Raw genomic sequence first — 144,179 nt, 5'->3', positions numbered from 1 at the left:
CCTAGTATTATTGTGTTATGGTCTATTTGGTTTCTGAAATTGAGAAGGATTTGTTTGACATACATGGATGAGCCATTGTTTGGGGCATAGATGTTTATGATTGTTATATCTTGCTGATTTATGCTTCCCTTAAGCAGTACGAAATGTCCTTCTTTATGCCTTCTGATTAACTTTGGCTTGAATTCCACATTATCTGAAATGAGGATGGATACTCCAGCTTTTTTGCTGAGTCAATGTGCATGGTTTGTTTTTCCCCATCCTTTCACCTTTAGTCTATGGGTGTCTTTTTCTATGAGGTGAGTCTCTTGCAGGCAACATATTGTTGGATCTTTCTTTTAATCCATTCTGTCAGTCTATGTCTTTTGATTGATGAATTCAGGCCATTAACATTCAGGGTTATTATTGAAATACCTTTTGTATTCCTGGTCATTTGGCTCATTTTTAAAATTTTATTTATTTATTTGACATGACTTGTTTCCTCCTTTATTTGACCATTCCTTTAGGATAATTCCTCCCTTTGCTGATTTGCTTCTTTGTTTTTCGTCTCTTTCTCATCTCTTGCTGAGAATGTTCTGTAATGCTGGCTTTCTTTTTGTAAATTCTTTTAGCTTTTGTTTATCATGGAAGGATTTTATTTCATCGTCAAATTTGAAGGTAAGTTTTGCTGGGTATAAGATTCTTGGTTGGCATCCATTTTCTTTCAGAGCTTGAAGAATGTTGTTTTAGGCCCTTCTAGCTTTTAGGGTGTGGATTGAAAAATCTGCTGATATGTGTATTGGTTTCCCCCTGAATGTAATTTGGTTCTTTTCTCTCACAGCCTTTAAAATTCTGTCTTTATTTTGTATGTTAGGTATTTTCATTATTATGTGCCTTGGTGTGGGTCTGTTGTAATTTTGTGTATTTCGAGTCCTATAAACCTCTTGATCTTGATTTCCATTTCATTCTTCAGATTTGGGAAATTTTCTGATATTATTTCATTGAATAGATTGTTCATTCCTTTGGTTTGTTTCTCTTAGCCTTCCTCAATCCCAATAATTCTTAAATTTCGCCTTTTCATGATATCCCATAGTTCTTGTAGCTTCTGTTCATGATTTCTTACCATTTTCTCTGTTTGTTCAACTTTGTTTTCAAGGTTAAATATTTTTTCTTCAATATCTGAGGTTCTGTCTTCCAGGTGTTCTATCCCTTTGGATATACTTTCTATGGAGTTCTTAATTTAGTTTATTGTTTCCTTCATTTCAAGGATTTCTGTTTGTTTTTTTTCAATATCTCTAACTCTTTATTGAAATGATCTCTTGCTTCCTGTATTTACTCTTTTAACTGTCGATGGTGTGATTATTCAATGCCTGCATTTACTTTTTCATCTCATCATTCATTACCTGCATTTGCTCTTTCATCTCATCATTTGCTTCCCTGATCATTTTAATTATGTACATTCTGAACTCCCTTTCTGTCATTTCTTCTGCCATGCTGTCATTGGATTTTATTGATGTAACATCTAGATTTGTTTGGGGCATTTTCTTCCCTTGTTTTCTCATATTGTTCAGGTATCAGTGGACCGCTGAGATATTGCAGATTTCCTCTATTGACTTATAATGTCCCTGAAGATTTCTAGTATATCCCCTCTTAGCCTTCAGTAGCCTGAAGTCTTGGAGGAAGTTGATAATGCGGTGCTCCACAAGGAAGCTGCCTCTCTAGGGGTGGTGGCCTTCAGTTGGGGTATATTCCCTGCTAGTGGGCAGAGGTGCCTCCACTTGTTGACCAATGGTCATCCAAAGGGGAACTAGACTGCAGGCTGAGGCAAGGCCTGTTTGGGCCTGTGTATCTGGTTTTACCATCCTTGTGGGAAAACCTCACCCGGCAGGGAAGACTCACCTGGTGGGGAGGTCTCGCTGGTCAGTTCCCCTCCTAGAGGTTCCCCTCAATCTACAGCTACTGCCTGGTCTGGGCTGCCTTCCTCTGTAACGTTCCCAGGGGCCTGGACCTACCTCCTGGGCCTGGAAACCTCGCCCTTCACAGACAAGTCTCCTTAGGCTGCCTCTCCTCAGAGTATCTGCCCGCAGTCCTGGAAACTTCGCTCCGCCCCTCAGCATGTCTCTGTGGGGCTCTTCCACCAAGAAGCCTCCTAGGTCCTGGGACCTTCCTCTGCACCTAATCAACTCGCTATGAGGCCCCTTCTCTGAGTAGCCAAGTGGAGCCCTGTACAATCGCTCTGAGTTCCAGTGACCCGCCGCACGCCTCTTCCTCCGGACAGCTGCCCGGTGTTCTGGTGCGGTCACCAGGAGTCCAAGCAACTCACTGCGTGCCTCCTCCTCCTGCCAACCGCCAGTAGCCCTGGGCAGTCACTCCGAGTCCATGTGACCCGCTCCATTCCTCCTCCTCCTCTGGGTAGCCCACCGGGTGTTCAGGAGCGGTTGCTGTGATTCTAAATGACCTGCTGCTCGCCTCCTCCACGTAGCCTCTTGGAGCTCTGGTGCGGCCACTCCAAGACCAAGCAACCCACCGCGCTCCTCCTCCGGGCAGCCCCCTGGCGTTCAGGAGCAGTCGCTTTGAGTCCAAACAACTCACCACTCACCTCCTCCTCTGAGCAGCCGCCTGGAGCCCTGATGCAGTCACTCCGAGTACAAGCGACCCGCCTGCTCCTCCTCCTCCTCGGGAACCCCCCCCCCCCGTGTTCAGAAGCAGTCTCTCTGAGTCCAAACAGTTCTCCATGCAGCTCCTCCTCTGGGCAGTCGCCTAGAGCCCCAGTGGTTGCTCCGAGTCCAAGCACTGTGCTGAGCGGCCTCCTCTACGATGCTCCTGGTTGTCTGTGTTCACTGCTCCAGTGGGGGGAGGGGTGTCTCGCCGGGCTGCTCTACTTCACAAAGTTCCCTGCATTCCATCCGTGAAGCCTCCCCAACAGGAGAGACTCACCCGGCGGCTTTGAGTTGGTCCAAAGTCTCTCAATATCTCCTCTTTGAATCCTGAGTCCTGGAGCAACATGAAATGCAGCCACCCTCTAGTCCACCATCTTGAAAACCTCCATTCCATTCTTTTCTATTGTCCACATTTCTTTTATTGATTTATCTGTTGATGAACATTTAAGTTGTTTACATTTCTTGCTATTGTAAATAGTGCTACACTAAAGAAGAGAGTCCAGATGTCTTTTTGATAGACATTTCCTTTAGAAATTTCCTTTAGAAATACCCAGTGATGAGATTGCTGGATCATATAGCAGTTCTATTTTAAGTTTTTTGAGGAACCCCTATGCTGTCTTCCACAATGGCTCTTCTGATTTATCTTCCCAACAAAACTGTGCAAGTAATTCCTTTTCTTCAAATCCTTGCCAGCACTTGTTATTTTTGGTCACTTTCATAATCATTTTATAAATTCATTGTTATTACAAAGTGAGGTGACAGCTCATTGTGGTTTTGATTTGTATTCCCTGATGACTAGATATGTTGAATAGTTTTTCCTTTTCTTGTCCATTTGAATGTTTTCCTTAAAGAAATGTCTATTTTGCTGAGTGTGGTTGCATGTGCCTGTGACCCCAGGAGGTAGGATGATCGAGAGTTCAAAGCCAGCCTCAGCAATTTAGAGAGGTCTAAGTGAATCAGCAAGAACTTGTCTCTAAATAATGTATTTTAAAAAGTGTTTGGCATGTGGCCTCAGTGGTTAATACCTTTGGGTTAAATTCTCAGCACCAAAAAAAAAAAAAAAAAAAAAAAAAGAAAAAAGAAAAAAAAAAAAAAAAAAAAGTCTATTTAGATTTTTAGATTCACTGCCTATAATGATTGGATAATTTATTTTACAATTGACTTTATGGAGTTCTTTATGTATTCTGGATATTAATTCCTTGTCATATATATAATTTGAAAACACTTTCTTCCATTCTGTCAGTTGTCTCTTCTCTAGGTTGATTGCTTCCTCTGCTGTGAAGAAGCTTCTTTTGATGAAATTCAATTTGTTTATTCTATTTCTTGTGTTTTTGGGGTCTTGTCCATAAAATCCTTGCCCATTCTAGTGGCTTGAAGAGTTTCTCCTAAGTTTTGGTGTAATCAACCCATATTATCAGGTCTCATATTTAGGTCTTTTATCCATTTCGAGTTGATTGTAACTGGAAAGAGAAGGGGTTCTAGTTTCATTGTTCTTTCTGTGCATATCCAATTTTCTCACCCTCCTTTATTGGAAAGACTATCTCTTCTCCAATTTGTGTCCTTAGCATCTTTGTCAAAGGTCAACTGGCTGTAGGTGAATGGATTTGCTCCTAGGCTGTCTATTCTATTCTACTGGACTAGGTGTATATTTTTATGTCAATGCCATGCTGTTTTAATTACTATAGTTTTATAGTATTCATAAAATTAAGTTTGTCTCTTTTATTAGATTGTCCACAGGTTGAAAATAAGCATCATGGCTCATTATTTTTTGTATTGTTCATACATTTCTAGCATCATGTCATGCACCTTAATTAATTAATTTTGCTTTTGCTAAGTGACACATGTGAAGATACAACACTTGGTACCACTCAAAGGAAAACCATGTTAGGATTTGGGACTGGGGATAGAAGTAGGTACAGTGGCTACTTACTACCTGCCAATCCCATAAAACAGCCTGCTCTGCGTGCATGTGCTCTTCTGCAGAGTCCAGATGGGGATGCTAGGAGTAGTTCTTACTCTTTGTGCCCTCATTTGTCAAGAACCTACCTATCCTTCATGACCCAGGCCAAATATCCCTACTTCTAAAAGCTGACCCAAATGTCTTGATTGAAATTAATTTTCTCCTCTCTATTTTGGGAGTAGAGTTTTTGAACCTTGGCACTGTTGATATTTTGCACCATATAATTCTTTCTGGGGGAAGAGTCCTGCACCTTGTATGATGTTCAGCAGCATTTCTTGCCTCTATGTGCTGGATGCTAGCAGTATCTCCACAGGTGTGACATCTGAAAATGTCCCCATAGATTGCCCAATGTCCTCTGGGAGTCAAAATATTCCTAGTTAAAAATCACCGTGCTATAGCAGTGTTATAATCTGAATGTTTATGACTGTTCAAGTTTCACAGGTTGAATTCTTATCCCTATGTTAATGCTATTAGGAGGTTTTGGGAAGTAATCAGGTCAGCAGGGGAGAGCCCACCTGAATGATATCCGTGCCCTTATAACAGGCTCAAGAAGGATCTCACTCTTCTACCACATGAAGTTAGAATGACAAGGTGGCTGTCTACGAACGAGCAAGTGGGTCCTCACCAGATATCAAAGGTGCTGGCTGTTGACCTTGAACTTCAGGTCAGCAGTGCCATATAATGGGACAGACTCACAGGAAAAAGATCTTTCCACGTCTGCAAGCTCCAGAGATGATATTTGTTATGTACGTAATTGTGGTCTCTTGGGAGAGCAGGACAGGTCTCCCAAGCAGGTCTAAAATGGCTTGAGAGAGCAGGGGAAGGAGACTGGCCCAGGGCTCTTATTACAGTTAGGCAGAGGCCACTGTGCGAATTCCTGTGCAGGAGAAGGAACCTGTGAGGCTTCAGTCTTCCCCAGGCCAACTGGTCTTTCTTTGTCCTAGACTGTTTGAGCTGTTATGTAACAAAATACAGTACATGGCGTGGCTTATGAACAACAGAAATACTTTTCATGGTTCTGAAGGGTGGAAATTTGAGATCAGGGTACCAGCCTGGTCAGATCTGTTGAGGGCTCTCTTTGGGTGCAGACAACTGACTTCTAGTTCTATTTTTACATGGTTGAGGAGACAGCTACTAAGTTCTTTGACCCCTTTTTATAAGGGCACTAATTCCACTTATGAGTGCTGTACCCTTCTCGTCTAATTATCCCCCGGAGACAATGATCTCACCTCAAATGCCATACCATAGAAATTGGGGTTCAACACATAGCTTTTTATTGGATTAACATTCAGTTCATTTTACCAGATGTGGACAGAAGTGGGTGAGGGAGGAGTTACGCTTAAAAGCTGTCAGTCAAACATCATTAAAACGGAGTCAGAACCCCATAACATAACTGGTCATTTATAAGGTGCTGAGTAGAGATTTTTTTTTTCAGATCTTTAAAAGAAAAATCAATTAAATGTCTTTTTAGAAACAAATCCCCTTCACTTTTTTCTCAGCAACATTTTTTTCAGTAACAATAAACTATTACTCCAGTTATCAATCCTTTATTGATGAGGTTTTTCTTTTTGTTCTCAGTTCTTACAGTGGAGAATGCCATGCTCTCCTTAGAAGATGGTAGAAGATGTCTGTCAACAGTCAGTATCCATGGTCACAACATGGTCACTGCATCCAAGAATGAGATTCCCAGAGCTCCCCTTTTATAACTGATTTCCTATGGTGACACCAACTTTCTGCTTTTATTGTGGGTAATGGGAACAGGGTTCCTAGAATAACTAATATAAAATATTATAAGTAGCAACTATGCACTGTTTTTCAATTTTTATTTAATTTTGTGGATGAAATGAATCCATTTTTCATCAGATAAAGAAAGGATTATCACATGGAAGAGGAATCCAAACAAAGGCACCAAACTCTACCAGTCTACAGGTCAGGATTTCCAAGAATGTCTTGGCACAAGTATGAATAGTAGAATCAAAATTAAGACTAGTCTTAAAAACCGGAATGATGGATAAAGCCAACAAGAAGGCGGTGTGCTATTGGGAAACCAAATGGACCCATGGAATGATTAGATGTCCTGATGGAAATTGAGGCAATTAATCTTATAATAACTATTTCTGTACAAGATGTGATACCCTTCCACTGAACATTTCTATACAGCTACCCTGAAGAAAGATAGATAACTCACAATGGTGCCATGCTTGAAGTTCCTTTCATTTTTGAATTGGGATTCTGCAGGTTAGCTTCACTGAATTAAGTGCAAGCAATGGGGATTATTAGCCTTAAGATTGAGTGTGTAATGTGGGGCTTGTACGCATGCGCGCACATGTGTGCATGTGTGGTTTTTGGTCAATGGACTTGCACCTGAATTCACAGGTGAACTACCTTAAAGTGAGATGAAATGCTAGAGCTTCCTTGATACACTAGAGTGCATTGGTCCTTAACTTTTTTCGCTGCCATGCCATTGCTAAAAAACTAGTTTCACTTAAGAATATCCTTGATAAAACAGTAAAGAAAATTTAACTTGTTCGAATTTCAACCTTGAACATATGACTTTTGGTATCAGACATATGTAAAAGAGAATTATAGACATTAATTCCCATAATTGTGGAAAGTCAAATCCTTATAATTAATCTATTATTCTGTATTTCATTGCTAGTGGTTCAGTTTCTTTGATAGAACCTTGAGAGATACTAGTCTGGGGGAGGAGGAGTTTGAGAGTGACCTTCAAATATTTGCATGAATATTAAGTGACCAAAGAAGAAGTTTTATTCTGTATTGATTTAAAGAGTAGATTGAAGTCTCCGTGGTAAAGGTAAGAGGCAGGATGGAATTTGAATTCTGGAGTCAGAGTAGTTTGGTTTATAACTGCAGCTCTGCCATTTGCTTGGGCTTTGGTTTTCACATCTGTAAAATGGGGATAGTAATGGTACTTATTTCATATGATTAGTATAGGAATTACATGGGTTCGTACTGGGAAAATGCACTGTTTATTTTTAAATTTAAAAAACTTACACACAGAGAGATATTTTTTCTTCTTTGAGAATTTTAAAATCATTGCATTATCCAATAAAATAGTAGATTGTTTTGCAAAGAGCAGAACCTACCATGACTCTGGACGGGGAGGCAGCAGGGAAAAAAATACAGATTTGTAGTCCAAAGACTTAATATGAGTCTTGCCTCTGTCATTTGTTAGCTCTGTCATGATAGCAAGTCATTTAATCTCTCAAAATCTCCATGTCATCATCTACAATATATTTTAGGTGAGACAATATGATTGAAGGTGCTTTGTTATCTGCAAAGTGCCCTATAAATGTCAGTCCTCCTTATTTCCTTGAAAGCTTTGAAGCAGCGTCTGGTTGAGTTTCTCTTTGTAAATGACACCAGAAAAAGGATTCTTATATTGAAGAGAAGTTAGGGGTAGATAATCCTTATGGCTCTTTTCTGTCTCTGAGTCTATGAGCTGTTTCTCAAAGTAACCTGCCTGTCAAGATTTGTGATCATATTAAAGGAATTAATAAGGGATTTTTTTTGACAGTGTGAATGCAATGGAGCTGTACTAAATAAGGAAATTAAATGAAACCATTGGTGGGGAAGGTTAGCTCTTTCTGCATATAATTGTCATGATTTTCGTTGTGGTTGTTACTCCTTACTGCAGAGGACCTCCTTTATTTGAATTACAGCCAGTTCCACTTCAAAGTAGGCAATTCCATCTTCAATACTAACGTTTGGGATCATTTGACTTTCTTGTTTTCCCTCTTAGAACTTCAGATTGTTATGGTTAAAAATAAAGTATTTATCTTCGGTTTAGAAATCTAATAAAACTTTGACAGGAGTGTGAAATGGTGTAACGCATCTCTTCAACAGATCCATCTCAATAACACTTCCTGACAATCAAAAACCTTCGGGGCTGCCCCTTAATGACTTCTGGAGTTTTAAAGGATTTGTACTAAGGATGTGAGAATGACTGGAAATGGGTTTTAAAGTAGTACTAACTCGTTTGTTTTAAAATCCACTTTCTGATTTGGGTTTTGGAGAGGGTTTGAGAATATGCCTCCATTAAATGCAGGAGTAATCCCGATAATATGAGAGCACTTTCCTCTGGTTTGGAATTATTCGGGAACTGCTCTGAGGTAAAACTTTTGTCATGGGGAAACTGATTCTAGGAAGCATAGGATCAGTCCCCAGAGGAAAGAGGGCAGCTCACTATCTAACCCATAGAAACTGGGTGATTGTCAAAGATGGGAAGGCCTTGGACAGGGAGACCTAAGGCAGAACTCAACAATTTTGGGCAAGTGCAAAAGATGCTGGACTTTTTTCTGGGCACAGTATCAGGATTAACTGGGGGAGGTTTTTTAAGACCACAAATTCTCGAACTTCAGTTCAGAGATTCTGATTCAACAGATCCAAAATATGGACTAGGAGTTATAGAATTTATATAAGCATAAATTGCCAGATGAGTTTGATGGTTAGCAATGTTTAGAAACCACTGGAATAACATGCTTCTCAGGAGCTGAAGTTTATGTACACATGAATAGGATTTTTTTTTTTTTTTTGGTAATGGAGATTGAACTCAGAGGCGCTCAATCACTGAACCACATCTCCAGCCCTATTTTGTATTTTATATAAAGTCAGGGTCTCACTGAGTTACTTAGTGCCTTGCAGTTGCTGAGGCTGGCTTTGTACTTGAAATCCTCCTGCCTCAGCCTTCCGAGTTGCTGGGATTACAGGTCTATGCTACCGCACCTGGTATGATTGGGATTTTCAGAGTGAAATTTTAAGAACCGAGTTGTGTGGGTAATATTGAGGACCTTGAATCTTGATTGATAGTCCAGAAGGTTTTAGGAAGTAAGAACTGGTTTTCAACTCTGAGAGTTCCCTCTGGTAAACAACAGGCAGTTTCTATGACTTAGTTGTACTGTTCTGAGGCTCTGTGACTGTAGGAAATGGTATATTTGACAGACAAAACTAAATACAATTTACACATGTTTTTCCATATTTGCTGAGGTCAGAGAACACTATCCAGAAAAGGATATAGGCCCAGATTTTTGACCCAAGATTATTTAATGGAATCTCAATCTTCATCATTCATCGCTATATTGAATACAAAAAGGCTTGGCCTTTAAGTTCTGGATTTGGGATAAAACAAAACACAGTAAGTATTCAATACATATTTGTTGAATGAATAAATTAAGTATAACTTGTATTTAAAGACAATATACCATAGATTAATTCTGCATTATCAAACCTATGATCCTAATTTATCATAAATAGTTTTTATAAATACAATGTTGGGAAATTATTGTTCTGAGAACTTACTGTTGAGTTACTTGGAAGTAAATTTTTCCTAAAGGGAAGCAGTTTTATGGAACAGAAATGACATTTCCTAAAGTATCTGTAAGACAATAAATACATTTTAAATATTGCTTTTTTCCCCTTAAAAGTTAAAGGATACATACCTGTATTTTAGAAATTTAAATACATCGCTTCAGGTAGCTTCAGCCTAGGGCAGTAGAAGAGGCTGCAATTCCCAATAGGTCAGGGTGGTTTAGAGTGAAGAATGGAAAACAATGCTTGCAAGGTCACTGAGAGGAGAGTCTGTTACTGTGCTTATAAAGCCATCTATCTGATGGTGGGATTCAGTCTCAAGTTTGCTAGCTTTTTTTTTTTTTTCCTGCAGTGCTGGGGATCAAACCCAGAGCCTTATGCTTGCAAGGCAAGCACTCTACCAACTGAGATATATCCCCAGCCCCTGCTAGCTTTCTTGAATAGAAGCTGTAGTGCTTACCAATATGTGCCTTGTCCTTTTCTACCTGTCCTCACAGATGGAGCCCTTTCCTGCCCTACCCTACACAAGACATGGTCATATGACTGAGTTCTGGTCAATAGAATGTGAGTGAAGTGATGTGCATCACTCTTTGGCTTGATCTGTTATACCTTGTCATGGACCTCATTTCCCCACTTAGTCTGCAGGACTGATGCAGAGGATTAATCGAGGGACCTCAAGACCACTTCCATGTGGTGGTTTTGCCATCTCCTAGAATCTCAGACATTTAATAAGAGATAAGACTCTTCTGTGAAAACCACTAAAACATTGCTGCTATTTGTTGCAATAGTTATCTTAATCTGGCTTACACAGTTTCCAAACACATGGACAGAAATAATAAAGTTGGTGTTAGGAGAGTGTTTTAACACATGCATGAGTTTTGCAAACAAAGAATTCACTAAATTTTGGTATGGTCACTGTTATGTAGCTGTACAGCTCTTAGTCAGTTACTTAACTTTCTCAGGGCTCAGTTTTTCTACTCTAAAGTGGAGATAATCATAGTGCTCATCTGGGTTAGTCAGCTTCTTGTCATTGACCAATATACCTGATAAGAACAACTTAGGGGAGGAAAAGTTAATTTTGGATCATAGTTGCAGAGTCCATGGTCAGTCAACTCTGTAGCTCTGGGCCTAAGGTGAGGCAGAACATCATAGCAGAAAGCTATGGAGGAGGAAAGTTACTTAGTTCATGTGCTAGGAAACAGGGAGAATTAGAGTGCAAGAAGTCAGGAATAATACAGCCCCCAATGGCACACCCAGTGACCTACTTCCTCCAACCCTGGCCTATTTGCCTACAGTTATCACCCATTAACCCAGTCAAATCATTAATCCTCTGATTAGGTTACAGCTCTAGTAATCTAATCATCTCACCTCTGAACATTCCTGCATTGTTTCACAGATGAACTTTCAAGAGACACCATATATCTGAACTATAATATCACCTCAAAGAATTGTTATGAGAACTGAATGAAATCAAAGATAGCTATTATTATTCGAAGTGACCGTGGATCCATTCTAATTTATTCAAGCACATATTCTAAGTGCTTCATATGTCAGAGCAAGGAGTTAGGGAAGAATATAATGATTAGCAGGACCCATTTTTGTCTTCAAAGAGCCCCTAGCTTAGGCAGATGATTGGAGGAAAAACCAATAATTACAGTATGTGAATGAGTTTGTGAATCTGTCAGTTTTAAAATTTGATGACTACAATATATTAAATATTCCTATGCTAAAAGTATGCATCAGTAGATAGAGATAGAAAAGGTCTTCTTGGAACATACACGTACACACAAACATGTATGTGTATTTTTTAATTTTGAAATTTTAAAAAGTTCTTATTTTTATTTATTTATTTGTTATGTGTGTGAACTGACAGATAAGCTTACAAATCAGGCTACTTTGCTAGAAGTCAATTGGCCCTTGCACAGATGAGTGCTAAAGTGGAGGTTTTATCATGTAAGGGCAATATTTGGAGTCTTGTAAACAGCTTCAGATGATTAATTTTCTCTAACATAACAGTGTATAAGAGAGCTGTGCTTCAGTGTATCCTCAAGGCTAACTTTTTAGTGGTAATTTTACTCAGTCAATTACCTCTTTTTCTTTTTGTCAATTTCATCTCCACCAAGTCATCACAGTTTGCAGAGGAAAACGCAGATAGGTGATAAAATGGAGGATCTGGGCATTTACCCATGCCTCCTGGGCATCTGAGAATTTTATTATGAAAAGGGTACGGCACAATGAAACACTAATTAGACTTCCATTTAACCATTTTTGAGCTTGTATGAGCTTGGAAATCAAAGAGATGTTCCCAAGGATAATCTGTATCTAAGAGGCTAGTAGACATTTTTTTCCAGTGTGTAAACAAATATTTTTTTGAGCTATTAGTTGCCAGATGCTGTGGTAGGAGCTATGGGTTCAAAGATGACTACAAAGGATTCAAAGTTTTATGGAAACTTCAATTATAGAATGCAATTTTATAACAGCCATAATAGATAAATATTCTGTTGCCATATTACCCCTGACATCTTGATTCTTGGCTGCAACTTTGTGTCAGGTGAGATTCTCCAAGATGAGATGGCTAGCTTCTGTGTTGAGGGAGCATGAGCGTTCCCAGGTGGAGAATAGGGTTGCAGTCTTTGCATGCAGTGAAGACACAAAGCGATGGTAAAAGTATGTTTTTATTGTCACAACTTCTTGGGGTTCTGGGGCATCTTAAAAGAGATCAGGAATCTTTCCCCAAAAAAATCCCAAATGAAACAAACAAACAAAAAACTGGGAGATTTTATTAATCATAAGACACCCATTAGAACAAGGGGCTTGGATAGAGCTGCTAAGCCAACTGAGAAAAGAAAACCTTTGCAAATATTTCCCAAAGCTTCCTGAGATTATCTTCTCCATCAGGCCTCCTCCCATTACTATAATAATTCTTCTAATGAAAGGAGCAGGAGGAGAAGTTTCTGACATTTTCTCGCCCAGAGGTCTTGTCTTTTTTGCTACTTTATGATTTATAATCGTTCATCAAAGTGCTCTGAATAACCCAAGTTACCTAAAATTAACATCAGTTAATTGGATTTGATACTATTAGAGGGATGGGGAAATATTCTAAAGCAATTGGTTGGATTCAAGGACATAAAAAGAAAGGCATTATGCAAATATTTGGTTATTAAGATATACTGCCTGGAGGGGATAATGTCAGATAATGGGAAATGAATGAGAATCAAGTTTCCTGTATGTTTTAATACTAAATTTCCTAAGGAGTAATATTTGACTTCTTTAGCATCATGTAGTTGTCATCCCAAAGGGTCAGGGGCATGAAATAGTTCTGGGTATGCTGGGGTGATGTATGGATATAGAGTCAGGGGAGCGTAAGTGAGGTGGGGGTGAGAAGGTAGAATGGAACAACTGAGTCCAATGAAATAGACGGATTGGATTGCAGAGTGCTTTGCATATGATAGGGGAATTTTTTCCCCCTATGGGCAATAATTTGTGCCTGAAAACCTATTGAGACTGATAACTTTGTTTATGTGCCTTTCAGTGTGCAAGGCATTTTTCCATTCATTATCTCACAGGACCATCAGTGTGCTTCTAGGTGAAGTAGTGACTGCTCTTGGTCACACAGTAAGAGACTGAGATGGATCTTTCCGGAAGACATTTTCTCTCATTTACTTGCTGAAAACAATTGGGATGACAGACCATGAATAACGTGTTTTCTTTGGGCATTGGGATTATAATTGATAATCTGGTTGGTAAGGAGACTTTTGAACTTGATGAAATGTAACTGTGGGTTTATTACATCTGATTTGAAGAATTCAGGCCACCAAATTCTGTGGGAATATTTTTCTGCTTGTCTGGGGCTTTGGTGATTCATTGCCTGGTCATTATATTCTCTAGCACCTCTGATATTAATTGGGAGAACCCAAGGACTCTGGCTCTGCAGGGTGTTTTTGAGAAGCTCCATCCCTAAGCATTGAGTGAATGGGCAGTGATAGGGATTCGACGGACTCAATTATTCCCATTATTCTCCAGAGTACAGCAGGCCATAGCTAAGTCCCTAAAGGGAAGAAACCTCCTTCAGACTCATTGCAAGGGAGGTCTCCGCATTTTTTTTTCCTTTATCCTTTTCTGTATGGGTTTATAAATTTCCAGTCTGTGACCTTAAAGTCAGAGAACTGAGCTGGCAAAGGCGGCTTAGGTCTGGTTTGCCTTTTTTAGCACTAAGATAAGCTTTTGTTTTATAATGTCTTTATTTTCTAAGTCTTATCCTTCCAGCAGGATTGTAAGTTACAAGAAGGCAAGGACCTTTCTTCTAGTTCATTTGTTTTTCACATACCATGTTTTGCCCCTCCAGACTTTATATCTTGACTTTTAGAAGGGCATGAATAAAACCTTGCATTGCAGGGAAACCCATGAATGGAGTGGGTGCGAATCTGATTCTAGAGAAAGATGGCCTCTAGAATTGCTTACCATCTGCATAACCTTGGCAAAGCTATTTTAATACTTGAAGCCCATTTCTGTTTCCTCAGCTGTAAAATAGGGATAATACTTGAAACGATCTAATATGGTGGTTGTGGAATTAAAGTAGAAAATGCACTTAAAGTACTTGGCAGAGGGCCTGGCAAATGATAATCAATAAGTATTGGTGGATTATTGTAATCATTTTTTTTTTTTTTTTTTTTTGGTTCTGGGGATTGAACCCAGGGGCTCTTAAACTCTGAGCTACATCCCCAGCTCCTTTTTTGTATTTCATTTAGAGACAGGGTCTCCCTGAATTACTTAGGGCCTCTCTAAGTTGCTGAAGCTGGCTTTGAACTTGAGATCCTCCTGCCTCAACCTCCCAAGCCACTGGGATTATAGGCATGCACCACTGCACCCTGTATAATCAGTTTTACCTTCATCATTTTATTATTTTCAGCGTTCTCATCCTTGGGGATGTTCAATCATGCGTGTAGGTGTATCTGTAACTTATTAATTATTCTGATTATTTTCCGCTGGGAAAGAAGTTCTCAATGTTGTGTCATAGGGCTCTGTTCTTGGCTTTATCCTGTTTAGATAGAAGGCATCATTAGCCAGTTGAGAATGACATAGAGTGTAGGAGGATCACAATATTTAGAGCAGATAGAATTAAAGTTTGAAATGATGGGCTAAAACTACATGGCTGCATTTTTGCAGAGTCAAGTGTATAGCACTGTATTCAAATTAAAGGTCCATCAGACAAAAATGAAATTGTACCACCAGTGCACTGGAGATACCCAGCTGTATAGAAGTGGTAAGAAAAGGCTTTGAAGATTTTGTTGACAGAGGCTGTCTGAAATGCTGGCATGAGGCTTCACTAAGCAACCTTAGGCCACTTTAATCAGAGCATAGTGTTAAATAAAGGAAAGTAGCAGTCCTACGTATGGTCTGTTCCCAGTATGAACTGGGAATATTATGTTTAGGTTCAGATACCTTTATCATTTTATTATAGGTTTGAACATCATTTTTAGCTATGGATGCAAGAAATTGAAAGGATGGAAAATCTGTTAAATCATTCAATCCAGGTCATCATTTTATAGTTGATGACTGATGATAAATTTCAGTTGAGGAGGAACATCTTTATTTTTTTCTCAGAAGAGATCTTACTTTGGCTCCCTCCTTCCTTCTCTTTCCACTCCTCCACCTCTCAATACTGCCTAAGCTCTTTGGTGCTTCCTCTTGTTATATGTCCCCACTGTGCTTCCTGCTTTAGCCCATAAGTTGATGACTTTGGGATCCCCATCTTCTCTACCCCATCTACTTGGGGTTTCTTTTATACTGAAGCTAGTTAGATAGCCACTTCATCTTAGATTTTCATAGCTTTGTATGACTTGTGTAATACCCAGAATACCTCTCAAGAATGCGCCTGTTCAACATATAGACCAATGGTACAGAATGGAAGACCTAGAGACAAACCCACACATCTGCAGTCTGATCCTTGACAAAAGTACAAAAACACACTATGAGAAAAGACAGTCTTTTTTAACAAATGGTGCTAGGAAAACTGGTTATCCTTATGTAGAATGAGACTAGATTTTTATCTCTCACCCTGCACAAAAATCAACTTGAAATGGATGAAAGACCTTGGAATAGACCAGAAAACATGCAACCCCTAGAAGAAAACATAGGATTGACACTCCAACTTTTAGGCACAGGCAACGACTTTTCCAATAGGACCCCTAACACTCAGGAAATAGTGCCAAGAGTTAATAAATGGGACAGCATCAAATTAAAAAGCTTCTGTATAGCAGAGGAAACAATTAGGAATGGGAAAGGAGAACCTACAGAATGGGAGAAAATCTTTGCTAGCTACTCTTCTGACAGAAGATTAATATCTAGCATATAGAAACAACTAAAAAAATTGAACACCAGTCAGGTGTGGTGATGTAAGCATGCCTATAATGCCAGCTGCCCAGGACGCTGAGACAGGAGGATCACAAGTTCAAAGCCAGCCTCAGCAAAAGTGAGGCCCTAAGTACCTCAGTGAGACCCTGTCTTTAAATAAAATAGAAAATGGGGCTGGGGATGTGGCTCAGTGGTCAAGTGCTCCTGAGTTCAATTCCTGGTACCCCCAAAAAACTGAACACCAAAACCCAAATGGCCCAATTAATAAATGGGAAAATGAGTTAAACAGACACTTCTCAAAAGAAGAAATACAAATGGTCAACAAATACATGAAAATATGTTTAACATTATTAGCAATTAGGGAAATGAAAATCAAAACTTCCCTGAGATTTCCTTTCACACCAGTCAGAATGGTAGTCATCACAAATACAAACAATAATAAATGCTGGATAGGATGTGGAGAAAGGGGAACACTTTTACACCGTTGGTGGGATTGTAAATTGGTACGACCACTACGGAAATCAGTATGGAGATTCCTCAAAAGATTAGGCATGGAACCACCACATAACCCAGCTATACCACTTCTCAGTATTTGTCCTGAGGAAGTAAAGTCCTCATACTATAGGTATATATGCATACCCATGTTTATAGTAGCACAATTCATAATAGCCAAACTATGGAAACAGCCTAGGTGTCTATTAACAGATGAATGGATAAAGAAAATGTGGCATATATACACAATGGAGTTTTATTCAGCCATAAAGAAAAATGAAATTATGCCATTTGCAGGAAATGAATGAAACTTGAAACCATTATGTTAAGGGAAATAAGCCAAATTCAGAAGGTCAAGGGTTCTATGTGTCAAGGGTTCTCTCATATGTGGAAGTTAGGGAGGAAGAAGGAAAAGAAATGTGGTGGTGGTGGGGATCTCATGAAAGTCAAAGGGAGGTCAGTAGAGGAAAGGAACCAGTGGGTGAAAGGTGAGCAGGGAGGGGGAAGTGCTGGGGAGTGATATTGTCCAAATTATTTTGTTATTTTTTATGCATGTGTGAATATGTAACAACAAATTCCATCATTATGTACAAGTATAATGCACCAGTAAAAAGTATGGAAAGAGAAAAATGCATCTGTTCTAAATATAGTGGCATTCAGTGGTCTGGCCCAAAGGAGCATGATGGTAAAAATTTTGGAACTGATGCAGTGAAAGCTGCCTTTCATCGGGTGCTCCATCATTAGGGGAGCCTGGGGATTGTGGTGGATGAGATAGACTGGTATTTTAGAACTCAAGAGGTTCTTTTTTGGTAGGGGTGAAGGCTGGGCCAGAGATATTAGAAATTCATTGAGTGCAGTGGGGCTAGGACAGAAAATTCAGGTTGTTAAGGTTATTTGACTCTGCTTTTATTCTCAGACTGGAAAGGTCTGCTGACATTTGGATTTGATCTCATTTCACTGGGGGTCTTCTGGAGGCAATAATTGAACCTTATTTCCCAGTTCACTGATGGTGACTATTTTAGGCTGCGCTGGACAAAAGAAGGAAGAGTATCAGCAAATGGAACTTCAGAGAGCAATTAAACCAGGCAGTTTAAGCTGCAACTTAAATGAGTTGGAGAGCACTTGCTATTCTGTGCATTTCCACACCTTAACTGATGAACAGAGGTCTCACTTCATAGCTATATAAGTATCACCATCTTCTATGGCGAGAGGATCTGGATACCGATTTCACCATCCATTTTTTTTACTCCAGAGCTTGTACATTTCTCTTGGAGCTCTCCTGTGATTTTTTTTTTGTCAGAAATTATGTCAGTTATGTTGTGGGGAGTGATTCATATAAAAGATGTTAATGACTTAAATGGAAGAAATTTTAATAGTGATACCAGCCCAGTTGTAATCTCTTTAGTCACTACAGATGAAAATGTGGCATGCTGATGTCTTGAAGTATTAATCAGTGTATTTTCACTGTTGCACATCTTCCTTACATTTTAGGGAAGGGAAGCCACAGAAAGAACAATTAGAGGAAAAAGTAAAAGAAAACTCATTTTTGTCTCTTGAGTCTCAAAATACAGTTTTGGAATGCAGAGAAGAAGCAATAGAGAGAAAGAGCATTACAAATATTTGTCTTGCCCTTGAGAGGGGCATAGGAGAGCTTTGGGAAAGCCAGTAGACCTAGAAGTCTTCAAGGGTGAGAAAAGGGAGAAGGAGTGGAATTCAGCAAGGGAAATGTGACCAGGGATTTGGTGGAAACACAGATGTCAGCCTCAGTGGATGTAGCCTGGAAGGATGTGTCCTGGACTCAGGCCATGAGTGACAGGTAGGGGATGCCTGTGTGCATGGATCACACTCCAAACCCACACATCTTAAGAACCCGAACACTCTGTAATTTCCTCCACCCCTACCCTGAACTGTATGCAACTGAGTAAAGAAGGAAATCTTGAATTGACTTAAGTTTTCTTAGGATTGCCTAAGATGAACATCTTTATCTCTGACAAAGGAAGGATCCAAGCTACATTCAGGTTAGGAAAAGTAAAGTTGTATTTTTGCATGCCTGAGTTTGTTCTTCCCACTGATAATGCTTTAGGAAAAGGCTCTAATAGTCAATAATTGATTGGGCTGTTTCCCATTTGGAAAAAGAACACTGCAAGTTGGGAGTCTTGGCTTTCTTATAATTTGACCTTGGGCATGCATTTTTTTTCCTCTGAACTTCTCTGTCTTCATCTGTGGAACTGGCTTGGATAGGCCTTTCCTAACCTGGTAGTCGAAGTCCCTTGGATAGATTGAGGAATTTTTCTAAGGCATCTTGAATCTGTATATGAACCAGTCATTTCTGTGGGTATAATAAATGTCTTTGTACAAGTAATACAAGTTTAAAAAATGTTTATAGATGTTATTGTGTCCAATAAGATATGATTAGTTCATTTAAAAGCACTGCTAATTTTGTATTTTATTTTATAATTAATTATGTTCTCAACTGAGCAATGCAAAAATCGTTCCTACTATTTAGACATTATAAAAGAGTCCATTTTCGCTTAAATTTTAGTCTGAAAAGTGATTTCCATGAGATTAGAGGATCCCCAAAGATACATTCCAATTCCCCTTGGCTATAATAGGTCAATTAGGAACCAAAATTACAGAATTATTCTAAGAAATGATTAATTCTTATACTCTGACAGTGGTGCTAATTGACTTATCTCAGAAACATAAAGAGTCAACAGTACAGGAGATGATTTTTAACACCACATCCAAATAATCTCTGTTCTCTGATACTGAAAACCACCTCTATCTTTCTGTAGGAGGGTGCAATGATAAAGGCCCACGTTTAAATATTTCTCCCTCTGCTTATTAGCTGCATATGCCTAGGTGAATTAGTTAAACTTTCTGAGCTGGATTACACCTTTTAAAAATGAAGATAAAAGTATCCATTTTAAAGGGATGTTAGGTTGTCTGACAGAAAGAAAATACTCAAAAATATTTGTTTTCCCTTTATTCCTTCTAGAAAGCTTACTTAATGTAAAGGTGTAAAAAAGGTAAAATAAATTAAAACTGACTTAAATATAAATTAGCAGCAATGAGCGTCACCTGTTCCCTCACTGTCTCTTCCAGGTCTGGGTTGAATTGCCATTCACTCCAAGTAATGAGCAGCACAGTCTGACCACCTGGAAGGCACTTCTGCACAGGGTCCTGTCTCTCTCTCTCCCTTTCTCTCTCTCTCCCCAAATCTCAGAAGAGCTTTCACCTGTTTTTGCCCCAAGTCTTCCTTTCTTTCTGAACAAGTTTTGAGAGTATTGTTCAGCAGCCCCCATTCAGATGCTGAGAGGATCTAGAATCCTGGAGGTGCCTCTATTGTGAGGTTTTGAAGTAGAACTTGAGTGGAGAGAATGTGCTTCAATATAATTTATTTTGAATGCATTCTCACTTCGTGAGGAGAGGAGGCACAGATGGCTGAATCAGGACATGTGCCAGTTCTTTACTCACCAGGCTTCCAGTGAATCCAGGCTGTGGGAAAATGAGCTTCAGGGGAAGGGAAGGCTAAGGGAACCCAGAAAGTGATTGCATGATGTGGTCTCCAGTCCACCATTAAAAGCAGCTGTTTGGGGTAATCAAAGGACTTTATTTAGAGTGTGTTCTGGCTTCCTAAATATTTACTGCATTGCAGACCCCAAATAATTGATCTCTGTTAGTTCCTTCAGGAACTGTTCTTTTGGAGAGATTGGCTTGGATGGGAACAACTGGTGGCTGGGAGACCCAAACCCTAACCCAAAGCTGCCAGGATGCAGGTTTCCCAGCACCACCTGCTATTCTCCTCTGCTCTGCCAAGCAGCTGAGCTGCTGGCTGGATGCCACACCCTGAAGCTGTTAGGAAAGTTGTTTCAAATTTCCTGATCCTCTGATTTGAGGATCCCAAAGCAGCAGTTTCTTTGCTTCCAACTGCTTCATTGACTCATTCCTAAACATTGCTGAACTCCCACTGAGTTAGCTAAGTTCTTTCAGGTTCCAGGGAACAGATTAGCTCAGGTTACCTAAGGTGATGGGGTTATTGTGGGGATACAGGGAAAAAGAGAAGACAGAAAGCCCCAGTAGCCACACGGCCTCAGGGGAGAGTGGATGTGTCATTCAACAGTATCTCTAGGCATCTGGACTGATTTACTAGGATCACCCTAACCAAGCACCATAAATAGGGTGGGGGTGGGTTAAGCAACAAAATTTAGTGTCTCACAGTTTTGCAGGCTAGAAGATTGAGATTAAGGTGTTGGCAGGGACTTTTCCTCTTGGGCCTATAAGAGTCCAGAATAGCTTCTGGCTGTTTGCTGCTGTCTTTGGTGTTCCTCAGCTTTTAGAGGTATCACCCTGATCGCTGCCTCCATCTCAGTGGATATTCTCTGTGTGCATATCTGCCTCTAAATTCCCCCTTTTTATATGGTCCCAGTCACCTAGGTGGATTAGTGCCATCCTAAAGACCTCATTTTAACTTGATTATATCTCTGTAAAATTCCATTGTACTAGGGTTAGGACTTAAACATGAAGTTTTGGGTGATATGTTGCAACCATAACCATGTCCAGTAGTGCTCTTATTCTGCTTCCCTCAGACTCAGCCATGCTCCTGAGTTTCTTCCTCAGTTTCTATAGAGATTTTAGTTATGGAGTAAGTCTTATGGAGTGTCTTCTTTTTCTATTCTCTGACTTCTGGTTTCTGCTGTTTATAGTCTCTGCTTACTGACTTCTCTCTGTGTACATTGGCGTCCATGTTGATGTCTTGCTTTCTGACTCTTTTGGAAGTTTTGAAACTCCCTGAGACTCTCATTGCTTTAGTTACTTACTATCTAGCCTAGAGCCTCTCTACTGGCAAGGTTCTTCTGTCAGGCTGCTCTACAGTCCTGTTGGCCTTGGCAAGTGACTTGACTAGGCACTAACCTCTTGACCAACCAGACTGGTCATGATAGTGGGTCTCTTGGGGCACAGCAAGGACCCCTAGACAGAAATCTTCTCCCATGACTGCTTTTCACAGAAGGAGCTGTGGACAATTGAACATGTTCCACCTTAAGAATTGGCCTCAAGATCCTAGAATTCTTCCTCAACTTGTCATTTTGTGCTGGCCACCATCCTTTTAGTAATGCCCACCATTGATCCTTCCTGCTGCTCCAGCAGCATCACCTAAGTGGTAGGTGCCCTAGACGAAGTAAATGGAAGTAAATGGTTTACTTCCATAATTTACTTCTCAGTGTTTTCAATACCATATTCTCATCTCTGTTTGGGGGGCAAGATGATGAATGAGAAGTTCGCAGAAAAATGGTTTCTTGAGATCCAGGTGATCCTTGGCAACAAGGATAGGGTTTCACTGACTAGTTACTCTAGCATTAAAAAGAAAACTGGTAAGAAAGACTGACTTGAGAGAGGGTTTAGTTACCTGGTACTGACTGCTCAAATAAAACCAGGAATGAAGTTGTTTTGTTTTTGGAACACTGGAATTCACCCAGATGCTCATGGTTGAAGACAGGACTTTTTCTTTTTTTTTTTTTTCCTTCATTCTTTGTTCTTTTCCTATTTGTTCTTGAAACAATCACCTTTCCATATGAGAGGAAATTAGAAGGTAAAAGAACATTTCCTTTGCCTCTCTTCTGCCGTCTTTGAGTTTTTGAAGGATTGGATCCTATTCCCCCTTTTTAAAGTGACTTGTCATTTATTTATTTTAAATTTGTTCTTTTTAGATATACATAACAGTAGAGTGTATTTTGATATATTATACATACGTGGAGTACAATGTATTCTAATTAGGATCCCCATTTCTATAGTTGAACATGATGTAGAGTTCTTGGGACATAAAAGATAAAAAAGAAAATTAGAAATCATTTTCTTTGAGTTTCAGTTTCTTCCTTACCAGAGATTCCTATTTCTACTTGGACTCTAAAAACTTTCAAAAACTTTATGAAAAATTCATCAGAAGAATTAACCAAAAACATGCAGAGTTTCCTATTTAACTTGCTAGTAAGATGAAGAATATCTCAACATTAAGAAACTATATGTTCTAATTGGCCTGTAAGATTTGGTGACAAATAAATTTGAGAGCTTTATTAACTACTCAAAATAGAGAAAATATCAAAGAACACTAGGTCTTCAGAGTTCCTAGTGCTATGAACAAATGGTATAGATATTCAAGCATTGAGATCTCAAAAATATTAAATAATGTTATAAAAAGTCATATGTTTGTCTTCTTTTCAAAACCAAGAAGAGTGATGTCATCCACATGTAGTAATTATAAGCCTGGGAGCATTTCAGTTGTGGGGAAGCCCAAGATTTGTATGATTTACATTGAGCTGTCATTTTAGTTTCAATGTATGTGTTCATATTTTACCTTGGTATGATTTCTCAGCAACAGAGAAGGGGCACAGAAAACAGCAGGCATGAGATGCTCACAGCCCAGAGAAACAGATGCAAAGTAAGAGTAAGAAAACCCAAAGAATCACTCAGGTGTCTTCTCAGTCTCGTCCCTCTAGGGGTTCATGGCCTCATGACTCTACTTCTCTTGGGCTTCTGCTCTATCCTTTTCTTTCCTTGCTTTTAGTGCTCAGGGGAAATGTGGCTGCCCCTCAGGTCAGGTGGTCCGCAGAGATCCACCAGAAACTCCTACTGCATTCCCAGGAGAGGAAATCTGATTGTTTTGGGGGGGGGTCAGGTGGCTGTGGATGTTCCTGTGGAGTCTCAGAGAAGTGGGATTTGGGACTGGTCTGTCACTTTCAAGGTTTCTCAGTCATGGTTTTAGAGCTCTACAGGAAGTAGAGTGTTTTCTCTTTCCCCCAACATTAATTTCATTTTCACCACATGCCTAAGAATAGATATCACTAGTGCCTTCATTATACATAGGAGAGAGCTGAGGTTCAGAGGGATTACACAGTGTAGTAGTTTGGGAGGGGCTGTGTAACAAAGTGTCCCAAAGTGGGAGGCTTAAAACAACAAATTATCTCACAATTCTGGAGGCTAGAAGTCTGGAATCAGAATGTCAGTAGGGTTGATTTCTTCTAAGGGCTCTGAGAGGCAATGTGTCTTTCCCCTAGCTTCTGGTGATAGCTGGCAGTCCTGATATTCCTTGGCTTGCAGCTGTATCCCTTTATCCTCTGCCTCCATCTTCACATGGCTCACATTGTTCCTTGGTATATCTGTATTGAAATTTCTCTCTTCTTATAGGGTCATCAGTCATATTGTATTAAGGGCCCTTCCTACTCCAGTAAGACCTCACAACTTAGATACCAATGTCCTATTTCCAAATAAGATCACAATCTGAGGAATTGGGAGTTAGGACTTCCAAATTTCCCTAAGGGGCACAATCCAACCCATAATAAATAGCATGGCCTCAAGTTTGAACTCAAGCTCCAAACTTCTGACTTGTCCATAGACATCATTCCTTCACTGGTTGTTTTGGCAATATTAAAGTAGAAAGCTATTGTGGATCATTTCCTCTCTTTTATTTGTCATTAAATCAAGCAATTATTCAATGGAATGTACAAAGTCACTGGCTACTTTGTCATTTATCATGTTTAATCATGCAAGATGTGAGGGTAGGAGTTTGGAAAGGGAAAAATGGTGGTCAATCAATTGTTATTTTGTCTCTTGTAAGAAAAATACAAGTATAAAAGAGTAAAAGTGAATATTTTCAGGAAGATTGACATGGTAAATATGCCAAATGCTGTTGCAGAATGGTTTCTTTCGAATACCTTGATAATTTACCTTGAGTTAATTCCAGTGTTCCCAGCCCATCCACAGGCTCAACCAGAGTAAGCACTCAAGACACTGCAGGCTTAAAAGGAAATAAATCCTCTAATCATGAGCATGGGCAGAAAAGTTTTAGAAATCAAATAAATAATAAATAAATAAATAAATAAATAAGAAAGAAGGAGAAGACACTAGTTGCTAAGTTCTTTATTCTCCCACCACTGGTCCTGAAATAGGAAACTATTCATTTTATTCTAGGATTAAAAGGAATCTCTGGAGTGAAAAAGGTGCTAAAAATCATAAATATGTATTTAAAAAAATTTACTGACATTAAAATTATTTTATTTGTGGATCTATAGATCTATTAAAAAGCTACTTAGAAATCAATTTAAACATTGGAATAGCATAATAAAATAAAAATATCTTCTTTAAGTGAAATATCTGAATGTTTAAAACAGCATAAGCAATCTAATTATTAGTGGTTATATTAACATATCTTGGATAAGTTTCTTAGCTCTATCTGCCTCTAGTGCTGTGTTACTGCAATTGTTCTGACCAATGTGTTTTTTTAAAATATGGTATTATTATTTATCATTTTTCTGTAAATTGCCAGTAGTCTTCTTCAAATTGCATTTTATGATTAATAACTTGAAATTGTTACCAACTTTCAATTGATCTTTTTGGCATACTGTATATTTCATTCATATAAATAAAATAATTTCTCTTCAGATACTGAACTTGATAAAAGAATAGAAAATTGATGGCAAGTGGTAAATATTTTACTTTTTAATTTTGGGTATTGAAATGTGTAAGAAGCTCAGCCTGAATGATTTTTAATTTTTATTGAATATTTTTTCTAATTTTCTCAACAAATATTTTTACAAAGCAAAAATCTTATCAATAAGATTTATTTCAATAATCCTTTTGATTGTTCTACTGAATTTGAAGGTGACAGAACTGTATGCCTTATCAATTTCTCTCTAATATATTAAAATAAAAATTTTCCCAATTAGAATTAAAATATCTATTCTTCCCACAAGATGGGATATTCCAGGGTGGTGTCAGCAAGATGGCAGAGAGGGAATACAGGACTCCTTCCCATAAAAAAGAAAAATAGACAGCTATCCATGAATGAAAATAGCCTCGGGAGAACTCAGATTTGCATTTAGAACAGCATACAGTGGGGCAAAGCAATACCACCACCAAACCAAACCAAAATAAAACACATCCAAAAGAGGGGAATAACTGCACAGAAAGGACTGCTGGGGAAATTGGCATTCCTGATGTCAGAAGATGGCTGGCAACAGAGAAAAAGGGTGGGGGCCCTTAGTTTTAGCCCCAGCGCAGGTGGCCTCATGGTGTCCAGTGGCCTCCTCTACTGAGGACACCAGCATATTTCACCACTGAGAAAACCAGCAGCCACCCTTACTGCGGGCCCTTCATAAAGAAAGATGCACTAGTACTGCTCTGGGACCTGCCAACTTCATGCTTGCTCCTGATCCGGGAGTCACTGCTTTTCCCTATGTGCCCACGTTCTAGATCCTAGCTCCAGTGTTGCATTGTGTGCATCTTGCCTCAACTACCAAAGCTACGATTGCTAGCAACTAGTCTTGGAATGCATCTGTCACTCTGTGCACTCATACTATGCACTCTTGCAATGTGAGTGCTCACACCTCAGACAGCAGAACCACCATCACAGCAAATTAGTCCCACACTCTGGACTTTGGAGCCACGGTAGCTTCTCTGGGCTTTTGTTCCGGACCTGGTTTTGTATGCAACTGCTGCTATAGGTTGATGCACATCCGGCCTCTGAAGCCACAGTCCTTTTATTCAGCTGTACTTAGGAAATAAGAACTGCAGCAGCTCTGCACATACTCATGCTCTGGACTTTAGTTATCCATGGCTGCACAAGCACTTATGTCTTACACACCATTACCGTGTGGCAGTGGGAACAACTATTCCTCAGGCACTGGTGCCACTGCTGCCCTGGATCTCAGAGCCTTGGTCCCTCCATGTGTGCCCATGCTTCAGAACCTGACTCTGTGGTTGCTGCACAGTGCCAAGCATCAGACAGTGGGTACTACGGCCATTGATAGCATGTTTGAAAACCAGACCTGGCACTAAGAGGGAGACCCTTGGCCATGACTTCCTAGCGGGAGAAAGAGAGATCAGAACTCCAACAACCCTTGTTACTCCAAGAGACCTCAAACAGCTACCATGAAAATGTAGCAACTCAACATTTTTTTTTTTTTTTGGCACCAGGGATTGAACCCAGGGATGCTTACTACTAAGCCACATCCCCAGCCCTTTTTTATGTTTTATTTTGAGGCAGGGTCTTGCTAAGTTGTTTAGGGCCTCATTAAGTTACTGAGTTTGACTTCAAACTTGCAGTCCTCCTGCTTCAGCTTCTCAAGCTGCTGGGATTATAGGCATACACCATCATGGTCCAGCTATAGCCAGCTAACTTTTCAGCGCCTAAATATACAAAACAAATATTAGCAGAACTGAAGAGAAACACAAATACAATAATAGGGAACTTTAAATTCCACTTTCAACATTAGATAGATCATCTAGACAGAAATCTAAAAAGGAAATAATGGATTTGAATAAAACTATAGGCCAAATGGACCTAAAGGACATATTCAGAACATTCTACCCATCAATAGAATATTTTTTTTTTCTCAAGAATGCACAGAATAATTTCCAGGATAGATTATATATTATGCCACAAAACAAATATTATTAAGATTGAAATAATACAAAGTATCTTTTCTGATGACAATGGTATGAAACTAGAAATCAGTATCAGGAAGAAAATTGAAAATTCACAAATGTATGGAAATTAAACAACAGGGCTGGGGAGATAGCTCATTTGGTAGAGTGCTTGCCTCACAAACACAAGGCCCTGGGTTCACTCCCCAGCACTGAAACAAAAACAAAAACAAAAACAAAAACAAAACAAAAAACAAAACAAAACAGAATCCTGAACAATCAATGGGTGGAAGAAGAAATCAAAAGGGAAATAAAACAGTATCTTGAGACAAATAAACATGAAAACACAGTACTAAAACTAAATGAATCTAGAAAAGGGAAGTTTATAGCAATAAACACATTTATTAAGAAAGAAAAAAAAAAAGATCTGAGCAATCTAATGTTATGCCTCAAGGAAGTAGAAGAAAACCAAATAAGCCCAATGTTAGTAGAAATATTAATGGTCAGAGCAGAAATAAATTAAATAGAAACTAGAAAAGAAAAGATCACTGAAACTGATGTGGTCTTTGAACAAATAAACAAAATTAACAAATCTTTAGGTAAATTAAGAAAAAGAGAAGACTCAAAATCATAAATAAAAGAGGAGACATAAGATGACAACAGATACCACAGAAGTATAAAGCATAAGAGACTACTAATGAACACATGCCAATAAATTGGATAACTAGAAGAAATGGATAATTTCTTAGAAACATATAACCTGCCAATACTGAATAATGAAGAAACAGAAAATCTAAATAGCCTTATAATGCATAAGACTGAATCAGTAATAAAAAATACCTTTCATCAAAGAAAAGAATTTATGACTTCATGGATACTTTCTACAAAATAGAATTTTAAAAACTAATATCAATTTCCCCCCAACTCTTCCAACATTTGAAGAGGTGAGAACACTTCCAAAATCATTTTATAAGGCTAATATTATACTGTTAGAAAGGAAATTATGGCTCAATATCTCTTATGAACATAAAAGCAAAAACTCCAAACAAAATACTAGTAACCTAATTCAACAGGGAATTAGAAGGATAAAACACCATGATCAAGTGGGTTTTACACCTGGGATGTGAAAATGGTTGACATGAATCAATAAATGTGCTATGTCACATAAAAAGAATGAAGGGACAAAAAAAAAAAAATACAAACCCTATGATCATCTCAATAGAGCAGAAAGAGTATTTGACAAAATTCAACATGTTTATATACTAAAACTCTAAAAATTTGATATAGAAAGAATGTATCTCAACATAATAATGGCCATATATGATAAACCTACAGTTAACATAAGATGAGAGATTGAAATCTTTTCCTCTAAGATTAGGAACAATACAAGAGTTCCCACTCTTGTTACTTCTTCTCAACATAGTACTGAAAGTCCTAGCCATGGTAATTAAGCAAGAAAAAAACCTAAAAGATATTCAAGTTAGAAAGGAAGAAGTTAAATAGTCCTATTCCCAGATGACATGGTTTCAAATATAAAAAATCAAAAGACTCACCAAACAAACAAACAAAAACCTTTTAGAATTAATTCAAAATTCAGTACATTTGAATGGTAAGAAAATCAACATACAAAAATCAGGAGCATTTCTATACACTAACAATGAGCTATCTGAAAAAAAATTCCATTTAAAAAAGCATAAAAATTAGAAATAAATTTAACCTAAGTGGTAAAAGACCTACACGCTGCCAAACTATAAAAGAAATAAAAGAAGTCATAAAGAAATGGAAAGATAGACCACGTTCATGTTTGAAGAAGATTGGATAGAATATTGTTGAAATGTTCATGCTACTCACAGTAATCTCAAATTCAATGAAATCCCTTTCAAAATCTCTGTGAATTTTTTCACAAAAATAGAGAAAAAAAATCCTAAAATTTATATGGGATGACAAAAGATTCTATAGTAATCTTGAGCAAAAAGCATAAACCCAGTATCTCAAATTATATTACAAAGCTATTTTAATCAAAAACACATGGTCTGTAGACTAATGGAAAAGTATAGACATCCCAGAAACTAATCCACAAATTTTATAGTAAGTAATCTTCAACAAAGATGCCATCAGTCCACAATGAGGGAAGGGCAGTTTTTCTATAAATGGTACTGGAATAACTGGACATTCACATGTAGAAGAATGAATTGGACTCTTATCTCACAAAGTGAATTTTAAAATAGATTAAAGACTTAATTCTTAAAGTTGTAAAATGACTAGAAGAAAAATATAGGGTGAAATTTTCATGACATTGGTCTAGGTAGTGATTTTATTTTTATATGACCACCAAACTTACAGGCAACAAAAGTAAAAGTAGACAGAAGGATCACGTTAAACTAATAGCTTCTGTGTAGCAAAGGAAATAGGAAGAGACAACTTGTGGAATGAAAGAAAAATATTTTAAAACCAAACATTTGGATAAGTGATCTATGTTTAAATATATAAGGAACTCAATAAGAACAAACAACTTGGTTTAAAAAATGGGCAAAGAATCTTGTGTTAGTTCACATTATTATAATGAAATACCTAAACTGGCCCACGGTTTTGGAGATTTGAATCAGTGATCAATTGGTCTTCTTGCTTTGGGCCTGTGGTGAGGCAGGAAGGAAATCATGGAGGTAATGCATCATGAGGCAAAACTACCAGGAAGAAACAGCAAGGAGAGGTCCTGGGGTCCACAATCCCCTTCAAGGGCACACCCCCAGTGACCTAAAGGACCTCCCACTAGGCTCTTACTGTTATGTGTTGACCACCTTCCAATTTATGACAAAGACTTCAACAGGTTCCACCTGTTGGGAAATGTTCAACATTGAAATTATAGCAATCTGAGTAGAATTTCCCAAAAGAAGACACACGAATGGACAACAGATACATGAAAATGTGCTCAGATATTGCATCAGGACAGTGCAAATTAAAACCCCAATAACAAATTACCTCACACTTGTAAGAATGGCTGCTGTCTGAAAGACACGAGACAATAGTGTTGATAAGGGGCTTGTTACATTGTTGGTGGAAGTGCAAATCAGCATAGTCATTATGAAAAACAGTATAGACCTTTCAAAAACATCTGAAAAGCAGAACTACCTCATGATCCACCAATCCAACTTCTGGTTATATAAGTCAAACGAAATGAAAATCATTATTTCATTCATTGTAGCATTATTCACAAAAGCCAGATAAGGAAATCAACCTACCATCCATGCTAGATGAATGGATAATGAAAATGTGCATGATCCACTCATATACAGAATCTAAAAAGTTGATAGAAACAGGTGGATGGCAAATGCACAGCAAAGGAGGTGGAAATGGGAAAATGGTCAAAAGGCACAAAGTCTCACTTTTGAGGGAAAATTTTTGGAAATCTATTGTACATATGGTAACTAATTAATACAACTGTATTACAACCTTGTAATTTCTAAGAGCGTAGATATTAAATAGCTTCACAACAATAGTGATAAGTATGGTGATGTTATGTATAGTTTAATTGTAAATATATGAAATATTCAAAACATCCTTTTGTACATCAGAAATATCAAACTTGGGGCAATTAGATCTTATTAAAGCTAAACAATGGTATATTCCAGATAGACAACTATAGAATTTTCAAATTAAATCATTGATTCCATTTGGACTCTCCTAATTTACATCCTTATCTTTCAGGGGAAGAAATTTAGTGTCTTTGTGTTTGCATAACTCTGATTTTAATGATCACAACTGTAAGTCTTCAAAGGTTGAAGAATTTGCGTCTTCTATTTGTTAAAGATTTTTGATTAAAAGAATTTTAAACTGATTTTTGCAAAATACAGAGGCTTTATTACCAAACGGTCAGTAAAATTGTAGTTTTTTACATCATAAGAGGTTGCATTATAAGAAGTTTGACAAATCTCAAAGCTTCTAAAGTCCAATTGTATACTTTCATGCTGAAGTTTGTTTTTGTTTCATTCAATAGTATTTTAATAACAAAATTTTGTAGCTCAGTTATTTTGTATATAAGAGAAGCACATGGCTTCTATTTCGATGGATAGAATCAGGTTATTTGGAGGCAGTTATGAATTATGTGTGCCAGAGAAGCAATTCCAAGAACATTTCTGCTCCACAGTTTTCTTAATTTAGTAATAGCATTGTGTTTGCCATGCTATGTTGCCACCAAAATAATGTGTTCATGCTATCTGTGCAAAAGTATAAAAGTATAATTTTTTTCTTAAATGATCTTTTTAGCTGAATTTACAATATTTGCAAGATGTCAGATGTTTAAGCTTCAACAGAAGGAATTTCCCAGGTTTTGCTTTGAGTCTATGAATTGAATGAAAAAAAAAGTGAATCATTAATGATTACGTTGATTTTCTATTTTAAACATCTGATATGGTTAGCATTATCTGTGTGCAAAACTTTTCTTCTGCTAAAAGAGCCAGCACATTGATAGTCATTACATTTTTTATATATGCACAAGAAAATAGAAAATGGAAAAACTTAATTTAAATGACGTTTGACTTTAGAAAGGCATGCCTTACATAGTGATATGTAAATGCACTTTCTGCAGCTGCATTGTTAAATTGACTTTGGGTACAGTCCTCTTAAGAGCACTACTAATCTGTGAAAAGGCTTTATAATATTCTGCAGCAGGACTGCTTAAGCTCAATTTTTCATATACATATTTCTCATATATCTAAGCTATAATTTCCCATATTTGCCATTGAGGTCCTCCATCTCAAGGTCTGGCAGTTTTGTGTAGCTTGCAGACTTCAGCATAGGTCATGGAACTTATCCACCTACTGGCTGACAGGTGCCAGCAGCAGCATTGGATTGCTCTTCCCCCACACTTGTGGCTGAATGAGGTACCAGTTCCTGGTTACTAGCAACAGATCATACTTGTTGTTATCTGTAGGTCCTCTCTTGTGCTCTGAAGATGGTCTTTCTGCAAAGGGTCAGACAATGAGGTAAATTATCCCTGATCATTTTTTCAGATTTAACTGAATCTGAAAGTGGTTATAAAGTTTGGTTTTACCTGTACTTTAAATCATTATTGAGATTTTCACATGCATTAGCATGAGAACTCTGCTCACTGCACGTGTGTCCCACAGAGCACACCAGAATGTGATGGAACCTGGAATACAAAGTGGAAATTTATGGGACTCATTTTACCTTTCCAAAAAAAAAAAAAAAATGCAACTAGGACTGGGGATATAGCTCAGTTGGTAGGGTGCTTGCCTTGCAATCACAGGGCTTTGGATTCAACACCCAACACTGCAAAAAAAAAAAAAAAAAAAAGAAAAAAAAAAGGCGACTGTTAAGAATAATCATCTTCTTATAAGATAATAACTCTGAGACAAAGGCTAAACCAGACTAGAAACAGACTTAAACTGGGAAGTGCCTCAGGAAAATAGGTGTAAGATGACCCCTAGATAGAACAGACAAAATGTCAGGGACTCCTACTACAGCTGTGCAAGTTCCTTAGTATGGACCTGGAACCTGGTGGTAGAGTTCTGCTCGGCACATCCTATGAAGAAATTAACTGCAAATTCTACACGGAAGCCCCATCCTGGGACCTGGGATGAGATGATTCATAGTCATCTCCAACCGGAGCATGTTGGAAAATGTCTACTAACTGGTGGGGTGAGGAGGAGTAGAGGGAAGACCTGAGTTATGCATTTACAGATTTCTATGGTGTAAATATTCTGGTCAAGTCTGCTTTCACGATCTCAACGTGATGATTACCAAACTTGGAGTTGGAAAGAGGTGTGCACAATGAACCAGTGTACCTCTACCCAACTTCTCCCCAAATTCCCTTCCTACAAAGCTGAATACCTTTCTTGTTGGTCTCGCTCTTTCCCAGAACAGTCACATCAGAAGTAGGGATTTCTCTGCCCTCACATTGATTTACCTCCCAGGACACACAGTCAAGGACCTATGTGGGTTTAGCTCTTTTTAGTTCAACTTTATCTTAGGAAGAAAGTTTAATGAATTAAAATATTCTTAGGTTCTTTTTTTCTGACCATTACTCACCACTTACATTCACATTATAAACTGAGCCAAAATGAACTATCTAAACCTTAAGCAGTTCATAACTCTGGTACCTGTGATCCACCCTCACCCCTCAACACCTAGGGGAGAGAAGCCACTCACAGATGAACATTCCTTTAGTGTTTCCTTTTGAATGTCCTATCTCTCAAAATTACATAATGAAAAAGAAACTTTAAGGAATATTCTATACAAATTTAAAGACCTAAATTATTTAAAATATGGAACACTTAATTAAGTTTGTTATATTCTGAATTCCATAGGGAAGGTTTCAGGGACTGAGGAACCTCAAGTAATAAACTCTTGATATATGTGAATCTGTTCTTGCGTATGAAAATAGAAAACTTATATTTTATGCATCAGTTATAGATATTGTTCTGCAACATTTCCTCATAAAACAGGATGTGCCTTATGCTAATTTGCCATGAATATTTCAATATCATTTGGCAAAAGGAACAGAAATATGACCCATGTCAAAAAAACACCTCAACCTTGGGGTTGCCACATTCTCCAGCGGTTTCTTTAATTACAGATTTATGAAGTGAGACCATCCAAAGCAGAACAGAAATTGAATATACCAATCAGGAAGCAGACACTCATAGCAACCATGAAACACTGGAAATAAATAGATAAAAAGCTACCAGCCCCCAAACGAAAAGAGCTTCATGGTTCCATTGTATGGAGCTGTGGCAAGTTGGTGTTCTATCTGAAAAACTGATGGGGACTAGAATCAGCAAAAGTGAACTGGTTGTAAAATGTCCATGGACATTTATCGATGGGTGTTACTAGGGCACAGTCAGTCAGGAAAAGAGTGGAAATGCATCAAAGTCCTACTCCAGGAATTTTTCCTGACCTTTGCTATTTAGGAATTGCCCAACCTCTGTTGTAGGTGTTCATTTATCTTTCCCATTCTCAGGTCAGTTTTACAGCAGTCCTTTTTGGTATGTAATGTAGTACCCTTTATGTGTATAAGGGAGGCTCTGACAGCTTCATATATATGAGAGATTCTTCCATGGAGAAATGATTTATTGTAATGGTTTTTATGTTGTTGGAGCTATATTGAGACTATGCTTTTGATCTACTTTGTAGCTCCATCCAGTAAAGAGAATTCTTTCTTCAAATGTCAGAAATCTTTGCTGTCAGCAGGAAATGCCCCTCCCCAGATTTATTTTTCTTTCATTATAGTCCATGAAAAAAAAAAAAAAAAAAAAGAAGAGAAAAAAGGACCATTTTAAATGCCCCTTTCACCTCCCCTTGTGAAATGGTCATAATTTCTTAACATGGGGTGGTCAGGAAAGGGTCAAGTCTTTGTAATACCCCTTTCCCTGGGAGCACAACCACTTTTAGGGAATTATTAGCAATTTTAATGGGGGGGGGAGCTCATCTCTTCTAAATCTGTAGAGCCTGCATGGCCATTTTAGAGGCAATGTAACAGGCGATTACCAACTCAGAGGTACTATTTTCCTGTTTCTGGAAGGTCACTTTTGCAATACAACAGCATCAAAATGCTTAAAGGGAAGTTAAGAGAAGTGTTGAATATGTAACAGATGGGATTCAGAAACTTCGATGAGCTTCATCTGAAGTACAAAGATTTATAAACTCTGGTTTCCTGACTCTTCCGAATGACTGCTGCACAGGAACTGTGGAGCAGGGGCTACAGTGGAAGAAGGACCAAGATTTAGATGAATTTACATAGAAGCAGAGCTTGATTTCTGAATGTGGTTGGTTTCTTGCAGCTGGATTCACTAACTCCAGGTCTTTTCAAGTTGACAGAGAGAGCCCATTGCATGAAGTTTCAAAGATGTCTTTCTTCTACAGCAGGAAGTCCTAAAGGCAGTTCAACTCATTTGCCTTTCTCTGAAAGGACACAGAACCAAGTGATTATTCATTGGTCCTGGGAAGAAGTATTTGTTTCATCTGAAGTTTCCATTTCAGCATTAAAAACCTAGGTTTGATGGTCCTCCTTCTTTCTCCCATGACTGAATTAGAGGGCATTATTAGGTGGTCATTAGATGATCCTGAAGGCAGATAGCAACAGTTATAGAATCTACGATTCATTTTTAAGTTTGCCAGTTCTCTTTAGCTTTCTGCCTAAATTCCAGTCTTTCTGTGATGAGGTAGCCTGAAACTCTGGAATATCAGATATCCAAATTCATGACTTAAAACATTTAAGCATCCCCGCTCCATCAGATAATCTATGGTATAAGCAGCTAACCAACCTCTTATCTTTGTTATTCCATATCAACTACATTGGGATATGCTTTATCCCAGTTGCCTTACTAAATCCTTTGAACAGACTTGCCAGGTAAGGCATTCCATTTTACAAGTGAGGAGTCTGAAAGACAGCCAGGTAAGCAATGGAGCCAACATTTGGAAGCCTATTCTCGACATCAGCAATGAATGTGAACAAGTTAAAGTCATGGATCCTGTGAAACTAAGATAAAATCAGGCTTGCTGACCCATGTGCCCACAAGGGGCTTCCATGAAGGATCCCCGTGTCTAATGGAGACGTAAACTGACCATTCATTCTCACCTTGACTACTCAACTTACTCTGCAATTGGGGGCTACGACTATTCTTACAGGTGGGTGAGAGTTAGTAAAATGTGTGCTTGTAATTGGACCCCATATATTTTCTTCCCAAAGATCTCTTTCCCCTTGTACTATTCTACATGTGTTCTATGTCTCTTCCTCCCTAAGCTGGGGAAGCCTTTTGGGATTATACATATTCTTTTTAGAGGAGAACATACCCTGATCCACAAACCCTGGATGTTACTTGATTATTTCTAATTTCAGCAAATATCTTTTAACTTCCATGGAACATTGGAAACAAGAATAATACCTTCTAAGAAAGTTCTGAATAACTTAATAAAACTAAAAAAAAAATACATATTCAACATGTAAAAATAAAGACTTAGAGTTACATCATAGTTTGGGGTTTAGGTGCGGGATTCACCTTTGGTTATTCAGCTTTCTTTGTAATTCTGAAGTCACAACTACCCTTTGAGGGCAGGTAAGAGCTAATAAAATGTGAATTTATAAATTGGACCCTATATTTTATTCCATCACTTGAAAGTAACAGAATATCCTAGACTTTTATCCATAAATTCCTTTTAGTCCATCTTATTCCCTCTTGGTTTTTCTGATTTGGGGATTTACAGCCACTGCATATCAATTGCCAATTGTAGATGTGGCAGATGTGATTATAATGTACTCTGTGAATTAGTTCCAATTGCTTTGTTTAAAAAGCCAATTGTGATTCTGGAAACTGACTGGAGAGGAGAAAAATAAAAGATTCATGACAAATTATGGCATACCCCCTTTTGGGAAAAGGTGTCTGGTGGTTAGCCACAGGGGATGGGTTTAGTTAACATTTCCATTAATAATCAGGGAGAGAAAGAAAACAGCATGTAAATAAAGCAGGCAGATGCACCTAAGTGGGCTGATTTAATTGAAAGAGGAAGCAGTGGAAATGAACTTATGCAGCTTTTAAATCAAGGCAAACGAGAAACATGTCCAAGGGTTAGGTCCAAATGAAATGGGTGGAGACGCTGGAAAAAATGGCTAGGACATAGGAGGTAATATTTAATGTGTTTCTACTATTTGATGATTTATGTCCTTAGCATCAAGGAAAATGCTAACTCTATCCCAATATTATACCAATTTTCTCTTCCCAGAACAACTGTCCAATTTTGTCACTGATGTCTCATCACACACACACACACACACACACACACACACACACACACAGTGTCTTTGTTTTTTCCTTTTCTTATTCCCTTATCATGTAACACAAGAGACAATGACTTATCTGATATTTAGGTATTGCTAATTTTACACCAAAATATTTAAGTTACAGGATATCGTGAAGAGTAATGTCACTCAAGGACTTTATCTTTCTTCTAGGAAAGGAATAGGTGCATTTTTTAGTTGTTTTAGGACCCTTGTTTCATGTTAGGTAGGATTATGATGTTGGTATTCTTTATTTAGAAATTCAATGTGGTTTAAGGAGTTGTGTCTAACCATACCTGCCATTACATGCACACATAGGATACATCTGATATCTTTTTGTCCTAAATCCAATAAAGATATCTTCTCCACCTTTTTTCTTTTTTGTTTTTTTTGGTACTGAGGATTGAACCCAAGGTCTTGTGTTTTCTAGGCAAGCACTCTTCCTGTGGGCTTGCTCAGTCCGTTAAAAAAAGTTCTGTTTTGAGACAGGATCTCTCTCTAAGTTGCCTAGGCTGACTTGAACCTGTGATTTTCCTGCCTCAGCCTCTGGAATACCTGGGGTTATAGGCATATGCCACCATGTTGGGTTTTCTTTCCTACTTTCTGGAACCATTTACCTTTCCTGCCTATCATTTTCTTTATAGATTTCTATTTGTAACTTTTTACATTTCCATGAATTTGAAAACAATAAGAAACTCCTCTTCCCTATAACAATAATTGTAGAGCTTCATATGTAACTTAATAGATCAAGATAACAGGAATATGCAAAGTTTCATAAAATTAAGTGTCCACTGTGTGGAAAATTGGAGCCCTAGAAAGAATTTATGATAGGCTTTTCTTTTATGTCTCCAGGTAAGAATGAGACTCTGGGGATTAGGTGGTCCAGGACAGGGGTCTGAGCAGCCTCTAGGATCTGGAGGACAGCTTGTAGATACAGTTGAGAAATGCCTAGAGTCAACAGCCTCCCTGCACATGATGACAACACCCCTTTGGCCTTACTTCTTACCAGCCACTGTAAACATAAGAAGTTTAAGTCTAGAGTTACCAGGGAAGAGAGGAAAAGAGGGAACACTTTTATGTGTGCAAAGAAAGTAGATAATTAGAAGAAGGTATAATTTATGACATTGAGAGTAAAATCAGAGAAAAAAATGAATATAGAAGAAACAGAAGTTAAAAAATAAGAGAATTAAACTCCAAATAAAGGTTAATGATTAAACATTAAAAAATAATGAAATATAAAATGGATGAGATTTAAAATAAATGAGAAAATGCTAGAGGCCAATGAGATAAAAGGTTAAAGCCATGAAAGTGGAAGAGAAGAAATATGAAGATACATGGGATAGGACGAAAAAAAAAAGTATGAAAGTAGGTGAGATTAAAAATTAAGCACGGGAAATAACTAGCATGCTAAAAGTGAAAAGGTAAAGATGAAAAGGATTTGGGAAAAGTAACTCAAAATCAAAATTAAAACATGAGTACTGGACAACCGGGTGAGCTAAAAGGAGCCAGTTTTGCAAAGGCAGAGAAGGGCCAAGAATTTGGCCTCCTGCAGTGGAGAGTCCAGAGGCAGCTCTGACTTGGGACTAAGAGCAGTGTGGCTACTTTATCCCCTCCGCAGTCACCGTCTCTCAAGCCATTGTCCCTAGTGTAGGAGTTTTTGGACCAAGGCAATCGAGCATCCATGGGGGGTCAAGATAGTCAGCATTTCCTATGGGGGATGACACAGGTGAGTCCTCTGATGCACCTGAACACATCCATGTCTTTCTGCTTAAAATTTTTTTTTTGAATTACTTTTTAAAAATTGTAAACAAATGGGATACATGTTGTTTCTCTGTTTGTACATGGAGTCAAGGCATACCATTTTTGTAATCATAAATTTACATAGGGCAATGTTGTTTGATTCATTCTGTTATTTTTTCCCTCCCCCCACCCCTCCCACCCCTCTTTTCCCTCTATACAGTCCTTCCTTCCTCCATTCTTGCCACCCTCCTTAACCCTAACCCTAACCAGAACCCTAAAGCTAACACCTCCCATCCCCCATTATATGTCATCATTGCTTATCAGCGAGATCATTTGTCCTTCAGTTTTTTGAGATTGGCTTATCTCACTTAGCATGATATTCTCCAATTTCATCCATTTGCCTGCTAATGCCATAATTTTATCATTCTTTATGGCTGAGTAAATTCCATTGTATATATATACCACAGTTTCTTTATCCATTCATCAACTGAAGGACATCTAGGTTGATTCCACAATCTGGCTATTGTGAATTGAGCAGCTATGAAATTTATGTGACTGTATCACTGTAGTATGCTGATTTTAAGTCCTTTGGGTATAGTCCAAGGAGTGGGATAGCTGGCTCAAATAGGTGGTTACATTCCAAGTTTTCTAAGGAATCTCCACACTGCTTTCCAGAGTGGCTGACTAATTTGCAACCCCACCAGCAATGTATGAGTGTACCTTTTTCCCCACATCCTCGCCAACACCTATTGTTGCTGTTCTTGATAATCGCCGTTCTAATTGGGGTGAGATGGAATCTTAGGGTAGTTTTGATTTGCATTTCTCTTATTACTAGAGATGTTGAACATTTTTTCATATATCTGTTGATTGCTTGTACATCTTCTTCTGTGAAGTGTCTGTTCATTTCCTTAGCCCATTTGTTGATTGGATTATTTGTATTCTTGGTGTAGTTTTTTGAGTTCTTTATAGATTCTAGAAATTAGCACTCTATCTGAAGTATGAGTGCAAAGATATTCTCCCACTCTGTAGGCTCTCTCTTCACATTACTGATAGTTTCCTTTGCTGAGAGAAAGCTTTTTAGTTTGAATCTATTCCAGTTGTTGATTCTTGCTTTTATTTCTTGTGCTATGGGAGTCCTGTTAAGGAAGTCTGATCCTAAGCCAAAAACTCAATATCATAATCATGTCATCAGTGAACAGGGATAGTTTGAGTTCTTCTTTTCCTATTTGCATCCCTTTAATTTCTTTGGTCTGTCCATTTGCTCTGGCTAGATTTCAAGGACAATATTGAATAGAAGTGGTGAAAGAGGGCATCCCTGTCTTGGTCCAGTTTTTAGGGGGAATGCTTTCAGTTTTTCAGCATTTAGAATGATTAGCCATGGGCTTAGCATAGATGGCCTTTACAATGTTAAGGAATGTTCCCACTATCCCTATTTATTCTAGGGTTTGAGCATGAAGGGGTGCTGTATTTTATCAAATGCTTTTCCTGCATCTATTGAAATAATCATGTGATTCTTGACTTTAAGTCTATTGATATGGTGAATTACATTTATTGATTTCCTGATGTTGAACCAACCTTGCATCCCTGGGATGAAACCCACTTGATCATGGTGCACTATCTTTTTAATATGTTTTTGTATGCGATTTGCTAAAATTTTGTTGAGAATTTTTGTGTCGATGTTCATTAAGGATATTGGTCTGAAATTTCTTCCTTGATGTGTCTCTGTCTGGTTTAGGTATCAGGGTGATATTGGCTTCATAGAATGAATTTGGGAGGGTTCCCTCCTCTTCTATTTTATGGAATACTTTGAGAAGTATTGGAATGAGCTCTCTTTAAAGGTTTTGTAGAACTCTGCTGAGAACCCATCTGGTCCCGGACTTTTCTTTGTTGGTAGGCTTTTGATGACTTCTTCTATTTCATTACTTGAAATTGGTCTATTTAAATTGTGTATGTCCTTTTCATTCAGTTTAGGCAATTCATATGTCTCTAGAAACCTGTTGATGTCCTCGAAATTTTCTATTTTGTTGGAGTATAGATTTTCAAATAGCTTCTAATTATGCTTTGTATTTCAATGGTGTCTGTTGTGATATTTCCTTGTTAATTCCGAATTTTAGTGATTTGGGTTTTCTCTCATCTTCTCTTTGTTAGTGTGGCTAAAGGTTTATCAATTTTGTTTATTTTTTCAAAAAACCAACTATTTATTTTTTCAATTTTTTGTATTGTTTTTTTGTTTCAATTTCGTTTATTTCAGCTCTGAATTTAACTATTTCCTGTCTTCTACTACTTTTGGTGCTGGTCTGTTCTTCCTTTTCTAGGACTTTGAGCTGTAGTGTTAGGTCGTTTATTTGTTGAGTTTTACTTCTTTTATTAAATGTGCTCCATGAAATAAATTTTCCTTTAAGTACTGCTTTCATAGTGTCCCAGAGATTTGATATGATGTTTCTTTGTTCTCATTTACCTCTAGGAATTTTTTAATTTCCTTCCTAATATCTTCTGTTATCCATTCATCATATAATGGCATATTGTTTAATCTCCAGGTGTTGGAGTAGTTTCTGTTCTTACTCTTTCATTTATTTCTAACTTTAATCCATTATGATCTGATAGAAAACAAGGTAGTGTCTCTATCATCTTGTATTTGCTAACAGTAGATTTGTGGCATAATATATGGTCTATTTTAGAGAAGGATCCATGTGCTGCTGAGAAGAAAGTGTATTCGCTCTTGGTTGGATGGTGTATTCTATAAATGTCTGTTAAGTCTAAATTATTGATTGTGTTATTGAGATCTACGGTTTCTTTGTTCAATATTTGTTTGGAAGATCTGTCGAGTGGTGAGAGAGGCGTGTTAAAATCACCTAGTATTATTGTGTTATGGTCTATTTGGTTTCTGAAATTGAGAAGGATTTGTTTGACATACATGGATGAGCCATTGTTTGGGGCATAGATGTTTATGATTGTTATATCTTGCTGATTTATGCTTCCCTTAAGCAGTACGAAATGTCCTTCTTTATGCCTTCTGATTAACTTTGGCTTGAATTCCACATTATCTGAAATGAGGATGGATACTCCAGCTTTTTTGCTGAGTCAATGTGCATGGTTTGTTTTTCCCCATCCTTTCACCTTTAGTCTATGGGTGTCTTTTTCTATGAGGTGAGTCTCTTGCAGGCAACATATTGTTGGATCTTTCTTTTAATCCATTCTGTCAGTCTATGTCTTTTGATTGATGAATTCAGGCCATTAACATTCAGGGTTATTATTGAAATACCTTTTGTATTCCTGGTCATTTGGCTCATTTTTAAAATTTTATTTATTTATTTGACATGACTTGTTTCCTCCTTTATTTGACCATTCCTTTAGGATAATTCCTCCCTTTGCTGATTTGCTTCTTTGTTTTCGTCTCTTTCTCATCTCTTGCTGAGAATGTTCTGTAATGCTGGCTTTCTTTTTGTAAATTCTTTTAGCTTTTGTTTATCATGGAAGGATTTTATTTCATCGTCAAATTTGAAGGTAAGTTTTGCTGGGTATAAGATTCTTGGTTGGCATCCATTTTCTTTCAGAGCTTGAAAATGTTGTTTTAGGCCCTTCTAGCTTTTAGGGTGTGGATTGAAAAATCTGCTGATATGTGTATTGGTTTCCCCCTGAATGTAATTTGGTTCTTTTCTCTCACAGCCTTTAAAATTCTGTCTTTATTTGTATGTTAGGTATTTTCATTATTATGTGCCTTGGTGTGGGTCTGTTGTAATTTTGTGTATTTCGAGTCCTATAAACCTCTTGATCTTGATTTCCATTTCATTCTTCAGATTTGGGAAATTTTCTGATATTATTTCATTGAATAGATTGTTCATTCCTTTGGTTTGTTTCTCTTAGCCTTCCTCAATCCCAATAATTCTTAAATTTCGCCTTTTCATGATATCCCATAGTTCTTGTAGCTTCTGTTCATGATTTCTTACCATTTTCTCTGTTTGTTCAACTTTGTTTTCAAGGTTAAATATTTTTTCTTCAATATCTGAGGTTCTGTCTTCCAGGTGTTCTATCCCTTTGGATATACTTCTATGGAGTTCTTAATTTAGTTTATTGTTTCCTTCATTTCAAGGATTTCTGTTGTTTTTTTTCAATATATCTAACTCTTTATTGAAATGATCTCTTGCTTCCTGTATTACTCTTTTTAACTGTTGATGGTGTGATTATTCAATGCCTGCATTACTTTTTCATCTCATCATTCATTACCTGCATTTGCTCTTTCATCTCATCATTTGCTTCCCTGATCATTTTAATTATGTACATTCTGACTCCCTTTCTGTCATTTCTTCTGCCATGCTGTCATTGGATTTGATTGATGTAACATCTAGATTTGTTTGGGCATTTCTTCCCTGGTTTTCTCATATGTTCAGGTATCAGTGGACCGCTGAGATATTGCAGGATTTCCTCTATGACTATAATGTCCCTGAAGATTTCTAGTATATCCCCTCTTAGCCTTCAGTAGCCTGAAGTCTTGGAGGAAGTTGATAATGCGGTGCCCACAAGGAAGCTGCCTCTCTAGGGTGGTGGCCTTCAGTTGGGGTATATTCCCTGCTAGTGGGCAGAGGTGCCTCCACTTGTTGACCAATGGTCATCCAAAGGGGGAACTAGACTGCAGGCGAGGCAAGGCTGTTTGGGCCGTGTACTTGGGTTTTACCATCCTTGTGGAAAACCTCACCCGGCAGGGAAGACTCACCTGGTGGGGAGGTCTCGCTGGTCAGTTCCCTCCTAGAGGTCCCCTCAATCTACAGCTACTGCCTGGTCGTGGCGTGCCTTCCTCTGTAACGTTCCCAGGGGCCTGGACCTACCTCCTGGGCCTGGAAAACCTCGCCCTTCACAGACAAGTCTCCTTAGGCTGCCTCTCCTCAGAGTATCTGCCCGCAGTCCTGGAAACTTCGCTCCGCCCCTCAGCATGTCTCTGTGGGGCTCTCCACCAAGAAGCCTCCTAGGTCCTGGGACCTTCCTCTGCCACCTAATCAACTCGCTATGAGGGCCCCTTCTCTGAGTAGCCAAGTGGAGCCCTGTACAATCGCTCTGAGTTCCAGTGACCCGCCGCACGCCTCTTCCTCCGGACAGCTGCCCGGTGTTCTGGTGCGGTCACCAGGAGTCCAAGCAACTCACTGCGTGCCTCCTCCTCTGCCAACCGCCAGTAGCCCTGGGCAGTCACTCCGAGTCCATGTGACCCGCTCCATTCCTCCTCCTCCTCTGGGTAGCCCACCGGGTGTTCAGGAGCGGTTGCTGTGATTCTAAATGACCTGCTGCTCGCCTCCTCCACGTAGCCTCTTGGAGCTCTGGTGCGGGCCACTCCAAGGACCAAGCAAACCCACCGCGCTCCTCCTCCGGGCAGCCCCCTGGCGTTCAGGAGCAGTCGCTTTGAGTCCAAACAACTCACCACTCACCTCCTCCTCTGAGCAGCCGCCTGGAGCCCTGATGCAGTCACTCCGAGTACAAGCGACCCGCCTGCTCCTCCTCCTCCTCGGGAACCCCCCCCCCCCGTGTTCAGAAGCAGTCTCTCTGAGTCCAAACAGTTCTCCATGCAGCTCCTCCTCTGGGCAGTCGCCTAGAGCCCCAGTGGTTGCTCCGAGTCCAAGCACTGTGCTGAGCGGCCTCCTCTACGGATGCTCCTGGTTGTCTGTGTTCACTGCTCCAGTGGGGGGAGGGGTGTCTCGCCGGGCTGCTCTACTTCACAAAGTTCCCTGCATTCCATCCGTGAAGCTCCCCAACAGGAGAGACTCACCCGGCGGCTTTGAGTTGGTCCAAAGTCTCTCAATATCTCCTCTTTGAATCCTGAGTCCTGGAGCAACATGAAATGCAGCCACCCTCTAGTCCACCATCTTGAAAACCTCCATCCATTCTTTTCTATTGTCCACATTTCTTTTATTGATTTATCTGTTGATGAACATTTAAGTTGTTTACATTTCTTGCTATTGTAAATAGTGCTACACTAAAGAAGAGAGTCCAGATGTCTTTTTGGATAGACATTTCCTTTAGAAATTTCCTTTAGAAATACCCAGTGATGAGATTGCTGGATCATATAGCAGTTCTATTTTAAGTTTTTTGAGGAACCCCTATGCTGTCTTCCACAATGGCTCTTCCTGATTTATCTTCCCAACAAAACTGTGCACGTAATTCCTTTTCTTCAAATCCTTGCCAGCACTTGTTATTTTTGGTCACTTTCATAATCATTTTATAAATTCATTGTTATTACAAAGTGAGGTGACAGCTCATTGTGGTTTTGATTTGTATTCCCTGATGACTAGATATGTTGAATAGTTTTTCCTTTTCCTTGTCCATTTGAATGTTTTCCTTAAAGAAATGTCCTATTTTGCTGAGTGTGGTTGCATGTGCCTGTGACCCCAGGAGGTAGGATGATCGAGAGTTCAAGCCAGCCTCAGCAATTTAGAGAGGTCTAAGTGAATCAGCAAGAACTTGTCTCTAAATAATGTATTTTAAAAGTGTTTGGCATGTGGCCTCAGTGGTTAATACCTTTGGGTTAAATTCTCAGCACCAAAAAAAAAAAAAAAAAAAAAAAAAAAGAAAAAAGAAAAAAAAAAGAAAGAAATGTCTATTTAGATTTTTAGATTCACTGCCTATAATGATTGGATAATTTATTTTACAATTGACTTTATGGAGTTCTTTATGTATTCTGGATATTAATTCCTTGTCATATATAATTTGAAAACACTTTCTTCCATTCTGTCAGTTGTCTCTTCTCTAGGTTGATTGCTTCCTCTGCTGTGAAGAAGCTTCTTTTGATGAAATTCAATTTGTTTATTCTATTTCTTGTGTTTTTTTGGGGTCTTGTCCATAAAATCCTTGCCCATTCTAGTGGCTTGAAGAGTTTCTCCTAAGTTTGGTGTAATCAACCCCTATTATCAGGTCTCATATTTAGGTCTTTTATCCATTTCGAGTTGATTGTAACTGGAAAGAGAAGGGGTTCTAGTTTCATTGTTCTTTCTGTGCATATCCAATTTTCTCACCCTCCTTTATTGGAAAGACTATCTCTTCTCCAATTTGTGTCCTTAGCATCTTTGTCAAAGGTCAACTGGCTGTAGGTGAATGGATTTGCTCCTAGGCTGTCTATTCTATTCTACTGGACTAGGTGTATATTTTTATGTCAATGCCATGCTGTTTTAATTACTATAGTTTTATAGTATTCATAAAATTAAGTTTGTCTCTTTTATTAGATTGTCCACAGGTTGAAAATAAGCATCATGGCTCATTATTTTTTGTATTGTTCATACATTTCTAGCATCATGTCATGCACCTTAATTAATTAATTTTGCTTTTGCTAAGTGACACATGTGAAGATACAACACTTGGTACCACTCAAAGGAAAACCATGTTAGGATTTGGGACTGGGGATAGAAGTAGGTACAGTGGCTACTTACTACCTGCCAATCCCATAAACAGCCTGCTCTGCGTGCATGTGCTCTTCTGCAGAGTCCAGATGGGGATGCTAGGAGTAGTTCTTACTCTTTGTGCCCTCATTTGTCAAGAACCTACCTATCCTTCATGACCCAGGCCAAATATCCCTACTTCTAAAAGCTGACCCAAATGTCTTGATTGAAATTAATTTTCTCCTCTCTATTTTGGGAGTAGAGTTTTTGAACCTTGGCACTGTTGATATTTTGCACCATATAATTCTTTCTGGGGGAAGAGTCCTGCACCTTGTATGATGTTCAGCAGCATTTCTTGCCTCTATGTGCTGGATGCTAGCAGTATCTCCACAGGTGTGACATCTGAAAATGTCCCCATAGATTGCCCAATGTCCTCTGGGAGTCAAAATATTCCTAGTTAAAATCACCGTGCTATAGCAGTGTTATAATCTGAATGTTTATGACTGTTCAAGTTTCACAGGTTGAATTCTTATCCCTATGTTAATGCTATTAGGAGGTTTTGGGAAGTAATCAGGTCAGCAGGGGAGAGCCCACCTGAATGATATCCGTGCCCTTATAACAGGCTCAAGAAGGATCTCACTCTTCTACCACATGAAGTTAGAATGACAAGGTGGCTGTCTACGAACGAGCAAGTGGGTCCTCACCAGATATCAAAGGTGCTGGCTGTTGACCTTGAACTTCAGGTCAGCAGTGCCATATAATGGGACAGACTCACAGGAAAAAGATCTTTCCACGTCTGCAAGCTCCAGAGATGATATTTGTTATGTACGTAATTGTGGTCTCTTGGGAGAGCAGGACAGGTCTCCCAAGCAGGTCTAAAATGGCTTGAGAGAGCAGGGGAAGGAGACTGGCCCAGGGCTCTTATTACAGTTAGGCAGAGGCCACTGTGCGAATTCCTGTGCAGGAGAAGGAACCTGTGAGGCTTCAGTCTTCCCCAGGCCAACTGGTCTTTCTTTGTCCTAGACTGTTTGAGCTGTTATGTAACAAATACAGTACATGGCGTGGCTTATGAACAACAGAAATACTTTTCATGGTTCTGAAGGGTGGAAATTTGAGATCAGGGTACCAGCCTGGTCAGATCTGTTGAGGGCTCTCTTTGGGTGCAGACAACTGACTTCTAGTTCTATTTTTACATGGTTGAGGAGACAGCTACTAAGTTCTTTGACCCCTTTTTATAAGGGCACTAATTCCACTTATGAGTGCTGTACCCTTCTCGTCTAATTATCCCCCGGAGACAATGATCTCACCTCAAATGCCATACCATAGAAATTGGGGTTCAACACATAGCTTTTTATTGGATTAACATTCAGTTCATTTTACCAGATGTGGACAGAAGTGGGTGAGGGAGGAGTTACGCTTAAAAGCTGTCAGTCAAACATCATTAAAACGGAGTCAGAACCCCATAACATAACTGGTCATTTATAAGGTGCTGAGTAGAGATTTTTTTTTTTCAGATCTTTAAAAGAAAAATCAATTTAAATGTCTTTTTAGAAACAAATCCCCTTCACTTTTTCTCAGCAACATTTTTTTCAGTAACAATAAACTATTACTCCAGTTATCAATCCTTTATTGATGAGGTTTTTCTTTTTGTTCTCAGTTCTTACAGTGGAGAATGCCATGCTCTCCTTAGAAGATGGTAGAAGATGTCTGTCAACAGTCAGTATCCATGGTCACAACATGGTCACTGCATCCAAGAATGAGATTCCCAGAGCTCCCCTTTTATAACTGATTTCCTATGGTGACACCAACTTTCTGCTTTTATTGTGGGTAATGGGAACAGGGTTCCTAGAATAACTAATATAAAATATTATAAGTAGCAACTATGCACTGTTTTTCAATTTTTGTTTAATTTTGTGGATGAAATGAATCCATTTTTCATCAGATAAAGAAAGGATTATCACATGGAAGAGGAATCCAAACAAGGCACCAAACTCTACCAGTCTACAGGTCAGGATTTCCAAGAATGTCTTGGCACAAGTATGAATAGTAGAATCAAAATTAAGACTAGTCTTAAAAACCGGAATGATGGATAAAGCCAACAAGAAGGCGGTGGTGCTATTGGGAAACCAAATGGACCCATGGAATGATTAGATGTCCTGATGGAAATTGAGGCAATTAATCTTATAATAACTATTTCTGTACAAGATGTGATACCCTTCCACTGAACATTTCTATACAGCTACCCTGAAGAAAGATAGATAACTCACAATGGTGCCATGCTTGAAGTTCCTTTCATTTTTGAATTGGGATTCTGCAGGTTAGCTTCACTGAATTAAGTGCAAGCAATGGGGATTATTAGCCTTAAGATTGAGTGTGTAATGTGGGGCTTGTACGCATGCGCGCACATGTGTGCATGTGTGGTTTTGGTCATGGACTTGCACCTGAATTCACAGGTGAACTACCTTAAAGTGAGATGAAATGCTAGAGCTTCCTTGATACACTAGAGTGCATTGGTCCTTAACTTTTTTCGCTGCCATGCCATTGCTAAAAAACTAGTTTCACTTAAGAATATCCTTGATAAAACAGTAAAGAAAATTTAACTTGTTCGAATTTCAACCTTGAACATATGACTTTTGGTATCAGACATATGTAAAAGAGAATTATAGACATTAATTCCCATAATTGTGGAAAGTCAAATCCTTATAATTAATCTATTATTCTGTATTTCATTGCTAGTGGTTCAGTTTCTTTGATAGAACCTTGAGAGATACTAGTCTGGGGGAGGAGGAGTTTGAGAGTGACCTTCAAATATTGCATGAATATTAAGTGACCAAAGAAGAAGTTTTATTCTGTATTGATTTAAAGAGTAGATTGAAGTCTCCGTGGTAAAGGTAAGAGGCAGGATGGAATTTGAATTCTGGAGTCAGAGTAGTTTGGTTTATAACTGCAGCTCTGCCATTTGCTTGGGCTTTGGTTTTCACATCTGTAAAATGGGGATAGTAATGGTACTTATTTCATATGATTAGTATAGGAATTACATGGGTTCGTACTGGGAAAATGCACTGTTTATTTTTAAATTTAAAAAACTTACACACAGAGAGATATTTTTTCTTCTTTGAGAATTTTAAAATCATTGCATTATCCAATAAAATAGTAGATTGTTTTGCAAAGAGCAGAACCTACCATGACTCTGGACGGGGAGGCAGCAGGGAAAAAAATACAGATTTGTAGTCCAAAGACTTAATATGAGTCTTGCCTCTGTCATTTGTTAGCTCTGTCATGATAGCAAGTCATTTAATCTCTCAAAATCTCCATGTCATCATCTACAATATATTTTAGGTGAGACAATATGATTGAAGGTGCTTTGTTATCTGCAAAGTGCCCTATAAATGTCAGTCCTCCTTATTTCCTTGAAAGCTTTGAAGCAGCGTCTGGTTGAGTTTCTCTTTGTAAATGACACCAGAAAAAGGATTCTTATATTGAAGAGAAGTTAGGGGTAGATAATCCTTATGGCTCTTTTCTGTCTCTGAGTCTATGAGCTGTTTCTCAAAGTAACCTGCCTGTCAAGATTTGTGATCATATTAAAGGAATTAATAAGGGATTTTTTTGACAGTGTGAATGCAATGGAGCTGTACTAAATAAGGAAATTAAATGAAACCATTGGTGGGGAAGGTTAGCTCTTTCTGCATATAATTGTCATGATTTTCGTTGTGGTTGTTACTCCTTACTGCAGAGGACCTCCTTTATTTGAATTACAGCCAGTTCCACTTCAAAGTAGGCAATTCCATCTTCAATACTAACGTTTGGGATCATTTGACTTTCTTGTTTTCCCTCTTAGAACTTCAGATTGTTATGGTTAAAAATAAAGTATTTATCTTCGGTTTAGAAATCTAATAAAACTTTGACAGGAGTGTGAAATGGTGTAACGCATCTCTTCAACAGATCCATCTCAATAACACTTCCTGACAATCAAAACCTTCGGGGCTGCCCCTTAATGACTTCTGGAGTTTTAAAGGATTTGTACTAAGGATGTGAGAATGACTGGAAATGGGTTTTAAAGTAGTACTAACTCGTTTGTTTTAAAATCCACTTTCTGATTTGGGTTTTGGAGAGGGTTTGAGAATATGCCTCCATTAAATGCAGGAGTAATCCCGATAATATGAGAGCACTTTCCTCTGGTTTGGAATTATTCGGGAACTGCTCTGAGGTAAAACTTTTGTCATGGGGAAACTGATTCTAGGAAGCATAGGATCAGTCCCCAGAGGAAAGAGGGCAGCTCACTATCTAACCCATAGAAACTGGGTGATTGTCAAAGATGGGAAGGCCTTGGACAGGGAGACCTAAGGCAGAACTCAACAATTTTGGGCAAGTGCAAAAGATGCTGGACTTTTTTCTGGGCACAGTATCAGGATTAACTGGGGGAGGTTTTTTAAGACCACAAATTCTCGAACTTCAGTTCAGAGATTCTGATTCAACAGATCCAAAATATGGACTAGGAGTTATAGAATTTATATAAGCATAAATTGCCAGATGAGTTTGATGGTTAGCAATGTTTAGAAACCACTGGAATAACATGCTTCTCAGGAGCTGAAGTTTATGTACACATGAATAGGATTTTTTTTTTTTTTTTGGTAATGGAGATTGAACTCAGAGGCGCTCAATCACTGAACCACATCTCCAGCCCTATTTTGTATTTTATATAAAGTCAGGGTCTCACTGAGTTACTTAGTGCCTTGCAGTTGCTGAGGCTGGCTTTGTACTTGAAATCCTCCTGCCTCAGCCTTCCGAGTTGCTGGGATTACAGGTCTATGCTACCGCACCTGGTATGATTGGGATTTTCAGAGTGAAATTTTAAGAACCGAGTTGTGTGGGTAATATTGAGGACCTTGAATCTTGATTGATAGTCCAGAAGGTTTTAGGAAGTAAGAACTGGTTTTCAACTCTGAGAGTTCCCTCTGGTAAACAACAGGCAGTTTCTATGACTTAGTTGTACTGTTCTGAGGCTCTGTGACTGTAGGAAATGGTATATTTGACAGACAAAACTAAATACAATTTACACATGTTTTTCCATATTTGCTGAGGTCAGAGAACACTATCCAGAAAAGGATATAGGCCCAGATTTTTGACCCAAGATTATTTAATGGAATCTCAATCTTCATCATTCATCGCTATATTGAATACAAAAAGGCTTGGCCTTTAAGTTCTGGATTTGGGATAAAACAAAACACAGTAAGTATTCAATACATATTTGTTGAATGAATAAATTAAGTATAACTTGTATTTAAAGACAATATACCATAGATTAATTCTGCATTATCAAACCTATGATCCTAATTTATCATAAATAGTTTTTATAAATACAATGTTGGGAAATTATTGTTCTGAGAACTTACTGTTGAGTTACTTGGAAGTAAATTTTTCCTAAAGGGAAGCAGTTTTATGGAACAGAAATGACATTTCCTAAAGTATCTGTAAGACAATAAATACATTTTAAATATTGCTTTTTTCCCCTTAAAAGTTAAAGGATACATACCTGTATTTTAGAAATTTAAATACATCGCTTCAGGTAGCTTCAGCCTAGGGCAGTAGAAGAGGCTGCAATTCCCAATAGGTCAGGGTGGTTTAGAGTGAAGAATGGAAAACAATGCTTGCAAGGTCACTGAGAGGAGAGTCTGTTACTGTGCTTATAAAGCCATCTATCTGATGGTGGGATTCAGTCTCAAGTTTGCTAGCTTTTTTTTTTTTTCCTGCAGTGCTGGGGATCAAACCCAGAGCCTTATGCTTGCAAGGCAAGCACTCTACCAACTGAGATATATCCCCAGCCCCTGCTAGCTTTCTTGAATAGAAGCTGTAGTGCTTACCAATATGTGCCTTGTCCTTTTCTACCTGTCCTCACAGATGGAGCCCTTTCCTGCCCTACCCTACACAAGACATGGTCATATGACTGAGTTCTGGTCAATAGAATGTGAGTGAAGTGATGTGCATCACTCTTTGGCTTGATCTGTTATACCTTGTCATGGACCTCATTTCCCCACTTAGTCTGCAGGACTGATGCAGAGGATTAATCGAGGGACCTCAAGACCACTTCCATGTGGTGGTTTTGCCATCTCCTAGAATCTCAGACATTTAATAAGAGATAAGACTCTTCTGTGAAAACCACTAAAACATTGCTGCTATTTGTTGCAATAGTTATCTTAATCTGGCTTACACAGTTTCCAAACACATGGACAGAAATAATAAAGTTGGTGTTAGGAGAGTGTTTTAACACATGCATGAGTTTTGCAAACAAAGAATTCACTAAATTTTGGTATGGTCACTGTTATGTAGCTGTACAGCTCTTAGTCAGTTACTTAACTTTCTCAGGGCTCAGTTTTTCTACTCTAAAGTGGAGATAATCATAGTGCTCATCTGGGTTAGTCAGCTTCTTGTCATTGACCAATATACCTGATAAGAACAACTTAGGGGAGGAAAAGTTAATTTTGGATCATAGTTGCAGAGTCCATGGTCAGTCAACTCTGTAGCTCTGGGCCTAAGGTGAGGCAGAACATCATAGCAGAAAGCTATGGAGGAGGAAAGTTACTTAGTTCATGTGCTAGGAAACAGGGAGAATTAGAGTGCAAGAAGTCAGGAATAATACAGCCCCCAATGGCACACCCAGTGACCTACTTCCTCCAACCCTGGCCTATTTGCCTACAGTTATCACCCATTAACCCAGTCAAATCATTAATCCTCTGATTAGGTTACAGCTCTAGTAATCTAATCATCTCACCTCTGAACATTCCTGCATTGTTTCACAGATGAACTTTCAAGAGACACCATATATCTGAACTATAATATCACCTCAAAGAATTGTTATGAGAACTGAATGAAATCAAAGATAGCTATTATTATTCGAAGTGACCGTGGATCCATTCTAATTTATTCAAGCACATATTCTAAGTGCTTCATATGTCAGAGCAAGGAGTTAGGGAAGAATATAATGATTAGCAGGACCCATTTTTGTCTTCAAAGAGCCCCTAGCTTAGGCAGATGATTGGAGGAAAAACCAATAATTACAGTATGTGAATGAGTTTGTGAATCTGTCAGTTTTAAAATTTGATGACTACAATATATTAAATATTCCTATGCTAAAAGTATGCATCAGTAGATAGAGATAGAAAAGGTCTTCTTGGAACATACACGTACACACAAACATGTATGTGTATTTTTTAATTTTGAAATTTTAAAAAGTTCTTATTTTTATTTATTTATTTGTTATGTGTGTGAACTGACAGATAAGCTTACAAATCAGGCTACTTTGCTAGAAGTCAATTGGCCCTTGCACAGATGAGTGCTAAAAGTGGAGGTTTTATCATGTAAGGGCAATATTTGGAGTCTTGTAAACAGCTTCAGATGATTAATTTTCTCTAACATAACAGTGTATAAGAGAGCTGTGCTTCAGTGTATCCTCAAGGCTAACTTTTTAGTGGTAATTTTACTCAGTCAATTACCTCTTTTTCTTTTTGTCAATTTCATCTCCACCAAGTCATCACAGTTTGCAGAGGAAAACGCAGATAGGTGATAAAATGGAGGATCTGGGCATTTACCCATGCCTCCTGGGCATCTGAGAATTTTATTATGAAAAGGGTACGGCACAATGAAACACTAATTAGACTTCCATTTAACCATTTTTGAGCTTGTATGAGCTTGGAAATCAAAGAGATGTTCCCAAGGATAATCTGTATCTAAGAGGCTAGTAGACATTTTTTTCCAGTGTGTAAACAAATATTTTTTTGAGCTATTAGTTGCCAGATGCTGTGGTAGGAGCTATGGGTTCAAAGATGACTACAAAGGATTCAAAGTTTTATGGAAACTTCAATTATAGAATGCAATTTTATAACAGCCATAATAGATAAATATTCTGTTGCCATATTACCCCTGACATCTTGATTCTTGGCTGCAACTTTGTGTCAGGTGAGATTCTCCAAGATGAGATGGCTAGCTTCTGTGTTGAGGGAGCATGAGCGTTCCCAGGTGGAGAATAGGGTTGCAGTCTTTGCATGCAGTGAAGACACAAAGCGATGGTAAAAGTATGTTTTTATTTGTCACAACTTCTTGGGGTTCTGGGGCATCTTAAAAGAGATCAGGAATCTTTCCCCAAAAAAATCCCAAATGAAACAAACAAACAAAAAACTGGGAGATTTTATTAATCATAAGACACCCATTAGAACAAGGGGCTTGGATAGAGCTGCTAAGCCAACTGAGAAAAGAAAACCTTTGCAAATATTTCCCAAAGCTTCCTGAGATTATCTTCTCCATCAGGCCTCCTCCCATTACTATAATAATTCTTCTAATGAAAGGAGCAGGAGGAGAAGTTTCTGACATTTTCTCGCCCAGAGGTCTTGTCTTTTTTGCTACTTTATGATTTATAATCGTTCATCAAAGTGCTCTGAATAACCCAAGTTACCTAAAATTAACATCAGTTAATTGGATTTGATACTATTAGAGGGATGGGGAAATATTCTAAAGCAATTGGTTGGATTCAAGGACATAAAAAGAAAGGCATTATGCAAATATTTGGTTATTAAGATATACTGCCTGGAGGGGATAATGTCAGATAATGGGAAATGAATGAGAATCAAGTTTCCTGTATGTTTTAATACTAAATTTCCTAAGGAGTAATATTTGACTTCTTTAGCATCATGTAGTTGTCATCCCAAAGGGTCAGGGGCATGAAATAGTTCTGGGTATGCTGGGGTGATGTATGGATATAGAGTCAGGGGAGCGTAAGTGAGGTGGGGGTGAGAAGGTAGAATGGAACAACTGAGTCCAATGAAATAGACGGATTGGATTGCAGAGTGCTTTGCATATGATAGGGGAATTTTTTCCCCTATGGGCAATAATTTGTGCCTGAAAACCTATTGAGACTGATAACTTTGTTTATGTGCCTTTCAGTGTGCAAGGCATTTTTCCATTCATTATCTCACAGGACCATCAGTGTGCTTCTAGGTGAAGTAGTGACTGCTCTTGGTCACACAGTAAGAGACTGAGATGGATCTTTCCGGAAGACATTTTCTCTCATTTACTTGCTGAAAACAATTGGGATGACAGACCATGAATAACGTGTTTTCTTTGGGCATTGGGATTATAATTGATAATCTGGTTGGTAAGGAGACTTTTGAACTTGATGAAATGTAACTGTGGGTTTATTACATCTGATTTGAAGAATTCAGGCCACCAAATTCTGTGGGAATATTTTTCTGCTTGTCTGGGGCTTTGGTGATTCATTGCCTGGTCATTATATTCTCTAGCACCTCTGATATTAATTGGGAGAACCCAAGGACTCTGGCTCTGCAGGGTGTTTTTGAGAAGCTCCATCCCTAAGCATTGAGTGAATGGGCAGTGATAGGGATTCGACGGACTCAATTATTCCCATTATTCTCCAGAGTACAGCAGGCCATAGCTAAGTCCCTAAAGGGAAGAAACCTCCTTCAGACTCATTGCAAGGGAGGTCTCCGCATTTTTTTTTTCCTTTATCCTTTTCTGTATGGGTTTATAAATTTCCAGTCTGTGACCTTAAAGTCAGAGAACTGAGCTGGCAAAGGCGGCTTAGGTCTGGTTTGCCTTTTTTAGCACTAAGATAAGCTTTTGTTTTATAATGTCTTTATTTTCTAAGTCTTATCCTTCCAGCAGGATTGTAAGTTACAAGAAGGCAAGGACCTTTCTTCTAGTTCATTTGTTTTTCACATACCATGTTTTGCCCCTCCAGACTTTATATCTTGACTTTTAGAAGGGCATGAATAAAACCTTGCATTGCAGGGAAACCCATGAATGGAGTGGGTGCGAATCTGATTCTAGAGAAAGATGGCCTCTAGAATTGCTTACCATCTGCATAACCTTGGCAAAGCTATTTTAATACTTGAAGCCCATTTCTGTTTCCTCAGCTGTAAAATAGGGATAATACTTGAAACGATCTAATATGGTGGTTGTGGAATTAAAGTAGAAAATGCACTTAAAGTACTTGGCAGAGGGCCTGGCAAATGATAATCAATAAGTATTGGTGGATTATTGTAATCATTTTTTTTTTTTTTTTTTTGGTACTGGGGATTGAACCCAGGGGCTCTTAAACTCTGAGCTACATCCCCAGCTCCTTTTTTGTATTTCATTTAGAGACAGGGTCTCCCTGAATTACTTAGGGCCTCTCTAAGTTGCTGAAGCTGGCTTTGAACTTGAGATCCTCCTGCCTCAACCTCCCAAGCCACTGGGATTATAGGCATGCACCACTGCACCCTGTATAATCAGTTTTACCTTCATCATTTTATATTTTCAGCGTTCTCATCCTTGGGGATGTTCAATCATGCGTGTAGGTGTATCTGTAACTTATTAATTATTCTGATTATTTTCCGCTGGGAAAGAAGTTCTCAATGTTGTGTCATAGGGCTCTGTTCTTGGCTTTATCCTGTTTAGATAGAAGGCATCATTAGCCAGTTGAGAATGACATAGAGTGTAGGAGGATCACAATATTTAGAGCAGATAGAATTAAAGTTTGAAATGATGGGCTAAAACTACATGGCTGCATTTTTGCAGAGTCAAGTGTATAGCACTGTATTCAAATTAAAGGTCCATCAGACAAAAATGAATTGTACCACCAGTGCACTGGAGATACCCAGCTGTATAGAAGTGGTAAGAAAAGGCTTTGAAGATTTTGTTGACAGAGGCTGTCTGAAATGCTGGCATGAGGCTTCACTAAGCAACCTTAGGGCCACTTTAATCAGAGCATAGTGTTAAATAAAGGAAAGTAGCAGTCCTACGTATGGTCTGTTCCCAGTATGAACTGGGAATATTATGTTTAGGTTCAGATACCTTTATCATTTTATTATAGGTTTGAACATCATTTTTAGCTATGGATGCAAGAAATTGAAAGGATGGAAAATCTGTTAAATCATTCAATCCAGGTCATCATTTTATAGTTGATGACTGATGATAAATTTCAGTTGAGGAGGAACATCTTTATTTTTTTCTCAGAAGAGATCTTACTTTGGCTCCCTCCTTCCTTCTCTTTCCACTCCTCCACCTCTCAATACTGCCTAAGCTCTTTGGTGCTTCCTCTTGTTATATGTCCCCACTGTGCTTCCTGCTTTAGCCCATAAGTTGATGACTTTGGGATCCCCATCTTCTCTACCCCATCTACTTGGGGTTTCTTTTATACTGAAGCTAGTTAGATAGCCACTTCATCTTAGATTTTCATAGCTTTGTATGACTTGTGTAATACCCAGAATACCTCTCAAGAATGCGCCTGTTCAACATATAGACCAATGGTACAGAATGGAAGACCTAGAGACAAACCCACACATCTGCAGTCTGATCCTTGACAAAAGTACAAAAACACACTATGAGAAAAGACAGTCTTTTTAACAAATGGTGCTAGGAAAACTGGTTATCCTTATGTAGAATGAGACTAGATTTTATCTCTCACCCTGCACAAAAATCAACTTGAAATGGATGAAAGACCTTGGAATAGACCAGAAAACATGCAACCCCTAGAAGAAAACATAGGATTGACACTCCAACTTTTAGGCACAGGCAACGACTTTTCCAATAGGACCCCTAACACTCAGGAAATAGTGCCAAGAGTTAATAAATGGGACAGCATCAAATTAAAAAGCTTCTGTATAGCAGAGGAAACAATAGGAATGGGAAAGGAGAACCTACAGAATGGGAGAAAATCTTTGCTAGCTACTCTTCTGACAGAAGATTAATATCTAGCATATAGAAAACAACTAAAAAAATTGAACACCAGTCAGGTGTGGTGATGTAAGCATGCCTATAATGCCAGCTGCCCAGGACGCTGAGACAGGAGGATCACAAGTTCAAGCCAGCCTCAGCAAAAGTGAGGCCCTAAGTACCTCAGTGAGGACCCTGTCTTTAATAAAATAGAAAATGGGGCTGGGGATGTGGCTCAGTGGTCAAGTGCTCCTGAGTTCAATTCCTGGTACCCCCCAAAAAAACTGAACACCAAAACCCAAATGGCCCAATTAATAAATGGGAAAATGAGTTAAACAGACACTTCTCAAAAGAAGAAATACAAATGGTCAACAAATACATGAAATATGTTTAACATTATTAGCAATTAGGGAAATGAAAATCAAAACTTCCCTGAGATTTCCTTTCACACCAGTCAGAATGGTAGTCATCACAAATACAAACAATAATAAATGCCTGGATAGGATGTGGAGAAAGGGGAACACTTTTACACCGTTGGTGGGATTGTAATTGGTACGACCACTACGGAAATCAGTATGGAGATTCCTCAAAAGATTAGGCATGGAACCACCACATAACCCAGCTATACACTTCTCAGTATTTGTCCTGAGGAAGTAAAGTCCTCATACTATAGGTATATATGCATACCCATGTTTATAGTAGCACAATTCATAATAGCCAAACTATGGAAACAGCCTAGGTGTCTATTAACAGATGAATGGATAAAGAAAATGTGGCATATATACACAATGGAGTTTTATTCAGCCATAAAGAAAAATGAAATTATGCCATTTGCAGGAAATGAATGAAACTTGAAACCATTATGTTAAGGGAAATAAGCCAAATTCAGAAGGTCAAGGGTTCTATGTGTCAAGGGTTCTCTCATATGTGGAAGTTAGGGAGGAAGAAGGAAAAGAAATGTGGTGGTGGTGGGGATCTCATGAAAGTCAAAGGGAGGTCAGTAGAGGAAAGGAACCAGTGGGTGAAAGGTGAGGCAGGGAGGGGGAAGTGCTGGGGAGTGATATTGTCCAAATTATTTTGTTATTTTTTTATGCATGTGTGAATATGTAACAACAAATTCCATCATTATGTACAAGTATAATGCACCAGTAAAAAGTATGGAAAAGAGAGAAAATGCATCTGTTCTAAATATATTGGCATTCAGTGGTCTGGCCCAAAGGAGCATGATGGTAAAAATTTGGGAACCTGATGCAGTGAAAGCTGCCTTTCATCGGGTGCTCCATCATTAGGGGAGCCTGGGGATTGTGGTGGATGAGATAGACTGGTATTTTAGAACTCAAGAGGTGCTTTTTTGGTAGGGGTGGAAGGCTGGGCCAGAGATATTAGAAATTCATTGAGTGCAGTGGGGCTAGGACAGAAAATTCAGGTTGTTAAGGTTATTTGACTCTGCTTTTATTCTCAGACTGGAAAGGTCTGCTGACATTTGGATTTGATCTCATTTCACTGGGGGTCTCTGGAGGCAATAATTGAACCTTATTTCCCAGTTCACTGATGGTGACTATTTTAGGCTGCGCTGGACAAAAGAAGGAAGAGTATCAGCAAATGGAACTTCAGAGAGCAATTAAACCAGGCAGTTTAAGCTGCAACTTAAATGAGTTGGAGAGCCACTTGCTATTCTGTGCATTTCCACACCTTAACTGATGAACAGAGGTCTCACTTCATAGCTATATAAGTATCACCATCTTCTATGGCGAGAGGATCTGGATACCGATTTCACCATCCATTTTTTTTACTCCAGAGCTTGTACATTTCTCTTGGAGCTCTCCTGTGATTTTTTTTTTTGTCAGAAATTATGTCAGTTATGTTGTGGGGAGTGATTCATATAAAAGATGTTAATGACTTAAATGGAAGAAATTTTAATAGTGATACCAGCCCAGTTGTAATCTCTTTAGTCACTACAGATGAAAATGTGGCATGCTGATGTCTTGAAGTATTAATCAGTGTATTTTCACTGTTGCACATCTTCCTTACATTTTAGGGAAGGGAAGCCACAGAAAGAACAATTAGAGGAAAAAGTAAAAGAAAACTCATTTTTGTCTCTTGAGTCTCAAAATACAGTTTTGGAATGCAGAGAAGAAGCAATAGAGAGAAAGAGCATTACAAATATTTGTCTTGCCCTTGAGAGGGGCATAGGAGAGCTTTGGGAAAGCCAGTAGACCTAGAAGTCTTCAAGGGTGAGAAAAGGGAGAAGGAGTGGAATTCAGCAAGGGAAATGTGACCAGGGATTTGGTGGAAACACAGATGTCAGCCTCAGTGGATGTAGCCTGGAAGGATGTGTCCTGGACTCAGGCCATGAGTGACAGGTAGGGGATGCCTGTGTGCATGGATCACACTCCAAACCCACACATCTTAAGAACCCGAACACTCTGTAATTTCCTCCACCCCTACCCTGAACTGTATGCAACTGAGTAAAGAAGGAAATCTTGAATTGACTTAAGTTTTCTTAGGATTGCCTAAGATGAACATCTTTATCTCTGACAAAGGAAGGATCCAAGCTACATTCAGGTTAGGAAAAGTAAAGTTGTATTTTTGCATGCCTGAGTTTGTTCTTCCCACTGATAATGCTTTAGGAAAAGGCTCTAATAGTCAATAATTGATTGGGCTGTTTCCCATTTGGAAAAAGAACACTGCAAGTTGGGAGTCTTGGCTTTCTTATAATTTGACCTTGGGCATGCATTTTTTTTTCCTCTGAACTTCTCTGTCTTCATCTGTGGAACTGGCTTGGATAGGCCTTTCCTAACCTGGTAGTCGAAGTCCCTTGGATAGATTGAGGAATTTTTCTAAGGCATCTTGAATCTGTATATGAACCAGTCATTTCTGTGGGTATAATAAATGTCTTTGTACAAGTAATACAAGTTTAAAAAATGTTTATAGATGTTATTGTGTCCAATAAGATATGATTAGTTCATTTAAAAGCACTGCTAATTTTGTATTTTATTTTATAATTAATTATGTTCTCAACTGAGCAATGCAAAAATCGTTCCTACTATTTAGACATTATAAAAGAGTCCATTTTCGCTTAAATTTTAGTCTGAAAAGTGATTTCCATGAGATTAGAGGATCCCCAAAGATACATTCCAATTCCCCTTGGCTATAATAGGTCAATTAGGAACCAAAATTACAGAATTATTCTAAGAAATGATTAATTCTTATACTCTGACAGTGGTGCTAATTGACTTATCTCAGAAACATAAAGATGTCAACAGTACAGGAGATGATTTTTAACACCACATCCAAATAATCTCTGTTCTCTGATACTGAAAACCACCTCTATCTTTCTGTAGGAGGGTGCAATGATAAAGGCCCACGTTTTAAATATTTCTCCCTCTGCTTATTAGCTGCATATGCCTAGGTGAATTAGTTAAACTTTCTGAGCTGGATTACACCTTTTAAAAATGAAGATAAAAGTATCCATTTTAAAGGGATGTTAGGTTGTCTGACAGAAAGAAAATACTCAAAAATATTTGTTTTCCCTTTATTCCTTCTAGAAAGCTTACTTAATGTAAAGGTGTAAAAAAGGTAAAATAAATTAAAACTGACTTAAATATAAATTAGCAGCAATGAGCGTCACCTGTTCCCTCACTGTCTCTTCCAGGTCTGGGTTGAATTGCCATTCACTCCAAGTAATGAGCAGCACAGTCTGACCACCTGGAAGGCACTTCTGCACAGGGTCCTGTCTCTCTCTCTCCCTTTCTCTCTCTCTCCCCAAATCTCAGAAGAGCTTTCACCTGTTTTTGCCCCAAGTCTTCCTTTCTTTCTGAACAAGTTTTGAGAGTATTGTTCAGCAGCCCCCATTCAGATGCTGAGAGGATCTAGAATCCTGGAGGTGCCTCTATTGTGAGGTTTTGAAGTAGAACTTGAGTGGAGAGAATGTGCTTTCAATATAATTTATTTTGAATGCATTCTCACTTCGTGAGGAGAGGAGGCACAGATGGCTGAATCAGGACATGTGCCAGTTCTTTACTCACCAGGCTTCCAGTGAATCCAGGCTGTGGGAAAATGAGCTTCAGGGGAAGGGAAGGCTAAGGGAACCCAGAAAGTGATTGCATGATGTGGTCTCCAGTCCCACCATTAAAAGCAGCTGTTTGGGGTAATCAAAGGACTTTATTTAGAGTGTGTTCTGGCTTCCTAAATATTTACTGCATTGCAGACCCCAAATAATTGATCTCTGTTAGTTCCTTCAGGAACTGTTCTTTTGGAGAGATTGGCTTGGATGGGAACAACTGGTGGCTGGGAGACCCAAACCCTAACCCAAAGCTGCCAGGATGCAGGTTTCCCAGCACCACCTGCTATTCTCCTCTGCTCTGCCAAGCAGCTGAGCTGCTGGCTGGATGCCACACCCTGAAGCTGTTAGGAAAGTTGTTTCAAATTTCCTGATCCTCTGATTTGAGGATCCCAAAGCAGCAGTTTCTTTGCTTCCAACTGCTTCATTGACTCATTCCTAAACATTGCTGAACTCCCACTGAGTTAGCTAAGTTCTTTCAGGTTCCAGGGAACAGATTAGCTCAGGTTACCTAAGGTGATGGGGTTATTGTGGGGATACAGGAAAAAGAGAAGACAGAAAGCCCCAGTAGCCACACGGCCTCAGGGGAGAGTGGATGTGTCATTCAACAGTATCTCTAGGCATCTGGACTGATTTACTAGGATCACCCTAACCAAGCACCATAAATAGGGTGGGGGTGGGTTAAGCAACAAAAATTTAGTGTCTCACAGTTTTGCAGGCTAGAAGATTGAGATTAAGGTGTTGGCAGGGACTTTTCCTCTTGGGCCTATAAGAGTCCAGAATAGCTTCTGGCTGTTTGCTGCTGTCTTTGGTGTTCCTCAGCTTTTAGAGGTATCACCCTGATCGCTGCCTCCATCTTCAGTGGATATTCTCTGTGTGCATATCTGCCTCTAAATTCCCCCTTTTTATATGGTCCCAGTCACCTAGGTGGATTAGTGCCATCCTAAAGACCTCATTTTAACTTGATTATATCTCTGTAAAATTCCATTGTACTAGGGTTAGGACTTAAACATGAAGTTTTGGGTGATATGTTGCAACCATAACCATGTCCAGTAGTGCTCTTATTCTGCTTCCCTCAGACTCAGCCATGCTCCTGAGTTTCTTCCTCAGTTTCTATAGAGATTTTAGTTATGGAGTAAGTCTTATGGAGTGTCTTCTTTTTCTATTCTCTGACTTCTGGTTTCTGCTGTTTTATAGTCTCTGCTTACTGACTTCTCTCTGTGTACATTGGCGTCCATGTTGATGTCTTGCTTTCTGACTCTTTTGGAAGTTTTGAAACTCCCTGAGACTCTCATTGCTTTAGTTACTTACTATCTAGCCTAGAGCCTCTCTACTGGCAAGGTTCTTCTGTCAGGCTGCTCTACAGTCCTGTTGGCCTTGGCAAGTGACTTGACTAGGCACTAACCTCTTGACCAACCAGACTTGGTCATGATAGTGGGTCTCTTGGGGCACAGCAAGGACCCCTAGACAGAAATCTTCTCCCATGACTGCTTTTCACAGAAGGAGCTGTGGACAATTGAACATGTTCCACCTTAAGAATTGGCCTCAAGATCCTAGAATTCTTCCTCAACTTGTCATTTTGTGCTGGCCACCATCCTTTTAGTAATGCCCACCATTGATCCTTCCTGCTGCTCCAGCAGCATCACCTAAGTGGTAGGTGCCCTAGACGAAGTAAATGGAAGTAAATGGTTTACTTCCATAATTTACTTCTCAGTGTTTTCAATACCATATTCTCATCTCTGTTTGGGGGGCAAGATGATGAATGAGAAGTTCGCAGAAAAATGGTTTCTTGAGATCCAGGTGATCCTTGGCAACAAGGATAGGGTTTCACTGACTAGTTACTCTAGCATTAAAAAGAAAACTGGTAAGAAAGACTGACTTGAGAGAGGGTTTAGTTACCTGGTACTGACTGCTCAAATAAAACCAGGAATGAAGTTGTTTTGTTTTTGGAACACTGGAATTCACCCAGATGCTCATGGTTGAAGACAGGACTTTTTCTTTTTTTTTTTTTTTCCTTCATTCTTTGTTCTTTTCCTATTTGTTCTTGAAACAATCACCTTTCCATATGAGAGGAAATTAGAAGGTAAAAGAACATTTCCTTTGCCTCTCTTCTGCCGTCTTTGAGTTTTTTGAAGGATTGGATCCTATTCCCCCTTTTTAAAGTGACTTGTCATTTATTTATTTTAAAATTTGTTCTTTTTAGATATACATAACAGTAGAGTGTATTTTGATATATTATACATACGTGGAGTACAATGTATTCTAATTAGGATCCCATTTCTATAGTTGAACATGATGTAGAGTTCTTGGGACATAAAAGATAAAAAAGAAAATTAGAAATCATTTTCTTTGAGTTTCAGTTTCTTCCTTACCAGAGATTCCTATTTCTACTTGGACTCTAAAAACTTTCAAAAACTTTATGAAAAATTCATCAGAAGAATTAACCAAAAACATGCAGAGTTTCCTATTTAACTTGCTAGTAAGATGAAGAATATCTCAACATTAAGAAACTATATGTTCTAATTGGCCTGTAAGATTTGGTGACAAATAAATTTGAGAGCTTTATTAACTACTCAAAATAGAGAAAATATCAAAGAACACTAGGTCTTCAGAGTTCCTAGTGCTATGAACAAATGGTATAGATTATTCAAGCATTGAGATCTCAAAAATATTAAATAATGTTATAAAAAGTCATATGTTTGTCTTCTTTTCAAAACCAAGAAGAGTGATGTCATCCACATGTAGTAATTATAAGCCTGGGAGCATTTCAGTTGTGGGGAAGCCCAAGATTTGTATGATTTACATTGAGCTGTCATTTTAGTTTCAATGTATGTGTTCATATTTTACCTTGGTATGATTTCTCAGCAACAGAGAAGGGGCACAGAAAACAGCAGGCATGAGATGCTCACAGCCCAGAGAAACAGATGCAAAGTAAGAGTAAGAAAACCCAAAGAATCACTCAGGTGTCTTCTCAGTCTCTCCCTCTAGGGGTTCATGGCCTCATGACTCTACTTCTCTTGGGCTTCTGCTCTATCCTTTTCTTTCCTTGCTTTTAGTGCTCAGGGGAAAATGTGGCTGCCCCTCAGGTCAGGTGGTCCGCAGAGATCCACCAGAACTCCTACTGCATTCCCAGGAGAGGAAATCTGATTGTTTTGGGGGGGGGTCAGGTGGCTGTGGATGTTCCTGTGGAGTCTCAGAGAAGTGGGATTTGGGACTGGTCTGTCACTTTCAAGGTTTCTCAGTCATGGTTTTAGAGCTCTACAGGAAGTAGAGTGTTTTCTCTTTCCCCCAACATTAATTTCATTTTCACCACATGCCTAAGAATAGATATCACTAGTGCCTTCATTATACATAGGAGAGAGCTGAGGTTCAGAGGGATTACACAGTGTAGTAGTTTGGGAGGGCTGTGTAACAAAGTGTCCCAAAGTGGGAGGCTTAAAACAACAAATTATCTCACAATTCTGGAGGCTAGAAGTCTGGAATCAGAATGTCAGTAGGGTTGATTTCTTCTAAGGGCTCTGAGAGGCAATGTGTCTTTCCCCTAGCTTCTGGTGATAGCTGGCAGTCCTTGATATTCCTTGGCTTGCAGCTGTATCCCTTTATCCTCTGCCTCCATCTTCACATGGCTCACATTGTTCCTTGGTATATCTGTATTGAAATTTCTCTCTTCTTATAGGGTCATCAGTCATATTGTATTAAGGGCCCTTCCTACTCCAGTAAGACCTCACAACTTAGATACCAATGTCCTATTTCCAAATAAGATCACAATCTGAGGAATTGGGAGTTAGGACTTCCAAATTTCCTAAGGGGCACAATCCAACCCATAATAAATAGCATGCCTCAAGTTTGAACTCAAGCTCCAAACTTCTGACTTGTCCATAGACATCATTCCTTCACTGGTTGTTTTGGCAATATTAAAGTAGAAAGCTATTGTGGATCATTTCCTCTCTTTTATTTGTCATTAAATCAAGCAATTATTCAATGGAATGTACAAAGTCACTGGCTACTTTGTCATTTATCATGTTTAATCATGCAAGATGTGAGGGTAGGAGTTTGGAAAGGGAAAAATGGTGGTCAATCAAATTGTTATTTTGTCTCTTGTAAGAAAAATACAAGTATAAAAGAGTAAAAGTGAATATTTTCAGGAAGATTGACATGGTAAATATGCCAAATGCTGTTGCAGAATGGTTTCTTTCGAATACCTTGATAATTTACCTTGAGTTTAATTCCAGTGTTCCCAGCCCATCCACAGGCTCAACCAGAGTAAGCACTCAAGACACTGCAGGCTTAAAAGGAAAATAAATCCTCTAATCATGAGCATGGGCAGAAAAGTTTTAGAAATCAAATAAATAAATAAATAAATAAATAAATAAATAAGAAAGAAGGAGAAGACACTAGTTGCTAAGTTCTTTATTCTCCCACCACTGGTCCTGAAATAGGAAACTATTCATTTTATTCTAGGATTAAAAGGAATCTCTGGAGTGAAAAAGGTGCTAAAAATCATTAAATATGTATTTAAAAAATTTACTGACATTAAAATTATTTTATTTGTGGATCTATAGATCTATTAAAAAGCTACTTAGAAATCAATTTAAACATTGGAATAGCATAATAAAATAAAAATATCTTCTTTAAGTGAAATATCTGAATGTTTAAAAACAGCATAAGCAATCTAATTATTAGTGGTTATATTAACATATCTTGATAAGTTTCTTAGCTCTATCTGCCTCTAGTGCTGTGTTACTGCAATTGTTCTGACCAATGTGTTTTTTTAAAATATGGTATTATTATTTATCATTTTTCTGTAAATTGCCAGTAGTCTTCTTCAAAATTGCATTTTATGATTAATAACTTTGAAATTGTTACCACTTTCAATTGATCTTTTTGGCATACTGTATATTTCATTCATAAAATAAAATAATTTCTCTTCAGATACTGAACTTGATAAAAGAATAGAAAATTGAGGCAAGTGGTAAATATTTTACTTTTTAATTTTGGGTATTGAAATGTGTAAGAAGCTCAGCCTGAATGATTTTTAATTTTTATTGAATATTTTTCTAATTTTCTCAACAAATATTTTTACAAAGCAAAAATCTTATCAATAAGATTTATTTCAATAATCCTTTTGATTGTTCTACTGAATTTGAAGGTGACAGAACTGTATGCCTTATCAATTTCTCTCTAATATATTAAAAATAAAAATTTTCCCAATTAGAAATTAAAATATCTATTCTTCCCACAAGATGGGATATTCCAGGGTGGTGTCAGCAAGATGGCAGAGAGGGAATACAGGACTCCTTCCCATAAAAAAGAAAAATAGACAGCTATCCATGAATGAAAATAGCCTCGGGAGAACTCAGATTTGCATTTAGAACAGCATACAGTGGGGCAAAGCAATACCACCACCAAACCAAACCAAAATAAAACACATCCAAAAGAGGGGAATAACTGCACAGAAAGGACTGCTGGGGAAATTGGCATTCCTGATGTCAGAAGATGGCTGGCAACAGAGAAAAAGGGTGGGGGCCCTTAGTTTTAGCCCCAGCGCAGGTGGCCTCATGGTGTCCAGTGGCCTCCTCTACTGAGGACACCAGCATATTTCACCACTGAGAAAACCAGCAGCCACCCTTACTGCGGGCCCTTCATAAAGAAAGATGCACTAGTACTGCTCTGGGACCTGCCAACTTCATGCTTGCTCCTGATCCGGGAGTCACTGCTTTTCCCTATGTGCCCACGTTCTAGATCCTAGCTCCAGTGTTGCATTGTGTGCATCTTGCCTCAACTACCAAAGCTACGATTGCTAGCAACTAGTCTTGGAATGCATCTGTCACTCTGTGCACTCATACTATGCACTCTTGCAATGTGAGTGCTCACACCTCAGACAGCAGAACCACCATCACAGCAAATTAGTCCACACTCTGGACTTTGGAGCCACGGTAGCTTCTCTGGTGCTTTTGTTCCGGACCTGGTTTTGTATGCAACTGCTGCTATAGGTTGATGCACATCCGGCCTCTGAAGCCACAGTCTTTTATTCAGCTGTACTTAGGAAATAAGAACTGCAGCAGCTCTGCACATACTCATGCTCTGGACTTTAGTTATCCATGGCTGCACAAGCACTTATGTCTTACACACCATTACCGTGTGGCAGTGGGAACAACTATTCCTCAGGCACTGGTGCCACTGCTGCCCTGGATCTCAGAGCCTTGGTCCCTCCATGTGTGCCCATGCTTCAGAACCTGACTCTGTGGTTGCTGCACAGTGCCAAGCATCAGACAGTGGTACTACGGCCATTGATAGCATGTTTGAAAACCAGACCTGGCACTAAGAGGGAGACCCTTGGCCATGACTTCCCTAGCGGGAGAAAGAGAGATCAGAACTCCAACAACCCTTGTTACCAAAGAGACCTCAACAGCTACCATGAAAATGTAGCAACTCAACATTTTTTTTTTTTTTTGGCACCAGGGATTGAACCCAGGGATGCTTACTACTAAGCCACATCCCCAGCCCTTTTTTATGTTTTATTTTGAGGCAGGGTCTTGCTAAGTTGTTTAGGGCCTCATTAAGTTACTGAGTTTGACTTCAAACTTGCAGTCCTCCTGCTTCAGCTTCTCAAGCTGCTGGGATTATAGGCATACACCATCATGGTCCAGCTATAGCCAGCTAACTTTTCAGCGCCTAAATATACAAAACAAATATTAGCAGAACTGAAGAGAAACACAAATACAATAATAGGGAACTTTAAATTCCACTTTCAACATTAGATAGATCATCTAGACAGAAATCTAAAAAGGAAATAATGGATTTGAATAAAACTATAGGCCAAATGGACCTAAAGGACATATTCAGAACATTCTACCCATCAATAGAATATTTTTTTTTTCTCAAGAATGCACAGAATAATTTCCAGGATAGATTATATATTATGCCACAAAACAAATATTATTAAGATTGAAATAATACAAAGTATCTTTTCTGATGACAATGGTATGAAACTAGAAATCAGTATCAGGAAGAAAATTGAAAATTCACAAATGTATGGAAATTAAACAACAGGGCTGGGGAGATAGCTCATTTGGTAGAGTGCTTGCCTCACAAACACAAGGCCCTGGGTTCACTCCCCAGCACTGAAACAAAAACAAAAACAAAAACAAAAACAAAAACAAAAACAAAACAAAACAGAATCCTGAACAATCAATGGGTGGAAGAAGAAATCAAAAGGGAAATAAAACAGTATCTTGAGACAAATAAACATGAAAACACAGTACTAAAACTAAATGAATCTAGAAAAGGGAAGTTTATAGCAATAAACACATTTATTAAGAAAGAAAAAAAAAGATCTTGAGCAATCTAATGTTATGCCTCAAGGAAGTAGAAGAAAACCAAATAAGCCAAATGTTAGTAGAAATATTAATGGTCAGAGCAGAAATAAATTAAATAGAAACTAGAAAAGAAAAGATCACTGAAACTGATGTGGTCTTTTGAACAAATAAACAAAATTAACAAATCTTTAGGTAAATTAAGAAAAAGAGAAGACTCAAAATCATAAATAAAAGAGGAGACATAAGATGACAACAGATACCACAGAAGTATAAAGCATAAGAGACTACTAATGAACACATGCCAATAAATTGGATAACTAGAAGAAATGGATAATTTCTTAGAAACATATAACCTGCCAATACTGAATAATGAAGAAACAGAAAATCTAAATAGCCTTATAATGCATAAGACTGAATCAGTAATAAAAAATACCTTTCATCAAAGAAAAGAATTTATGACTTCATGGATACTTTCTACAAAATAGAATTTTAAAAACTAATATCAATTTCCCCCCAACTCTTCCAAACATTTGAAGAGGGAGAACACTTCCAAAATCATTTTATAAGGCTAATATTATACTGTTAGAAAAGGAAATTATGGCTCAATATCTCTTATGAACATAAAGCAAAAACTCCAAACAAAATACTAGTAAACCTAATTCAACAGGGAATTAGAAGGATAAAACACCATGATCAAGTGGGTTTTACACCTGGGATGTGAAAATGGTTGACATGAATCAATAAATGTGCTATGTCACATAAAAAGAATGAAGGGACAAAAAAAAAAAAATAAAAACCCATATGATCATCTCAATAGAGCAGAAAGAGTATTTGACAAAATTCAACATGTTTATATACTAAAACTCTAAAAAATTTGATATAGAAAGAATGTATCTCAACATAATAATGGCCATATATGATAAACCTACAGTTAACATAAAGATGAGAGATTGAAATCTTTTCCTCTAAGATTAGGAACAATACAAGAGTTCCCACTCTTGTTACTTCTTCTCAACATAGTACTGAAAGTCCTAGCCATGGTAATTAAGCAAGAAAAAAAACCTAAAAGATATTCAAGTTAGAAAGGAAGAAGTTAAATAGTCCCTATTCCCAGATGACATGGTTTCAAATATAAAAAATTCAAAAGACTCCACCAAACAAACAAACAAAAACCTTTTAGAATTAATTCAAAAATTCAGTACATTTGAAGGTAAGAAAATCAACATACAAAAATCAGGAGCATTTCTATACACTAACAATGAGCTATCTGAAAAAAAATTCCATTTAAAAAAGCATAAAAATTAGAAATAAATTTAACCTAAGTGGTAAAAGACCTACACGCTGCAAACTATAAAAGAAATAAAAGAAGTCATAAAGAAATGGAAAGATAGACCACGTTCATGTTTGAAGAAGATTGGAAGAATATTGTTGAAATGTTCATGCTACTCACAGTAATCTCAAATTCAATGAAATCCCTTTCAAAATCTCTGTGGAATTTTTCACAAAAATAGAGAAAAAAAATCCTAAAATTTATATGGGATGACAAAAGATTCTATAGTAATCTTGAGCAAAAAGCATAAACCCAGATCTCAAATTATATTACAAAGCTATTTTAATCAAAACAACATGGTCTGTAGACTAATGGAAAAGTATAGACATCCCAGAAATAATCCACAAATTTATAGTAAGTAATCTTCAACAAAGATGCCATCAGTCCACAATGAGGGAAGGGCAGTTTTTCTATAAATGGTACTGGAATAACTGGACATTCACATGTAGAAGAATGAATTGGACTCTTATCTCACAAAGTGAATTTTAAAATAGATTAAAGACTTAATTCTTAAAGTTGTAAAATGACTAGAAGAAAATATAGGGTGAAATTTTCATGACATTGGTCTAGGTAGTGATTTTATTTTTATATGACCACAAACTTACAGGCAACAAAAGTAAAAGTAGACAGAAGGATCACGTTAAACTAATAGCTTCTGTGTAGCAAAGGAAATAGGAAGAGACAACTTGTGGAATGAAAGAAAAATATTTTAAAACCAAACATTTGGATAAGTGATCTATGTTTAAAATATATAAGGAACTCAATAAGAACAAACAACTTGGTTTAAAAAATGGGCAAAGAATCTTGTGTTAGTTCACATTATTATAATGAAATACCTAAACTGGCCCACGGTTTTGGAGATTTGAATCAGTGATCAATTGGTCTTCTTGCTTTGGGCCTGTGGTGAGGCAGGAAATCATGGAGGTAATGCATCATGAGGCAAAACTACCAGGAAGAAAACAGCAAGGAGAGGTCCTGGGGTCCACAATCCCCTTCAAGGGCACACCCCCAGTGACCTAAAGACCTCCCACTAGGCTCTTACTGTTATGTGTTGACCACCTTCCAATTTATGACAAAGACTTCAACAGGTTCCACCTGTTGGGAAATGTTCAACATTGAAATTATAGCAAATCTGAGTAAGAATTTCCCAAAAGAAGACACACGAATGGACAACAGATACATGAAAATGTGCTCAGATATTTGCATCAGGACAGTGCAAATTAAAACCCCAATAACAAATTACCTCACACTTGTAAGAATGGCTGCTGTCTGAAAGACAAGAGACAATAGTGTTGATAAGGGGCTTGTACATTGTTGGTGGAAGTGCAAATCAGCATAGTCATTATGAAAAACAGTATAGACCTTTCAAAAAATCTGAAAAGCAGAACTACCTCATGATCCACCAATCCAACTTCTGGTTATATAAGTCAAACGAAATGAAAATCATTATTTCATTCATTGTAGCATTATTCACAAAAGCCAAGATAAGGAAATCAACCTACCATCCAGTGCTAGATGAATGGATAATGAAAATGTGCATGATCCCACTCATATACAGAATCTAAAAAAGTTGATAGAAACAGGGTGGGATGGCAAATGCCACAGCAAAGGAGGTGGAAATGGGAAAATGGTCAAAAGGCACAAAGTCTCACTTTTGAGGGAAAATTTTTGGAAATCTATTGTACAATATGGTAACTAATTAATACAACTGTATTACACACTTGGTAATTTCTAAGAGCGTAGATATTAAATAGCTTCACAACAATAAGTGATAAGTATGTGATGTTATGTATATGTTAATTGTAAATATATGAATATATCAAAACATCCTTTTGTACATCATAAATATCAAACTTGGGGCAATTAGATCTTATTAAAGCTAAACAATGGTATATTCCAGAAGACAACTATAGAATTTTCAAATTAAATCATTGATTCCATTTGGACTCTCCTAATTTACATCCTTATCTTTCAGGGGAAGAAATTTAGTGTCTTTGTGTTTGCAAACTCTGATTTTAATGATCACAACTGTAAAGTCTTCAAAGGTTGAAGAATTTGCGTCTTCTATTTGTTAAAAGATTTTTGATTAAAATAATTTTAAACTGATTTTTGCAAAATACAGAGGATTTATTTACCAAACGGTCAGTAAAATTGTAGTTTTTACATCATAAGAGGTTGCATTATAAGAAGTTTGACAAATCTCAAAGCTTTCTAAAGTCCAATTGTATACTTTCATGCTGAAGTTTGTTTTGTTTTCATTCAATAGTATTTTAATAACAAAATTTTGTAGCTCAGTTATTTTGTATATAAGAGAAGCACATGGCTTCTATTTCGATGGATAGAATCAGGTTATTTGGAGGCAGTTATGAATTATGTGTGCCAGAGAAGCAATTCCAAGAACATTTCTGCTCCACAGTTTTCTTAATTTAGTAATAGCATTGTGTTTGCCATGCTATGTGCCACCAAAATATGTGTTCATGCTATCTGTGCAAAAGTATAAAAGTATAATTTTTTCTTAAATGATCTTTTTAGCTGAATTTACAATATTTGCAAGATGTCAGATGTTTAAGCTTCAACAGAAGGAATTTCCCAGGTTTTGCTTTGAGTCTATGAATTGAATGAAAAAAAAAGTGAATCATTAATGATTACGTTGATTTTCTATTTTAAACATCTGATATGGTTAGCATTATCTGTGTGCAAAACTTTTCTTCTGCTAAAAGAGCCAGCACATTGATAGTCATTACATTTTTTATATATGCACAAGAAAATAGAAAATGGAAAAACTTAATTTAAATGACTTTTGACTTTAGAAAGGCATGCCTTACATAGTGATATGTAAATGCACTTTCTGCAGCTGCATTTGTTAAATTGACTTTGGGTACAGTCCTCTTAAGAGCACTACTAATCTTTGAAAAGGCTTTATATATTCTGCAGCAGGACTGCTTAAGCTCAATTTTTCATATACATATTTCTCATATATCTAAGCTATAATTTCCCATATTTGCCATTGAGTCCTCCATCTCAAGGTCTGGCAGTTTTGTGTAGCTTGCAGACTTCAGCATAGGTCATGGAACTTATCCACCTACTGGCTGACAGGTGCCAGCAGCAGCATTGGATGCTCTTCCCCCACACTTGTGGCTGGAATGAGGTACCAGTTCCTGGTTACTAGCAACAGATCATACTTGTTGTTATCTGTAGGTCCTCTCTTGTGCTCTGAAGATGGTCTTTCTGCAAAGGGTCAGACAATGAGGTAAATTATCCCTGATCATTTTTTCAGATTTAACTGAATCTGAAAGTGGTTATAAAGTTTGGTTTTACCTGTACTTTAAATCATTATTGAGATTTTCACATGCATTAGCATGAGAACTCTGCTCACTGCACGTGTGTCCCACAGAGCACACCAGAATGTGATGGAACCTGGAATACAAAGTGGAAATTTATGGGACTCATTTTACCTTTCCAAAAAAAAAAAAAAAAATGCAACTAGGACTGGGGATATAGCTCAGTTGGTAGGGTGCTTGCCTTGCAATCACAGGGCTTTGGATTCAACACCCAACACTGCAAAAAAAAAAAAAAAAAAAAAAAAAAAAAAAAAAAGCGACTGTTAAGAATAATCATCTTCTTATAAGATAATAACTCTGAGACAAAGGCTAAACCAGACTAGAAACAGACTTAAACTGGGAAGTGCCTCAGGAAAATAGGTGTAAGATGACCCCTAGATAGAACAGACAAAATGTCAGGGACTCCTACTACAGCTGTGCAAGTTCCTTAGTATGGACCTGGAACCTGGTGGTAGAGTTCTGCTCGGCACATCCTATGAAGAAATTAACTGCAAATTCTACACGGAAGCCCCATCCTGGGACCTGGGATGAGATGATTCATAGTCATCTCCAACCGGAGCATGTTGGAAAATGTCTACTAACTGGTGGGGTGAGGAGGAGTAGAGGGAAGACCTGAGTTATGCATTTACAGATTTCTATGGTGTAAATATTCTGGTCAAGTCTGCTTTCACGATCTCAACGTGATGATTACCAAACTTGGAGTTGGAAAGAGGTGTGCACAATGAACCAGTGTACCTCTACCCAACTTCTCCCCAAATTCCCTTCCTACAAAGCTGAATACCTTTCTTGTTGGTCTCGCTCTTTCCCAGAACAGTCACATCAGAAGTAGGGATTTCTCTGCCCTCACATTGATTTACCTCCCAGGACACACAGTCAAGGACCTATGTGGGTTTAGCTCTTTTTAGTTCAACTTTATCTTAGGAAGAAAGTTTAATGAATTAAAATATTCTTAGGTTCTTTTTTTCTGACCATTACTCACCACTTACATTCACATTATAAACTGAGCCAAAATGAACTATCTAAACCTTAAGCAGTTCATAACTCTGGTACCTGTGATCCTCCCTCACCCCTCAACACCTAGGGGAGAGAAGCCACTCACAGATGAACATTCCTTTAGTGTTTCCTTTTGAATGTCCTATCTCTCAAAATTACATAATGAAAAAGAAACTTTAAGGAATATTCTATACAAATTTAAAGACCTAAATTATTTAAAATATGGAACACTTAATTAAGTTTGTTATATTCTGAATTCCATAGGGAAGGTTTCAGGGACTGAGGAACCTCAAGTAATAAACTCTTGATATATGTGAATCTGTTCTTGCGTATGAAAATAGAAAACTTATATTTTATGCATCAGTTATAGATATTGTTCTGCAACATTTCCTCATAAAACAGGATGTGCCTTATGCTAATTTGCCATGAATATTTCAATATCATTTGGCAAAAGGAACAGAAATATGACCCATGTCAAAAAAACACCTCAACCTTGGGGTTGCCACATTCTCCAGCGGTTTCTTTAATTACAGATTTATGAAGTGAGACCATCCAAAGCAGAACAGAAATTGAATATACCAATCAGGAAGCAGACACTCATAGCAACCATGAAACACTGGAAATAAATAGATAAAAAGCTACCAGCCCCCAAACGAAAAGAGCTTCATGGTTCCATTGTATGGAGCTGTGGCAAGTTGGTGTTCTATCTGAAAAACTGATGGGGACTAGAATCAGCAAAAGTGAACTGGTTGTAAAATGTCCATGGACATTTATCGATGGGTGTTACTAGGGCACAGTCAGTCAGGAAAAGAGTGGAAATGCATCAAAGTCCTACTCCAGGAATTTTTCCTGACCTTTGCTATTTAGGAATTGCCCAACCTCTGTTGTAGGTGTTCATTTATCTTTCCCATTCTCAGGTCAGTTTTACAGCAGTCCTTTTTGGTATGTAATGTAGTACCCTTTATGTGTATAAGGGAGGCTCTGACAGCTTCATATATATGAGAGATTCTTCCATGGAGAAATGATTTATTGTAATGGTTTTTATGTTGTTGGAGCTATATTGAGACTATGCTTTTGATCTACTTTGTAGCTCCATCCAGTAAAGAGAATTCTTTCTTCAAATGTCAGAAATCTTTGCTGTCAGCAGGAAATGCCCCTCCCCAGATTTATTTTTCTTTCATTATAGTCCATGAAAAAAAAAAAAAAAAAAAAAGAAGAGAAAAAAGGACCATTTTAAATGCCCCTTTCACCTCCCCTTGTGAAATGGTCATAATTTCTTAACATGGGGTGGTCAGGAAAGGGTCAAGTCTTTGTAATACCCCTTTCCCTGGGAGCACAACCACTTTTAGGGAATTATTAGCAATTTTAATGGGGTGGGGGAGCTCATCTCTTCTAAATCTGTAGAGCCTGCATGGCCATTTTAGAGGCAATGTAACAGGCGATTACCAACTCAGAGGTACTATTTTCCTGTTTCTGGAAGGTCACTTTTGCAATACAACAGCATCAAAATGCTTAAAGGGAAGTTAAGAGAAGTGTTGAATATGTAACAGATGGGATTCAGAAACTTCGATGAGCTTCATCTGAAGTACAAAGATTTATAAACTCTGGTTTCCTGACTCTTCCGAATGACTGCTGCACAGGAACTGTGGAGCAGGGGCTACAGTGGAAGAAGGACCAAGATTTAGATGAATTTACATAGAAGCAGAGCTTGATTTCTGAATGTGGTTGGTTTCTTGCAGCTGGATTCACTAACTCCAGGTCTTTTCAAGTTGACAGAGAGAGCCCATTGCATGAAGTTTCAAAGATGTCTTTCTTCTACAGCAGGAAGTCCTAAAGGCAGTTCAACTCATTTGCCTTTCTCTGAAAGGACACAGAACCAAGTGATTATTCATTGGTCCTGGGAAGAAGTATTTGTTTCATCTGAAGTTTCCATTTCAGCATTAAAAACCTAGGTTTGATGGTCCTCCTTCTTTCTCCCATGACTGAATTAGAGGGCATTATTAGGTGGTCATTAGATGATCCTGAAGGCAGATAGCAACAGTTATAGAATCTACGATTCATTTTTAAGTTTGCCAGTTCTCTTTAGCTTTCTGCCTAAATTCCAGTCTTTCTGTGATGAGGTAGCCTGAAACTCTGGAATATCAGATATCCAAATTCATGACTTAAAACATTTAAGCATCCCCTGCTCCATCAGATAATCTATGGTATAAGCAGCTAACCAACCTCTTATCTTTGTTATTCCATATCAACTACATTGGGATATGCTTTATCCCAGTTGCCTTACTAAATCCTTTGAACAGACTTGCCAGGTAAGGCATTCCATTTTACAAGTGAGGAGTCTGAAAGACAGCCAGGTAAGCAATGGAGCCAACATTTGGAAGCCTATTCTCGACATCAGCAATGAATGTGAACAAGTTAAAGTCATGGATCCTGTGAAACTAAGATAAAATCAGGCTTGCTGACCCATGTGCCCACAAGGGGCTTCCCATGAAGGATCCCCGTGTCTAATGGAGACGTAAACTGACCATTCATTCTCACCTTGACTACTCAACTTACTCTGCAATTGGGGGCTACGACTATTCTTACAGGTGGGTGAGAGTTAGTAAAATGTGTGCTTGTAATTGGACCCCATATATTTTCTTCCCAAAGATCTCTTTCCCCTTGTACTATTCTACATGTGTTCTATGTCTCTTCCTCCCTAAGCTGGGGAAGCCTTTTGGGATTATACATATTCTTTTTAGAGGAGAACATACCCTGATCCACAAACCCTGGATGTTACTTGATTATTTCTAATTTAAGCAAATATCTTTTAACTTCCATGGAACATTGGAAACAAGAATAATACCTTCTAAGAAAGTTCTGAATAACTTAAATAAAACTAAAAACAAAAAATACATATTCAACATGTAAAAATAAAGACTTAGAGTTACATCATAGTTTGGGGTTTAGGTGCGGGATTCACCTTTGGTTATTCAGCTTTCTTTGTAATTCTGAAGTCACAACTACCCTTTGAGGGCAGGTAAGAGCTAATAAAATGTGAATTTATAAATTGGACCCTATATATTTTATTCCATCACTTGAAAGTAACAGAATATCCTAGACTTTTATCCATAAATTCCTTTTAGTCCATCTTATTCCCTCTTGGTTTTTCTGATTTGGGGATTTACAGCCACTGCATATCAATTGCCAATTGTAGATGTGGCAGATGTGATTATAATGTACTCTGTGAATTAGTTCCAATTGCTTTGTTTAAAAAGCCAATTGTGATTCTGGAAACTGACTGGAGAGGAGAAAAATAAAAGATTCATGACAAATTATGGCATACCCCCTTTTGGGAAAAGGTGTCTGGTGGTTAGCCACAGGGGATGGGTTTAGTTAACATTTCCATTAATAATCAGGGAGAGAAAGAAAACAGCATGTAAATAAAGCAGGCAGATGCACCTAAGTGGGCTGATTTAATTGAAAGAGGAAGCAGTGGAAATGAACTTATGCAGCTTTTAAATCAAGGCAAACGAGAAACATGTCCAAGGGTTAGGTCCAAATGAAATGGGTGGAGACGCTGGAAAAAATGGCTAGGACATAGGAGGTAATATTTAATGTGTTTCTACTATTTGATGATTTATGTCCTTAGCATCAAGGAAAATGCTAACTCTATCCCAATATTATACCAATTTTCTCTTCCCAGAACAACTGTCCAATTTTGTCACTGATGTCTCCATCACACACACACACACACACACACACACACACACACACACACAGTGTCTTTGTTTTTTCCTTTTCTTATTCCCTTATCATGTAACACAAGAGACAATGACTTATCATGATATTTAGGTATTGCTAATTTTACACCAAAATATTTAAGTTACAGGATATCGTGAAGAGTAATGTCACTCAAGGACTTTATCTCTTCTTCTAGGAAAGGAATAGGTGCATTTTTTAGTTGTTTTAGGACCCTTGTTTCATGTTAGGTAGGATTATGATGTTGGTATTCTTTATTTAGAAATTCAATGTGGTTTAAGGAGTTGTGTCTAACCATACCTGCCATTACATGCACACATAGGATACATCTGATATCTTTTTGTCCTAAATCCAATAAAGATATCTTCTCCACCTTTTTTCTTTTTTGTTTTTTTTGGTACTGAGGATTGAACCCAAGGTCGTGTGTTTTCTAGGCAAGCACTCTTCCTGTGGGCTTGCTCAGTCCGTTAAAAAAAGTTCTGTTTTGAGACAGGATCTCTCTCTAAGTTGCCTAGGCTGACTTGAACCTGTGATTTTCCTGCCTCAGCCTCTGGAATACCTGGGGTTATAGGCATATGCCACCATGTTGGGTTTTCTTTCCTACTTTCTGGAACCATTTACCTTTCCTGCCTATCATTTTCTTTATAGATTTCTATTTGTAACTTTTTTACATTTCCATGAATTTGAAAACAATAAGAAACTCCTCTTCCCTATAACAATAATTGTAGAGCTTCATATGTAACTTAATAGATCAAGATAACAGGAATATGCAAAGTTTCATAAAATTAAGTGTCCACTGTGTGGAAAATTGGAGCCCTAGAAAGAATTTATGATAGGCTTTTCTTTTTTATGTCTCCAGGTAAGAATGAGACTCTGGGGATTAGGTGGTCCAGGACAGGGGTCTGAGCAGCCTCTAGGATCTGGAGGACAGCTTGTAGATACAGTTGAGAAATGCCTAGAGTCAACAGCCTCCCTGCACATGATGACAACACCCCTTTGGCCTTACTTCTTACCAGCCACTGTAAACATAAGAAGTTTAAGTCTAGAGTTACCAGGGAAGAGAGGAAAAGAGGGAACACTTTTATGTGTGCAAAGAAAGTAGATAATTAGAAGAAGGTATAATTTATGACATTGAGAGTAAAATCAGAGAAAAAAATGAATATAGAAGAAACAGAAGTTAAAAAATAAGAGAATTAAACTCCAAATAAAGGTTAATGATTAAACATTAAAAAATAATGAAATATAAAATGGATGAGATTTAAAATAAATGAGAAAATGCTAGAGGCCAATGAGATAAAAGGTTAAAGCCATGAAAGTGGAAGAGAAGAAATATGAAGATACATGGGATAGGACGAAAAAAAAAGTATGAAAGTAGGTGAGATTAAAAATTAAGCACGGGAAATAACTAGCATGCTAAAAGTGAAAAGGTATAAAGATGAAAAGGATTTGGGAAAAGTAACTCAAAATCAAAATTAAAACATGAGTACTGGACAACCGGGTGAGCTAAAAGGAGCCAGTTTTGCAAAGGCAGAGAAGGGCCAAGAATTTGGCCTCCTGCAGTGGAGAGTCCAGAGGCAGCTCTGACTTGGGACTAAGAGCAGTGTGGCTACTTTATCCCCTCCGCAGTCACCGTCTCTCAAGCCATTGTCCCTAGTGTAGGAGTTTTTGGACCAAGGCAATCGAGCATCCATGCGGGGGTCAAGATAGTCAGCATTTCCTATGGGGGATGACACAGGTGAGTCCTCTGATGCACCTGAACACATCCATGTCTTTCTGCTTAAAATTTTTTTTTTTGAATTACTTTTTAAAAATTGTAAACAAATGGGATACATGTTGTTTCTCTGTTTGTACATGGAGTCAAGGCATACCATTTTTGTAATCATAAATTTACATAGGGCAATGTTGTTTGATTCATTCTGTTATTTTTTCCCTCCCCCCACCCCTCCCACCCCTCTTTTCCCTCTATACAGTCCTTCCTTCCTCCATTCTTGCCACCCTCCTTAACCCTAACCCTAACCAGAACCCTAAAGCTAACACCTCCCATCCCCCATTATATGTCATCATCTGCTTATCAGCGAGATCATTTGTCCTTCAGTTTTTTGAGATTGGCTTATCTCACTTAGCATGATATTCTCCAATTTCATCCATTTGCCTGCTAATGCCATAATTTTATCATTCTTTATGGCTGAGTAATATTCCATTGTATATATATACCACAGTTTCTTTATCCATTCATCAACTGAAGGACATCTAGGTTGATTCCACAATCTGGCTATTGTGAATTGAGCAGCTATGAAATTTATGTGACTGTATCACTGTAGTATGCTGATTTTAAGTCCTTTGGGTATAGTCCAAGGAGTGGGATAGCTGGCTCAAATAGTGGTTACATTCCAAGTTTTCTAAGGAATCTCCACACTGCTTTCCAGAGTGGCTGACTAATTTGCAACCCCACCAGCAATGTATGAGTGTACCTTTTTCCCCACATCCTCGCCAACACCTATTGTTGCTTGTGTTCTTGATAATCGCCGTTCTAATTGGGGTGAGATGGAATCTTAGGGTAGTTTTGATTTGCATTTCTCTTATTACTAGAGATGTTGAACATTTTTTCATATATCTGTTGATTGCTTGTACATCTTCTTCTGTGAAGTGTCTGTTCATTTCCTTAGCCCATTTGTTGATTGGATTATTTGTATTCTTGGTGTAGAGTTTTTTGAGTTCTTTATAGATTCTAGAAATTAGCACTCTATCTGAAGTATGAGTGCAAAGATATTCTCCCACTCTGTAGGCTCTCTCTTCACATTACTGATAGTTTCCTTTGCTGAGAGAAAGCTTTTTAGTTTGAATCTATTCCAGTTGTTGATTCTTGCTTTTATTTCTTGTGCTATGGGAGTCCTGTTAAGGAAGTCTGATCCTAAGCCAAAAAGTTGAAAATTTGGACCTACTTTTTCTTCTATAAGATGCAGGGTCTCTGGTCTGATTCCGAGGTCCTTGACCCATTATGAGTTGAGTTTTGTGCAGGGTGAGAGATAGGGATTTAGTTTCATTCTGTTGCATATGGTTTTCCAGTTTTCCCAGCACCATTTGTTGAAGAGGCTATCTTTTCTCCATTGCATATTTTTGTCCCCTTTGTCTAGTATGAGAAAATTGTATTCATTTGGGTTTGTGTCCATGTCCTCTATTCTGTACCATTGATCTACCTGTCTATTTTGGTACCAATACCATGCTGTTTTTGTTACTATTGCTTTGTAGTAGAGTTGAAGATCTCGTATTGCGATACCTCTTGCTTTGCTCTTTCTACTGAAGATTGCTTTAGCTATTCTGGGTTTCTTATTCTTCCAGTTGAATTTCATAATTGCTTGCTCTATTTCTGTAAGGTACAAAGACACATCATATCAAAATCTCTGGGACACTGTGAAAGCAGTACTTAGAGGAAGGTTTATTTCATGGGGCGCATTGAACAAAAGAAGTAGAAATCAACAAATAAACGACTTAACACTATAGCTCAAAGCCCCAGGATAAGAAAGGCAGACCAACACCAAAAGTAGTAGAAGACAGGAAATAGTTAAAATCAGAGTTGAAATCAACAAAATTGAAACAAAATGAACAATCGGAAAAATTAACAAAATATAGAGTTGGTTCTTTGAAAAAATAAACAAAATTGATAAACCCTTAGCCACACTAACAAAGAGAAAGAGGGAGAAAACTCAAATTACTAAAATTCAGAATGAACAAGGAAATATCACAACAGACACGAGTGAAATACAAAACATAATTAGAAGCTATTTTAACAATCTATACTCCAACAAAACAGAAAACCTTGAAGACATCAACAAGTTTCTAGAGACATATGAATTACCTAAACTGAACGAGGAGGACATACACAACTTAAATAAATCAATTGAAGCAACGAAATAGAAGAGGTCATCAAAAGCCTACCAACAAAGAAAAGTCCGGGACCAGATGGGTTCTAGGCGAGTTCTACAAAACCTTTAAAGAAGAGCTCATTCCAATATTCCTCAAAGTATTTCATAAAAAGAAGAGGAGGGAACCTTCCCAAACTCATTCTATGAAGCCAATATCACCCTGATACCTAAGTCAGACAGAGACACATCGAGGAAAATGTCCCAGAGATTTTGATATGATGTGTCTTTGTTCTTGTTTACTTCTAAGTATTTTTTTTATTTCTCTCCTGATGTCTTCTGTTATCCATTCATCATATAATAGTGTATTATTTAATCTCCAGGTATTGGAGAAGTTTCTGTTTTTTATTCTGTCATTTATTTCTAATTTCAATCCATTATCATCTGATAGAGTCCAAGGTAGTATCTCTATCTTCTTGTATTTGCTAACAGTAGTTTTGTGGCATAAACCATGGTCTATTTTAGAGAAGGATGCGTGTGCTGCTGAGAAGAAGGTGTATTCGTTCTTTGTTGGATGGTATATTCTATATAAGTCGGTTAAGTCTAAATTATTGATTGTGTTATTGAGATCTATGGTTTCTTTATTCAGTTTTTGTTTGGACGATCTATCCAGCGGTGAGAGAGGTGTGTTAAAATCGCCTAGTATTATTGTGTTGTGGTCTATTTGATTTCTGGAATTGAGAAGGATTTGTTTGATGTACATGGATGAGCCAATGTTTGGGGCATAGATATTTATGATTGTTATGTCTTGCTGATTTATGCTTCCCTTAAGCAGTATGAAATGTCCTTCTTTATCCTTTATGACTAGTTTTGGCTTGAAGTCCACATTATCTGAAATGACGATGATACTCCAGATTTATTGCTGTGTCCGTGTGCATGGTTTATTTTTTCCCATCCTTTCACCTTTAGTCTATGGGTATCTCTTTCTATGAGATGATTCTCTTGTAGGCAGCATATTGTTGGATTTTTCTTTTTAATCCAATCTGCTAGTCTATGTCTTTTGATTGATGAGTTCAGGCCATTAACATTCAGGGTTATTATTGTGATATGATTTGTATTCCCAGCCATTTGACTCATTTTTGTTTTTTGACATGATTTGGTTTCTCTTTTATTTGTCTATTCCTTTAGGCTAGTTCCTCCCATTGCTGATTTTCTTCGTTGTTTTTCATCTCTTCCTCATGGAATATTTTGTTGAGAATGTTCTGTAATGCTGGCTTTCTTTTTGTAAATTCTTTAGCTGTTGTTTATCATGGAAGGATCTTATTTTATCGTCAAATCTGAAAGTAAGTTTTGCTGGGTATAAGATTCTTGGTTGGCATCCATTTTCTTTCAGGGCTTGAAAAATGTTGTTCCAGGCCCTTCTAGCTTTTAGGGTCTGGATTGGAAAATCTGTTGATGTTCTTATTGGTTTCCCCCTGAATGTAATTTGAATCTTTTCTCTCGCAGCCTTTAAAATTCTGTCTTTATTTTGTGTGTTATGTATTTTTATAATAATGTGCCTTGGTGTGGTTCTGTTGTAATTTTGTATATTTGGAGTCCTATAAGCCTCTTGTAATTGGTTTTCCATTTCATTCTTCAGATTTGGGAAATTTTCTGATATTATTTCATTGAATAGATTGTTCATTCCTTTGGTTTAAGCCTTCCTCAATCCCAATAATTCTTATATTTGGCCTTTTCATGATATCCCATAATTCTTGTAGATTCTGTTTATGATTTCTTACCATCTCTTCTATTTGTTCAACTTTGTTTTCAAGATTAAATATTTTGTCTTCAATATCTGAGGTTCTGTCTTCCAGGTGTTCTATCCTATTGGTTATGCTTTCTATGGAGTTTTTAACTTGGTTTATTGTTTCCTTCATTTCAAGGATTGCTGTGTGGTTTTTTTTTCTGTATCTCTAACTCTTTATTGAAATGATCTCTTGCTTCCCATATTTGCTCTTTTAACTGTTGATTGGTGCGATCATTTAATGCTTGCATTTGCTCTTTCATCTCCTCCTTCAATGCCTGCATTTGCTCTTTCATCTCCTCGTTTGCTTCCTTGATTGTTTTAATTATGTACATTCTGAACTCCCTTTCTGACATTTCTTCTGCTGTGCTGTCATTGGGTTTTATTGATAAAATATCTAGGTTTATTTGGGACACTTTCTTCCCTTGTTTTCTCATATTGGTCAGATGTCAGTGGGACTCTGTGATTATGCAGATTTCCTCTATTGGCTTATAGTGTCCCTATAGATTTCCAGTGTATCACCTCCCAGCCTTCAGTAGCCTGAAGTCTTGGAGTAACTTGATAATACAGTGCTTCTGCAGAAAGCTGCCCCTAGCCTGCTACTATTTCCAGGGAGAGAGACCTGGAGAGGTCTCTGGCTGTCCTGCCCTAGTCCCAGAGGCTGCTTGCGGGTCGGAGGTCTCTGCTGGCTTGGTGACTTGTGGCTGGCTGTGTAGAAAGGCTCTCACTGGGCGGTCTGCTCCGAGAAGCTAGCCTAGAAAGGTGCTTCCCACCGGAGGGAGCTGGGCTGCTTGGGGAAGTCCCTGTGTGCCCCGTCCTGGTCTCTGAAGCAACCTGCGTGTGGGCCGGAGCTCGCCGCACACTGGCTCAGGGACTTGGAGCTGGTTCTGTGCAGTAAGGCTCTCACTGGGTGGCCTGCTCTGAGAAGCTGGAGAATCTGGCCCTGTGGGAGGAGCCCACCACCGGAGTGTGCAGGGCTGCCTGGGGAAGACTCTAGCTGCCCTGCCCTACTCTAATAAGCTGCCCGAATCTGGGCCTGCCTCCCAGGCCGAGCATCACCAGGTGGGGGAAACTCACCCCGTGGTTCTATTTTAGTCCGAGTCTCTCAGTGCCTCCCCTTCTTGAATCCTGGGTTCTGGAGCTACTGGAGATGCAGTCACCCTGTAGTCCGCTGTCTTGGATCATGAGTGCTCTATCTGAAGAATGAGTGGCAAAGATTTTCTCCCACCCTGTAGGCTCTCTCTTCACATTGTTGATAGTTTCCTTTGCTGAGAGAAAGCTTTTTAGTTTGAATCTATCCCAGTTATTGATTCTTGCTTTTATTTCTTGTGCTATGGGAGTCCTGTTAAGGAAGTCTGATCCGAAGCCAACATGTTGAAGATTTGGGCCTATTTTTTGTTCTATAAGATGAACAAATTGTCACATTGCTATCTCAAACTTAAATTAGCAGAAGTTGGTGTCTGTTACATGCATTCAAATCTTAAATGATATGGTAAGTATAATAAATTTTAAGCAAAGGTTAATTGAGAGTTTTTTAAGAGATGAGAAATGACAGCTTAAAAATTTTTATTTTAGTTCTATTTGTTTATTTTTCAGGGTTGTAAGAGTTGGAGGGCATTATCCCTTGTTTGATGTTGGGTTGAGAGATGTTAAAGACTAAGGCAACCTTGGAAGCAATTCATTTAACCAGTTATAAGTCAAATTAATGTTGTCTGAATACAGTGTAAAGAAAAAACCTGCCGGAAAGCACTCTTGACCTCTTAATTAATATCTACTCATTGATTAATAGTCTGAGGCGAATTCCAGTTCCATAGGACTATGACCTCAATCCATCTCTGGGAAAAATCTCTGTGGCTTCATGTGTTGCTGTTTGTAATAGTATTCCTTAAAATTTAAAACAAGTTCAATAACCCCTGTGCAGGTCTCAGATTGATGCTATCTTCTATGTAGCTCTGATTTATTCCTTTTTTGTATGTTGCTGAAATATCTAGTAACTTTTTATATTTGCATATCTAAGGTACATCCTTCAGGCTGCCTCGTTCACTCTGAAAGAGCAAAAAGTTCTTTGTCAAAACTATGTGTTCTAGTTTTTCATTTGAAAATTATAGTCCTGTAGCTAAATTCTTCTTCATGCAGGACAGAACAATTTTACCCTCCACCGAGTTCTGAGTTTTCATTTCATCCCATTTTCTGAAGAGAACTGGGGTCACTGGTTAATGCTGGTTTAAAAACAGCTTTTCCTACCATGGCCCTTGAACAGCCCTAGCTGTGCACAAAATTGTTAGGGAGGTTTACACGTCCATTTTCAGAGTGTTCTCACTGCCACTTCCCTCCCTCTGATTTAATTTCAACATCTTGGCTTCCTACATGCATGGAGAGAGATTTCCTTCTCTCCAGGATACATCGGAACCCTAAACTAGCCTTTCCCTTCACAAGTATCTGGCCCCCCACCTCTGTCAAAACATCTTTGCTCCATTGTAAATATACACATTCACTTTCAGATATTAATGACTGAAAGTTCTTTGAATATTATGCTGTTAGAAAACATACATATTTTGACAAAGGTTTTCTTTTGCAGAATTGGAGATTGAACCTAGGGCCTCATAAATGCCAGGCAAGGGTTCTACCACTAAGCTATGCCTCCAGTGTCTTTAAAAATTTTATTTTGAGACAGTGTCCCTCTGAATTGTTCTGGTTGGCCTGGAATTCGCCATCTTCCAGCCTTGTCCTTTGAGTAGCTGGAATTATGGGTGTGGGTCAGGACACCTGGTTTAACAAGGATCTTTAGAATGTTAATTGAAGGTGTGACTTGAGGAAATTTCAGACCAGATTACAGGATATCAACAAAATAAAATCAGTCTGTGGGTCTACATATGATCGCTTCTTTTGTGAGCTGATCTTTCTCCCAAATGCCTGCACTAAGTCCTAGGAATGTGCCCTGGTCCCTGTAATGAGCTCACCAGCTACCATGGTTTTGCTGATTACACCAGAGTGGTTAACCAAGTCAAGCTGGTCTGATCAGACTCTCTCCAGAAATCTGAATTTGGAATTGAAAGAGAGTTGCAACTTTCTTGTATAACCTTGAAGGTGGAGGGACAATTGTTTGCCGAGAGACTGAAGAGCCAAGAAATGTAGTCAGAAGAGAGATGATGCAGTAGCTGGGCAGAGAGGGGCAGAATGAAGACAGCAGGGAAGGCCTGGTGGGTTTACCTGGTCTTCAAGCCTTCCTGAGCCCAGCCTCCCCGTCAGACTGCTGATTTATACTTGAACATGTGAGGAGTGGTTTGGGTGATGGTGGTTCTTGACTTCAGAGGCTACCTCGCCCTCCTGTTTTTAATCACGAGACCTGGCGATGACTCCGTGTCTGGAAATACTTCATAGGCAAATATTTTAAAGAATAATTCTGGGGCTGGGGGAGATAGTGCAGTTGGTAGAGTGCTTGCCTGGCAAGCAGAAGGCCCTGGGTTCAATCCCCAGCACTGTGGGAAAAAAAAAAAATTCTGTTTATATTGGTTAGAAAAATAACGGCTTATCACATTGCCTATGAGGAGGAGAGAGAACTATGTTGGAAAAACAACATTGGGGTCTAAGATAATGTTCTGAGAAAAATGTTATCTACAAAATGAAGTAAAATCTAGTGTGGAGAGGAGAGTTTTTCAGCTGCGAGTAGTGAGTGGGTTGCAGGTGTGGTAAGAAGTAGATCTCCTCCATTCCTGGTCAGTTCCCTTTTTGTCTACAAGCAGCCAAGTCTGTGCCAGCTCCCCGTGAAAACATTAGCTGTTTTCTAAAATGCATGTTATGATATGAAGATTAGGGAACTCTGATCCCGAGTAATGGTTAATATTTAATGAGTGTTTATTATGTGTTTTGTGTTCATTATCTTAATTAAATTTTACAGGAGCCCTGTGAGATAGATTCCCTTAGTATTTTCACTTAGCAGATAAGAAAATGAAGGAGGTGTGGTTAAGTAATTTGTACAAGCCACATACCTGGCAGTCTTATGAAGTTGGACAGAAACTCAGGTAGCGTGGTGATGCTTACTGGATGCCATGCTCTTAGCCGCTGCTCTGTGTGCCTCTTCTTCCGAGAAGACAGATTTTTCTGGAAGACACCAGGAAGAGAAGAGGCCCCACACCAGGGTATTACTAATGTCCTGTGTCCTGTGACTTCACTCCCATAGCTTGTTTCTCTCCAGGCAACTGGCTTACTCCTAGAGGGCAGGCCTTGCTAAAATTTAAATTAAAGATACCTTATTTAGGATTTTTAAAATTTAAACTCACATACTATCTCCTTGTTTGCTTAATATTTCTGCCATTTTTGCTTGTTCCTATCTTGCTAGGAGAGATTCCTAGTTGATAGGGTTCAGGAGAGAGAATCTGGAGCTGGGTACTGGGGAAATATTTCTGTTCCTCAGATCAGGTAGTTAATCAGTTAAGGGGCTGTGGGGTGCAGAAGCAGTCCGTAAAAATGGGCAACAAGACATTTCTCTCAGTTCTGAATCAAAACAAAGCCACAGAAAATCTTTTTTTCCAGAGGGTAGTGAGATTTCGTCTTTCATATGGGGTTCAGCATTGCATTTCTACTTTTCAGTCCTCTGGTGCACACTGGGAATGTGACTGATCTGTGCAAGTTTTTCCACTCTTGGCTTTTGTGATTCCCCCCACCCTTCTGAAAACATACTTATTACAAAAGAAGCACCACTGCTCCAGCCTCTTCAAAATAGAATAATGACATTTTTATAGAAAGTGGTGGTGGGAGGAAGTGCGGGGATGTTGACTGGCTGAAACTCAGAGGTTTTTAAAAAACCAGAGAAAGGTCATTCACCTCTTAAGAAGTGACAGTTGTGAAAACAAGCCAATTTTAGAATTTGTCATCTTGTGTTAACAGTGTACCCTTTTGTAGTTACTGATATCTGTCAGAGTAAATGCCAACAGTAAAGAGCTTGCCTGCAGGCTCTGCTGAGGAGTAGAATTCTTGCATTTGAGGCCTGTAAATGTTTTCTTGGCTTGCTGGAGGCAGATGTGGTCCAAAGAGCTTTGGCCTGGTAATCATGATGCTTCATTTATCCTGGCTGTGATGCTGAGAAACCTCTTGATACTACCCATTCACAAATTTCTGTGGTCCTCAAGTTCCTTCATCTGTAACATGAATGAGTTGGGCAAGATTAGCTCTGAAATCCTTTCTTGCTTGAGAATTCCATGATTCTAATTTCTGAATAAATGCTGCAAATCACAGTGGTCTGTGCACTAATGTTATGTTTTTTCCTTCATTTAAAAAATACCCAGCAAGTCACCAACTCTTTAAAAGTCCTTGTCTAATTTTTATTATGGCGAATAAACAGTTTGCCAGTAGTATTTGGGAAGAAAATCACCTATTCAGCAGTATTTACTCTGAATCTTCCTTGATTAGCAACAAGACATGCCCTGGCTGTGGCCAGATCCACTTCTTTGCAACTTATCTCTTAAGCCAGTGTCCTAGTGACCTAGACTTGGCTTAGAGGTGCCTCCTTTGTCATAACTGTGCCTGGATATCAGCCTTAAAAACAACACATGGGGGGCTGGGTTGTGGCTCAGTGGTAGAGCGCTTGCCTAGCATGTGTGAGGCACTGAGTTCATTTCTTAGCACCATGTATAAATAAATAAAATAAAGGTCCATTGACTGTTGGGGGCTGTGCCATGTTGGCGGCGCCAGGATGGCGCCTGATCACATCGGCAGAGAGGAGGTTAATTGACATAAGCACACTCGGGTGATTTTCTCGACCACACACACAATGTATGCGCATGTGTTCTCGAGCACTAATTGCCTGCTGGGAGCTTCTCGCCTAATCTTTGCATAAGAGGCGTGGCCCTGCTCTCCGCGTCCTGGAGGTGATATAAGCGTAGGCAGAACGAGACAGACACAGCAGCCATTAGCAGCCAGAGGGAAAAACACGCGGCAGTAGCTAGTAGGGACATACGCAACAGCAGCCATTAGCAGAAAAGCCAGAAGAAAGAACACAGCAGCGAGTAGGGGCAGCGGAGGAAGGCAGATCGAGGAACGGAGAACTGAGACGCATCACTAGGGCACCTTATGCAGGACTTTAAGGCGTAGCAAGTTTCTCTCTTAAGCAAAGTCTCTCTCTCTGATAAGCAAAGTCTCTCTCTCTCTCTCCTCTCAAAGCAAGTAAACCTCATTTCCTCTATCCTCTATGAATAAGCAAGAAAGCAGCGCACTAAAGAGAAAGATAGAAGTGCCTCAGTTTCCACTCCACCACCAGTAAGACCCGTGCAAGTTGTTGCTGCAGGCAGTGACAAATATCCATGGATTTTGGAACCGCAAAGAGCCAGCGACAATTGACAACTACAAAAATATTAAAAAAAAAAAAAAAAAAAACACATGGTTGCTCAGGGTGATTAATATTAAAATCTCTGTTCTTTAAACTAGAGAGCAAACTAAGGCATCATGAAATCCGTGATGGTCAGTTTTATTTGTCAGCTGGACTACTCTATAGTCCTCAGTTAGTCATTCAAACACTAACCCAGGTGTTGCCCTGCAGGTGTTTTGTAGATGTGATGAATGTACATAATCAGTTGCCTTTAAGTAAAGGTAATTATTCTGGAAAATGTGGGTGGGCCTGGTTTGATCAGTTGAAAAACTTTAACAGCAGAAATAAAGTTTTCTAGAAGTAGATGAAATTCTGTGTGCCTGTTAAGAATTCCAGGTTGCCCTCCCTGATGTCTTGTCCTAAAGATTTCAGAATTCCCTAGCCAGGCCTTACAATTGCATAAACTAATGCTTTGCAATAAAAATCCTTTATATCTTGTCTCCTCCTGGTTTTACTTCTCTGATAGAACCCTGGTGGGTGAAGAGCCTCAGGCCTGCATTCTACAGAAAAAGAACTAAGGTTTGGTCCTCAGAGTTAATTAATGGGAGAGTCAGGTTCCCTGACTCCCAGGCCTGTAAACTTTTCACAGCCCCACATTCCTATTGTCCTGTATCCAGTCCTCAATATGAAAACAAAAGCATAGATTTAAAACATGAAGGTTTCATGCCTCCTGCCCTATGTCTCCAAATACGTCCACCATGGCTTTGTAGGTAATGTTCTTCATTGTTTAATGGCTTCTGTGCAAAGTGATGCATGACCTGGTGGAAATGCAAATATGGTACCAGGAGAAGTACAATCCTTGGAGCCTAAGCAATGAAAGAAAGTGCTTAGATTTTCTACAAAGTTGTCTAACAAGATGTTGAGGGATATTAGAGTCTTTGAAGGGCAATCCTGGCAGCATGTGTATGCCAGGAGATTCTGAAAAGTGTAGGACACTTCTTGTCTAGGCCCTTCCTTAGACAAATAAGAAACAGGAGTTCTTAACTTTTTTGGAGTAGACTGAGATATCTTGAGGAATCTAATGTAGATTTCTCAACCTTGACCCCATTGACATTTTGATATAATACTTATATAATACTTCATTATGAGGGGTTGTCCTGTGTGATACAGAATGTTTAGTAGATTCCTGGCCTCTTCTGGCTACTAGAAGCCAGTAGCATTCCCTTATCTGGGACAACTAACGATGTATCCAGACATTGTCAAATCTTCCTGGAGGGCAAAATAGCACTTGTTTAAAAACCACAGATCTGAGGAAGTCCAGAAAAAGCATGAAAATCTGTATATGACTTAAGCTTGTTCCTAATCCTCTCTGAAGCCATCTACATAGATGCTGGGGTAAGAATCTGTGCTCTTTCTAGTTGTTGATCTTTTCTATAATGCTCTTTGTATATGTTTCAGTCAGCTTTATGGTACTGTGACCAAAAGACCTGACAAGAATAGCACAGAGGAGGAAAAGTTTATTTGGGGGCTCATGGTTTCAGAGGTCTCAGTCCATAGATGGCTGACTCTGAAGCTCTGGGCCTAAGGTGAGGCAGAATATCATGGTCGAAGGGTATGGCAGAGGAAAGCAGCTAAGGACATGGCAACTAGGAGGCAGAGAGGGGTCTTTAATCATTGAGGACAAAATATAAACCCTGAAGACACACTCTCCTTCTTCTAGCCACACCCTTCCTGCCTACAAGTGCCACTCAGTTAATCCATATCGGTGGATTAATCCATTGACTAAGTTCTTAGTTTCATAATCTGATCATTTCACCTCTGAAAATTCTTGCATTTTCTCACACACGAGCATTTGGAGGGCAATTCATACCTAAACCATTGTGGTATATTTTAATTAAATTGTCAGGGTATGCATCTTGTTTTCTAGCTGGAATGGAAGTTCTTTGAACATATCAAGTGTGGTGGTATAGTGTGTGTTTCATGAGAGCTCTCAGTAAACACTGATTGACAGACTGATTGAAAGAACAGTGGGGGCTGCCCTACCTGGGAAGCAGTGCAGTGGAGGTTTTAGAGTGTATACCGACCCCCCACTCCATCTAAGTGGCAATGGTTTTGCTCCTTATTCACTACTTAACATTGGGTAAAGTTACATAAATTCTGTAAGTCTCAGGTTCTCATTTCTAAAAGGAGAAAATTACAGAGTTGTTTTGTACCTAAAATTATACACTTACATAAAACATCTGGCACAAAAAACTGTCACATACACATTAGCCATTATTATTATTGTGTGTTCCCCTAGTGCAGGCCCTAGTTGATGACTGTGGTGGCTAGTCAGTTTTGGGAGGACTGGGGTATCTCAGGGCAGTTCGGAAGGGGGTGGGGGAGTTGCTGTGATGTGGGTGGGGGCCAGCTGACTGACTGAGGTTGAGTGCAGAACCCGGCCACTGAGGAAATTCATTTGATCCACAATCCTCATGTCCCTACTCTCAAAGGCTCTTCTGTGGTTGGAGTGGGTGGGAAGAGGGGGATGTGTTTGTCCTCTGACCCTTCCTCACATGACTCAGAGAGGATAAAATGACTCATATTGGTTTCTCAAGGTATTTCAGCAGCAGGAAGCAAAACATGCATTTTTTCAGGAGTAGTAAGTAAACAGTGTACATTCCCCTGCAAGATAATTAGAAAACCAAAGAGTTTGTGCTGTAAAATAAAGTAGGGAGCCAGTCGTTCAGAATTCACTCAGAACAGCCACTTGATGAGGTTCCCCCAGAGGACCTGGGTGATGTGCCGAATGGGGCCACTGCAGGTGAAACGACTCTCCCTGTCCCCTGGAGAAGGGGTTAGCCTTCAGACAAAATGTACTAACGGGCTCTCTGTTCCTTCTGCCAGGGCTGCTCGGAGATGAGCTCCCTGCCCAATTAGTCAGCCTCTGTGGAGATTGCTTTCATTAAGCCTTGTTAAGAGGGAAAATAACAGAATGTGCTCACTGCTTTCAAATTTACTCTGAAACCTGCATTTAGCTGCCAGAAGGAAATGTTTGTCTTCCCCCTGAGCTGGTAGGTGAGCCCTGGAATTAACAGGTGATGTTTCTCCAAATACTGCTCCATTCAACACTATCATTATTCCTTTTCATTACTAGGGATTAATGACCAGGAAAAGGAAGACTCTTGATAGGTCTTAAAGAGGTAAAGAAGGGTTGGTAAGAAAACTCTCAGATCTCATCCAAAGTCTGAAGACTCAGGCCTTTGCATACCATACAATCCACTGGAAACTAGTGATAGAGATAGACAGCTGCTGAACTAACCACCCATAAGCAGACTTTTAAAATAATGTAGCACTCAAAATCTCTAATGATCTTCCAATACCAATACCTTATTGGTATTATATATCAACCATACCATATATTTTTGAATTCCTTATTCTGAATTTCAAGGCTGCTCACAATCTGGCCTCATGTTACCTCATCAACAGCTACTTGTACAATGACTGATTAATGAGAGAACCCATGAAAAAGGCTGCAGTATTACATCTAGCAGAGGAAAGTAAAGAATTACGTTTCATCAATATTCTTATTTGCAAAAGCTATTACTTTTGTTTGCTGAGCATCCATCCAGTATCTTTCGTCTTCTGGTCATGATGCTCCTATCTTAAGGAAAGATATCTTCCCTTTTCCAATAATGTGTTTTTTGGGGACCTGGCCAATTATCGAGCCCCACCACACCAGTCATAGAATTCAATCCAGAGAAGGACATTTGACTTAAACTGGATAAAGAAAAATCCTTCCTTAGCATTTTTCAAATGGGAGCTAGAAGCAAAGGTCTTCCTTTTTTCCTCTGGATATAGGGAAGACATAAGACATAAGGCCAAACCTCTCTGTGGCCATATTTCTATATCATAGGGACAGACCTAAGAAAGGAAAGCTAAAAAGTAGGAAAATAATCAACAGTGAGAGATTTTATCAAGTAAGCCCCTCTCCTAACTTCCCTCTCTTCTGGACTCCTAGCTTCTAGCTTGCGACAGTTTTAGAGTTGCCTGGTATTTGAGTATGTGGCCACAAGGAATATCAGCTAGAGGTCATTTTGCTTTGTCCCATGCCACTTAGAATTCCCTTGGCTTATGAGCTTCTAATAAATGATGATGGTTTTCAAAATAGTGCAGGAGCCTCTTCCTGGGGGTGAGAATCACTGTCTCCCTCCAAAGGTGTTCTGTAATAGGACTTCCCGACTTATGGTCCACAGCGTGTGAAAAGAACCTTCAAGTCTGTCTCTGATATCAGGAACATATAGAGAATTTTCTCTGGTAAGTCAGGAGAACAGTGACAACCCAGTTACCCAAGAGTCATGAAGATATGGTGTCTGCAAAAGGAAACTCCCAGAGTAGTTAACCAAGGCCCTCTGGAAGTTTCAAGAGGTGGAGGAATATCATCCTTAGATTTCTGTTGAGTGAATAATGGAATTAAAGCACCTATAGTGGGCACTCACGTGACTTTCTCCCCTCCTGTAGTGCTCTGTGTAGTTGTCCCTCCTTGTTATCGGGGCTTTGGTCACTGCGGTATTCAAAATGGCACAATCATGTCCCCACCCCTGAAATGTGGTATTATTTCCTTATCTAGCTTTATTTATATTCTATCACATGTCATGCACTAATATATCATTTGTTGATTTATGTAATTTAGTGATATCTATTTATATTCACATTCTATCTCCCTTGGCAGAATGGAAGGGCCATGAGAAAAGGGACTATATGGTATATTTGTTCCTGTTGTCTCTCCAGAACTGAGGACAGTTCCAGTCATGTATGTGTTGAGTGAATCAATAAAAGAATGTCTTTCCTGTGTTCTTCCACCTATGTAGGTACTGGTTGCTCTTTCTTTTTATAAAGATGGCATAGCATGAAAATTAAAAGCACAGCCTCTGGTGTCAGATAGCTTAGATTGAATCCCAGATTTGCTTGAAAATATCTTTACTGAGATATAATAGTTACAATGATAGATGAGATGAAGAAGGTTTGCTTGCTTTGAAAGTCATGAAGAAACCAGATTAAAATAAATAACCAGACAAAATAAAAGGGTCACTTATATTAAGAACAGAACTTGGATTCTGTTCTTAGCTCTGTCACATGCAAGTTGGGAACTTTGGCCAACTTACTTGACTTCTTTTGCCTTGGTCTCTTCATCTTTCAAGCAATGCCTCTTTTATTATCTTTGTAAAATAAGGTGTTTAAGCACTTAGCACAAGGTCTAAAGCATGAATGAGTACTTAGTAAATGTTACCAGTTATCGGCCTATATGTAATAAATTCTCAGTGAAATTAAGTCATGGAGTCTTTTCTGACCACTCTAGTACATTTCCGTGATCTCATATGGTATTTATGATTTGTATCTGGTCCATACTTTAGTTGTATTGATCTTTTTCTACACAGAAATATCTCAGTGTGATATTTTCTCAACTTGATTATGTTTCTTGATAGCTGGTACTTACTTTTGACTTTCTGAGAGCACAGTCTAGCACCAGGTGCAGAGTCCCCTTAGTTTTTAGTGAGTATTGGAATTAGGAGTCCTGTTCTCCCTGGGCCCTTATTATTTTCTGTTCTATTTTGTTTGTTTTAAGAAAAGAATCACTCTTAAAGCACACTCCTGTTCTCCCCTCAGCCTTTAGAGATGGGCTCTGTGCACAGATGGAACTCCACCCGAGCCAAATGAATCCCTCTTTTCTTGCTAATACCTTACGTGAGGAAGTACCTAACCCACCAATTGACTTCCTAGATTCTGGACCCAGCTAAATGGTTCTGGAGTAAACAGCTCATTTCTGCAATCTTTGGAGAAGGAGGGATGTTATTATAGCCTTGCCCCAAACCTGGACCTTTCTTACTTGATTTTTCCATCCATAAAATCAAAATCATAGAGGGCCCTGGTAAATCTATGGGAAACTCAGAAATTTTTTACCAATCATTTCTGGTTGTGGAACTGCATGTTAGAGAGCTTAACTCTTCATGGCTGGTTTATAGTCAGTTTGAAGTACATCAATCATTGAAGATCTCTGGGTGTAAATCCACAGGGGTTCAAGTGAAATACTTATTTTATTTTTATTTTTTAACCTGGTGCTTGAAAAATGATTTCATTAGATCTCTACTGAAATGCCACATCTGTGACAGTCTTCTCTAGCCTCCCAATTAGGTTATTTCCCCTGTTACGCACACTCACAGTGTCTCATAGCTTTCCTTAAAAGTTCTTATTGGAGTTTGGAAATAGTTATTGATTCATGTGATGATCTATTTTAAACAGATCAGTGAACTCCCCTAGGTCCAGGATGATTTTGTACAACAGTGTCTGGTATATAGCAACTCATGAAAGTTTTGTTAATAGCAAATCAATGAAGAGAAATGCTCCTTATTGGTGAAGAAACAGAAGAGGACCTGCTTCTTTTTAAACCAGGAGAGACCTGCTGGTTTGACTCTCTGCTTCCTTGGGAGGCTTGTCTTCTCATTGAAAATCAGGAAGACAGTCTGGCAGAAACTCCTGGACACAGCTGTTCTGAAACTCAGGGAAACAACTTCTTGCTGACATGTGTCCATAAGCACTCAGTCCTTGAATCCATGCATTAAACCTCATAAATAGTGTCTGATGAGAAAAGCAGAGTTTTAGATCAAAATAAGAAAGGAATCAGAGGACAGTTCTAGAATGTAAAGAAAATCATACAGCTCTTCCTTTAGGACTGCTGTGTCTAGATGGGCTGCCATGCTAGCCATGACCAAGGAGAACAATCTCACCTTTGGACAAGCACGAATATCTATGCCTTCCAGTAGAAACAGGTCTCTCTTTTCCTCATTGAGTCCTGTTCTTCCACATTCTGTGAATTTCATATACCTCTTTCCTTCCTTTTCTCTTCCTCTATTCTTTCTGCTCCTCAGCTTCCCCACAGGGACCCAGCTTTCCTGCATGGCTTCAGGTACCTTTGAAATTCGGGATGTTTCCTTTCTTGATTCTGGAGGACCTCTGTAGACCTCTAATGAGTGAGGCTGTAGTTCCTTGAGAATCCTCAGGGTGAGGAAGCAGTCTCAAGATCAAAAAACCTCTCTTTTGCTGATTTGGACTCCTTTCATAATGTAATTTTGGTGAACAACTCTGTAAGCCAACGCTCTTTCTCCTCTGCCTACCAACTGGGGGACATGTACACAGAATGGCGTTCCCCTAGGCATGTTTTGTGGAACACTGGTTTTGAGAGGTATTTACTTATTTATTCATCAATACAAATTTAGTTAACATCTACTATGTGTCAGGTACTGTGCTATTTGGGGATAAAAAGGTTAGAAAAACCAGACATGGGCTCTGTCCTGATGAATATGTTGTCTACTGAGGAGACAGCTATTAATAAGGTAATCAGACAATTAAACTTACATGTGAGGTAAGCTTAATAAAATGCTATGAGAGCATATAGTCAAGGACAGGGGTTGGCAAATTTTTTTCTGGAAGGGGCCAGACAATAAGCAATTTTGGCTTTTCAGGTCAAATGGTCTTTGCTACAACTATGTGACTCTGCTACTGTGTGAAAGCCATTCATCCACAACATGTAAACAAGTGATTCGGCTTGATTCCAATGAAACTTAACTCATGGATGCTGGGATAGGAATCATGTATATGCTTACAGCAGAAAATCATTCTACATTTGATATTTTAAAAAATTCCTTAAAAATGTAAAATCCATTTGTAGCTTGAGGGCTGTACAAAACAGGCCGTGGGATGGATTTAACCCATGAGTTATCGTTTGCCAGCCCTTTCTCTAGGCTGCTAGCAAAGGGCTTTCCTGGATGGGAGATGGTTGACATGAGATCTGAATCTGAGTAGGACAACTGGGTATGGTGGGAACAGTGTTGGTGAGGATAATGACGGTCGAGGCTATTGGGCGAGAATCATGGCAATATGCTCATAGTGTTACAAATAAAAGGGAATCTATTGCGACGTAAGGGAAACATGAACACTTAAAAAAATTGGAGAAATTATTATTGTTCAAGAAATCTATTTGATTTGGCTTAAACCAGTGTTCCCTAAATCTATTTCTCCATAAAACCATTCTTAGGCTGAATGCAAACCACATACAGGGAACACAGGTTTGAAAATGCAAGTCTAAGGAGTCCTAGGCTAGACAGGAACTCCATAATATACTGAGCACTTTTAACCAAGAAATTTAGCCATGCAAATGACCCCAGAGGCCATGTAGTAGTTTCTTGTGGGTATTTTTGAGAATGTTTTTTTCCTTACCGAGGGATTTTTTTTAGGTTAGGATTTGACACCACTGTTTTTGCAGCAGTTTAAGTGTGGACTTGCCTGGGGGCAAGGGGACAGATTGTATGTCTCCCAGAGGTCCCTGTTTGCCATTTACTGATGCCATTATAGTTGCAAGAGAATTGAATGTATTTTACCAAATGCTCAGTGGGGAAAACAATAACAGTAGATATTTAGCTGATGATGACATACAGCTCCTCTGGAGAGCTGTGAGAACCTATTGATTCTCACTTCATAAAATGCTTATTTGAGAACTCTAATATCTGTGAGAGTTTGCCAAGTGCTGCTCTATTAATGTAGTTTCTCCCAGAGAAACTAAAGTAAAAAGTAGAAAATATTTTGTCCTACATTGATATGTCCCTTAATATTTCCAATTTTGAATGAATTGGGTTAGAGGCGGGGTTGTTGGTTGAATCTTCCACTATTTGTCTATATATGTTCTCACCCTAAGCATGTACATGAATTATTGTTGCTTTTTGAATGTAGGACATCATTTTCCATTTGATTCTTTTAAATTCTCTCCTTTACCATGTTCAAAGGAAATTTTGAGAAGTACTTTTTTTTAGAAACATTGCCAATTTTAATAATGTTATTGTATTTTTTATACCTTATTTATTTATTTTTTTATGTGGTGCTGAGGATCGAACCCAGTGCCTTACACATGCTAGGCAAGTGCTCTACCACTGAACTGCAACCCCAGCCTGAGAAACACTTTTTAATGAACAGCTTTCAAATGATGTTATAGTGTGGTCTGTGATTGCTCTTCTGTGGCAGGTACATGTTGGATGCAGGGCAAGTTGGAATAATTCTTGGGAGAGGGCTTGTCTAGGAAGCCAGTTGATATACTGTGAAAAGGAAAATTCCAGGAAAATATCTATGGCTACCACCAGGAAACTGAGTTTATTCTCTTTTTCTCATTCAATCTGTTTCTCTTATGTCTATGTGCCTCTTTTTTAATTGCCACACCTCAGCCTTGGATCAAAACAAGAAAGAAGTAAATATATAATCACAGTCTCTGCTCTTTTGTACAGTGCTGTTGCTGAGGTAAATAAATGATTTGGATTCTTCTGTGGTATTTTTCCATTACACTTGTAGAGGAAGCAGTGTTCATTATAGATCAGACCCATTTGCTGTAAATGGTGCATTTATCTCACTTCCTCTATTGAGTTTAAATCCTCAGTTGGCCTCCATGTAAATCTTGCTTAAAACTATAGAACATTAAATCTGAGGGATGTTACAGATTCTCAGGCTGGGCTTCCTCATTTTCAGAAGAGGAAACTGAGGTACTGAGGTAGTGGCAACTTCAAAGCTAACTCCTGTCTTCCGACTCCTACTTTGGGACTCTTTCTGGTGCAGCTTCTGTTTGCTAGCCAGTACCTGCAATTCTCTGGCAGAGTATTGATTTCATCTTTCAGTTTAATGTAGACAATGCCCTTATAAGACCTGATCTCAACATATAAGAGGGTTACTTCCAAAGAGAATAAAACAGTGATATCCTTCCATCCATCTATAGAGAGAGCTGTGCTCATTTTTATGGGAAGCAGAAATAGGACATGCCACTTGACTAAGGGGAGGAAAGAGTGTGGGAGTGGGGATGGGGAGTCTTTTACAGTAGCCAGATATATGAAGTCTCATAAACAAACTGAGCACAAGTAATAAGGAAACTGCTTTTGCTCCCCATGTATATATGGCCAGAGGGAAGGGTAACCAGTAAGGGATTTATGTGGACTGGTTACTGAGCTTCTTTATAGGCTGCTTTATGGGGCATCTGTGTAAGGTAAGGCAGCAGCAGGTGGGGCTGAGGAAGTTGGAAAAAAAAACCCAGCTTAGTTTGGGCTCTTTAAAAATTTTATTTTCTTCTGAGAAGAGGATAAAAAGCTTACTTTTAAAAAATTAAGTTTTTTTTTCCCTACCTCTAACTAACTAAGTCAGTTAGTTTGAAGGAGTTGGTGCCCATTTATCCCAAAGAACTTGAGAGCATAGTATGACATTTTCATTGTTCTAGAAGCTTTGGAAAGGGGATGGGTAAAGCAAAGTCCCCTTCTCCATTTAGCTAAATTTATTGGTGATTAGAGATAATGGACCTTGGTACAGGGTTCCCAGATAAAAGCAGATACCCAGGTAAGTTTGGATTTCAGGTAAACATAATGGTTAATTTGAATTGTCAACTTGGTTGGATTAAGAGATGCTGATGATTAAGAGGCTTCTGGGTGTGTCAATGAGGGCATGTCTGGGAAAGATTGGAATGTGGGATAGTGAACTGAAGTGGAGCCCCTCCCTAAGTGTGGGCAGCATTGCCCAATAGGATGGTGGCTTGGATGGAATAAAAGCTGGAAGAACAAGGAAGCAGATGCAGATGCACGCTCAGCTCTTCTTGAAGGGGCTCTTGATCACTGCTTGGATTGTCTGGGGATATCAGATTTTTGCTTCTTCACTCTTCCAAAGTGGAGTCTGCCAGTGATTCTCCAGGTAGTTTCCAGAAGCCTTGGTCTCAGACTAGGGTAGCACTGTTGATCCCTCTTGTTCTGGGGCTTCTGCCTCTTGGACTGCACAGCTGCTGGTTCTTTCAGTTCTCTAGCCTGCAGATGGCCATTGTGGACTATCCAGCTTCTGGTTGTGTAAAGCAATCTAATAAATTCCCTTTTGATAATCATACTTCCTGTTGATTCTGTTCCTGTAGAGAACCCTGACTAATATAGAAATGAATGATTTTACAGTGTAAGCATCTCTAAATATAGCAGAGGGTCTTGTTGTTTTTAGTTACTAAATATGGCAACCTTACTCTTGAGTAACTGGAAGATTATGATAAGGATCAATGATTTTACTGAGATGAGAACTGAAATGGGTCATTGTGATCATTACAAACCCCTTACCTCAAGAGAAGTTGGCTTTAGAGAAGATTGTGTTGTCCTGGTTGTGGAGCTGGCAAGTGCCAGAGCTTGGCTCTCGGCCCATTTTTTTTCTCTAACTCTTGGTATATTGTAGTACAATGATTTTATTAATAGAATGAACATCAAGGACTGGTGTTTTTGAGAAAGCTCCAGAAAGGAAGTGAGACTCAAGTTTTGAATGAAGGTAGACAGGCTCAGGGTAGGCATTTTGGTAGAAGAACATAAACAATGGTGCAGAGGTAGGAATAAATTTTTCTTCAATGAAGGAAGTAATTAAAAAAAAAAGATGTCCCCGTGGGACATAAATCAATCATTGGATCCATGGGTTCATGCTGTAGAGACAAGAAAGAAGGGAATATTGAAAAGATAGATAGGATTTAGATTTTATTGCATGCTACAGATTTAAGGATTTGGATTTTATTTGGGATGCCATAGAAATAGGATTCTGAGGGGTTTTGAGTGGATCTTCATGTCAGTACTCAAAAAGATTTTTAAAGAAAGAGATGCTTCAAAAATTTGAATAGCAATTTTTAGTGTCTAGTGTTAATTTACCATTCTGATCGTTAGGAGACTCACTGGCATACTTTTTACTTCTCAAGAGAGGATGAATAGCAGTAATCTGATTCCCTTTTAGAAAATAAACTAGTCCTGATGTGTGATGGGAATTTCTCCACTGTTACTATAATCACAGTTCTTGTGGGGGAGGCTGAAAGTGGGGACATGTGACCATGTGAGGTGTGTGTGTATGTGTATATCCTGAGAGAAGTAATTACCTGAAGATTCCAGAGCAGCATGATCCATGGAACAGGTATAAATCTTTTCAAAAAGGAATCATCTGAATTGAGTAACTTGATGATTGGTCTAATGAATGTCTGTGATTCTGATCTGAAATTCTTGGAGTAAAGAGATGGGTGGGTAGAAATTAGAGTGATTGACTGGGATTTGGGAGGTCCATTGATAAGACCCATGCAGTAACCAGTGATTCATGGGCAATTCAGATCAACTTAGTAGCTAAACAATAGGTAGTCTGCAGTTGTAGCTGGGAGTCAATTAACTTGGAAGGTAGGAAGATTCCCTGGAAAATGGCAAATCAATCTTTTTCTGATCCAGTCTCTAAATGATCCAAAACTCAAGGAATAAGAGAAGACCCTCTTTTACTTTACCCTAAAGTGTGTCCCTTTAGACTGACTGAAGGAATGTAAAGTACTTGGATTGAGATAAGCATTGTTTTATGAAAGTTAAGAGACTTGACAATGACAGGTGTCTAGGAGATATGACTAAGGAGTATGAGTTTTCCTGAAAATTTAAACAGATATAGAAGATCCTCGCCTGTTTGGTAAGCAAAAATGGTCTGAGAATCTGGCAGTTGAGCAGGGGGGATACCAGTGGGGATCAGTGTGAACTGAGTGTGAAGCCTGGAGCTGCCAACTCTGATAGCCTCACAATTTTACTATTGTGGACTCTATTTCCTATCATTTTCATGTGGTAATCAAACAGTGGGTGTTCTCTATTTTCAGTTCTATCCAATTCTGTGGGAACTGTGCTCTGAAGTTAGATTTTCTAAATGAATTGCTTTGTCTACGAAAGTGTCCTGTAAGGGGAGGTGAAGATAACGGTTTCATCAGGAACCCAGGGTGTGAAGGGGTTCACACATGGGGCAAATTGCAGCTTGTGTTCTACTCTAGAAAATAGGTGCCTTTTCTTAATATTGAAGTGACACTAAAGGATAAACATAAGACACCCCATTGCTGAGAAATGTCCCAAACTGAACTCCTGAGATCCGGCATCTGCACATAATTACTTAGGGCACATAATTCTTTTATGGGTGCTCACTTAGTAAAGCATTTACATTTACATTCACAGCTCATTAGGTTGCTTGTGAATTTGATTTGAGCATTTTAAGTGGGATTGTTTTTAATCTTTGGAGGCACTATAAACCCACAGTCACGCTCAACTGGTACAGACTGTTGGAAGGAAAACCATATAACTAGTTTGTTTTGCCTTTCAGGAGGAGTTTTATAAGGTAGGGGTGGAACTGACCAGGAATAATCTGAGGGGAAATTTTTTTTTCTTTTCTCTTTTGGACCCAAGGTTTATGGAACTACCATCATTAAAAGTAAAGTTACTTAAAACTCTGATGGAGAAAGATTGAAATTAAATGTGACTTTTGAATTGTTATAAAAATCATAAAATAACAGATCTTTCAACCAGATGTTTAATTTTAAAATAGTAAACACTGCAGACTTTCTGGAGACTGTCAGTGGTTTGTAGAACCAATTCCTCTCTTCCCTTGGGCTCTTGCACTGCTTGGTAATGAGCACTGTTGGTCTTTAGTAAGACAGTCACTACCAGCAGTACATTCAGAAGTGTACTATCTAATGCATTTGTTTTTAAAGGAAAACAGATACACTTGCAACTTATTCATGGTGCCAGGTGTTCCTTAGCTGTGTACTTTGGGGCCTCAGTTAAGTGCCTGCAGTTTTCCTTTTTCATGGGAAAACTATAAAATGAGAGAGAAGTGCTGTTGGGTCATGCTTCATGAAGTCAGTTCCTCCTTGAGAGTCTACATCTGATTTCAAATTCAAATGTTATCCCAAGGAGACTATTCCTTGTTGATCCATCAGTGCGGGTCTTGGTAGTAGGGGCTACGCCTGGAGCAAGTGCAAACTGTGGTCTTGTTTTTAACATGTGGTAGAAAAGACCAGTTAATCCCTGGCAAGTTTGAAAATAGTTAGATTTGATTAGTGTGTTTATGGATAATCAGTGTGTGTGTGTGTGTGTGTGTCTATGTGTAGTATGGAAACAAATGCTCAGAGAGCTTATTATCCAAAAGCAGTGTTTTTTTGACATTTTTTATTAAGCTTGCTGATATGAAGGTTATTAAGAAAATAAGGAACAGGCATTGGAGAAAGCAGGTTTAACACAAATGTCCATTGTTTTATACTAAACTGAAACATCAGCAGTCAACCATGAAAGACAGAGAAGTGAAAGGTAGAGCCCCTTTCTCTACTCTCTTTCCCACCATGTCACAGAACAGTCTCCACCCTCTTTCGGGCATGTCCTCAGCTGCCTCACCCCTTTTGTTGCTCTCCAGCCCTCTCTCTAGGATGTATTTAACTCCTATGGCTCCCACATCTGCACATGATCCTCTGACAATTCAAGCTTCACCTTTTCCACAATCATAGGTAGCTCTTCCATTCAGCCTGAGTGATTTCCTCCTCATAGGAGTAGTGACCAGGCACGCATGGAAGACTGGATGTGTCCATCAAGCCTTAGGCCTTCCCAGATTGCAATTTAGAGACCATAGCTGTGATTTGTCTCCATTAATTACAAGTCATTTTTCCCCTCAAAATGCATCTTTTTCAATAAGGAATTCTCAGTATTAGAGATCCCTTCCTACCAGGTTCTGGAAAATGCTAAAGTTAAAATTCCAATTTCAGTTAGGTTGTGATTTATAGAAATTAACCATCAGCTAAGTGGGCATGTGGAGGGAACAGGTGAGTTTAGCTGTAGCACATAGTGGGCCACACACCAGGCACTATCCTACTTTGGGGGGTCCTGTTCTCAAGACTCAACTGTGATGGCGCCACTTGGAGTTGTGCAGCCATCCTAGGTGTCTTGGCAGGTGAACTTGTTCAATTTCCCATATGAGCATTTTGAGGGCAGGCACTGTATTGCCTGTAAGGCTTTAGGATAATGGCTTGCACAAAACATGTGTTTGTTATTGTCTTTTGGTTAAACAAATGAATTTGGATCTTCTTTGGGCAGGAAAGGCACAATAAACAAAATAAAATGTAGAGGCAAAAGAGAAGAGGAGGTTGGCTTTGTCTCTTTCCACACAGCATTTGGCAGAAGACCTAGATTTAAGTTATGGCAATATTTACTAGTCATGTGCCCCCTTTGAGCTGAATTTCCTTATTTGTCAAATGAACATAACAACTGAGTTTTCTCCCTGAGAGGGTGATTGGAAGATCCAAACAACAAAATAATTGTGTAGAAATTGCCTTAGGAGTGTACTTCTGGAGCTCAAAATGACACTTTTGACTGTTGGTCCCACCTCCCTATCCTTGGGAATAGGCCCTCATGGTCAAACATTCCTATATTGTGACCCAAAATAACAAATTAGATTGGTGAGAGCATTGCACCCAACGTACCACTTAGAACCCTGCCTTGGGCGTTGGGAGGTGGCCTGAGAGAGATGATCTTCATTGTCTGAAATTTTATCTTGGAATTGAGGACAGCATCCTCTCCCAGCCTCATTACCTCCTGAGTAGCTGAAAATATGGGTCTTCCAAGAAATGAGAAACAGATTTGCAAAAAGAATCCGAGAATAATAGTGATGAACGACTACTCTCTGGGTTCCTGAGTCCCTGCTGCATCTTTGCCCTTGGGGGCTCTGAGATATTCTTGTATACTTATAATAAATTCCCATTCATGCATAAGCCAAATCAAGTTGATTTTTGCTTCTTTAAATCAAAGCATTAAAGATTTTTTGTGATGCATCTTCTAATGTAATATTTTCTCCATAGGTTTAAGTCCAGCCAGGGAGTTTCTCTACCTCATAGAAGATCTCTGTATTTTAAAATTAATAAGGAGTAGAGGTCCTTTTTGGACAGTTTTGATCCAAAGCCCAGCATTTCTAGCTATGCCACTATCTCCTCTTATTCTCTCTCAAGGTAACAAGCATCCCAAACCCCAGCTGCTGTCTCCATGGTGATCAAGATTCCCCTATAGCATCTGCCTGGCAAGGGCCACAAAATATTCATGGCCACAGACGTGTGTGGTATGCTGAATTAATGGTGTGGGGGAAGTGTCAGGAAAGCAAACAAGGCCACCGAGGCTCTTTTTCATGCAATTAATGACTTTTCTTTCTGTCTACCTTTTCCTAGTACAGCAGAACAAGGTGCAGCAAGTCGCTACAGAAAATTAGCTGCAATTTACGTAATATTTCAAATGCCCTGCCAGTCACTTGATTATGAGATTGAAAGGAACATTTCATTTGGAGGTTTGCAATTTTCTGGTGCTATTGGCATTACACAATTACATTTCCCATCATTTATCACGTTGTGGAATACCAAGACAAATTTGCTTCTCCTTACATTTATCATATTACAGGGGAATATAGAGGCAGATTTAGCCAATTGCTTTGCATCAGACGATGCCCCTTGTTAGCTGGGGACATTTAGCAGCATTTCTGCTCCAAAGATCTTTCTTGAATATATTCTTCACCAAGAGGATTGTTCCCCCAATTACTTTGAAATTGAGATTTTCTTCTTATCCACAGCATTGCCTTTCAAAAGAAGGAGCTGAGGTCTATTTGCCTTTTTCAGCAGGTGCATGGAATGAACCAAGAATGACAACTCTGTGAAGGCATTTTCTTTCTTAAGAATCTGGGAGCAACGTGCCAAAATGGGTCATTTAGGCATGAGGCCAGGTGAGAGCTTTACAAATGTTTAAGTATTGACTTGGTATATCATATTTACAGCTCCTTAAAAAATTTAGCTTTTAAACAAAGGTAACTTAAATATTTAACTTTGGAAGCAGGTAAAGAGCCTGAGGAGCTTTGCACACACAAAATTCTCTGCAGGCCATTAGGTACTCTTTAGCTCATGGACTGACCTAGATTTTCTTTTCCTCTATAAAGATGGTATTAAAAAATAATTCAATCTCTGCCCCTTGGTGTAATTGAGCCTTTCAAGTAGTTTGTAAGTAGCTGGCCCTTGCCTCAGAAGCTTATGCTTGTCAAAAGTAGGTGCATTCCTGAGCCCCAGCCTAAGCCTACAGAACCATACCACCTGGGGCCTGAGGAAGCTACATTTTAAACAAGTGCTAGGGCTGATACTGTTAGGAACATTGAATGGTTGTTTGCATTCCTGGATGAACATTAGGGAGATTTTGAAACATCTGATTCTCTGGTTGCACCCCAGACTGATTAGGTCAGAGCCTTTGGGACTCAGGTGTCAGACAGTTTTAGGCCTCTCCAGTTGATCCCCAGGCCCAAGTTCTCCACTGAATTGTGGAAAGACACTACAAGAAAGCAAGACCCCTGGAAACCAGTCCTCATGCCTAGGCCTGTCAGCTGTCATCTCAGTCTTCAGTGAAGCATTTCTGAAATGGGGACCAGGGGAAGTCTTAACTCCTGAGGACTCAGAGTGGCCTGTCGCTTGAAGGTCTCTTTAATATTGAGATCACTGTTTCTTATCAAGCTAGGTTCAAGGCTTTCCCTCCCTGTGGAGATGTTTAATTTTCCCTGACTCTGACCAGGTCTTAGGAGGAGGACTTGGTGCAGGAATCAAGTTTCCCCTTTCTCCCCTTAGCCACCCTAGAGCTTTCTCTGTTTTAATGTGATCTGAATTGATATTACTTGCTAATTTATCTGTATTATCTCTGTCTCCCTTCTAGGGCACAAGCTTCGTGGGGGCAGGACTGTGTCTGCCTTTTGCCTGGAACAGTGCCTGACACATAGTAGGTACCTGATGTTTGTTGATGATTGAAAAAACTGAAAAAATAGAGTATGTACCTTGCAGTGGAGGGTAAGCAATGGAAGCAGGAGAGTTCTGCCTGAAATTTGATCTGGATAAGGAAATTAGCATGACTTTTATATAAATGGATCAATACCATCCTCTTCTTTAGCTTCCACTGTTATCTTTTCCTGTTTCCCACTTAGTCAGTAAGGCTATTTGAAGGCTTGCCTTCAGAAAAACCGAGTTTATTAATTCAGGTCTACTACTTTTCTTGTGCGCCCAACCTGAGCCTGTTCAGGTCTGGGTAACAGGGTTCAGTGCTTACATTAAGAGCCAACTTCATCCCATGCTGTCTCTAAGATCGTGTGTTTGCTCTGGGGATTTAAGAGCCATGGAGCAAATTAATGCACTCATTGATAAGAGTAGAGATATAATTCTACTTTTGGTTCAAGAAATCAGCTGAGATAACAAAAATTAAGAGACCTCCAAAAGTTCTCTCCAACTTAATGCTGAAGGGTCTCAAATATGAGTTATGTGAGAGCACCTATATTTAATTTATAGGACTTGATGGTTTTTGAAAAGGGTATAACTGTATTGAGCTTCTGAATAAACTGTCACTTGTGACTTTAGTAAACAAGCTCCCTTTAAAGAATAGGGGCCATTTTTTTTTCCTGTAAAGTTATAGAAAATTGCTTAGGGAAAGCTGTAAAGCATCCTGTCTTCCTAGGGACCTGACAAGGTCAAAGACTGTGTTGGGATCCTGTGGAGATCAGGAAGAAGCAGGACAAGGTAGAAAAAGCCTAAGGGATCTGCTGGTTATGGGAGTGTTCCCAGAGAACAAGACTGCTCTTCCAAATCATAACATCAAGGTCAAAGTATATCTAGATGAATCTGGGCTCCTATGAATGTCAGGGTTGGGGTGGACCATGGTGTCACTGATGACATCTGTAGTCTAATGTTGGCTGGTTCAGTCTTTTGAGCAGATAGAACTGATCAGGATCTCCTTTCTGGGCATTGGAGGAGAAGTTGAGACAGTAGGCGGTAAGGCTGGCGTGAGGTAAGGGTCACCACAGCTCCACGACCATGCTGTGTCCCATTCCCAGGGTTGTCTGGACTTAGGAAATGTATACAAATTTCATACTACCTCTGATGGTGGGGCTGGACACTCATGGCTGCCAGGCTATGTTCTTAGTAACCTAAGACTGCAGGGACTCAATATTTGGGGCTGGAGATAAGTCAGTGTGGATGACTACTGCTGTTTGCTATCCTATATCAGAGAGTACTTTCACAGTCACGCTGATGCACCTCTAAAGGATCCAGAGCACTTGTGCAGAGTCTGAAGCCCTGAGTATCATGTCGTTCCCTGGACAAGCAGTCTACCTCTATCCGCTTCATGGTTTTAATGGAGTTAATCATTGGTTGGGAGGCAAGTGAGTCCTTACAATATTTAAAATTGATATTAAATAAAGAAAAGCTCTTTCTAATTGTCCCCATTGCCTTTAAAGGTACTCTGCTACATTAAAATGTGATTTAAATGTGAACCCTTGTCTCAGTATTGTGCATTTCTTACCTTCTTTTTTTTTTTTTTTTTTTTTTTTTGGTACTGGGGATTGAATTCAGGGGTGCTTTACCTCTGAGCTACATCCCAGCCCTTTTTTAATTTTTCATTTTGAGGCAGGACCTCAGTAAGTTGCTGACACTGTCCTAGAACCTGTAATCCTCCTGCCTCAGCCTCCTGAGTCACTGAAATTAGTCTCAACATATCTTTTTTTAGGCCTGTCAAACCAAGATCTCAGGATAAGTGCATAACAAGCGCTATTCATCCTAGTGACGTAACTGCTCTCTGATCAATTTTTTGCCTTTTTGTTCATTCAGCAAACTTGCATCAAACTTACTATGTTGCAATTAGGGTGCTGACCACTGGGCATGTAGATGAAAGGCACCACTTCCCATTAAATAGTTTGTAAGATGATGTACAGAGTGCTGGGTGGAGTCAGGGAGTTTAGAAAACTGTTCTTTGTTTGGAACTGACCCTGCAGAATAATAGCAAGCATTGTATATTTCCAAATTTTCTCACACAAATGTTCTCTTTTAATTACCAAACGTGTCCAGGAGAGAGATACTAAGAGCTTCGTTTACACATGTTGGAAATTGAGACTTGTACAAATGAAATGAATCACTCCCAGTTATAGTGAGTAACCTGCAGTGTGAGTACTCACACTCAGGACCCCTGACTTTGGGTATGATGCACTTGTGACACATGTCAGCAGCCCCAGGACTCAGCCATCACATGAAACCATCTACACGCACCTATACCTGTGCACACACACACATGCACATGCATTTAGAGTTATTTATGAGAGCATTTCACAGGTGATCATTCCTGAGGGTGGAGTAGAAGTCGTTAGCAACTGTGCATTTTGCTAGTGAGCATTTCTAGAGCTGAGGATGACAGATCTGTTTTCTAGTCCCTTATGAGATGGCCTTTAGGTGGCAGCAACCAGGGTTCATCCAGGGCTCAGTCCAGCCTCCTGTCCAGGTGTGCAGAGGTCAAGGTCTGCAGCAACAGATGTTGGAATTGTTGTCAGGACTGAAGCATGAACTTCCTCTCTCTGAAGAATATTGCCTGCCAGCCAGGTAAAAGTAATTACTTGTCCCTGCTAATTGAGTTCTGAACTTTAAAGTGGAGTTTCTGACTTAGGTTAACATGGCATGGGCCAAGTTAAAATTTTAACTTAAAGAAAAAAATAGCAATGAACTTCAGTGCTTGAAATGCAGCAGGCTAAATTCCTCAGGGCTGGAGCCAATTTTCGCATCTTCTGCAGGCGCTGACCTCCTACAGAATAGTCTTCAGGCATGCCCAGCTTGTAACCTTGGCTAATGCAAAGGGTTACATTACTGTAAAGCTGGAAGTTGTTTCAGTCAATTTCATTCTGTAGGATCCTCTGACTCAATGTACTCCCCATGCTTAGTTTTGGAGTTGTTTTTAAGTTTTAAAACATTTTTCTATCTTTGGGTAACAATTTTAATATCTAACATTCATAGATTGCTTATTATGTGTTGAGTACTGTTCTAAGAAAAGCACATAGACTAATTTCAATCTTCAGAACTATACTGTGTGACAGGCACTAGTTTCACCATTCAGCATCTGAGTTAACTGAGGCACAGAGAAATTAATTAATTTGCTTAAAGTCACAGAGTTTGGAAGGTGGTAGGGCCAGTATTTGGACCCATGTGGTCTACTCTAAGAGTGTTCATGTTGAGGTTTTTAGGGTATTGCCCAGAATGGAGGTCCTGTGTGACTTCTCCTGTTAGGAATCTCCAGTGCAATCAGATGGCCTGGATCAGTCTGGATTCCACAGTGTTTTGAAACCTTAATAAGAAGTTGGAAAGTGCCTGGCCTGAGTTTGGCATGCCACCTCCTAACCTGGAATACAGATATCCTGCAGAGGATATTCTTAAGAAATAACCTAGAAGACTTAGTCTTTGGGCAGGAATTGATATCAGACTATTGTGCAATTGTCTCAATGGGCTCCTTGTCAACTTGCCATTGTCCCTGTTCTCAGATCCTTGGTGGAGGCAGGAAGGTCCTAGGGGAAAATTGGACTTCCTGCTGATTGGGAGTCTGGAGTTCCAGAACATTTTCTGTTGATGGAAGTGTGCATTGTTTAGTTTCCAAATAAGCAATAACTGGACATGCAGGGCACTCACATCTTTCTCTCATTGGAGTGGTTTGGGAGTAGCAGAAGTGGACTGAGATGTCTGGCGGCTTAGCTTTCTGTCATTGAGTTGGGATTCTCTGGCCACTATAGGAATCACTGTCATTTAGCTGGCATTAAACCTGCTGTGACAGTTGAGAGTCTTAAAGTAAAGATGTCCTGCCACAAAAGTTTTCCATTTGAAGATACTTTGAGGGGAATTATTTTTGGCAGTGTCTTAACTTTTGATAAAACTTAAAACATTATTATTAAAAATCAACCTTGCTAATAAAACTCTGGGCAAATGCTCATTGTTGTTAGTTGAGAAAAGACTTCGGAAATGTGAACACTTAATTCCTTGGGACTTCTGTTTTACCTGAAAAATGGTGGTTATGATATCCACCTCATGAATTATTGAAGGTATTCATGCTCAGTTTATCTTCAATGGAAAAAAAATCATCTGCAATTAGAAGAATACAGCAACATTTCCACTTTAGACAGAAGGCTTTGTAATTTGCTTTCATTTGCAACATCTCTATCCTCATAAGTGCTGTCTCTTTACCCTGACTATCCAAACTGGTTCAGTTAGACACAAAGATGTCTCTGAAGGCCATGGGACTATTAATGCTCAGGCTTAATTAAATGACAAGTTCAATTTCAACAACACTGATTTACTTGCTGTGGGAAAAGTGCCAAACCTGGAGTGAGTTTAATTGAACAAAAGTGATACCTTGTTTATTCTTCACCTACCAAATGGCTCTCTCTCTCTCTCTCTCTCTGTGTGTGTGTGTGTGTGTGTGTGTGTGTGTGTAAGAATTAATACATTAAAAAGTATACAAATATAACAATACTGGTATAGATCAATTTGGAGCAGGATTTTCATGTGATGCTGCTGGAGATTTTATCCCACTGTTTGCATCTCAAACTGTGGGTGGCAGCAGAGACTTGGGAAATATCTTTTGTGCACCTCAAATTGCTTTTCAAGGCAAATTAATGGCAAGGAAATGATTGCACATAGTAATAAGTCAATTGAGTCTTCATTTTTGAACTGTGCTTGGCATTTCTTCATGGTTTCTCATTGCATTCTTGTGGTCAAGAGAGGGCTGTGGTCTGGGAACCTCACTGACATGTTGTCTTTTAAACAGGATTTTCAATATTTGGGCCAATGACCTTCCTTTTATCAGAGACCACAGGAACTCCCCATGGAATACTTCTCTTTCTGATGATGCTTTTTGGCTGAAATCTGACCAGCCTGTGTTCCAGTTTCCTTTGAATCCCAAGGTGCTTCCTAAAGCAAATGAGAACTAGTGCATCAGTCTGGGCCTGACTCTGGTGTGCTTTGAGCGCAGACCTGCCCCACTGACATGCAGTGACCAAGGTCTTCATAGCTCATAGGATTAGCATGAACTTGTCCCCACCTGAGAGGAACAGACACCCTGGATCTTTGACTTGGTCTCTAGTTCCAGGACTTAAGTGGAAGAAACCCACTTATATCCACTAACTATTCTCTCCTTGAGCCATGGGAGAGCAGGGGATGCTTTCACAGGTTCAGACAAGATTGGCAGAAGTTAAAAATAGGGAAAACTATTGCTGGTAGGGTGTGACAAAAAGTATCTTCTCATGTACTATGGGGATATCCAATTAAATAGAAAAATATACAGATCTCTTAGCTTACTCCTGAGATGCCATGCCACAAGGAAAATTATCAGGACCCAAGAATGTACATGAAAAAGAAAATAAAAAACAAGAAGAAAAGTAAGAGAGAAACAAACAAACAAAAATATCAGTTAGTAAGAAAATGGCTATGTAGACTTTGATTCATTTACTCTATGGACTATTATGGAACCATCAAAAAGTATGAATTGGGCCAGATTGCTGTCTTGAAAGTCTTTCTGAAAGGTATTAATGACCATGGTAAGATTTAGAGAAACATGTTTAATAGTCATCTTTATAGAATAAATAAGCACAAAACCATGTAATTATTTCATGTATTTAATACTTTCTCTTCTGCTTTTATTCTCCACAATTGAATCCATCTTACAAACATGGTCTCTTAAGGTCAGTGTCAGCACAGAAGTCAGGTTTTTCTAGAGACAGTTTGCATTTGCTTCTGTGAGTCACCTGCGGGGGTATCACAAAATCGAGGCCACTTTAAATTAAAGTCTGTTGGTGCGGTTTTATTTTTTTAATCTCAATGGTTGTGTGATTTCAGGATCCACATCTGTGTGATGATTAGTTTCTAAACAAATTCTCAGTTGATATTTTGTTTTCTCCTTTTCTACATTGCCAAGGTAAAGGCACAAAAGTTTCTTTCCCATTTTTCATGGAAATTTTAATTCTTATTTAACCTTGTACTGAAATACAGCCTTTCGTTTCCTGCTTTGAAGTTGGAGGTTCCTGTTAGACTTTTTTACTGGGATAATTTTTTGTACTGGGGATTGAACCCAGGGACACTTAATCACTGAGCCCACATCCCAGCCCTTTTTATTTTTTTCATTTTGAGATAGATTCTTGCTAACTGGCTGAGGGCCTCGCTAAATTGCTGAGGCTGACTTTGAACTTTCAATCCTTCTGCCTCAGTCTCCCAAGTTGCTGGAATTACAGGTGTGTACCACTGTGCCCAGCAGATAATTTTTCTTTCTCAGTGGCACATAACAAAATGGTGAATCTTATATGTTGATAAATATATATGTATCTGTATACATATATATGTAATATATGTATTTATCTAATTATATTATGGGACCATAAGGATAAATACAGGATAGTACATATGTGATCATTAACATGCGTTATATGAATAGTGCAGATGAGAGAGAAGAAAGTAAAATGGAGTGGTGAGGATTAAAAAATAAAGAACAAAAGAAAGGTTGCATTCCACCGTTATGTAAGTCATGCTCTCATTTATATGAATGTGTTCTCTGTAGGTGTGTGCACTCATGAAGGAATTACGGCAAGGCTGCTTATGATTCAAATGATTGATGTGAATAGTTTGATGCATGTTTTCCTTCCCCATGTAAGAGATTTGAAAAGGCTGTTTGAAAGAGGCTGACAATATCTCCTGGATAGACAATTTCTTTAAAGACCCAGTGAGTCACCATGGTCTGATCCAAAGATTCTCTCTGTCCTTGGTATTTATTAAGCCTGGATTTTCCACATCAGGTTGGGTTATATATAGTTATCTGCCTTTTATGATCATACATCATAGGAATATATTTATCAATTATTTTGCTATTATCTCTCCAGGTGAAACTCTTTGATCCTTTAGTTATCTATATTTCCATGGAAGTAGAATAGTCCTTTTTAGTGCTGAGGCAGCCTTGGAATGACAAATCAAAGCTTAGGAGTCAACACAATACCCATTCAAGTTATTTGATTTTGAGATTTTTTTCCTCCAACCTTCTTCCCTATCTCTCTCTCTCTCTCCCTTTCTTCCTTTCTTAGATATTTATTAGGCACTAACTATGAACTAGATGCTGTGTTAGGGCCAGAGATACAAGTCTCAGCCTCCCCAGGTCCTGTCTAGGGTGGAGATAGGGCACTTAGTGATTTCTTGGTTTCCCTTTGGGACCTCATTGGCATTTCCCCCTGCAGGAAGGTCACTGTGGTGAACCTCCTACTTGGCCAAGCCCTGCTGCTGCTTCTTCAGCTTCTGTGACTGGAGTCCCGTTGGTGACGATCACTTACTCTCCTCTGGCAGTGATTCCCATTACTGTTACCCGTTGTTTCAATTTCCTATCTTTCCTCCACACCATCACTAGGATTGGTGGTCAGGGCTGCCTTGTGCTGTAGGACTGGACCTTTACAGAATTTCCACCTTTTTGCTTAGTCCTGTTCAGATTGTCCCTCAACCTCTAGGGGGCAGGGTGTCTCCCTCTGTTCTTATGCCAGAGAGACTCTTCCTAGGTTTCCAAAACCGCCTAGACTCATACTCTATGTTGCCTGGCATACTGACCCATTATCCTTTCATCTTTAAGTTCTCTCTCTCCTCTCTCTCTCTCTCTCTCTCTCTCTCTCTCTCTCTCTCTCTCTCTCTCTCTCTCTCTCTCTTTGTGTGTCCTTGCCCTTTATTCAACTGATCTTTCATGAAGTTCTCCACTTCTCATGTCAGAAGACAAGGTTCAAAGAGTAGTAAAATTTGCTATCAGAGAACATCCTCCTGCCTTCAAAATCTACTGCCTTGTCCTAACTTGGTACTGTTTTCTAAATTTTCCATTTCATCGGAAAACAATATTTGGTGTGGTTCCAATTTTCTCAGGTTACTTAATACCTACCATTTATTTATTCACCCATTCAAATACTATGCTTACAGCACATTCTGTGAAGCCCAATAGTAGAAAGGGAATGTGGCTTCTCCAAGTTCAAAATTTATGCACATTGATGTGACAATCACAGAAGCTTATAATGAATAACTGAAAAATGAGTGGTATGGACATTGCTGGTGAGTTCACAGAACAGCACAAAATAGTTTGGGCAAGAAAGTTCAGGAAAGGCTCTAGGGGAGAGATGAGACATGGATTTAGTCTCGCAGGATGGAAGGATGGATTTAGATTCTAGGCTATTTTAAATGTTAAATACTGCCAATAATATCTTTGACTTTTATCTAAAACCCTGACATGACTCTAGGGAGAGAAAAGTCCAGAGTGTTTGTTTCCTCTGGAATCTTACCATTACTAACTAGTCCCGCAGAGTTTGTGTGCTATTTCTGAGTGGGCGGCTCAGCCCTGGGTTTTGCCTGAGTAGATGGAACAGATGCCTTATGCTGTGGAAGGTTCTATACAATGGGGGCAGGATCTGTGATTCTGCAAGGGTACCAGGTTGCTAGGCAGAAAGCTTGAGCTGACATCCAAATTTAGGCTATTTTTCTGTCCTTCCTTGTTTTCCTTCTAGCATGTTAGCTGCAGTTTTAAAATTAATTCCAAGACCAGAAAATATAGAAACACTGCATATTTTCTCACTAGGAGTGATGTGAACAATGTTTTCTATGGAACTCCAAAGACAGTACTTCTAACAGTGTGGTAGAAGAGGAGGGTGTTTGCATGACAGTGGGAAGGAAAAAGAAAATAAAAGAGGCTAAGGAGGAAGAAGGAAGAATACAAACCCTTCTGGGAGAAAGTACATATTATTTTTCTCTCTTCAGCTCTGTCAAGATCATAGCCTCAGAGAGAATATCCTTCTTGACTAGTGTTCCTTAATGCACTTCTTGTATTTGTTAGAAGAAATATTATAATTTCATTGAGCATTTATTCCCAATTGGAGACTTCAGATTCATGTCTATATTTCAGGTTCATCTTTGGGTTCATGCTTATGGAGTTACACAGGCGAACAGATCACCTACATTATTTAAATGCTGTTTTTCTCTCATAATGTTTTTCTGCGTGCATACATTTGAATTGGTAGAAGTAAATCTGTATTTGATGCATTTCCACTGTAATCAATTACAATGTAGTTGTTTCGATTTTTGAGAGGGTCAGGGACCTCTTTGAGAAGTTGTGGAAAACTATCTTTCCCTGAGAAAAATGTAATTATGCATTTACATAAATAAAATCTGGTATATAATTTCAGAGCATTCACAACCCATTTGTAGATGCCAAGGCTAACAGTGGTGTCATGTCAAAAAAGCGAATGCTTCCTCCTATCTGATTTGGAGAGAGCTGAGGGAGCAGATGGAGTGCCTCAGCCATGGGAGATACTAAAGAAATAGGAGTTCAATTACATTGGCAGATCCAAAGACCTGAGAGGAGGCATGGTGCCAGGGACCTGAGTTGCTGGAGAATCTGAACCCCAGGACATCTGGCTGGGCATGTTATAGCAGGGATCCCATTTCTGTGACCAAAACCGAACCAAACTAAAAGGCTGCTCTAGCTTATTGCCCATCGAATTCCCTTTTTTATAACCATAAGTGTATTGCTTCTGACATTTGAAGGAATGAAGACCATGAAGGAATTTCTCTGGCACTGGTGCCAGAGCACAAATAAAGAAAAGAAATGAGTTTTGTTTGAGCACCAGTAACACTGGGTGAAACCCAAATAGGAGACCTCCCAGATCTCAGCATTTTCCCAAGAGTGATTTCACATGAGGTCTATGTACCATTCCATTTCATTCATTAAGAGAGTCATAGTCTTTTCTCATTTCTTACTCTTAAATTTTGTTTATAAGATTCAAAATGTATGAGTTCCTCATTTAATTCACTTGCAGGATAATAGGTGTAAATGTTGCTGAAGAAGGAATAGTACATTCCAAGGTGAGGTTGCTGATCACGTATATCTTGAAGAGGAGAGAAATATTCCAGGGTCCATCTAGACCTTCCTTTAAGAGAGTAACTAGGCAGTAGTGATATCTTTATAGAAAGGTACTTGAGTATAGTGCCATTTAGCATTGAATCCTATGGTCAACTTCTCTTTTTCTAGATACAAATCTTCAAACTGTGGCTTACATGCCAAATCTGGCTTGCAGTTGAATAACTGTTACACAGACCACAAAGGTTAAAATATGTACTATCCAGCCTTTTACAGATAAAGTTCTACCAAGTCTCAGGGTGAGGGAATGACATAGAAATTAGGAGAAACAGAAGAAGATAGATTCAGTCTCAAAAGAGAAGTACTCATGAGCTGCTGGAATACAGAAAGTGCCCATGAACATTTGAAATGCCAAAAACTCATTATTGAGCAACCCAGTCCATGTCCCTAGCCTTTGCCCTTGGCCCCAAAGCCCTTGGTCCATGTCCTTGACTCACACCCTTGCCTGCAAGAAAGTATCATGAGTACAATAAATGCTCAAACTTTGAAAAAACTGGTGTAAAGTTGTTTAACTGTGTCCTGATTCCACCTATAGTCCTGCCTCTAGCAGCTGTCTCTCTATAAATATGAACACCCTATACCAATGGGGTGCTGTCTCTCCTTCTGGAGACCTTCCATCCACATTTTCCCCTTAAATGTGTTTCTGCTTTTCTAAGTAAACCTCTGTCTCCGGAAAAAGAAAGAAAGAAAGAAAGAAAAGAATAAAAGTTCTTCAACCCTTGTTCCTGATCGTTAAGCAACTTTCTAAAGTTTTGCCTTTCCATATAGGAGAGAATACATTGGTTAGGCCAATACAGATGTACATTCTTCTTGTTAGTTATATTCTCATCATAAAATGGTAAGTTGCCATTTGGTTGTATACAACAGTTTCTCAGATGCTTTGTTATCTTGAGTAGATAACCTCAGTTCTGATCATCACTGGAATGGTAACTTTTGAATGTGAAGGTGAGGGTCCCTTGATGACCCATGGGAGGCAGGGAACTGTCTGGCATTCTCTGGAAGGATGTTTTCTACATTTGAGGGAATTGCTGGTCTTTTTTCTGTAAAGGTCTTTAGATACATTTTCAACTTTTTGACCACTTGCTTTCACAGTTTAGATCAGGTTGAAGAGTCTGAATTGATAAATTTAGCCTTCTCCTTTTTGTGCAATCTCTCTTCTTCCTTTTAGAAATATTCAAATGTAGCCAGTGCCTTTTGGAGTCGTTCAAATCAATTCAGTTAGAAAAGTACAATAGATCTGGGATTCTCCAAATTGGGCTTGCAATTACTTCTCAGTTTATTTATCCCTCCATTTCCCCAAACCACCTTCACTGACTTAGCGTAGATTCGAGGACATATGTTCCTTGATCATAATTAAATGAAACGACTACGGGATATTTACATGGTGCGCTTAAATTATTTATGGACACAATACTAATGGCATCTAGTAGTTTACTCATTGCATTTAAAAATTTGAGCAATGTATTATTCATAGCTGGTCAGAAATCCATAATGCATGAACCCCCTCTAGTGTACTCTTGCTTGTGTGTTTGGCTCTCCAAATTCCTGAGTTTGTCCCTTGGAAATTCTTCTCTCCATCACATACATAAGTACTTCCCAATCTTGTGGCCTATTTCTGGGTGGTATGGCTTTTTCTGAAGAGCTAGGAACAATTCACAGGCATGAGTCCATCATTTCCTGGGAAATTTGGGGAATGTGTTCGAAGTATATGCTGTCACTTGGATTAGGGAATGGAGACAGATCATTTGATTGGAAAACATAAAGAACCTGACTTTTAAGTACAGTGGAACAAGGTGTGAAAGAGAGATCCCCTGTACTAGGTCAATCAACAGACCAATCAGATTTATTGAACACACATTTAGGCTCAGCATGGGGTTAGTTGTCATACCAGATCATTTTATATCTTGCTTGTACAATTTGGATCTTCTGCCATGTTGAAAAAGACATTGTCTTGCCAGTAAATTTTCTTGAGAATTAGCTGTAAATTGGGAGGAAGTAAGTGGGAAGAAGCTATAAGATGAGGAAGATGTACGCGAGGGAATACCGAGGGAATGCCTTCGTTGTCTGAAGGCACGTATCCTTCCAGTGTGATACCACAGATTTCTTACTCTATTCCCAAGATGGCTTTTAGGGTAATGAATAAAAAACATCAATGTTCTAGTCACAAAATAAGTTGTGATGTTTAGTAAAACCATTAATACCCAAAACACAATCACAGCTCAGTAGCACAGTGATCAGAAGATGTTTCTGTGCTTTATAAATGCAGCTGGAAATTAAACAACTTGAAGTTGATGCTGTTGAAAAGATGCTACATGTTGAACCAAAATTATCTTGATATAATATCATGGGACAAGGATACTTTAAATGGCACTTAACAAGAATAATTTAAAAGAACAGCTTAAAAATGAAACCCAAGAGAGGACATAAATCCTAGAATTGTGTGATTGCTCAAAAATTATCTAATAAACATTTCTCTCTCTATAAACTGGAAACCAAGGACCACAGACATGAAGTGTCTTAGCCTGGACACACCTAGTTAGAGGCAGAACTGAATAGAAATCCAGGTATCCTGATTCTCAATCTAGCTCTCTTTCCACTTCTTTTAAACTTTCACCCTCAGCAGAAGATGCAGAACAGTTAAGTTATTGCCCACCCCTGCACTCCTGGTTAATTGGTTAATGAGAGCTTGGGGAAATTATCTGAGAGAATACCATTGAGTTCTATCACTCACATAGATGTTCTTTATTCAGTAGCATAAATGTTCTCAGAAATTGTATTTTGGTGCTTTGAGCTTGAGAGAAAGCCAGAATTTCCTGCTGCCAAACTCTCAAAAAAAAAAAAAAAAAAAATCTATAGCCATTAACTGGAACCTGGATGCTGCATTAGCAGGCTACACCAACTGCTTAATGAGGTGCCCCTGAACAGGGTGATCAATAGGGAGTTCTGTTGGGGGTGGAATATCTCCTCAGAAACTCACCCACTCTCAAGACAAATGCAGAGGGCATGGTGGGCAGTCAGAGAGGCAGGGTGAATTAGTGTCAAGGAACATCTTTTATTCATGGGAGTAATACATCAGAGGGAACTGAGCCTGGCTTAGTTTTTGTCACAGAAATAAAATGAGAAGCACTGGAAAGTTGGCACTTTGTTAAAATGCCATTTATGAGTTGTGTAGTACATATTCTGCACTTTGTGCAATACTGTCAGCTTTACTAATGAGTCTGTTTGTGAATTTACGTGGTTACACATCTATGGGAATGTCCTAGAATGAGGTATGTGGTTAGGCAGTCTAGTAGTTCTCATTTTACGGGTGGAAGACTGGGGAGTGATTTTCAAATTCCTTAACTAGTAGGGGCAACTATGGGGAGCATAACTGTGGCTGAACTGAAGATCTCCTAGCATTTATAGTGACGGATTTGTGACAATGGAAGTGAAGTAGTGAAGGACCACCAGCTGGTCCATTGGAAGTTACAGATCTATCAACTCCCTCAGTGGGTAGTGGTCTGAAGGTGGGTAGGTAGCTGCACTGTGGCATGTTTCCAGGAGACCCTCCTTGCTCAGTAACTCACAGCCAAGGCTGGTGGGGCTCAGAGACACATGAATTCTACAACTGATTTCACCACTGATATTTCTGTACCCTTATTTCCCTCCTCTTTTAAATGATAGATATAAAACCTTTCCACAGGGCTTCTGTGAGGAAGAAATTCAACCCTACTCTAGTCAGTGTGCCTGGCACAGAGGAGTGCTCTCCCATGCTAAATATCCTTCCCTTCAGATCAGTAAGGGTGTCGAAGGTCACCCCTTTTCTGTGGTGGTAAGAGGTCTGCTGCTGGTCAACCCCTCCTAAGGTTCCTTGATGTTATAGTTTGGATCTCAAGTATTGCCCAAAGGCCCATGCGTTAAAGATTTGGTCCCCAGGGTGGTGCTATTGGGAGGTGGTAGAACCTTTGAGAGGTGGGGCCTTGTGAAGTTCTGAAGTCATTGGGGGTGTGCCCTCAAAGGGGATTGTAAGAATCTGGCTTCTTTCTTTTTCCCTTTGGCTTCCTGTCCATGAGGTTAGCAGTTTTGCTCTGCTGCATGCTCTGACATGATGTACTACCTCACCACAGACCTAAAACATTGGGGCCAACTGATTATAAACTGAAACCTCCAAAACGTTGAGCCAAAAATAAACCTTTCTTCTTTATAAGTTAATTATCTCAAGTATTTCATTACCGTGATAGGAAGTTGACTAAGACACTTGGCCTTAGTAGCCTCAGTTCCTTTGCATGTAAATTAGAGGCACAGTGGAATTTGTATTATAAATGTATTATAAATACATGAACCTTGTGGAGAGAGAGGGAGGGAAGGAAGGGAGAGAGATTAAATGGTGCAGGTGTCTAATCACATGGCCACTCAGTGAGCATAAAACACAAGTAAGCAATTGTGGGAGATATAAATCTGATATTCCTTCAGTGGGTCTCAGTGCTACATTCTACACATGGTGTAAATAGTCATAAGCAATATGATTCTGGTGTGTTCTTGTGTAAGTGTAAAATGTTTGTGTATGTATGTGTGTAAATACATGTAATAAATATATATAATAAATACATATATATACTTATACAGACACATTTATATATATACATATATACACATATATGTATATATATAAATATACATATTAGTCTCAGAAGTGTAAAATCTGACTAAAATAGGTACTGTGACTAAAGGACCCCACCAGTACAGTTGTAGAGTAGGAAAAGTTTATTTGAGGGTTCATGGTTTCAGAGGTCTTCGTCCATAGAAGACTGGCTCCATTCCTCAGGACTTGAGGTAAGGTTGAACATCATGGTAGAAGAGTGTGACAAAGGGAAGCAGCTCATATGAGGATCAGAAAACAGAGAGAGAGGTCTCCACATCCCAGATACAAATATATACCCCAAGCCAGGTCCTCAATTCCCACCTCCTCCAGTCACATTCTACCACTTCAGTTACCACTCAGTTAATCCCTATCAGGGGATTAATTCACTGATTGGGTTAAGACTCTCACAACCCAATCATTTCTCCTCTGAATTTTCTTGCATTGTTTCACACGTGAAATTTTTGGGGACACCACATCTAAACCATAACAGTACCCAAACATAACCAACCACCCAATTGAATAGTTCATCAAAGAAGCAGCCTCCTCTTATAATTGTCATACTAACTGAATGATGGTATTATGCTGATCTTCAGCAAATTATCTTCCTCCAGTGAATGTATCTTCCACAGTAGCTTTGGCTATGACTGACTTGTCTTTCCCTCTGTCTTTAACATGTAATCTCTAATGAGAACACTGCACTGTAATTGTCTCCCAGCCAGGCAGCGTTGTTATGTGGATCAGCCAAGGTAACAGGTGTGAAAGCACTGTGAAAAGGGTAAAGCTGAAGACAGATGCAGGATGTTGTTTTTAATGATTTCTTGCTTATAACTTCTCATTCAGGTTTTGGGTGCATGGATCCAAGTGGGTTATTTTGCTTCTATTTTGTAGGACTTGATTTCCCAGCCAAGGCTACCAGAACTCTCAGCAGAAAGGATTATGGGAGATCTTTGAGGTTAACTGCCACTTTGCCTTTGGGTGTTATTAGAGGATTGGATTAGAGGAGCCTGTGAAGCATACCGATTAGGGATCAGGGATGGAGTCTGGAAATTTAAAGGTTTGATTTGCTCCATAGTGAATATGATGTTAGAAAAACCATAATGAAAGGGATTAATTGTGTGTCTGTGTTTAAATGAGAGTAAAAAGAAGAAAAGATTCTCCTTGCATGAAACTCCTGAAAAGTCCTTTTCACTGTTAATGAAATGTAATTCCAGTGCAGGAATGCGATGATTGAAGCAAACAATGTCTTTTCAGGTGTTACTTCCACATTTCTAGGTCTTTGTGATTCTAGGTTCTAATGAAGAACTTATAATTTGTTTGACATGTATCAGAAAATAGCTATTTTCCAATTTTGGAAGGTTTAGTGGTAATTTGAATAATGAATACAGAACAAAATAGCACTGGTACTTTTTCAGAGGTGAGCAGGCTATTAAGAAAAATGATAATTTGGATTTGGATGATTTTGGAATTTCTGTATTTTTTTCTTTGAACGCTTTCCAAAATCTTCAGTACTCTGTAAATTTTGATATTCAACCACCACAGGTCACTTGCAGGGTTGATGATTTTTAAAAGAAGTTCAGTTAGTTTCTGCTAAGTTGGGCCTTTCAGTACTAAAAAAGTGTTATCTATGATTCCTCATTGGTATAATGCTTTCTTGAAAAATTTCTGGACAGAAAATAGATTTTTAAGGAATATGGTTGAGTCTCAAGCAATTTTGGTTCACTTGGGAAAGATGAAACAAAACCAAAAGAAAATCTCTAGGAAGTAGGTACTGTATTACAGGGCCAGTGTGTAGTTGAGCTTAGTGGGAGAAGGAAATGATTATGGAGAAGAACTAAAGCCACATTAGAAGACAAAGTAGATGCAAATAGAAAAAATGGACAGGACTCCACCAAGAGTGGGAACCAGTGTCAGAATCAAGTGCCAAACCAGAAGGTGAGCAATAAGCCATAGTTCTGAAATAGTCTAGAACCCAGGAGACTTCTCTACTGAGTTTCATAATAATAAGACATAATAAGAACTGGATTCACATTCTGGCTCTTCTACTTGCTCGCTGTATGACCATAATCAAGTTATTTAAACTCCCTGATCTTCAAATTCCTTATCTATAACTTATGTTAATTATGAGGTACGTGAGTGGTATCATTACTGCTTAGTTAGCATTATTACCATTTGATCCCCTGCCTCACCTAATAGGAGACATTGATCGGATTTGTCCTGGGTATTCCGGTAAGGCCAGCTTGAGAGGCAGACCTGAATTGGCCAGTCATTCTGTTCTTATTAGAATTGACTTTCCCACAGGTGACTACAATACCCTGTCAATCAAACCCTGGTGGGATCTCCACATTAGTGAAGCCTACAGGATTGCTCCTCATTTGTCTCATTTTCTTGGCATCACTACCAGCTTGATTTTTCTTATTAATGGAGCATTTGCTCAGGAATTATTTTATAGAGGAATTTAGCCACTAATCCCCATCATGATAGCAAAATCAACAAGAAGCCCCCCCCTCTGTCAGTTAGGGTCGCAGCAGGAAACAGATGGCACACTTGAATTGGATGATTTGTGGAGTTTATTAAAGAATCATTGAGCAAAGCAAAGCCAGGATGTAGAGATAATACTCAGAGTAGTGCAGAAAACTGGGCCAGTCACTGAAGTGTACTCTTCCTATCCCAACTCTGGAAAGAGAGGGGCAGAGAGGTTATCAGAATCTAGAGATAGTGAGAGAACTCCTCTGCTGGTGCTGTGAACTCTGTTCCAAGGATGGGGACTATTTGGGGCATCCCTCCATCTTCCTACTGGTCTCCAGCTTGTGCTCCCTCTTGACCAAATCCAATGGAAGGAAGAGAGCAAAGGAGCCTGAGGACCCACCTGTGCATGTTGACCTCTCAGGCATAGGGCAGAGTGGAGATGGGTGGAAAGCCAGTCTGGAGGGACGAGGAGAAGATGCCCCGCTCAGCCGTTCTTAGAAGCCCTCAGCTGTCAAGGGTAGCCCAGTGTCAAGTGTTTTGGATCTACTAAGTGATGTTTCTAATAAGTGATATTTAGTAGGTGATTGCAAGATATTTATTATAAAAATAAATTTGTTAAATCCTGGGCTACCTTAGAGAGCTCAGTGATACCAATTTAGAATCAGACAGTCCTGAGTTCTACAGACTCTACCACTTATTATCTCTTATATGCTCTTAATGAGTTATTTAAATCCTTTTAACCTTAGTTTCTTCACCTGTGAAATGGGAGTAATGGTACCTCTGTGAGGGCTGTTACAGGATTAAGTGATATAATACGTGAAAATATATCCAAGTGGCCACCACACTCTATACCCATATTGTAAGAGAGGGAACAGAGAAACTGTGTTTACTGTTCCTTTATTATCAAAGAATTATGTTCTATTCTAGGTGAGAAACTGCAACTCTGGTGAGCAAAAACTAGGACACTTTGAAATCTATGTGGTGTTCTGTTGAAATATGGCTTCGGTTCTCATTGGGGAGCCTAAAAAGTTTTATTTGAAGTGAAGATTGTGTATTAATTTATACCTATGGAATCCTTGTATGGCATTTCCAAATCTGTCTGTAAGATAATGGCTCTAAATGGTTTATGGCTTTTTAAAAATCTAATAAATATAGTAACTTTGTACCTCAGTGTAATGAAAAAAGAGATGTTTTGGGATATATCATTCCTCATTGAAATGCATTACTGTTTCCCACTAGCATAAATCTTAGAACTGGATATCTTCTGTTGGCTCATTTCTTACAGAAGAGTCCCTGAATGAATCGACTCTGCAAGGCTGTTCTCCACTTTCATCCCCAGCCCCCAAAGACCAGAGCCTGGCCAAGACTAGAGCCAAACACAGAATGGCCCCATGTGGGGACCATTTGGGGAGACATCTCACAGAAGCAGTTTCCATACTGAGCTTAGCTTCCTACACCCTCCTCCCACAGGGTTATTTAATCACCCTCTGTCTCACTCTCCCAGGTGTGTTTCCAATCTCTTGTAATGTTATTAAAATATGTGAGTCTGAATTTTCCATAGATGAGCTTCCTTCATTCAGAACACTAATGATGCAGCCACAGATGAATCCCAAATAAGTAATTCCAAGTACAACAGAGGATGGTGGGGTGGGGATGGGGGTCCCAAGAAGGGGATGCATAAAGGAGGAGAAAAGAAGAAGAGGAGCAGGCAAGTCTCTGACTGGTTACAATGTGGATGCCACAGGAATCCAGATGCAAAGGGAAAACTGCTAAAGGGAATTGAGCAATTTGGTAAGGGCAGAAGCTGGGCCCTACCTAATTTGCACTTTGTTCTACAGTGAAGTTCCCCTTCCACCTTGACCTGCATCTGGAATGATATTTGCATGCCTAATATATTCCCATAGACATAGCCAGCATTTTATGCCAGTGCCCAATGCACTCTCTCTTTCCCCAAGGTGAATGTGAGTGAAGGTATGGTATCACAAAAAGAACCATGGATCCGTTCCAACATATATGAATGTTAATATGTGGGCATGAGCATCTAAAAATATGTTGGCTCTATCTTCAAACTCTATCCAGATGAGAATCCAGCCATTTCTGTCCACCTCTACAGCAATCGTCTCCACCACTTGGATTACTCCAAGAGCTCCTGACAAGTCTTCCTGCTCCTACTCCCTGTTTTGTCTAGCTTACTCCTGACAAAGCAGCCAGGATAGTCCTTCAAAAATGGAAGTCAGGTCATGTTACTCCTCTACAACACCTGTGCCAGCTCCCCACATCATTCAGAGTAAAATCCAAATCCTGTGATGATCTACAAGGACCTTCCCTGATCCAGCCTTCCAGGCATCACCCGGCTTCTCTGCTCCAGTCAGTCTAATCTTCTTTCTGATCTTCAAATAAGCTCACAACACTCTCACCTTAAGGCCTTTACACAGCTGTTCCCCATCTCTGGGACACTCTTCTGCCTGATTTTTTGATACGTAACTTGCTCACCTGCTTTTTTTTTTAGTTGCTGTATTTTTCTTCCAGGCCTTCCCTGAGCACCCTATTTAAAAAGGCAACCCATTCCAACCTCACACCCCCCGTTCCCAATACTTCTCATCCTTTCCTCCCCAAATGATGTCTGCCAAATATCATTTAACATACTGCACAGTTCTATTTATTATGTTTATTATCATGTATTATGAACTATACCAGAGCAGGAGTTTTGGTTTGTTTGACTCCTGATGTATCTGCAGCACACACACACACACACACACACACACACACACACACACACACGTCAAGTGATGAATAGAGTATTGCTAGAAAGAAATATGTGAATTCATTCAACAGGCATTCATTGAGTATCTACTCTGTGATAGTACCTTGCCAGGCACTGAGGTAACTTGAGGAGCAAAGGCAGATACAATTTCAGCCCCCTGGTAGCTTAGAACCTGGTAACCAATCAGAGACATTAACCCAGTTGTTATGGCAAGATCACAATAAATCACCGAGTCAATCATAAAGCAGGAGACAGAACCATCTTTATTTACCTGTTGGTGGGACAGAGGGACAGGCTGTAAGTCTATAGCCTTCAATCCCCTCCGGGGGTTAAAGTATACTTTTTATATCATAAGTAAAGCATGTTAGTACATTAATCACAAGTGGCTGTTGTTATGATTCAAAACTACAAACATCATGAGATCTAAAATCATAAGTAGAAGGGGAAGTAGGTCAAAACTACCCTAGATGAGTACAAGTTAAAGAATGGTTACTATTATCTGGACAAACATTCTCTGACAAGGTACCTTGTCCAAGACAAATGGGAACCAAAAAGAGAACAATTTTACATTGTATAAGAATTGTCATTTTGTGTTGCCAAACATGCTATGCTAAGCAACTGTTGATGGGTACGGAGGTGGGGTGTTCTCAGGGAAAAAGCATTTCCTACATGACATGGAGTCTCAGGGTAAAATGGAGTCTGTTTAGTCATTGCCCAGAGAGCCTGGCCCATAACACAGTCACATTAGTAACGAGTACTCCAGATTTGAATAACCTGTCCAACTCAGATTTTGATTAAGAAAAAGAGACCAGTTGGGCATTACTGTTATCAAAGAAAAATGCAAGCCTGAACATTAGTAAGGAAGGCCTTCATTAAGGAGTAGTGTTGCAATGGGAATGTGCTCTACACTAATCCAGAAATGTGCTGGGAAAGGGGTAGGTTAATAAAGCTTTTATATGAAACAGTGGGAAGGTTACTTTGGAAAAAGGAATGGGGAGGTGCTAAATTTTTTTAGGCTCAAATGACTCAAATATTATAATAAAAAAATTAAGGCAGGGAATGTTTGTGGTTAGTCACAGGGGGCAGGGTGTGCACCAGAGATGGAACAAACAAGATACGGAGAAGGAGTTCTGGGTCTATTTTAGGCAAACCAGACTGAATATATGTTAAGCTCAAAGTCTGATCAGCCTTATCAGTGTTCACAGGAAAAAGTTAAGGCTTAACCATAAGGCAGTTGATGGCTTGTGTCCTATCTTAATAAAATTGCTCCCTTTAAAGTTACAAGGGCTACCCGTAGGAAGAATAAGTATATGCGATTCATTTTTCATTACTGTAAGAAAATACCTAAGGCTGTACACTTATAAAGAAAAGAGGTATACTTAGCTCACAATTTTGGAGGTCCAAGCATGAGGGGCTGCATTCGTGCTGGCCAGTAATCACATGGAATGAGAAAAGGAACACATGATTATATCTTCTACATCCTCTGGTCTGTCTTCTTTTAAAGCAACCAGTGTTCAATCACAGAGGTTCCATCACGATGACCTTACTAATTCTAATCTCCTTTCAAAGGTCTCACATCAAAACAACATGTTCAGATCAAGTTTTTAGCCTTCTTAATTCCTCACCCTGTGGATTAAATTTCAGCAGGAGGTTAAGGGGACAAAGCAGTGATATGTTAAGGTATCAGAAAGAGTGAAAATACAAATTTATCTGCTGTGACTATTGACCATGAGCTTGCCAACCACAGTGTAGTTCCTTCAGATGGTGTTTATGGATGACATGTGTACCCTGGATGCTAGGTGGTGAGCGTAGTGATAGACACACCATTGCACCAGGAAATAAAAGGCATCCCCTGGAATTTAGTGCTGAAATCATATTTTAGAAACCATTATGGGAATCCTTTCGCTTTCAAAGTGGTCTCAGGTTTTGCCTCCCAATAATGCTGTGTACTTATAATGAACTCTAATGCTTTTGACCGAGCATTGCTAGCAATGCTGTGATACCAGATCCGTGTTGTTAAGCAGACATTATTGAGGGATAACCATGCATATAAATGCTTTAGGTAAAAGATGAGAAAACACCAATTAATATCAAAATGAATCAGCTCAATGAGCTGTAAAACTGGCAGTTCTTTTGGAGACATTAAGCCTACTGTAAACTGCTACCAAAGAACTGCACTTTTATAGTGAAAAATACTTCTCACAGGAGGCCTTCAACTAAACCGCAGTATCTTAGATTTTATTTGGGAAAGTCAGTGGCTGCTCCCAACTCTAATCACACATGCTTTGGCCTCTTATAAGTACATCTGGCATTTAGACTGTGAAATACCCTACTGGGCCTTGAATTCTCTGACTGAGTTGCTGATAAATTCACTGAAATGTGTACCAGCCTTTAAAATAAGTCCATAAAAAATGTGTCTCCATCCTGAGTTATATAGTTGTTCTGGTTGAAGAGCTTTGCATTAGAGGCAGGGAGAAATGCAGGGAGAGGGCAGGGACAGGGGATAAGAGGTAAGTCTGGGGTGTTCCCAGGATGTCCCTGTCACTGTGCTTCCTGTGTTGCATGTGTCATGTCACTCACTGCCCACAATAGCCTTTTTGTAGAATGAGAAACAGAGACACAGAGAAGACAATTAGTCTCTCCAGTCACCCAGCAGAAGAGTAAGACACACATCTGAATATATAGATCTGTCTGATTTGGGACCAGACCTGTCTGATTTTCTCAGTTCTAACTTCTGTGCTGTCATTTGATATATGATCTTGAGTAAATCATGTGGCTGCTTTGATTTTCTGTTTTCTTGATTGTAAAATAGAGAAAATGCCACTGCTATGATCCAATTCACAAGGATGAAAATTAAATATATGTGAAAGCTCCCTGAAAAAAGTGTTAAGAACTGTTATGGAGTGGAGTGAAATCAACATGATTTTTTTTTTTTTAAACCTTCCTGGAATGTCTGCTGTTGTCCTTTTGGTTAAAGCATAACAAAAAGGATAGACCTTTAGAAGGACACTGTTCCTCATGGAAGGTTTAGTCCAGGCCCAGGAATACATCCTAAGCACAGGGACTCTTATTGGAGGCAAGAAAGGACAATACGACTACAGTCTACTAATTGGACCTATTTTTAAATTAATGCAAGTATTTTAATGTATTTTTCTTCTTCTTTTTTTCTCTTTCATAGGAGGGAGGTTATGCCCTGGAGAAAATTACTTGACCTCTCTGAGTTTGTTTCCCCTTTGGAAATAGGGGCACATACCTCAGAGTGCTTATCCTCCCATTTATTCCACAAATATTCTAAACACCTGCTACATACAGGGTATTGTTGCAGATGTTGGCAAGACAGCAATGAACAAAACAGACAAAAATCCCTACCCCTTACATTCTTTGGTAGATAAGGACAAGAAATAAGAAAGATAAGTAGAATGTAATGTCTGTTAGATGGTGACATGTATAAGGAGGGAAATGAAGCAGGAAGGGTAAAGGAATTGTTAGGGATGGAAAGATCATCAGTACTTTTAGACTTGGTAGCTCAGAAGGTATCAGGGTTTGGTGTCCCTCCAAAAATCATATGTTGGTGTATTGAAATAGCACACTCTACCTCAAACGTGCAATTGTTATGTGTTAGTTAAAAATAAAAATTATTTAAAAAAACAGAATTCATATGTTGAAATCTAATCATCAAGGTGATGGTATTCAGAGGTAGAGGGTTGGAAGACGATCAAGTCATGACGGCTTTGCCCATGTGGATGGGATTAATGCTAATATAACAGGGCTGTGGGGATCTACCAGGTTCTTTATCCACTGTCTCTTTATCATGAGGGAACACAGTGACAAGATGCCACTTTGGAATCAGAGAGTAAGCCCTCACTGGTACTGAATCTAGTAGTCCTTGATCTTGGACTTCCTAGCTTCCAGAACCATGAGAAATAAATTTCTGTTGTCTACATGTTTCTTAGTCCTAAAATACTTTGTTATAGCAGCAGGAATATACCAAGGCAGGAGGCCTTTCTGGAAAGTGATATGTTAGTAAAGACTAAAGGGCTGAGACTGAAGGGGGTCATGTGGCTATCCTCAGAGAGAAGCATTTTGTGTGTGTTGCATGTGTGAACACAGTGCGTGTGGGGGAGATTGCAAATACAATTACACATATCGCTCACATGGAGTACTCAATACTTGTTTGCTAACTGTGAAGGAACAAAACTGTGTCCTCAGGTTCTACAAAGGGAATGATAAATCTAGCGAGAATAGCTTTACAAATAAAAATGCAAAGCAAACAAAATGAAAGCACCATTTGCCTCAAATCCGCAACCCTGAGAATGTTTAGAAACCTCAGTGAAATTTCTGTCACTCAGTTGCCGAGAGCCAGCCCAGACCTTCACATGCCTGAAGACTTCTGCTGACTTAGTTATTACTCATTTACAAACTAGAATGCAACATGGCCTTGGGTAAATTTTATGAACTACAGATTCATTAGAAGTACCAAGGGGAGATAACTTTTAAGGTGGATGTCAAAGAGGACACAAATCCCTCCCTCAGTCCTTCCTTTGTAGTTGCTTCTATATTAGGATATTGAGCTTAATGAACCATAGATGTGACCAGCTTTAGCATTCTATGATTCTTTTGTATGACCTAGTATACCTTTTTATTACACTCTGATATAGCAAATAGGTTTTAGCTCTTGTTCCATCTCTGGTTGGCTTTTAGAGGCTAACAGGAACATGGTCCTCATGAATGCTGAAGCCTGTTTGGGCTCATTGGAAAATACGGTATTATGGTTTGGATATGAGGTCTTCCCCAAGAGCTCTTGTGTTAATGTTCAAAATGTTCGCAGGCAAAGCAATTGGCTCATTGTAACCTAATCAGTTCATTTTAGTTTGAATGGACTGGGTTGTGTAGGCAAGTGGAGCACGATTGGAGGAGGTGGGTCACTGGGGATGTGGGATGTGCTCTTGTAAAGGTTCATCTTCTCTGCAGTCCTTTCCCCTCTTTCTGTACTTCTTGGTGAATATGTTGTGAGAAGTTTCCTTCTATCATAACTTTCCTCCATGATGTTCTGCCTCAGCTTGGGCCCAGAGCAATGGACTTGGCCCACCTGAATGATACCTCTGAAACCATGACCCAAAATAAACTTTTCCTTCTCTAAGTTTTTCTTGTCAGATTTGGCCACAGCAACAAAAAGTTGATTAACACAGGGAGTTATGATTAGTTAGCAATATCTGCCATGGTGATTGGAATGGAAAGCTGTTGCTCATATTTTCAAACTCTGTACATCTCCATGTATAAAACTGCATGGAAAACTAAGTCAAAGCATAAGACACCGAGTCTTTGTTATAGGCTAGTGTTTAAAGACCAAACTCTCCTAGTAATGAAATAAAAGAGGCTTGCATTTGATAACTTGATAGGAAGTCTCTTCAAGGAGAACTGAAAGTCTGTCTGACATTTGCAAAGCATCAGAGATTTGTGAATGGACCCTGGTTATGTTAGGAATAGACAGTAAAGTAATGGGAAATGAAGATAGATCAAGCTTTGATTTATTTGGCCATTTGATACCACCTTTGACAACTTTGTCTACCTTGACATGTCAATAAAGTTATTAAAATGAAATCTGAAAAAAGTATAGAGCATTAGAGCATAACACTGTTTCATTTCTAAGTCATAGTGCCCAGCAGACCAAGAGAAGCTGAGCCCTAGGTATAGAGTGACTGCTTTAATTCCAGGCTGCCACTCACCTCTGCTTGACATTTGACAGTGTACTTAAAAGTGCTCCTAAGCACATCAAGGGAAATGAGTGAGTAAATAATTGGTTGCCCCTTTAAAAATAGAAAATATCAGGCTAGGGTTTAATTAACTGCCATAAATTATTCTCAAGCTAACTGTTCAGATAGAGACATTTTTACCCTTTGCCTCCAATGAAAGAAAATTGTTTAGGACACTTACAGTTTTAGTTTCTAAAGTAGAAGTCTGAAGTTGTAAGTTTCCCATCACTGAGGATGTTAAGGGATGACAAGATAAAATTTCAATATTATGTCAAGAATTAGACTAGATCACTAGCAGGATTTGAGTGTTAATCTCTCTCCATTCATGTTTTCCTTGAAACCATTTATGACAATGTGTTCTTGGCAAGACATTGTATAAGGAACAGAACACCCAATTCCTCTTTGTTTTTGAAAAATATTGTGCATTTCTGCAAGAACTCAATGTAATTGTGAGGCCAAATAAGGCTCATCATATAAACATCCTGGGCACCCTGGAGAAAATGGTCTAACTCAGTAGATGTTCATTAGCATGGACCATGTGAAAGGCAAGGTCCCAATGGAAAATAGGAACATTAACACTTAAATCATCAAACCTATTGAAAGATGGCATGGCAGATTTGCAAATAATTATAATGCAGTAGGTGTTAAGAGATTTAGAAATGATATCAATAGGATACTTTGTGTGGACAAAAATGGGAGGTATTTATTCTGCATAAACTCAGTGGTAAATGACAAGGAGGTCATCTATAGAAGATTGCCTAGAGGAGAAGGCATTTGAACTGAGACGTCACAAATAAGGAGGTTTTCATGATTAGCTTATTCTGGGATGACAATTACTCAGTTTGAGAAGCAGCAGAGCACAGCATGGGATAGGGGATTGGTCTGGGAGGATCACAGAGAGGTTTGAAGGCCAGGTTGAGGTAGCTGGGCTTATTTCACAGGATTCTGAAAAATTTTGAGACAGGAAGTAGTAAATTGGTATAGGATTTTAGAAATATGGCAATGATGTAGGAAACTTATGTAGTAGTGAGTTGGAGAAACACTGGGGATTAATATTGGTCCTAATTTACTCTAGTAGCACACAAAAATTGTGATTTGGTCTAGAGTAGGTTTGCTGAGAAGAACTTGCCATGGAGATAGGACTAGAAAGGGCAGCTATAGCTCTGTGACAGGGCACTAAGAGCATAGGCAGAGTTGAACTAAGAAAAATGATAGGGCTAGGTTTTATTTTCAGACTGTTAATAAACCCTGAGACCTTGGTATTAACTTTAGTCTTAGGCTGGAAGATGTTCAAAGAACTCCTGAGATTCTGGAGGTAAGATCGGTGTTTTTGGCCACAGCAACTTAGACCCCAATATCCCTGTAATTTCCAGTTTTCTTGATTGGCCCTAAGAGAGAGATGGTTTTGTCTATTTAAGGCATATGATAGTGATTCGTGTTATGGGGTTGATTCAAAACTGTCATTGTGAGGTGTGATTTTGTGTGTGGATGTAGGTAAGTGGTGGGAATCCAAGAATATGCCTATTGTTGGTAAATATGGACCTTCTCTAAGGATTAAAATGCCGTCAAAGAATATTTCAATAATCTGGATCCTAGTATTTGCCTCATTTCTGTAAACATCAAAAAGATCCTGGGGTAGGAGTTCATGGGGCCAAAGTTCCAGGCATCTGGGGTACCACTGCAGCAGACGACAGAAATAATGCTTGGTTATTCTACATTTCCTTTTCCTCTGTTTTGGCTTAGTGTAATCTTTCTTGTCTCCAGGCAACTCATAAAACTATTTGGTTGGAAAAAAGAAGTTGTAGGAGGGCACCCAGATCTCTTTGGAGCAGCTTGCAATCTTTGACATTGTCATCATTAGATAGAAACATTTGTTAATGTCAGCTCCACTGTTTGTTGCCTGGTTCCACCAGCCAGCTCACATCTGGACTTGCTGGATAGTTTCAGATTTGCCAAAATCATAGGGAAATTGTCTTTAACCAATGCTGCCAAGCTGACAGACTGGGAAAGAAAAGCTGAAACCTGGATGATGGAGAAGGAGAAAAACTGGTTTTGAATGGTAGCCTAGCTCATATGTGTACTATAAGCATGCAAAGTTTGTAGCACAGACACTTATAGAGGGCTGGGAAGTAGACAACTGGATGAAGCCTTTCCTAGAAGATATATATTAGTGGAGGAGATTACAGGAATGGGGGCTAAATCACAGACACAATAAAAGGCAGGTCCTTGGGTGATAAATAAGTCTGGCAAAAGCAAAGAATGGATCCCAGGTTTGTAGAAATTGAGGGGTTATGTACTAAGTAGGTTATTCCAGGCAAGTATCAGATCAGAGGTTGGCTTGACATTGAATAACTTGTTCTGTATCTCATGGATTCATTCATTGGTAATGCCAGAGGGGACACTAACATCTTCTAGTCCAGAATCCTTTTTAAGCAGTTGAGGACTCTGAAGTTCAGTCAGTAAGTGGTGAGGTAAGGATTACTACTACTTTTGTCTTATTCCTGAATCATCTGGAGCCTGTTCTATTTTACACATTTTCAGGGTCATAGTGGGAACACAAGAAAACCTGGATTATAATTGACAAATCATAACAATTCATTATTGACCTTTTTGATTATCTCTTTTCTCACCTGTCCTGTTTCCTAGAATAATTGTAAAGGTCAAATGAGAGGGGTGATGTGTGTTAAATTAAATTCTGAACTGCTGAGCAAATACAAATCACTATTGGTGATGTTGATGACAGATCATAGAGATTTAATATTGGAAGTGCCCTTAGAGCATGTCCCATTTGGCCCTATAGACTAAAAAGGAACTTGAGACCAAGAGAGTTGAAAGTGTCATCGAAGACACAGCTTTGGTAAATCATTTGTGATTACCTTAAATTCCTTTTCAAAATTAGCTTACTGTGAATAGTGGAGGAGGTACTCCCAGAATTTGGGAACTCTGACTTCCAATACTGTGCAATATTTTTCTCAACGGGTTAAATGTTCTTTCAATGTTGAGTCTGCAATTTTCCTATGCAAGGGGATTCAGTTCCACCCAAAGGCATCACTTCACTTTTGGTTTGTTGACCTATGGATGGTAAAGGGATCAGTTTTCCATTTTTTGACTGGAGATCTGGTGTGACAGTGACTCAGGGAACTGCTGAATTTTTCCATGGGGCGAGAGATGTGCTCTAATGAACAGACTTGCAACATTTTGGCTTATAGATGAAGGAATTTACAAATCTAATCATAAGCAACAGGAGAAAAGCCCTTCTAATCATTTGCCTCTATCTCCTTTTATTTATTAATCAGTGGGATCAATAACAATTTGAAATGCGAAAGCCTTTATTGGCATGATACCCAAAAAGAAAAGGGAATATTTTAACTTTTTTTGGAGGCATTGTGGAATGCTTTTTAAATTTGAAAAAGGCACACATCAAAATCTGCCTCTTGCCCTATTCGGGGATCCAACAACACTATCATGGAGTGTGGAGTTAGTGCACTAATTAAAGTGTCTTACTGATGACTTGTTTGGATTCTAGGACAGGCACCAGATGTCACTCAGCCCACAGCATGGAGAGTTACCCTTAATTACAACTTGAAGTTGCCCTATTTGGCAGTGATTCTTTTCCCCCTTCAGTTGTATAAGTTAATTTACAGCAAAGAGGCTTTTAAAAAAATTTTAATCTTGCCATTTTCCTTCATCTACCAAAACTGTTTCATCACAGTTCTGGTTGCTTATTAAGGATATCCAAGAAAGTTAACCCAGGCTAAAAGGAGAATTTCAACCAAACAGGAACTCTGTTGCACATGCCTTTTGCACTGCCTTGATGTTCTTTTCTGCCTTTCCCATGCTCATGTCTTGAGTGATTTGTGTCAAGGCATTTTCTTCAAAATCTGTCCAGCTTCCCCATCCAGTCCTTTGCTGACACCATGTCTATCTCTACTGATTAGTACAGTGGAAAGACAGCTGTCCTTAGTCAACCATAATCTGGCTTGATTTCAGTAACTCTGATTGCTCTTGCCTGTGAGCATAATGAAGGGAAAGAAAAAAGCTTTCAGCCCTGGTAAGAGCCCCTGCCTTCCCTTTTCCAATCCTATAGATGCTGCTTCCAATAGAGACAAGCATGGCATTTGTAACTGACTGGGATAGGACGAAGCACTGCTTGGCACAGATGCTATCAAGACTTAATTACATGGACTATTCCAATAAGGTTAATCCTTCAGAGGACCTCAGGAGCGAGTTCATGATATTGTTTGAGTATTTATATTACCTTGACACATTTTTGACTTGTAGTTTTAGAAGTATAATAATGAAAAAAATTAAAAAATGTTTTTCAAAAAATGGTGGTAACTTTATATAGATGCAGTGAACTGTTTGTTTTTTGCCTATTAGAGTCAATTTTTTTTTTTTTTTTTTTTTTTTTTTTGGTGCTGGGGATTTGAACCCAGGGCCTATGTGCTTATGAGGCAAGGACTGTACCAACTGAGCTATATCCCCAGCCCCAAAAGTCAATATCTTTTTGTGCTAAACCAGGGTAAACCAATAATATCTTATCGGTAGGAAGCTAACTTGTGAAGTGTTAAGTTGGGAAGCTGTTAGGGAGTTGATTTTAATCTTATTTCAGGTGAATAGTTACCATAGTGCTCAGAAAGATCAGAGATTTAGTTTCTTTATTTGAAAAATGGGGTGAGTAACATACACCTTGAGAAGCTGCTGTGAGGATTAGAGAAGGATGTCCAGCTTCCGATACATTTTGGTTGTCACCATTGCCATTATAAATGTCTTAATGTTCTTGTTTATATTTATTATTCAATATCCTGGTTCTTGAGTCCCATGAAGTCTTCTCCCCAATGATAGTTTCTACTTAAGACAAAAAAAAAATGTTTGTTTTATAGAATTGTTGATAACTAGTTCAGTCTTCTGACTTAAACTGAAGATTCTCAGAGTGTGGTCCTCAGATCACCAGCAGCAACATTTCCTGGAGCTTCAAAATGAAAATTATCACCCCACCCCACACCTATAGAATCACAGTTCAGGGACTTGTTAGAAATGCCAATTACTAGGCCCTTCCCTAGATAGACTGAACTGGAAACTCTGCAGTAGAATTTTTAAAAAAATATATTTTTAGTTGGATAGACACAATACCTTTATTTTATTTATTTTTATGTGGTGCTAAAGCTCAAATCCAGTGCTTCACTCATACTAGACAAGCACCCTACCACTGATCCATAATCCCAGCTCCTGGGATAGGTTTTAATAAGCCCTGCAGTGATTCTCTCAAGCTAAACTTGAGAGTGCTAAATTAAATTTATCAGCTGCAGTTGATCTTTCTTTGAATGATTCTAAATACATTGCATAAATAAGGGCAAGACAAGGACCTCTCTAAAATAAAGTGGGTACCATCTTGCAGAAATCCTCTCACGGTCCTTTCCCTGATCCTCTCACTCTGGAAAAGAAGACCTCTCGGTGAGAATACCTCTCATGACTCAAGTACCCTTTGTTGGTGGTGCGTTCCATGTGACTTCTCTGTCACATTTTTTACATTAACTCTAAGGATTTCAGCAAAACAAAGAGGAGGGAGACATTAACAATCACAGCAATAAACCCCAAGACATTCTTGTCCTGGATACACTCCAGAGTACAAAGTCCTTGCATAAGAGCCCAGCTTACAATTATTTCACTACCCATGATTTGAGGATTATATTGGTTTATTGTGACCCCTCTGAAGTCTGAGGTCTCTACCTGGAGTCCCCAGAGACATGACCATAATGATTTAACAACTGAAAATGCCTATAATTTTATGTAACTCATAGGACAGTTTTTCAACAATGGTGGGCATATTCTGTTTTTGAACATCCCTCTCAAACTTTTGTAGTTCACCTTTAAAACATCTCAAGTCCCTGAGTATTGAGAGAAATGATTAATAGCTTCTATTGATTTTCAAAAGTAAGGAAACACTGTGGCATGAAGCTGTGAATAGGAAACTTAAAATTTCCATTACACATTCACTTTTTAAAGGGTACTTGGAAATGACTTTCTAGAGGGAATGTCAGTGAGTTTCTAAATATTAAAATCTTTTCATTTGATGTGTAAAGGTGACAAATGCTTACATTTATACTGCTACTCTTGCTTTCTACGGCATGGAACAATCTCTCCTGAATGTATCCAAACTAGACCAGGTATTCAGAAGAATTTCTCAACTTTTATAGTCCTACAATAGTTGGACTAAAGGAAACATGTGCATGTATAATTGTTCATTACATGCATAATCTATTTTGTAAGCATATCTACAAATGGTATCTTTCTACACATACCCTCCTTGTGATGTGATATTCTGGGAAACCAGAACCTGCACTATTTAGTAATGCCATAGATCAGCCATACATTTGAAACTAGAACTTAGGTCTTTTGGTGTTCTTGAAGCAAAACAATTTTTGTAGGTATCTTGTGTCCCTGAAATGTGGATGTGTCTATAGATGGTGATTTTACACTTGCTTCTATGTGATGCCATTATTTTCATGGGTTCTAGAAAATTATGCCAACTTCCATGCTTGCAATGCGTATCACTCTGCTAAGTATCCATTTGGATACTATACTCATGTGGTATGGCTTTGGTATTTTTATGTTTCATATTTCTCTTTGATGACTTCTTCCCCACCCAGACCTGGAGCAGACGGCCAACTTTCTAGCCACTTTATTTATTTAATTTTTTTTGCCTATTGGAAGAAATTTCTCTAGGTCCTTTTTCTTCATTTACATTTGGGCTTTATTCAGAGGGTCCTCACTTTGTACAGAGGTGTCTTTACTGTTCTCTGTCTTAAGCAGGTTAGGACCACAGTGTAGAGAACTGAATTACAATTCCAAAGATACATTTACAAACTAATGTCTAAACTTGTAAATGTTACCCTATTTGGAAAAAGTGTGACATAGGTAATTAGGTTAAGGGTCTTAACATGAAGTGATGGTCTTGGATTATTATAAGTGATGGTCTCAATCAATTGACAAAATCCTTGTAGGATAGAAGCAGAGGAAGATTTGAGACAAATAGAGAAACAGAAGGCTCAGCCACATAGAATGTAATGTGAAGGCAGAGGCAAAGATTGGAGTGATGTGTCTAAGAGTCAAGGAACATGTTCAGGTATCAGTAATTGGAAGAGGCTAGGAAGGATTAACCTCCAGAGGGAGTGAGATTCTGCTCACACCTTGATTTTGAACTTCCAGCCTCCATAAATGTGGGAGAATAAATTTCTGTTATTTTAAACCCCTGAGTTTTTAGCAACTTGTCACAAGAGTCACAGGAAACAAATACATGTGGTTTCCTCTCTCTCCAGATCTTCAAAATGACAGTCCCAGCCCTTAGAACTTCAGTTCACTTCTGTTCCCATCTCATTTTAATTCTAGGAGTTCCATTTACCTGGTATAAAATATCCCTGGAATTGAGGAACCTGCTGCCCTTACCCCTTGATTTATGTTCCCTTTCATTTTAACAGCAACAAAATGTTTGTTTTGTTTTGCATTCAGTTAATGCTTTAGATAACATTTTGCTACACTTTATTGAGAATTTCCATGGCCATTTGTAGGGAGTACAGTTGGCTCTCTGTATTTGTGGGATCTGTTTCCACAGATACAATCAACCTTGAACTGAAAATATTTAGGGGAAAAAAACAAAACAAAACAAAACCCTGCATCTGTACTGAACCTATACAGACTTTTTCCTTGTGATTATTCCCTAAATAATAGAGTATAACAACTATTTACATAGCATTTACATTGTATTAGTTTCTGTAAGTAGTTCAAAAATGATTTAAAGTATAAAGGAGGATACAGTAGGTTGCATGCAAATACATAATTTTACATGTTGGATTTGAGCACCTGCAGGTTTGGGTATACATGGGAGCAGGGGTCTGTGTGTTCTGGAACAAATCCCCTGGATATACCTAGGAATGACAAATTGATTTGCATTAATTAAGTTGGTTTTTTTTTTTTTTTGAGCAAGAAGTCCTTTTGAATATCTTTAAAAGGCAACTATTTAGGAAACTCATATGATTATTACATGAACAAATACTTTTGTTAACTATTCTTGAATGTCTTTTTCTATTTGCTATTTCTTAACTAATTTATAAGTGACAGTGAAATCCGTTAGTGGTCTTGATTTTCAAAGGAAATGTAATTTGACATTCTCTCTGTGATGTGAAGAAGAAATAGTGTTAGCAAGGTGGTCTATTAATTATGCTGGTATCTTAATTCAAGAGCATTCAAGGGCAGTGGAGTGGAAATCATAATGGGTTCTGATAGAAGCTTAAATTAGAGTTATGTCACAAGGTGGGGATGGATTAGCTGAAAAGTTAGCAGGAGAGAAGAGAGGAGTTTCAAAACAAATGAGATGATTTAAAATGTTTAAACCAGGGTCAAAGACTTTGGCTATTTTCTGCAGTGTTAATTCAGAGGTTCCAAGAAAGGTTCTTTTTCTAAAAAAAAATTTTTTTTTTTTTTTTTTTACTTATTAACTGATTGTTTTTATTCTTGAATTTAAGACCCAAAATGCAATAATACCAGGGAAAAGTTGACTCTAGAATAACATTATTTATACTAAGTGATTATAAGTTATCAGAGAGCATCAGATATCTCAAATAGAGGTGGGAAGGGAAACCCAACAAATGCTGCTTTGTGCAGTTGTGATTTCTACACTCTTATTTTCCTTATTGTATTCATTATCTATTGCTGAGTAACAAACGATCCCAAATTTAGTTTCTTAAAATACTTATTATCTTACTGAGGATCAGAAATCATCTGATCATGGCTTAATTGGCTCCTCTGCTTCATTGTTATGAGATTGTAATTAAAGTGTTGACTCAGGGTTGCTGTCTAATTTGAAGGCTTGACTGGGAAAAGACATGATTTCAAATGCACTTACGCAGTTGTTAGCAGAACTCAGTTTACTTGAGGACTGTTAAACTGAGGGCCTCACCTCCTCACTGGCTGGTTGACTAGAAGTTACCTTCATCCCCTTGCTAAGTGGTCCTCTTTGTCGGGTAGGCACTTAGGAAGAGCAAAACAGAGAATGTCAGTAAGATGAGTCTCAGTCTTTTACGAATCTCATAAGTGATATCACTTCTGTCATTTTCTGTTCATTAGAAGCAAGTCACTAGGTCCAGGGCATACTTAAGGAGAGGGAATTATATACCTTATGAATACTGAGTGGTAAAAATCACTGGTGGATCTACCTTTCTATTTTGGTACCAATAGCATGCTGTTTTTGTTACTATTGCTTTGTAGTAGAGTTGAAGATCTGGTATTGCAATACCCCCTGTTTCACTCTTCCTGCTAAGGATTGCTTTAGCTATTCTGGGTTTCTTATTCTTCCAGATGAATTTCATAATTGCTTGCTCTATTTCTGTAAGGTACATCATTGGGATTTTAATTGGAATTGCATCAATGGTACAGAATAGAGGACACGGACACAAACCCAAATAAATACAATTTTCTCATACTAGACAAAGGTGCCAAAAATATGCAATGGAGAAAAGATAGCCTCTTCAACAAATGGTGCTGGGAGAATTGGAAATCCATATGCAACAGAATGAAACTAAACCCATATCTCTCACCATGCACGAAACTAAACTCAAAATGGATTAAGGACCTCGGAATCAGACCAGAGACCCTGCAGATTATAGAAGAAAAAGTAGGTCCGGATCTTCAACATGTCAGCTTAGGACCAGACTTCCTCAACAGGACTCCCATAGCACAAGAAATAAAAGCAAGAATCAACAACTGGGATAGATTCAAACTAAAAAGCTTTCTCTCAGCAAAGGAAACTATCAGCAATGCAAAGAAAGAGCCTACAGAGTGGGAGAATATCTTTGCCAATCATAATTCAGATAGAGCACTAATCTCCAGAATCTATAAAGAACTCAAAAAACTCTACTCCAAGAATACAAATAATCCAGTCGACAAATGGGCTAAGGAAATGAATAGACACTTCACAGAAGAAGATCTACAAGCAATCAACAAACAAATGGAAAAATGTTCAACATCTCTAGTAATAAGAGAAATGCAAATCAAAACCACCGTAAGATTCCATCTCACCCCAATTTGAATGGCGATTATCAAGAATACAAGCAACAATAGGTGTTGGCGAGGATGTGGGGAGAAAGGTACACTCATCCATTGCTGGTGGGGCTGCAAATTAGTGCAGCCACTCTGGAAAGCAGTGTGGAGATTTCTTAGAAAACTTGGAATGGAACCACCATTTGACCCAGCTATCCCACTCCTTGGCCTATACCCAAAGAACTTAAAATCAGCATACTACAGAGATACAGCTACATCAATGTTCATAGCTGCTCAATTCACAATAGCCAGATTGTGGAACCAACCTAGATCTCCTTCAATTGATGAGTGGATAAAGAAACTGTGGTATATATATACAATGGAATATTACTCA

At 38.8% G+C, this 144,179-nt stretch overlaps 1 long non-coding RNA gene across 1 annotated transcript; it reads left to right on the top strand.

The window, feature by feature from the left end:
• Positions 1-51,045: 51,045 nt before the first annotated feature.
• LOC306659103 lies at positions 51,046-108,256 on the top strand. Its single transcript, XR_013763209.1, has 3 exons — positions 51,046-51,306; positions 107,016-107,119; positions 108,088-108,256. It is a non-coding gene; the product is annotated as an uncharacterized lncRNA (long non-coding RNA).
• Positions 108,257-144,179: the final 35,923 nt, after the last annotated feature.

Source organism: Sciurus vulgaris (genome assembly GCF_902686455.1).
Source record: "Sciurus vulgaris genome assembly, chromosome: 4".
NCBI classification, from domain to species: Eukaryota; Metazoa; Chordata; class Mammalia; order Rodentia; family Sciuridae; genus Sciurus; species Sciurus vulgaris.
Note: the sequence above shows the minus strand (reverse complement) of the source record. Positions and strands in the feature narration are given on the sequence as shown.